This window comes from Anguilla anguilla, chromosome 11 (assembly GCF_013347855.1).
Source record: "Anguilla anguilla isolate fAngAng1 chromosome 11, fAngAng1.pri, whole genome shotgun sequence".
Taxonomy (NCBI): Eukaryota; Metazoa; Chordata; class Actinopteri; order Anguilliformes; family Anguillidae; genus Anguilla; species Anguilla anguilla.
Window position 1 is genome coordinate 36188910 of NC_049211.1, and position 113945 is coordinate 36302854.

General features: G+C 42.0%; 5 protein-coding genes and 1 long non-coding RNA gene across 13 annotated transcripts; 3 read left to right on the forward strand and 3 right to left on the reverse strand.

Annotated features, from left to right (window-relative positions):
- Positions 1-11136: 11136 nt before the first annotated feature.
- si:ch211-102c2.4 (uncharacterized protein LOC568178 homolog) lies at positions 11137-24824 on the forward strand. Of its 3 annotated transcripts, XM_035382678.1 has the most exons (6): positions 11137-11288; positions 16422-16709; positions 19392-19475; positions 20248-20264; positions 21419-21496; positions 22300-24824. In XM_035382678.1, the coding sequence occupies exons 1-5, from the start codon at positions 11249-11251 to the stop codon at positions 21479-21481; spliced, it is 492 nt and encodes a 163-aa protein (XP_035238569.1). In that variant the 5' UTR covers positions 11137-11248; the 3' UTR covers positions 21482-21496; positions 22300-24824. The 3 variants fall into 3 exon arrangements, with proteins under 3 accessions (XP_035238569.1, XP_035238568.1, XP_035238571.1); XM_035382677.1 differs by having other exon boundaries at positions 21419-24824; XM_035382680.1 differs by lacking the exon at positions 21419-21496.
- Positions 24825-31461: 6637 nt separating this feature from the next.
- On the reverse strand, positions 31462-41900 carry LOC118208175 (leukocyte surface antigen CD53-like). Its single transcript, XM_035382584.1, has 8 exons — positions 41713-41900; positions 38737-38821; positions 36781-36969; positions 36017-36091; positions 35426-35533; positions 34155-34256; positions 33005-33088; positions 31462-32872 (listed from the first exon to the last, which is right to left on the reverse strand). The coding sequence occupies exons 2-8, from the start codon at positions 38797-38799 to the stop codon at positions 32804-32806; spliced, it is 690 nt and encodes a 229-aa protein (XP_035238475.1). The 5' UTR covers positions 38800-38821; positions 41713-41900; the 3' UTR covers positions 31462-32803.
- On the forward strand, positions 36492-36857 carry LOC118208176. Its single transcript, XR_004761523.1, has 2 exons — positions 36492-36599; positions 36744-36857. It is a non-coding gene; the product is annotated as an uncharacterized LOC118208176 (long non-coding RNA).
- A 1385-nt stretch (positions 41901-43285) lies between the features above and the next one.
- On the reverse strand, positions 43286-53068 carry LOC118208174 (leukocyte surface antigen CD53-like). Its single transcript, XM_035382583.1, has 8 exons — positions 52958-53068; positions 50249-50329; positions 49718-49906; positions 49001-49075; positions 48219-48329; positions 47556-47663; positions 45835-45918; positions 43286-43875 (listed from the first exon to the last, which is right to left on the reverse strand). The coding sequence occupies exons 2-8, from the start codon at positions 50312-50314 to the stop codon at positions 43807-43809; spliced, it is 702 nt and encodes a 233-aa protein (XP_035238474.1). The 5' UTR covers positions 50315-50329; positions 52958-53068; the 3' UTR covers positions 43286-43806.
- A 2277-nt stretch (positions 53069-55345) lies between these two features.
- Positions 55346-87856, reverse strand: LOC118207243. 5 transcript variants are annotated; one of them, XM_035380619.1, is made up of 17 exons: positions 87747-87856; positions 78476-82654; positions 71880-77350; positions 70504-70615; positions 69454-69607; positions 66399-66489; positions 65556-65651; positions 64482-64675; positions 63882-63927; positions 63567-63685; positions 63100-63254; positions 60906-61043; positions 60348-60429; positions 60102-60216; positions 57128-57226; positions 56578-56654; positions 55346-56066 (listed from the first exon to the last, which is right to left on the reverse strand). In XM_035380619.1, the coding sequence occupies exons 2-17, from the start codon at positions 82638-82640 to the stop codon at positions 55976-55978; spliced, it is 11205 nt and encodes a 3734-aa protein (XP_035236510.1). In that variant the 5' UTR covers positions 82641-82654; positions 87747-87856; the 3' UTR covers positions 55346-55975. The 5 variants fall into 5 exon arrangements, with proteins under 5 accessions (XP_035236510.1, XP_035236511.1, XP_035236509.1 ...); XM_035380620.1 differs by having other exon boundaries at positions 71880-76225; positions 77351-82654; XM_035380618.1 differs by having other exon boundaries at positions 71880-75748; positions 76226-82654.
- Positions 87857-94772: 6916 nt separating this feature from the next.
- On the forward strand, positions 94773-107023 carry LOC118207598 (serine/arginine-rich splicing factor 3). Of its 2 annotated transcripts, XM_035381349.1 has the most exons (7): positions 94782-94926; positions 98714-98775; positions 99157-99367; positions 100904-101038; positions 105560-105598; positions 106078-106164; positions 106489-107023. In XM_035381349.1, the coding sequence occupies exons 2-7, from the start codon at positions 98757-98759 to the stop codon at positions 106514-106516; spliced, it is 519 nt and encodes a 172-aa protein (XP_035237240.1). In that variant the 5' UTR covers positions 94782-94926; positions 98714-98756; the 3' UTR covers positions 106517-107023. The 2 variants fall into 2 exon arrangements, with proteins under 2 accessions (XP_035237241.1, XP_035237240.1); XM_035381350.1 differs by lacking the exon at positions 98714-98775 and having other exon boundaries at positions 94773-94926.
- The last annotated feature ends 6922 nt before the right edge of the window (positions 107024-113945 follow it).

Here is a 113945-nt window from a genome sequence, read left to right on the forward strand (position 1 = left end):
GGCATGTAGGGTGTAAAATAGTCACTAGCTCTCCTGTACTACTGCGAATGACCTGTAGGGTGTAAAATAGTCACTGGCTCTCCTGTAGTACTGCGTATGGCTTGTAGGATGTAAAATAGTCACTGGCTCTCCTCTAGTTCTGCGTATGGCATGTAGGGTGTAAAATAGTCACTAGCTCTCCTGTACTACTGCAAATGACCTGTAGGGTGTAAAATAGTCACTGGCTCTCCTGTAGTACTGCGTATGGCATGTAGGATGTAAAATAGTCACTGACTCTCCTGTAGTTCTGCGTATGGCATGTAGGGTGTAAAATAGTCACTAGCTCTCCTGTACTACTGCGAATGACCTGTAGGGTGTAAAATAGTCACTGGCTCTCCTGTAGTACTGCGTACGGCCTGTAGGGTGTAAAATAGTCACTGGCTCTCCTGTAGCACTGTGTGTAGCCTGTAGGGTGTAAAATAGTCACTGGCTCTCCTGTAGTACTGTGTGCGGCCTGGAGGGTGTAAAATAGTCACTGGCTCTCCTGTAGCACTGTGTGTAGCCTGTAGGGTATAAAATAGTCACTGGCTCTCCTGTAGTATGGCGTGTGGCCTGTAGGGTGTAAAATAGTCACTGGCTCTCCTGTAGTACTGTGTGTAGCCTGTAGGGTATAAAATAGTCACTGGCACTCCTGTAGCACTGCGTATGGCCTGTAGGGTGTAAACTGGTCGCTGGCTCTCCTGTAGTACTGTGTGTGGAGAGGTTGCTTGAGGCACCATGGGGACACATCAGAGCATGTCACCATGAAGGATCCAGTAAAGGGCTTGGTCGGTGCTACTGTCCCGGAAGAATGGATTTGCACTTAAAAACAGCTGCTTCATTCCTCTAAACAGCTACGTCATTTCTCAAAGAAACTGCATTAATATTCAGCCTTTGGATATCGTACCCAAATCAGCATTTATGTTGCCTCTGGGTACCTTACCCAAACCAGCGCTTATCAGTAGTGAGATTTTGTTAGGACTTGTGACAGGTATATTGATGCCTATTTTGGGGACCTCAGTTTGACCAATCATTGCTCTTGGTCATATTCCAGTACCTCTAAAGGGATGAAGTTCTTCTGAATGGATGAAGGATACGTGGCCAGGTGTATTGTGTGCAAAAGTGCCAAATCTGTCTGTCAGTCAGCTCTTATCAGAGCGAGTGTGTGCTGTGCCGTTTGTAAGTTTGGAATTTGAGGGCTAGCATTAAATCCAAAAAAGTAATAATCAAGCCTGGGCTGTGAACAGAGATCGCACTGAACTAACGGTTTTTAATGAGTTGGCTCCATTCCTGTGGCAGTCGTTTAAATCTCTTTTAGCTACATTGTGGACTAAAATGGAGTTTAAATCTTTCTGAAAAAAGACCCCACGGATTGACTTCTGAGCTGCTGGGACTGTAGCGTGTGAGAGCTTTTTTAAAGAGTTTATTCCCATGGGTTTAAGAAGCTCTAATATATAAAACAATACTTATTTCTGATGTTATTTTTGCATATTAGTCAGCTGTCCACAGCACCATTTTGTACAGCGCAGGTTTTCGTCTTTGTTGTATGTTTTTTCTTGGATTTGGCATAACTGCCCTGTCATTTGAGCACCTTTAAATGACACCAATATTAGTAACAGAAACAAGGAAATTGGTAAACAAAATGAAATACAGGATTAAAAAAAAAATCATTTATCATTAACGGTTGAACCGTTTTATGATTTTGTCACTGTGATTGTGGAGGGGAACAGCTCACAGGAAGTGATGTAGATTTAATACCTGCAGACTGCTTCCTCCGACTCCTGACTCTGTTGCCCTTTTTTAAATGGAGGTTTGTGCCAAATCATATCTGCCAATCAGGAACCTCTTTTACACATTGAATTGTTGGAGCTCATTCGCCAGTTGCAGCACTTAGCAGGTTTTTAAGGGTTCTGATTGGCTACTGGGGAAATCCCGGTGCAGTATTTGTTTTGCTCATCTGTACGTGGGCTTTGCAGAGTTATATTAGACACAGTAGAACCTCAGTATGAGTCATTTTACTCAACTGCTACACAGTAGAACCTCAGTGTGGGTAATTTAACATTACTGCTATTAATTAGAACCTCAGTATGGGTCATTTAAATTATAAATTTAAAATACTTGCACATGTGTTGGGAAAGGGTTGTTCTTACAAATGCCTACAGCTGCTATTAACTTCGTCATGACCAGTTAGGCCACAGCCAAAGGTAGATTTGCAGTGCTGGCAATACGGTCATTCCTTGTGAAATGAACACGACGACTGACGCAACCTCGTACACCTGTATATCTCACCAAAATCAAATAGAAAGTATGTGGTATTTTTTTAAATGTATTTTTTTTTCAATTTGTCTGCCATTGTAATGCATTTCCTACAAAACGAGGAAGTTCAGGAGTGGTTTGGGCCCCTGGAGGACCGCGAGCCTATCCCAGGGTGCCGTGCTGTCTGGCGCTTGTTCAGAGAAGGCTCGGAGCACACATTGACCATTAATTCAGCTACACTCTCCACATAGGCCACACATCAAACATAGCTGTATTAAAATACATTTATCAAATCATTTGAAGTGCTATCGACTAGTTTTTGCCATATTTTGGAGGAAAAAAATGATAATGTCAGAAGTTTTGTTGATTTCGGGCGTTTTTGGAGACGTGCCAGAGTCGTAATACTTGATGTGTTCCGTTGAAATGGACATTTGTTCCAGGAGGTGAACATTTGCTGAGAACACACTGGTTCCACTCCGTTTTCCAGCATCTACACCTTTGTGTTTTACTTAACTGTTAACATGTGCCACACTGTCTCTGATTATATTGTATTGTATAGTAATAATATCTAACTGTAAAAATGTTTTGTTTCCTTTTAAAGCAAAGGGTGTAACTCCTCCAGTCTACACGATTATTGTCTTTACTCTGTTACTCTATTGCATTTATTGCGTCTCCGTTGTGATTATCACGATGAGGTTTTTGCTCTTCAGGATCTGACGATGCTGTCTGGGCGTGTGCGAAGCATTACCCAGCAGCCTTCACAGAGTCCCATGTGCCAACGTCGCTGGGTGCAGTTAGCCGTGTGCTCAGTGTTCCGTTTCTCTGACTGTGACTTTTTATCGTCTTAAATTTTTGATTCTGTACTGAAGGAGATGCACATTTAAAAAGAATGATCCGTCTGTGTTGACAGGCTAGCAGGATTCACATGGTGGGGTGGAGGGGCTTCTCTGTTCATTCATTTCCCTTTGTTCAAACCGAATTACCTGTCAACTGTTTTAGGGTTGGTTAAAGCTCTTACTAGTTTTGGCCAAAGTCGATGATCTCAACATACTCTGTCTCAGCTCTTTCACAAAGAAGCAGGAGTGTGGAAGGTTCTGCGGTGACAAATGTGAATCCTCATGAATATCATTAGGTTAACATTCCATCAGAAATTCAAAACATTGGTGAGTAGACTCCCTATCGTGACCATTTCTTGCCTTGGCTAGCTGAAGGTGATAGAAATGTTTGTCTTAAAATTTGCACACGAATAAAGCAACTTGATGTGTTTATATTTGCAGTGTGTGTAAATACAATAATATACAATATATGGGAAATGTTTTTATGGTGTGCTTCTCTTATGCTCCTGGAATTTAAAAAAATAAAAAATCTCTACATTACATGTAAGAAGGCAGAGATTGGTTGTGCCAAATGTCATGATATCCATTTTGAAAAAAACAAAACAAAAAAAAAAACATTCCATGTCACTGTTCACTGTGAATTTGAAGATATGGCTATATTTTCATGGTAGCATAATTCTGGGTTGATGTCAGAAGCTTTCAGTTGGTGTGTGTTTTTTAAAAATCATTTACACTGGATCATTAGACCTGATTCTGGTCTTTCCCCTTTCCATCTGTAGCATCTTAAACTGGTAACAAATATTCCCAAACATTTTTTTGGGTTCGGAGATTTCGCCCTACCTCCTGGGTCTGACAGGTTTTTGGAGGGTGTTACTTTTATAATTCTGTGAACTTTTGAAGAACAAGTCTTGTACAATACACATTCATGTAATGAAATGTAATTTTAGAATTAAAGTTGAACCAACTAAAACTAAAATTATTTCAACGCCTATATTTTAATCCAAAGTGGATTTACACTAACTTTTCCCTGAGAGGAAAGTGTCCAAATGTAATGTGTTTCTGTTATATTTCTGCCCTGTTTACCTTCTCTTGGATGGTACAGATGTATATTTTAAGTGGATGTGACATTTTGTTTATTTGTGTATTTTTAAAGATTGGGGATATTTGTTACATGTGCCAATTTATAATATTTTTTTAATTAATTTTTTTGTTACATTAAAACACTCATTCCAACCTTCACACTTCACTGTTTATTCGAAAAGACTGATTTGCCAGGTGAATAATCTTTACTGTCCAACCCTCCCCTTTCTTTCTGTAGCATGCCCCCTTTATCTGTTTGCCTGTGTATTGAAAAATAGCTTCAGTATCCTTTTGTACAGAAGGCATGTTCCTGTTGGTATACAAGTGACCCTGTAAGCTGTAAATATCTGCCTGTGTAGCTGTCTTGTCTTGTCAGTGTCTGTTTTTTGGTAATTGTACTAATGTAAGGAAAAAGTGTGAATTCTTTAAGATGATGCAAATATTTTGTCTTGTATTTTTTTTGTGTGTGTCCACAGCAGATCTGAGGGGAGCTCAGCCTTGTGCACCACAATTTTTATTCATTAAAAAAATTATTATAAAAAAAAATGTTTTGAATGTAAAATAGGGGTGATGCTGAAGAGCTCACTTGGGCCTCTCTCCAACAGTGTAATATTCTTTTCTGAAATCCCAACATTTCATGTGAAAGACTGCTGATGAATTTATTCTGAGCATAAGAGTCCGCAGGCTCACAGGTCCGGCCCTTCATATCCTGACTCCGTCCAGCCAGAGGTTCCGTTTGGCTTTCTGGAGTTATTTGTCCAGGACAGCCTGGCCGCAAGAGTCTGGGCAGAGAATTTATGGTTTGTGATATTCTGGTCCCTGCAATCTGATTGGTTCGGGTGAGTTTTATTCAGCATTGTATTATACCTCAGTAGCCAACCTCGCTTGAATCACCACCTCTAAACGAAGCCTCGCCTCCATAAGATCATGATTGGTCAAAAGAATTAACTCTGACCATTGTTATCATTGGTTATGAGCATCACAGTCAGGATTATAGTGCTGAAAGGTTCTTATTGTTCGTACTTGTCAGTCAACAAGAAAAGCTTCAAATGTGTTTTTGCGAAAGATATTGCTGTACTCGGTAATCAGATTTTGGCATTGTACATGCACTTTGTCCCCTTTAACACAAATAATATATCAAAATAATGGCTGTTTGTTTTGAAAGATGAAAAAAATGGTTCCCAATTTTCTGATTACAGATTTCAGAATTTTCTGGTGAGTACTCGTTTACTTGAGTAAAAAAAAAAAAAGTTTCTAAACGATCCTGTCACATTAATGAAATTGATGCTGTGCATATTCCATGTTCATATTTCATAAGCTTTGGTTGTAAGTCATTAAGCAATTTGGTAATTCATAAAACAATTTTGTAAGTCATTAAACAATTTGGTAATTGTGCAAAAATAAAGCCTAAATTTTATATGCTGGAAAATATAGCAGTGTCATTTAATAAAGTAAAGAAACCTCAAGAAAACAAAATCTGTTGTGAGTCTGGAAAATGTCTTTGAGGAGTGAGCAGGGAGCAGGCGTCATACTGGCATGTGAGCGTAAACTGCTCTGAGTATGATCCAGGAGGAATGTGAGTGTAAACTGCCCTGAGTATGATCCAGGAGGAATGTGAGCGTAAACTGCACTGAGTATGATCCAGGAGGAATGTGAGCGTAAACTGCACTGAGTATGATCCAGGAGGAATGTGAGCGTAAACTGCACTGAGTATGATCCAGGAGGAATGTGAGCGTAAACTGCTCTGAGTATGATCCAGGAGGAATGTGAGAGTAAACTGCCCTGAGTATGATCCAGGAGGAATGTGAGAGTAAACTGCCCTGAGTATGATCCAGGAGGAATGTGAGAGTAAACTGCCCTGAGTATGATCCGGGAGGAATGTGAGCGTAAACTGCCCTGAGTATGATCCGGGAGGAATGTGAGCGTAAACTGCTCTGAGTATGATCCGGGAGGAATGTGAACGTAAAGAAGCAGCTGTGTGACTTTCCTCAGTAACGTGTTTGTTCTGGATCTCTTTCAGTGGGCAATTTCTGGTTAATGAAAGGGTTTCCACCTCAATACTTCTTTCTACTCATCACAATACCTCAGACCTATGGTGATGCATAGTATATGGATGTGGGTAATCAAACAATATGCAGATTGCAAAGGAAAAACTCTTTTGAGGATTCCTATGGGGGATTTGATCAATTAACATACTGAGAATTAAATCAATTAACAATTAAAATAGATCAATTAACGTACTGTCATGTTTTATTTCAGAAATAGGATTTATAGAAAATTCTTTTGGTGTGACTCTGATATGTCACTATGATAGATGGTTGTACACATGGACAGCTGGATAAGTTGCATAGCAATTGTCTGAAATGTCATTGGGCTCAGGTGATGAGGTCATTGGATTCAGCTGGTGAGGTGAAGTTGATGAGGTCAGAGAGGTCAGGTGATAAAGTTTTGAATAATTCAAAAATAATTTTAGCCTGCTAAAATTCAAATGGTAAGAAGTGAGTAGTAAGAGGCTAATACCTTCACACACTTAGGATGTTCCGACACAGGCAGTGTAAAGACACCACCTGGAGTTCACTTCCAAAATCTATGTAGAATTTTTATAAAAACATAAATGGGTAAAATTCTGGTCATTTTTTAATGCTGAGTTAACACATTTCTTTTCCAAGCTCGAGGTTGCTGTGCAAAAAAAAAAAAACTACATTCATCTGAAAATATCCAGTTTTTCTGTTGTGATACAAAGAAGAAAATCAATGAAGTAAATGCCATATGATACTGAAATAATTTGGCTCCACTCTGAAAAAGACACTGAAATCAGTCCTGTACTGAACCATTGCATACAAGCTATAGCATTTACCTCTGCTGGTAAATGCATCACATTAAAGCAGACCTGGATTGAAAGATTTTTTAAAAATATATATATTTTGAATGTTTTTGTTTTATATGTATATCATTGTCTTATCTAAATCTGATAATTGTATTTATGTGTGTATGTGTACGTATGAATGCACACACACAAACGTTTAAGTTGAAACGTAGCTGTTTCTACTTTCTGTATGAACTTTACTGAAATAAACCAGGCCAGTGGAACAGACTGGAATGATGTGAGGTAATGAATTTAAAAGGTGCACTGAAAATAAATATATTAAATAAAAACTTACAAGTTTGTTTTTTTTTTTGAAGTAATCTTTTCAACTTTCTTTTGAATGAATGAATGAATGAATGAATGTATGCAAGCAAGCTTGCATGAATGGTGCCTCACTTTTAGTGTGCTTGTTTCATAAGCGATGCGATAGTGTGGCCCAGGAGACCTGGGGTTCCTTCCAATCATCCCGGGTCACGCGAGGACCGAAGAGACGAGGGGTGCGTCCCGAAACTCGGAAAATATACGCTCCTCTTATCCACTGTTACCTTGTCTCCTCTGTGCGCCAGAAGCCGATCTTTGTGTCCTCCCTCCCTCCAGTGTCCCAGTGTTGGAGGAGGTGAGTCCAGCGGCTTGCAGCTCCTTGTCTCCTCCCAGTGAAGGATGCGTGTGAGTCTTTTCACATTCCTGGGTGACAGCATTGTGCTCACACCCACGTGGACTGAAAGATTATCCCACAAAGTCTGACACCACCCGAATGTAAATGGTGGAGAACTTGCCATGAATTTCCCCGATTATGCAAGGTGTTTGTTCTAAATTGTGTGTGCTTCAGTAGGTTATTATCCCACGTAGCATCCTACCCAAACACCTACCACGGATAACAAATTGCCAGTTAGTTTTTGTAGCTCATATCCTACAAATTTGGCTATTTGGTATGAGGAAGCAGGTTTTTTTATTTGCTTGTGCAGGAATGCTACTTAAATGAACATGAACATAAATAAGCATGGCAGCTACTGTTATTCCAGCATGTGAATATGCATTAATTAATTTATTCAAACAACTGTTTATTAAGAATGTATTTATTCCCAACAAATTTGATTTCAGATGTTACAGTGGGAAATAATTGTTTTTCAGTGTGTGAATACTGCCATAATATGAACATTAGGAAACATAATAATATGAAGCAACAAATTTGTTTAACTAATCTACACAAATGTTTCTGAACTGGCCTATGTGGGATACAAGGAACTGGCAATAGAATGCAGGCTGTCACAATATAGCTGCAGTATATGAGGTGAATTAATGCTTTGTATGTTCAGACATCGGGGTGTGGGAGATACGATCCCTTGAGTTCCAGGTTCTTCCTGAGGTGTCGTGAATCCAAACTTTGTGAACCCAAGAGGAAGCCGTTCCAAAGTTCAACAGAATATGGATCCACAATAAACAATTTGAGCGGGATCCCAGACATGGATTCCCCCCTCTCTGCCGAAGTGCTGTAAAACCTGTCCCCCCGAATTTCACTGCTTTATACATTCAAGGATAAGGGCGTGTTCTTTTGCCGCTCTGACCGAAAGTGCATGCGCAGATGGCTAGTTACTTTTGACCTAGTTTAAGAGTCAGCTATAATGCGTCATAAGGCCATTGTTTTAGAGACAGCAACTGATGATCGTGCCGTGTTTACATAATAGTCTGTCAGATGCACAACAATCTTGGGGTGCGCTGACTCTCTCCGCATTCTACAATGCTTGCTTTGCGTAACAAATAATCTCTTATAAAAACAGATGATTGGATCAATAACTAAATATATTTAAATAGAATTAGGTGTTTAAATCAATACACATTCCTTAGCACATGCTATATTTGGATTTTCGATACCCGCGCAAGAGGTGTTGTGATGTGTCTTCAGGTGTCAGTAAGTTAGCACACAATTTGTATTTTATTTCGGCTCTTGACTAGCTGTTTTTGTCAGGTCTTATCTAACTGGCAAAAGAACATTACCCACCAGTGACGTATGCCCTTGAGTGAGGAGAGATTCTCAGGCCAGGCCTGACACTTGACCAGAACAAAATGCCTGGCCTAAAGAATGCTATATAAAGGAATATATTAGATCAATATATTCCCTCAACAGGGGACATCGGGATTCTGGAAAGTAAATTGCTATGTGTACGTACTGTGTGATGTTTACTTTGATCTAATGTTGCTCATTACATATTAATCAGTGACTCAAAACGAAATGCAATGTCAGGTAGACTAGATGAATTTTTGTATTCTGTACATGCAACTACTTGTACTTGCAACTTACAAGCTATTTTGCAGCTTTAAATGGTCTGACCATGTGGTTGGCTATGCCACCATTTGTTGGCTCAGAAAATCTGTCAACTTTATGATAGGGCTCCTTCATCAATAGTCAACGTCGGCTTTGATTATGGAGAAGCAAATACACTTTCCCAAATGTCTTCACACCTCATCATTCCCTCCTTTCCATTTGTCTCCTCCCTTCATTACCTCCATATACAGTGCCGTGACAAAGTATTTGCCCTCTTTCCTGATTTCCACTAATATTGCATATTTGTCATGCTGAGTGGTTTTTAGATCAAAATGAAAAAAAAAAATGTAATACTAGAAAAAGGGAACCTGAATAAACACAAAACACTATAAATAATCATTTAAAACATAATCATTAAAAAAATCAAACCCCCATATCACCCATGTAAAAAAGTAATTCCCCCCTTAAACTTAATGACTGGTTGCATCACCTTTAGCTGCAATAACTTCAACCAAACACTCCCTATAATTTGATATCAGTCTTTCACATTGCTGTGGAGGAATTTTAGCCCACTCATATTTTTCAGAGTGGCATACATGGAATACGTAAAGCAAGTTCTGTCAGGAAACAGGAAATTAGTTGCAGCCAACTAATTGGTCAGTCCCAGTAACCACATACTCACATGTTTCCATGATCAACCAGTCACATACACACAACACTTTTTCTCTTACCTATCCAATCACAGGCACACATCACAGATGGAGCACCTTTTTAAATCAACTATCAGACCTCTCAGTGCTGCTGCTTGCCTGCATTGCTTTTGCATGCTTCACTGGCACTGCTACTTCTCAGATTTGCGCTGACCCTCCACCACCTCAGCACCACCTGTTGTTTGGATCTGCTTCTGGATACTGGGAGGTTTTCTGATATTGCTCCTGTTTAGTAGGGGAGATGTATAGTGCTCCCTGTTAGATAGAATAGTGCATGCTGGTGCATGATGTCAGCAGATCCATTCAGCGCCAAACCAAAAATGTATCTACATTTTCACATAGATATTTTAACTAGTGACTTATCCTGACTGAACTGCATTAATTCAGACAGATTGGTAGGCTTTCCAGCATTAACTGCTCATTTAATGTCCTGCCACAGCATCTCTATTGGTTTCAAGTCAGGACAGTGTACAGTAACTTTTACATTACCCAGCACAGTAAATTTACAATACTCAGCACAGTAACTTTTACATTACTCGGCCTAGTAAGTGTTACATTACTCAGCACAGTAATGTTTACATTACACAGCCCAGTACTTTTTACATTACTCAGCACAGTAACTTTTACAATACTAAACACAGTAACATTTACATTACTCAGACCAGTAAGTTTTACATTACTCAGCACAGTAACATTTACATTACTCAGCCCAGTAACATTTACATTACTCAGACCAGTAAGTTTTACATTACTCAGCACAGTAACGTTTACATTACTCAGCCCAGTAACGTTTACTTTACTAAGCCCAGTATGTTTCCATTACTTAGCACAGTAACGTTTACTTTACTAAGCTCAGTATGTTTCCATTACTCAGCACAGTAACGTTTACATTACTCAGCCCAGTAAGTTTTTTCAATACTCAGCACCGTAAGTTTTACATTACTCAGCCCACTGACTCTCGCCAGGAATAAGCAGTTTAAGAACATGAATGGATGGATGTTGAATTTGATTGCACATAGTTTTTATTAATCTTACATTCTCTGCCCAGGCTGTTGGAGGACAGTTTCCCTCGTACTGCAAGTTAAACTTGTGGTTTTTCAAAAAAATCTAAACTTCCTGTGTGAATGTGAGGCCAGTGACTTCCTGTTTTTAGAACCTGCTAATACAACTTCAGTTTTTGGAGAGACACTCTTTTAATTGTTTTTACCGGAAACGTAAAATGTTCCTACTGCTATTCACTGTTATCCTTGTCCTAACAGGTAATTAAGGCTTTAATAATTATTTTCAAATGTTTTTTTTTTTAATTTTTCATACGCAGCGTTGCCTTTATTAACAGAACTGTAGCTTTGTTATGCATGAATTGAAGGGTTTTAGGTTTCATTGTGTGAAAAAAACCTATGGATAAATGGGTATTTAATGAAGTTTAAACCACTGATGTGCTCAGATATCTTAATTCTGTTTTACGTTCATGTTTTATGTAGAAATTTGTGTGAAGTGGATATTAATATAAATAGCAGAAATGGGTCTTGAAAGTAACCTGAGAAGTTCTTTTGGGAGATTATAGAGCAAGATAAAATATACTGTTTGGTGCCTAAATAATATTTTGGCTTTACCATAAATGAAAACTTGTTACAGTTTAGTTTATTAAAATATGTCCTGTTCGTAGTAATCAGTTAAACATGCTTTACTTCCTTTCTCACTCTTCTTTGGGCTGGAAGAACCGCCTGGAAAACTATCTTGCTAAACAGAATGGGCCTGGCATGCCTAAAAATTTTACCCACAGGAAAAAAAGCTTCTCAAGACAATTTTACCCACAGAAAAAAAGCTTCTCAAGACAATTTTACCCACAGAAAAAAAGCTTCTCAAGACAATTTTACCCACAGAAAAAAAGCTTTTCAAGACAATTATAAAAAAAGTTGTAAAAAAAAGTTTCTCAAGTCCTTAGAACCCATTTTTAAGAATTTATTTTTCAACCTTCAATAATTCTGGGACAGCACACTGATAACAGCTGCATAGGGCTGACATTGGTGCTCTGTTGCTTTCTGTCTCTGGGACATAGTCGCTGCGTCACATGTTTAGTTAGAGGTAGTTTGTTTAGAGGTAGTTTTCCCATTGGGAAGATATCGCGGCTGCTCTGCTGTAGAATTAGATTTGTGTCAAAAGGTAAAAAAAAAACATTGTATCAAGTATCCAACAAAACAGATATAAAAACAAAAAACTGATTCTCTATGCACAGGCATTAAAAATGACTTACAATATTTTTATTTTATGTTCCAAACTCAAAAGTCTTAAGTTTGAAAATCTAGTCCAATAAAGCCTAGTGCTATACTAAGCACCTGGGATTTAGCAGGGTGAGCCGCTTGGAGACCAACTCAATACAGACTGAGGACATTGTTTTGTTTCATATTACACAGCTGCTCATGGCATAACTACTTAAAATGTACAATTTGTTGAGAAATGGCTGTGTTACATGAGACAGAACATCCAAACACAGAGTGCTTATGTTGTTTTTCATTTATGAGAGCTTTCACACACCACTCAAATTTTGCACACAACATTGGCAGAACAAAACACTGTATTGTTTGTTGTTGATTATAAGGATCCCCATTAGCTGGGAAATCTAATAGTCTTCCTGGTGTCCACAGTAAAATTCAATGCACTTAAAATGTCAACATCACAACATACATGTTCATGTCAACACAACATCATACTCAAGTAGAGAAAAAACATTTAGAAAAAGAAAGACAGATCAGAAGGAAAAAAAACTGTAGGGTCCATCATCTACATAACGAATTTAGCTTTAGGTGGTATTTGAATGAAGATGAACAACTGTGTTGTCGTGACTATCAAGGTTGTTTCGTAAAATGATTTGGCTGTGCAAAAACTCTGGCATATTATAATAAATATTATTGCTAAAAAATGTGGCTATGGATACAGTAAGCCTCTCTATAGTAAGCCACGAGATAGTGTTGTGCATCAGTTCAGGGCTGGTTCTCATAGAACAGTCTAGCAACTCAGTTCTGAGCCATTTGAAATTTTCTTTTAAATGCTGAAGACTGTACAACTGAACAACTGTCCAGGTGGCACAAAATTAAAGATTTGGGAACTTGACCCTATATATGTGATGGTACATAGGAAAGACATCAGGGCAAAACCCATTTTAAAAACTATTAAAACCATAAAAAATCCAAAATATAATGAAAGGTGATGTATTTGTAATCATGAATCCAAAATACTGTATAACACCTGCAAAAAGATTTAGATTTTCTTTGTCTCTGTAAAATGATTATTCTATAATTTTTGCTTAGTCTATATTTTGTTAAAGTCAGTTTTATATAACTGTGATATTGTCTTTTTGCAGTGTGTTTTGTGAAAGCTTAAAATATATATTTTTTAAATTGTGAACAGTAATGTGAATTTCATCTGGTAAATCTGTTGATATTAATCAAATGCTCTCTATTGCCGTTCAGTTAAATGACTTGAATTGAGGTGAATGATGTTTCAATTTAGACAGCTTGTAAAGTCAGTATCTCAACTGAGCCCTCAAAGCATTTATAGGGGTGCATAACAAGGCAAAGTCCACTTCAGGATCTTGTGCCAACTTCTGCTCTTAATTACTTAACTAGCTTCATCAGATCTTCATCTAACGTGTGTACGCACCAGCTACAGCTGCAGACTGCTAAGATTCTGCTGTGGTCATGTAGAAGAGTACATTGGCATTGAATGCAGCCATTTAAAATCCTTCATCCTGCAGGCTGATGTCCTTTCTCACTCTGTGAAGCCTGGCAATGCAGTAATAAACCTAATTACAACAACCAAATGCATATGGCAGATGCATAGCAATGCCAGTAAAATAGTCAATTTACTATAATAATAAATTAAATTATTTATTATTAAAAGTAAAAACAAAAACAGCTCTGGCAATACTATGCTAATATGTGGTAAAGAATTCATGACTTTTCATTTGAATTCTTTAACAAATGCAGACTTTCTCAAGAAACACATAACCAAGTATACTGTTGGCCAGTACACTTGTGATTGATTGGAGAGTAATTCTGCAGATAATCCGCAGTTAAATACACATAAGCATGTTTGGATGTCAGCAATTCCGTGGATTGCATTGTGTTTTAAGCCAGTGGTCCACAGCCATGGTTCTGAGGCACCCCTGTGTATGCCATTCCTACCACAATTGCATTTCTTAATGAGGTGCTTTTCATGTTTATTTGCCCTCTTAAGCCACATTATTTCAGATATGCATGCCATGAACACCCATGTCAACATTGCACTTATTGTGCTATATTGCAAATAATTACTTTAAAAAAGGAAACAAAATTATTTAACTAATTACATTAAAGATGTGGTGAATCAATAAAATTCAAAATTTATGGAAGACATTCTTTCCCTTTCAATTTAGATGCAGTTTTAAAGTTTTGGTGTGACTGTTGATTCAGATCTTTCCTGTCAGACTTACATTAATAATATTGTAATAAGCCTTCTTTCACCTGAGCGACAAATCTAAATTGAGATGCAGGAAATAGAGACTGCTCCGATGACCATCCACCCCACCCCACATCAAACACCTCGCCATGTTGATTCCAAAACAAGCAGAAAGACAGAAATAACAGACATATACACACATTCACACTTACACAGGCACACACATGCGCGCACTCACACACACACACAAGCACCCTCACTCACTTGGTGAACACAAGACATGTACATACACGCAACATTGATAAGAGTTTGCATGACAAACACTATGACAGATGTACAGATAGAAAAAGGAAGTAGGAAACAGTTTGACAAGCCATTAGACCAACACACAATAGCAACATCAACCACAGGAAACATCTAATGAATATGCAAACAAATAATAGCAAAGATAGCAACAAATTAAAAAGGAAAAATGGGGAAAAAATCACTGGAAGTAATAAAAGAGTAATACAAAGTAAAACAAAACATGACAATCAAAGAAACAAACTGAAAAGAACTTAAAAGCAATGATAATTGACTAGATGGAACTGACATGATTGGGGAAACGTGGTGTATTTGTAATGCAATGTATGGCAGAAATGTGTGGTGTAATGGGTCGTGAGCAGTGGTGGACTCACGACATGGGGCCCCACCAGCGTGCTATGATGCATCGTGTTTTCTCATTCGGAAGGGCATCTAAGAGGGCACATCTAGGGAACCTCAAGAACGCTTCTCTGCAGAGGAAACGGATCTGCTCGTGCGCGAAGTGAAAGCGCGCGAGCAGACCATCTACGGTAACAGCAGGATTCCACCAAATATTATATTATGAATACTATGTTAATATATATAATATAATATTAATATTAATATTATATTACCAATAGTATGACTAACCATTATGACGTATTTTTAAAAAAATATCACGTGTTGTGCACCTGCCTATGTAGGCGCATATTACTATCTTAATAATGCACCCTTAAAATAACAGTAAAATACTGCGCCATTGACTTAAGACCAGGTGTTTGTTGGTCAATCGCTTTCCGCTGCCTCAAGATAGCAATGCGCCTGACCACACCTAATTTTAAGACCAACTCGCCCATGGGCACTCAGATGGGCACAAGTATACTTGCTATTTAAACAACGTGGGCGCTGGACGGGAAAATGACAGACCGCTGCGTCGGTCTGAAACTAGCAAAGACACTTGCATTGCGCTTGGCGCCACTTTGCGCCGGGTGTAAGATAGTGCCCGGTGTTGTAAGCCGCAACACACCCCTTTGCTGGACAGAACAGTTGGACACAGGGAGATAGGAGAATCTCGGAATGTACACAGGTGTTTATTCGGTAATGAGAGAGTGAGAGACTCACTGCAAAAATAAACAAAATAGCTTTGCCTTTCATCCTCACGAGATCCGGGTAAAAATAATAAAGCAGCACAACCAACTAAAACAACAAAGACAAAAATAGCCAAATCTACAAAACAACTTTTCAGACCTTTCCATTCTGGAACTTTCTCCTCTCTCTCGGGTTGTGTTTTCCTGGTCACAGACACCTACTGGGAAGAAAGCACACTTTAAATACCTGGATTAATTATTGATGCGCTCCAGGTGTGTGTGCCTACTTAACCAGTAGACGTGGTCCTCTGATTGCCCTGAACCTCTCCCACAAATGAAGCCCTGCCACAGACAGTTATGGTCAGAATGTTACCCACCCAGAAGTACCTTTGTTTACAAACATTCTGATTTGCTCTATTGAAACCAAAACAATTCTAGAACACTAACTTAGAATTTTTAAAAAACAAAAAACATTCCAAAAAGACCTACTCTTCAAAGGGATAGGGACATAAGAACATGTAATGAGCAGAACAGGCCAATCAGCCACTCTGTGCTCTTGGTTTAGTGCAGCTCTTTGTCCCGTAGGCCTGGGTCAGTCGCACTACCCCAAGATGCTGACCTGCCCCCACGATGAGAACCAGCGGGACATGCCCAGGGTGTGGTGCAAGCAGAGCAACGATCTGTGCTGCAGCGGATTCGCTTTCCTGGAGGGGACGACCACTCTGGAGAACGGGGACCTGCGGGTGCAGCAGGACAGGAAGGCCTTCACTGTCACCGTCACGCAGCTGGCCCAAGGAGAGGGGGTGTACTGGTGCGGCCTCCTGCACAACAACAACACCATCACCAAACTCGCCGAGCAGTACTTCGGCAAATGTGAGTTTCTTACGAAAACCCTGCCGCAATGTCGGGTCAGGTGCACGCCTGTACAGAGCACTTCTTTATTTATTCGATACGCTGAATATCATATTGTTGCCTTTCGATCCATTTCAGATTGTAAGATTGGTAAACCGGAGACTTGCACCCAAACCTTCGGGCTACAGTGTAAAGGTGCATCTCTTAGAACCACTTGGGCGAGATGGGAACAGAAAGGAAAGCAGTGTTGCTGTATGTCTATTTTGAGTAGCAGTGATTCTAGTACTTCATTGGTCCCACATTGGGAAAGTTGTTTGCCAAAGTTACCCTCAAGTATTCAAATAACAAATAGCACATGCAAAAATATAGGACATAACAGATACACATCACAGCACAGCACAGCATAGTACACATGTACATTCAAGATTTTTTAAGCCTCTCAGCTGACATTGCTGGAAAAGTGAACCTAGTACTTAAACTGCCTCTACGCTGCACTAATCAAATGGCTAGTAGCCTAACACACAGCGTCTTCATACCATGTTAGGGGGTTTAAATCATAAATTCAATTTATCCGTTAAAAATCTGTTTTAATCACCAAGTAGTCTACACTTAACAAACAAGATACACCAGTCTGTTATCTACCATGTTAGCTTTCAGAATAACCAGCAAAAACAAACCCTGCACTTCAATTTTGTTTACAATCTACGCATTGCAGATATTTGCCATGAATTCGAGTGCGGAGAAAGAAGTGCATGTATCCACAAATAATGTTGATTAAAAATGTGCACAATTTCGTACTGCAGATGAAAATAAATGTAGGCTATAAGGCCTAGGCTACTCACTAAAACTGCCTATTTGGGGAGAGCTGGCTATTGATAGTATTGCTATTGAGTAGCCTATTTTGTGGATTAATTGCATTGACACTCAAAGAAAATCAGGGGAAGATTCCGCCACTGCTTAGTGATTAAAATGGATTTTTCTAAATCGCATTTATCAATTAATCTCCCAAACACAATATGCGACGAAGCTGTGTGTCCCTTTCCAATTGCTTAGTCAGATTGTTTGCATGCTTGTTAATCACTGAAAATGAATTAAAACAGTTTGAGATCAATGATTAGTTTAAAGGAAAGTTTTGCGCATCAGCAATTTTCAGCTCATCAGTCGCCGTTGGTTTTATTTTGTTTCGATTCAAAAGTTTAAGAAAGATCGATAAAGGAGGAAGAAAGAGAGGACAAAAGAGGAGGATGACCGATTATTTTTGTGGGTAAAAAAATTCTCAGAATTAATGACACTCAATAAACTTGAAATATTATATGTAAAAGCTTGCATCAATAGTATACATTCTTTTTAAAACATTGTTTTCCTTAATTACAATTATGTGCACATTACATTACATTACATTTATTTGTCAGACGCTGTTATCCAAAGCGACGTACAAAAAGTGCATTTCATGGTCATAGACAACTGCTAAACACAGGTTCAGTAAGGTACAATACTTATTTTGTACAGCTATTTCTAGCCAAGAACACAGTTTAGTTCACACAGTGAACACTATTCAGACCTAACCTCTGCAAAGCCAACTAGGCAGAAGAATAAGCTACAGTATTAGGATAAATACAAATTACCAAAAAGTGCTGGGATGGGGCAACATGTAACAAGTGTCTTGTGCACAATACATTAATGATACTGTTTTGAGCTGAGACATTCATTGGTTTGAACCTTTTTTCACCCACCTCCCACCGGATCTCAGGGTTCACCCACCTCCCAAATCCCAATTTAACCCCTGGGGATATTACACTGTCTGTATTTAGGATGAGAGATATTACACTGTCTGTGTTTAGGATGGGGGGATATTGCACTGTTTGTGTTTAGGATGGGGGGATATTAAACTGTCTGTGTTTAGGATAGGGGGATATTACACTGTCTGTGTTTAGGATAGGTGGATATTACACTGTCTGTGTTTAGGATAGGGGGATATTACACTATCTGTGTTTAGGATAGGGGGATATTTCACTGTCTGTGTTTAGGATGGGGGGATATTACACTATCTGTGTTTAGGATGAGAGATATTACACTGTCTGTGTTTAGGATGGGGGATATTACACTGTCTGTGTTTAGGATAGGGGGATATTACACTGTCTGTGTTTAGGATAGGGGGATATTACACTGTCTGTGTTTAGGATAGGGGAATATTACACTGTCTGTGTTTAGGATGGGAAGATATTACACTATCTGTGTTTAGGATAGGGGGATATTACATTGTCTGTGTTTAGGATGGGGAGATATTACACTATCTGTGTTTAGGATAGGGGGATATTACACTGTCTGTGTTTAGGATGGGGGGACATTACACTATTTGTTTTTAGGATGGGGGGATATTACACTATCTGTGTTTAGGATGGGGGGATATTACACTGTCTGTGTTTATGATGGGGGGATATTACACTGTCTGTGTTTAGGATGGGGGGATATTACACTGTCTGTGTTTATGATGGGAGGATATTACACTGTCTGTGTTTAGGATGGGGGGATATTACACTGTCTGTGTTTAGGATGGGGGGATATTACACTGTCTGTGTTTAGGATGGGAGGACATTACAATGTCTGTGTTTAGAATAAGGGGGCACAAAGTTAGTTTACCTTGGTTGTCTTGGTTAGCACCTACCATAGCTTATGAAGTGTTACCCCACCTGCCTTCCTCAGCCTCCAATGGTTGGAGTATCGTTCGCTGGATCCTGATGCCAGTCCTCCCTCTGATGGTCATCTTCACACACATCTATACCTGCCGTGAGTTGCTTTTTTTACCACTCTATCTCAGCTGAGTTCCTTCTGTACCACTCTATCTCAGCCAAGTTCCTTCTGTACCACTCTATCTCAGCTGAGTTCCTTCTGTACCACTCTATCCTAACTGAGTTCCTCCTGTACCACTCTATCTCAGCTGAGTTCCTTCTGTACCACTCTATCCTAACTGAGTTCCTCCTGTACCACTCTATATCATCTAAGTTCCTTCTGTACCACTCTATCCCATCTGAGTTCCTTCTGTACCACTCTATGCCAGCTATGAGTTCCTCCTATACCACTCTATACCAGCTGTGAGTTCCTTCTGTACCACACCTTTCATTTTTCCAGCATGAAAGCAGAGGGCTGTGTACTTTAATTAAGTCATAAGTCATTCATTTGCTCTGTACTTCACGTGAAGTTTTGTGTGGAGTTACATAAGGCCTGGTGCTATGATGGTATGAAGAACTGTAGATTTTTACTGCATAGTCTTTATTGTGTCTGATGTAGAATTAAAAATTACTTTATTGCAGTTTTATTATTTATAATATGCTTTTGCTAATAAATTCTTGTTGCCCTTGTAATGAAATGTAATACATTATTTATGAGGGCCTTTATTGCTGTAAAATAACATTTTCTAATGGTTTTATTGTCAGTATATTCTATATTATATTACATATATTCTATATATTATATTAATTATATATTACATATTGTATATATCTGCATGGTCTATTTAAGACTTGTTATTAACCTTGCATTGTTCTCTTCCAACAAACAGGAAAAGCCCGCAAACAGGTAAGTTGTTCATTAATCATGTTCGACTGCTAGTGCCCTGCTTGCCAGTCCTACTCTCTCTGTCTGAACTATGGGACCCAGCCCTGCTCTGTCTGAACTATGGGACCCAGCCCTGCTCTCTATCTGTCTGAACTATGGGACCCAGTTCTGCTCTCTCTGTCTGAACTATGGGACCCAGCCCTGCTCTCTATCTGTCTGAACTATGGTACCCAGTTCTGCTCTCTCTGTCTGAACTATGGGACCCAGCCCTGCTCTGTCTGTCTGAACCATGGGACCCAGACCTGTTTAAACTATGGGACCCAGCCCTGTCTCTCTCTGGAATGCCATACATACACGTACGAAGACACACACAAACACTATATGGCCAAAAGTATGTGGATACCTGACATCCAACATCTTCAAAACCATCCAAAATTATAGGCATTAATGACGTTGGTCCACCCTTTTTTGCTATAATCCTTTTTTCCACTCTTCTGGGGAGGTTGTTGGAGCATTGCTGCATGGATTTGCTTCCATCCAGCCCGAAGTGCATTACTGAAGTCAGGCACTGATTGGGCGATTAGGCATGTCTTGCAGCTGGCTTTCTAATTGATCTCAAAGGTATTGAATGGGGTTGAGGTCAGGGCTCTGTGCAGGCCAGTCAAGTTCTACCACACCGTTCTCAACAAAGGCATTTAAATATGGACCTCACTGTGTGCCTGGGAGCACTGTCATGCTGAAACAGGAAAGGGCCTTCCCAAAACTGTTGGGGAAGCACAGAATCATCTAGAATGTGATTGTATGCTGTAGCATTAAGAAATTCCTTCACTGGAACTAAGCCCAAACCATGAACAACATGTCCAGATACTTTTGGTCATATAGTGTATATATACATACATGCATTCATACAAACATACATACATACATACTTACGTACACACACACACACACACACATACATGAGGTACAAATGCAGGAGTTAATTTGTTTGAAAGTTTATAAAAGGATGAATGTGTAGCAGAATAGTTCCTGGTACAAGAAAGAATGAGAAATACTGTTGTGAACTGAAACATTTGAGCTTAGCATTGCATAAACCTGAGAACATACAAATGCTAACCACTGGACTTCCTGCTGTGTTTGTGCTGAAACTGCTCATATAACTCAATGTTTTTCAGGAGGAAGGCCTGAATGATAACATCTCTATGGCAGCATTTCAAGGCCACAGGACAGGCGAATGACCATGAGTGATACATGTCAGCTCTAACGATGTTATCATTAGCCACACATACTCACACACACACACACACACACGCATGCACACACACACATACACACCACACACACACACACACACACACACATACACACATTTACACAATACAGTAAACACCTCATTTTATACAGTACATTATTCGTACCTCTCTTGATAATCCGGTAGTTACTGTTTTATCTGTTTTACCCGTGCCATCTCTCTTTTGTAATGAAATCCCTTTCAGTATGCATGTGGAATATCCAGGGCCTAAAATCTTCAACCTTTGGGCTGAAGAGTTTAGCCCCAGAACTCAAAACAAACCTTAAAGATCATCATTCTACAGGAGACATGGTGTAAAGCTGACACTGTTACCCACTGTCCGAACGGTTATAGAGAAATAATAGTACCATCTCAGAAACACAGCAACACTAATAGAGGTAGAGGATCCGGAGGATTAATCATTTGGTATAAATCTGATCTACATAATCAAATTGACCCCCTAAAAATGATTACATTATATTGCAAATATTACATATGGTTAAAACTAAAAAAAGAGCTCCTATTAACAAAAAGGATTTGCTTATTTGTGCAGTATATATCCCCCCCCTCCGAATCCCCCTACTTCTCAGAGGACATCTTCCCCACCCTTGAGACAGAGACATGTCATTTCCAGGCCCAGGGAAATGTGCTTATCTGTGGGGACATAAACGCGCGTTCAGGAACATTTGCTGACCTCACAGATCCACAAGGGTACATTTACATCTCAAATGAAAATGTCTCTCACACTTTCACTCTCCCCCACAGGAGCAACAGTGATCAGATCATCAACAAGAGTGGAAGGGACCTCCTGCAGCTCTGTCAGAGCCTCAGTCTGTACTTTGTCAACGGTAGGGTACGGGGGGACACAGTACTGTAGATTACATGATCACAGACATTGACCCTTCCTCTCTCAGCTCATTCACTGTCAAACCACTAGCCCTTCTGTCTGATCGCAGCCACATTACCCTGTTTATTAAAAGTTCAGACATTAAAATGGCACACACACATTTTCACATAATTTCCTTCTGTGTGAACAGTAATCTGGGGGCCGTTTTTCTGTAGTATTGTGAATGCCAGACTTCTGAACTTCCTTACCAAGCACAATGTCTTGAGCAAAAGCCAAATTGGATTTATACCAAAACACCGCACAACCGATCATATTTACACCCTACATACCCTAATTGATAAACATATAAACCAAAATAAAACCATTATTTATGCCTGTTTCATTGACTTCCAAAAAGCTTTTGATTTTATTTGGCATGCAGGACTGTTCTGCAAAGTTATTGAGAGTGGTGTCGGGAGTAAAACATATGATATTATTAAATCAATATATTCTGGCAATATGTTCAGCGTAAAAATTGGCAAAAAAGGACAGAATTCTTTACTCAAGGGCGAGGTGTTCGTCAGGGCTATAACCTCAGCCCTGCACTCTTCAATATCTACATTAATGAATTGGCTACTATACCAGAAAAGTCATCTGTCCCCGGTGTAAGTCTCCACAATCAGGAAGTGAAATACCTGCTCTTTGCAGATGACCTGGTTCTGCTGTCCCCCACAGCAGATGGCCTACAGCAGAGCCTGGACCTGCTAGAGCATTACTGTCAGACCTGGGCCCTGACAGTAAACCCCAAAAAGACCAAAATAATGATATTACAAAAAAAGATCCAGATCTCAGGATGTTCTCAATTGGTACAAAACATGTAGAGTACTGCACACACTGCACCTATCTAGGATTTAAACTAAGTTCAACTGGACATTTTAATGAAGCAGTTCATGAGCTGAGAGGGAAAGCACGCCAGGCTTTCTTAACCATAAAAAAATATACAAACAGAAATACCAATTCAAATTTGGTTAAAATTAATTGAATGTGTTATTGAACTAATTGCACTCTATGGCAGTGAGGTGTGGGGTCCACTTACAAAACAAGACTTTACTCAATGGGATAAATACCACACTGAGACCCTGCATGAAGAGTTCTGCAAGATTCTCCTACATGTCCAGAGGAAAACTACAAGCAATGCATGCAGGGCAGAATTAGGCGAATACCCACTAATACAAAAAATACAAAAAAGAGCAATTAACTTTTGGACACACCTAAAACTAAGTGACCCCCTCTCGTATCATTACCAAGCCTTGCAGTGCCAAGAGATGAGGAGTAATAGGAACCCCCTTACCCAGCTGGTCCTGAGGCTGAGTTCACAAACCTGCTCTATTAACACACCTCAGGGACAGAACACATCACCAATCAGAGTCAAATTACAACACAGTTGAAACAAAACTACATCACCTATTGGCAAACACAAACAAAAGCACAGAGCAAAATGCAGTGCTATCTGGCTCTAAATTGACAATACACCATAGCAGATTATTTGAGCATGGTGACTGATCAACAACTAAAAAGAACCTTAACAAAATACAGACTGAGTGAGCACAGCCTTGCTATTGAAAAGGGGAGACACAGGAACACCTGGCTCCCTGCAGAGCAAAGGCTGTGCTGTCATTGCACCCTCAGTGAGCCTGAAACAGAGCTACACTTCCTCACCAAATGTGAAAAGTATAAACATCTTAGAGAAGCACATTATAAAAAATTTGAATTAATAACAAAAGGTTTTATTAACCTATTAGATGAAGAAAAACTACCAGTCCTACTAGGGGAGAACTCAATGAGCTGTGAGTTAGCAGCAGTCTGTGTTGCTGCCTGCCATAAATTGAGGGACAGTGAGTGACAGTCACCTGACACACATTGTTGCTGTTATATTTGATGACAGTTTATTTGTTTTGTTTTGTGCTGATATTAACAATCAGCTTTTTTTCTGACTTTTTAAAAATACTTTTTAAAATCTATTTTCTACTTCCATCCACTGTATTTTCTACTATTTACTATAGTATGTTTTCTAATTAATGTTTAGCTTTTCAATGTTTAAACGCTTGCTTTGGCAATATGTACAGTGTTACGTCATGCCAATAAAGCCATTTGAATTGAATTGAATTGAATTGAACTGAAATTGAGAGAGAGAGAGTAATGAGAAGACAAGCCTATACTTTTTAAACATCAATGAAATACAAAGTAGTGACTGTTTTATAATTGTATTCAACTATATATAAATAAACAATATGTATGATAAAATAACACTTATTACCATGTTATTGGTGTTGAAATTATGAATACACAAACTGTCAAATTATAATGCACAAGTCATGTTTAAAAAAAAAAAAAATCTAATTAAACATCTGCCATTGTCATTAAAGTGTGAAATGCCAACAATGATTAAAATGAGTTGCTCATTCATTTTATTATGGTTATTGATTCAGCAGATTCAATTCACTGTTATTGATTCAAACACTGTTCTCTGGCATCTTCAAACGGAAGCAGGTGATTGTATCTGGGCAAAGGCGTTAATTACAACACTGGTTATGGGGGAAAATTCAAACCCTTACACTCAGCAGTGTTGACTGAGCACTGCAGGTATGCCATCCCACCAATTTATGCCTTGGTGAGGTGGCATGCCCCATACCTATATAGCACTGACAGTTTGGCACTTTTCTGGGTTACCTGCAGAAATAACTACAATGACCACAGACTCTCAGTTCATTTCTCTACCTTCTGACCACATATCAACAGACAGAATTCACAAGCAACTTCACACGTCCACACAACAAAGCCCTAAACTTACGGGAGATTTTGCATTTTTTCCCCCTTGTTCTGTTCATCTTTTTCCTGCCTGATTACATCATCACAGATACTCCAGGCCCACGAAGAATAAGTCTCCCCATTGGACATTTAGCTACATATGCCAATAGAAACATTGGATACACACACAAAATGGACATAATATAGAAGTGCACACACTTTGCAGGCCTGGCATCTACTTCACTAGTAGCTCACTGGGTAGCTCGTATGCCTGTGGGACCTTTAGACGAGTGACTGGGTGGGTTTAAACCTCCCCCTTGGACTCAGGCAAACCTTTTACACTGGCTTGCTTACTAACTAACAATTGCCCAAAAAATATAAACTATAACTAATTTATTTATATATCTGAAATCCAAATAATATACACCCAAACTTCAGACAGTTCTGCTTTCGGCATTTTGACAGAGTTAGTTAGCTACCTTGCTAACAAAACGACAGACCGAGTGTATAACGTAAGTATAGACGGCTTCAATATTAAGCACCAAAATCTGTGTTATGATTTGGTGCGGTAGGTAATGTTACTTGCTGTATAGTAAACCGGCGCAAGATAATGACTTCTGCGCGGTAGGTATATTTATTTTGGAAATCGAGGTATATTGGTTGTCAGAATGTTCAAATTCAAGGCTGTGCCTGTACTGGTAACTACTTTTTAACAAGGCTACTGTAGCTAACCTGCAATTCCACATTTCTAAATTAATGTAAGCTAGCCCTATAGATCCTCTACTGACATACAAACAATTAGCAGGGCTGTTGTGTGCAATACCCCACAAAAAAACAATTCATTCAAACCTGCAAAATATAGGCCTGCCATTGAGTACTGATATCAGAATTATGCCAAGATACAAGTAACAATATTTCCTATGTTAGCTCACACAAATTAAACAAGATGTATTACAAAGCAATGCTACACAATGTTTCCTAAATTATTTTTGCTAACCGGTGGATCTGAAGTAGATCTTGTGAGTATTGTAGAGGTGAAGTATACAGTTCACGGAAAGTGAACTGTATACTTCACTTCAGTTCCGCTTCGCATCGGGCCAAACAACGCCCCTTAGCTGTCATATCATAACCACATACCACGGCCTGTTGTGAGCTATTGCTTAAATATAAATAAAACAAATGTGTTAAGTAAGGATAACTTATCATCAAGCATGTTCTTCCGCTTAGTGCCAGTCTGAAACCAGTACACAAGGTCAATGGCAAATGTCGTCTACATCAAAGCCCAAGATCTGGAAGGTAAGCAAATACACATCTTCTTGGTTTGAATAAATGTTTTGTTATTGTATACATTTTTAATGTGATCAAATCTAACTCACTGAAATATAAATAACAAGCGTGTTTTTGAAACAGATAAGGTTGTGATTCCAACCATTTACCTCTGAATACACCAAACTACCAGCCTGTGCAGCTATACACAGTATGGCAGGGACAGCCAATGAAAGCAGGGGACTTCTGGTCCACGACCCTGCTCCTTACAGAGTCTCTGACCCCCATGTTGACATTATCAACAGAGAGAGCCACACCATTTCTCTGCTGAATGTGGGGACCTTGCGGTATTTCATCCATTTTCCTTTAGACCAGTGGTCTCCAACCGCTGGTTTTCATAGTGACTCTGCACTTCATGAATCAATTAGAGCAGTCGATTACACAGTTAACTCAACTCACCTGGTGTTTTGGGTCTCAATTGGGTGCTGATTTTAAGGTGAAAACAAAAACCAGCACATCCTGTAGCTCTCCAGGACCAGAGTTGAGAAACACTGATTTAGACAGTCTCTGCTGTGAGCAGTCAGCCCCCGTAGTCAGGCCCATGTCAAGGAACCGACTGACCACACCTTAAGGACTCCCCAGTTTAATGGTGAGAGGGTTCATCTTCTCCCCACCCTGGGAAAACACAAATGTACACACACACTAGCAACATATAAACTTTGTTAAATATACGATTAATATCGAGAATATGTTGTAGTGCATATTGTTGCAGTGCATATTGCCATTGAGCACCTGTGGCTCACATGTCACACGTTGCATACAAACACACTCACCAGTATCATTGGACCCATCAGTGACTAGAGAGAAGGGCTGGTTGCAAAGACCCCTCACTAACTCATCCATCAGACAGGGGGCTACATGTTTGTTTATGATGCCGGTTGTCTTGATTCTGGTTGAGAAATATTTGTTCCCAATCTTTGAGTCTGGAAAACACTCCTTGACGAGAGGGTGGAGGTGGTCTGTGAAGTCTAATAGATTATTGTACAAAATGTAACCTACATCTGCAATGACAGTCAGCCTAACAGTACATATGTGTGTCTCTTCTACAGTACTATTCTACTAAGTGGGTTAAAGGCATACTATGCAAGATTTTTAACTCGAGCATGTCTGTGATGTACTGGCAATCTCTGTCTTTACGCACTTTTGCCAAATTTGTGCAACTTTATCTGTAATTGTTATTCTAAAATGTTTTCTGGATGTTTCTGGGCATGGTGCTATTTTATATGTGAAGGGTGTGGCTACAGAGCCTGTGGTTTGGGATCAGATTGAACTAGTTGCTATAGCTAGCTAGCTAAATGCTGTAATGATACAGTGAAGCAAAAAGACAAGCCGCCAGGGCTCGTTCAAGAACTGGAGTTACTGTAACCTCAAAATTCTTTTCTTTGGTGGCGTCATCTGAAGTTCACCGAGGGAATGAAAAGTGGCATCGAGCTGGCTTGTTTTCTGTTAGACCTGTAAGTAATGTTACCTCTATCTATGCCGCCAGGGTAGTCAGACCTAGGGCTTTTTTGACTGGAATGTCTGGTTTTCAAATTATTTGTGTCCGGTTCATGGTCCCATGCAGACAATGCAGCCTAATGTCTGTCCCAAGTAATATTTGAATATTGAACTGTTGAATACATGTTGAATATTTATCAATAATTTAGTCCCGATTTATCGATTCCTCAAAATCTCTCATTGTCCCAGCCTTGGGGTGGCCGTGTCCAAATAAGTGCACTTGCCTACCAGGGTCAGCACTGGATAAGAACGTTAAGCAGGTGAAATTTTTTCCTTCAATAAGAGCAACAAGAAACGTGAGCATGACTGTACAAGGGCGGAACATCTTACAACACTTCCGCAGTACGATGGAAAAATAGAATGGAGGGTATTTTTCACATACTGTCCATTGCATACTAAAGCGTATACAGGAAACAGTACACAGTATGCTTAGTAGACGGTGCATATTTTGAGGACACAGAACATGGCCTTTTTTTTTTTTTTGATGGGAGGAAAGAGTTTTGGGGTTGACTCCCTTCTGCCATGATACATAAAGCTGCGTCTGTGCTCGCCGGATCCACATTAAATTACCGCAGGTTTGTTTGCTTGTTTTAATCAGGCAGATCACTGGATGGTTAGTAGATATGTCATTATAAATTCCATCGGTAGAAACTAGTTGGCTAAGATCGCCATCTCATGTCTGCGACAAATATATCACAGAAAAATTTAGATGTCCCTTTATGAGTAGTTGTACAAATAAAAAACCCCAAAACGAACAGTATCGGAACGGTATGAGGGGAAATTTTTGAGGTTTCGGAACTGTTACTTTTTCAAACCGTGGTATGTAGTTCCGTGAAACCATAAAGCGACCCTGCCCAGTCCATATGTACTGAGTATATTTGTGTTTAATATGGTTCAATATTGCCTGTGAATCCATATCAACAGTGTACGAACGTTCTCTCTGCACATTAATGCTGCAACAAAAGAAGCCACTGCTTTCTTTCAGCATATAACCCCCCCCCCCCTTTTTGCTGATGTCACCTCCTTGATCAGAAGTTTGACATCAAGTTCTCAGAATATTGAAAAGGGGAAGCAGCCGTGTCTGGTGTGTGACACAAATAGAAATGGGAAGTATGTGGCCTGTCTCTTTGTGGCTGTTTCTGTTGAAATGTTCTCTCGGTTTTCTTTAAACTGCCGAACAGCAAACTTTGGAAAACACAGCAGTTATATTTTAAAAATGTATTTGAACTCACAGCAACAGTTTTCAGGCTAAGTTGTAGTGATTTAAATATGGACCAGCAGTGAGGGGAAAATATGAAGTGTGTTTTTTGTTAAACTGATTCCATTTTAGACAGTTTGACTTATTTTTTTTTAAGTTGAGCTGATGAGAAATGTTAAGTTTACACAGTTCACATGAGTGAAGATTGGGAGTGCGGTGCATACCCGTAACAAATAAACCGAATTTAGGGCTGTTTTAAGCATATTTTCATTGTCATTAGTGTGGCCAGCTACGGTACAGGCTAAACAGTGTGTACTTTGGTTATTTTATTGTGCAATTGTATGTGCCAATTCATATGTGCTTAGCGTGTTATTTTTTTGGTGCTTCCAGGTTCCATAGACGTGAGGTAAAGGAGGTACCATTGGTTTAGACCGGTGATTCCCAGCCTGGAGTACCCATGTGTGTGCTGGTTTCAGTCCTGGAGTACCCCTGTGTGTGTTGGTTTTGGGCCTTACAAATGGTTTTGTAATCCTTTTCAGATTGATATATTGCTACAAATTTGTCTCATCTCTTCTGGAATTTTCTTTGATTTTGGCATAGTGTGCATGTAGGATCTTTGTGGTGACTACTTCACTTTGATGGGAAGGATCAATATGAGTGAGTTCTAAATTCAACATGGCAGACTGCACTCAACCCTGGCTAGGTTCACTCAGCTGAATCTATCGATCAATCTATCGATCGATATGCGTGTTTGATAACATTTCTGTTGAAATAAATGCAATAATAATAAAAAAAGAGTTTTCTGTTCATTCAGCTTCCCTTTGTTGAATATTACATTTTGTCTAAAGATCTGAAACCATTCAGGGTGACCAATGTGCAATAATGGAGGATATTGGGAAAGGGGAAATACTTTTTCATGGCACTGTATATACCCTACACATGCCCTAAGGTGGTAGGGTGGAAACCCCAATCATTGGTCCCCTCCAGTTACCCATAATGCCCCAGACGACTCTCCTAAAAAGCAATTTATTTTATTTTAGTGTTGTGTCTTACTGACTGCAAATCCATACCATGTTCTGTCTGCTTCTTATTGTAAGAAAACAATCCTTTTTACTAAGATTTTGGAAACTAATCATGAATGTGGTCGGATTTGGTGAAAGGCTGCCCCATGATCCTCGGTGGCTAGTTTGAGATGGGGCGTTCTTATCTGAAGGTCATGGTGAATGTTCTGCACTATTCATAGACTGCTGGCCCCCTCTTGTGGTTAACATTAGTATATAGCCTATTTTAGTCTCTAGCCTGAGTTTACGAAAGACACTAGATAAGAACATTATGTAGTTTCATTTCTGCTAAGTTCATTAAAAGAGACCGTTAAATAGTTTCATTTTTAAGATAAGACGATTGATGCTAATGTCTCAGCTTTTCTTTCTTCATTAGCCTTGAGAGATATATGTAACTAGTATTAATAATAAGTTGATTGTTAAATTTAACAAAATAACTTCCTGTTGTTTAATGCATATTAATTTAGAGAAATTATAAGATGCATCATTCTTACAATCTCCCGAATAATAGTAATAATATGCTAATTCCAATATTGCTGTTAGCATAGATATACCAAAAAAAGAAACCGAGTTTGTTACAAAACTTTTGTTATTTCTGTGCAGTATTACAAGAAATGATTGTGCTGGTGAAGTACCTGAACTTCATTTTACAAGCCTGGAACTTTAATGGGGTTGTTCGCTATCTGCTAATTCATACAGATGAACATGTGAGGAGACCTGAACATTTTATCTGTATTGATAATGCAGGCAAGGATTTTCTATGAAGTGCTTGAGGAGTGTCTGGCTCAGACTCCATTAGGCTATTTTAGCATGATATAGCACTTTTATTTGCCTCAAACTATGGGAGGAGATATGCAATGAGATTAAACATTTTTTGGCCATTACGTCAGGTCCTTCATGACATCAAGGACCTGGTCCCAACAGCTCAGAGCCCGGTAACACATTGAACTCCATCCATTCCATCCACACATAGCAACTGATGGAAATGTTCATGCTGATATAATTCGATATTGCAATGCAATTGATTTATTGTACTGTACTGTCAATGATGCTTAAAACACACCATAGTGACCCTGTACAATGTAGTCTGGAGCCATTCACAGATTTACCTTTACAGTCACTTCAAGTGTACATATTACATGGTTGTGAGAAAAAAACAAGTTCAACTAAAATGTTTCTAGTTGTCCAAAAATAATTTTTTGAAGTCTATGCAATTTGAAATGAACACTTTATTCGATTAATTGCATGGTTGTCTCTAAACCGAAACTTTATATTTAGAGAACTGTGTCAATACAATAAGATAACTAAGTGGAATCAACAAATATTTTTGCAACGTACTTGCTTTATTGTTAATAAAAGAAAATAAACAGAAACCAAGTTAATTATGTCTCAGTGAATGATGACAAATTATAATTTCTTTCCCAAAATCTGTTTTTATTGTATGTCCTTCTTACCACCAATGCATAATTTCAGATGTTTCAGATCTTCAAATATACTATTTTCATATTAAATAAAATTAAATATCTACTTACAGCAAACATAACTATGTTTGGAAAACAAATCAACAGTATATTATAATGTGTGCTATTATATACACTATGATATATCAGGGCTTGATCTTACGCTCAAAAAATAAAATGTTGACTTTCGTAACTCAGTTATCTCAACAGGTTCCACTTCAGTGAGTCGAGTGCCATCAAAATTGTATTATTTTGTATGACCAGATTAACTGACTCAGGAGAACTTGTTTTAGTGCAAAATGAAGCTGATTACATGAGATAATGGGAATCTCAAGAGTATGAAGCTTATCACATGAGAATCACAGGGGTATGGATGTGATGGCATGAGAATCACAGGAGTATGGATGTGATGGCATGAGAATCACAGGGATATGGATATGATTCACATGGGTATGGATGAGAATCACATGGGTATGGAATTAACAGATGGCTGCATCAAAGAAAACTTCATCAGATCTGGTTTGTTATGTAATAATGTAAATAATTCTGTAATGTAACAAGCGGTGTAATTTGTTTAAGCGTGGCCCTTTTTAATTTCAATGTTTAATTCAAGTGTTGGGCTTTCAAAGTTGAATAAATAAGGCTTCTATTCCAGATCAGCATGAAGAATAAAAACATGGGAACAGGATCAAAGTGAACCAACGTTCCAGAATATATGGGCACAAAGCAGTCATGCTCATAGAGTAAAGGAAATATGCTGCAGCTTCAACATAAAAAAAGTTCACTTGAAGTTAAACACTCTATGGCCAATCACGGCAATGTAACTTTACATCATCATAATGTAATTTATATCATCATACAAATGTTTATATTATCAGTTTATTATTACATTTATTAAAAGCAGATATAAAATGAAAGTGCTGGGATGATTGACATAACAGGATATAACACTTCTATCAAGTAATAACCAGTATCTAACACTGCTGTCTAATGAGATTATAGAATACAGATTATAGTTCATTTGACTGAAAGCACACACGGGTATTCCTTGATTTCAGTGTAGCTGTAGGACAGGTGGAGAGGGAAGGTTCTCCTACTTGTAGCCCAGTCCGGACCGGCTGATGTGGCAGAACAGGGTCATAGAAAAGCACATGCCCAGGACCTGTCCACAGAACCACAGAGAGATTCAGTATCATAGACACCTGCACAGAACCTGCAGAAATCATTACTGAAGTTACACACCACGGGCTATTGTGGTTTGGCAGTGGAATGCTTGCTAAGACAGAGGCGGTACCTCAATGATGCAGAGGCCAATCATGCCTGCTCCTGCGCTCAAGAAGTTGTTATCGAACCAGCTCTTGAACTTCTTATAGCAGCCCTGAGAGGGAGGAGAACAGAGAGCAGCCTGCATCACACAGCGTGCAGTGTTCACTCAGCCTGAGCTTCAGCCTCTGTGGCAGACTGTGTATGTGCCAACATGGCTTACCTTTAAGGAACAATTAACCTGTTTTTAAACTGAAGTGTTAATTATTTTATCATTTTTATTGTTATTTAGAAACTGAAGTATTGATTACATGGTGTGCCATGGATGTATCAGAGCTATGTAAAAATAGTGGTCAGATTATAAAACTACAGTTGATAAGCTCGACAGTTCTAAAAAGTATATGCTCGATAATATGCAAATTGTAAACAACAGTTTAACTCTGTTCATTTTTGGGCTTTCAGCAAACAGTGGGTAGTACTGTCGCCTCACAGCAAGAAGGTTGTGGGTTTGAATCTCGGCTTGGGGCCTTTCTGTGTGGAGTTTGCATATTCTCCCTGTGTCCGTGTGGGTTTCCTCTGGGTAGTCCGGTTTCCTCCCACAGTCCAACAACATGTAAGTAGGCTAATTGGAGACTCTAAATTGCCCATAGGTACACACACCGCGACCCTGCTCAGGATAAGCAGGCATAGATAATGTATGGATGCTACTTATGGTGTGTGGTAATCGCATTGTATGGTAATCATGGTGTATGGTATTAAGGTGTTTGGTAACCATGGTGTATGGTAATAAAAGTGTATTTTAATCACAGTGTTTGTTAATCATGGTGTATGGTAATAAAGGTGTATTGTAATCATGGTGTATGGTAATAAAGGTGTATGGTAATCATGGTGTATGGTATTAAGGTGTATTGTAATCATGGTATATGGTAATAAAGGTGTACTGTAATCATGGTGTATGGTAATCATGGTGCATGGTGTATGATAATAAAGATGTATTGTAATCATGGTGTATGGTAATAAAGGTGTACGGTAATCATGGTGCATGGCAATCATGGTGTATGGTAATAAAGGTGTACGGTAATCATGGTGTATGGTATTATGGTGTATTGTAATCATGGTGTATGGTAATAAAGGTGTATTGTGATCATGGTGTATGGTAGTCACAGTTTAGCATACTGTACCTCTGACCAGTATTCCTGAGGTGTGCAGGAGGTGGTACTGCAACATGAAGCAGGTACATTGGGCTTCCAGTCAGACGAACTGTTGACCCCACAGCAATGGAACTGAAAGGTGCATCACATGACTGATAAAACGGGCTTGTGTGCTCTCTATTTCAACACATAAACTGTATTTAAAAATCCGAGAAATGAAGACCATGTCATACACTCAGAACTGGTGCAATACATGAATGACCCAAGTGTAAATATTTTTTTATTGCATTTAAAATTTAAATTAACCCCCAGTATAAAGATGTATGCTAATTTTTCCAAATTTGTAAACAGAATATTGATAAAAATCCCTGAGGTCAGGTCCAAGTCTGATTGGCACCCTTTGAATATGAAATGCCAAATCATCCTTTAGAGGGCTGTGTAAGAACACTGTTTCTTTCAAGATAAAAAAAACTCATTTAAAATCTCCTTCACATATACATGACCACACATAACTATTAAAATGATGATTTTGATTGGATAGGGTCTTTATTATGAAGTGCACAGGAACTTTAATATACAACGGGCGACGTGGCTCAGGAGGTAAGAACGATTGTCTGGCAGTCGGAGGGTTGCCTGTTCAAACCCCGGCCTGGGCGTGTCGAAGTGTCCTTGAGCAAGACACCTAATCCCTAACTGCTCTGGCGAAAGAGAGGCATCAATTGTAAAGCGCTTTGGATAAAAGCGCTATATAAACGCAGTCCATTTACCATTTACAACACTTTCTTTCTTTCTTTAATATAAAGCAGACAGGTTGATAAACATATAGCAGACAGGTTGATAAACATATAGCAGACAGGTTGATAAATATATAGCAGACAGGTTGATAAACATAAAGCAGACAGGTTGGTAAATATATAGCAGACAGGTTGATAAACATAAAGCAGACAGGTTGATAAATATATAGCAGACAGGTTGATAAACATATAGCAGACAGGTTGATAAATATATAGCAGACAGGTTGATAAATATGAAGCAGACAGGTTGATAAACATAAAGCAGACAGGTTGATAAACATAAAGCAGACAGGTTGGTAAAAATAAAGCAGACAGGTTGATAAATATAAAGCAGACAGGTTGATAAATATATAGCAGACAGGTTGATAAACATATAGCAGACATGTTCATAAATATAAAGCAGACAGGTTGATAAACATAAAGCAGACAGGTTGATAAACATACAGCAGACAGGTTGATAAATATGAAGCTTTAAAATGAAGCATTCTGCAGATAGGCAGTACTCACCAGGCTCTGGATTGTGTCCCAGTCGTCTATGTGTTTTGAATCTATCTGTTTCTGGTCCCTGGTCCGGTTCAGACTTTTCTTTAGATCTTCCTCAATAAAGTTTTCATACTGACACACAAAAAACAGAAAACTCGGTTAGCATTATGCTAAATTCACCTACAAGCCCTCTCTCTCCTTCATTGTGTTATAGTCTCTCTCGCCCCTCTCTCTCCTTCATTGTGTTATAGTCTCTCTCGCCCCTCTCTCTCCTTCATTGTGTTATAGTCTCTCTCGCCCCTCTCTCTCCTTCATTCTGTTTTAGTCTCTATCGCCTCTCTCTCTGCTTCATCTTGTGAAGCTCCCTTGCCTCTCTCTCTCCTTCATTGAGTTATAGTCCCTCTCTTTTTCCTCTCCCTCTTCTTCATTCTGTTGCAATCTCTCTTGTTTCTCTCTCGCCCCTCTCTCTCCTTAATTCTGTTGTAGTCTCTCTCCCCCCTCTCTCTCCTTAATTCTGTTGCAGTCTCTCTCGCCCCTCTCTCTCCTTTGCTCTGTTTCAGCCTCTCTTCCCTTTAGAGTCCCTCCCTCTCCAGTGTGATTTCCATTTTCTCTCACCTTTTCCTCGTATACAAGCAGGGTACAGGCAATGGATAGCTCTGCCAACATCAGGATAAACAGCAGAATAAAGTACTGCAATGGACAGGCATGAAAAAACCTGAATCAGGATACAGTACTGCAATGAACAAGCATACAAAACCTGCATCCGAATACAGCACTGCAATGGACAAACATGCTACCGTAAAACCTGCATCAGGATACAGCACTGCAACAACCAAACATGCTACAGTAAAATCTGCATCAGGATACAGCACTGCAACAACCAAGCATGATACAGTAAAACCTGCATCAGGATACAGCACTGCAACAACCAAACATGCTACCGTAAAACCTGCATCAGGATACAGCACTGCAACAACCAAACATGCTGCAGTGAAACCTGCATCAGGACACAGCACTGCAACAACCAAACATGCTACAGTAAAACCTGCATCAGGATACAGCACTGCAACAACCAAGCATGCTGCAGTAAAACCTGCATCAGGACACAGCACTGCAACAACCAAGCATGCTGCAGTAAAACCTGCATCAGGACACAGCACTGCAACAACCAAGCATGATACAGTAAAACCTGCATCAGGTCACAGCACTACAGTGGGCAAGCATATTGCAGTAAAACCTGCATAAGGATACAGAACTGCAACAACCAAGCATGATACAGTAAACCCTGCATAAGGATACAGCACTGCAACAACCAAGCATGATACAGTAAAACCTGCATCAGGAGACAGCACTGCAGTGGAGATGTTAGTGTCACCCACAGAGATGAGCAGACAGCGATTCTCCTTGAGGGCACCGAGGAATCCCAGAAAGGATATGCAGGTGACGATGGTGCCCGTGATGACCAGGAAGTTGGGTACATTCAGGTATGCCAGGGTGGGCATCAGTGATGAGAACGAGGAGTTTGTCATCAAATAAATCCCAAAACCCAGGACAGAAACCCCACACAGCTGCCATTAAAAACAAGGAAACAAGAAATGTCATCATTTAACTGTGATAACTACACACAAAAACAAGAGACATCTTATCATTTACCTATGATAATTTTATACATAAACAGGAGACAGTTAATAATTCATCAATCTCCTCTTCTCTTTTACCTACTATACTTTTTGGAAAATAGTTACTGAAAATAACTCATATTTAAGAATCTTGCCTGTGTTTTGGATTCTGTACCAACAGGTGTGAGAGAAACGCAATCATACAATATCCATTGATGTTAACCTTGACCTGTCTCCCTGACATTTAGGTAAACAGAATGAATCAGCCTCTAGCTCATTGGACAATGCTGAAATCCATTTGGTTTCCTGTTATAGCACTGTATATATATTTGTATATGATATTATTAAAGACCCAGTGAAATTAAAACAGCATTTTCATAGTCATATAATAAAAAATAGAAAGGATAATAAACACTAAATACTGAACACCTGTAGTTCTATTGAGATTTTGAATGACTTTTTATCTTAAAAGCAAAAAAGTTGTTATGGATAGTGGATTTTCCATTGATGGCTGAAGTTTATGGTGTCATTAACAATGTAATTAACATACAATGTTTTTTAAGCATTAATCAGCAGTGAGGGAAAATTGGCTCATTGCATGAATATATTTATATGCCTGCTTGTTACTTTACTATTACTGACTGTAGCATAGCTACCGTAACTGTATGAGCTGCATGAACTTGCTGGATAAGTCACTGCTGAGGCTGAGTAATGCAAAATAAAGCATAGGTGTGCCGGGAGGAACACATCTTTTCTGAGAGTAACCTTCAGTCTCTTTTGGGGGCTCCCTCATAATTCAAAATCTGTTCAAAATGAATGCATGGTTTGAGTTCATTATCAGACTAAATTTAATTAGCTAGAAGAAAGTTAAGTGCCAGCTCATTGAGGGCAGGTGAAAATGGCAGCTTATACAAGCTAGACAAATATGACTGGTGGAGGAATTGACAAGATATGGTTGTTGAAGTTTGGGGTCTGATTAGAGATAGAGTGATGGTGGAGGATTGGTATTACAAAGCAAAGAAGAGCATGAGGGTGTTTCAGAGTGTGTGGTGTTATAAGGAGGCTCTATGTTCAGTGGAGGAAGGTGAGCTATTCTTTGCACATGGAATACGATGACGGAGTGGGAAATGTTTCCTTGTTTGTGCCAGATTTTCCATATGATTTTTAATTTTTTTAAAATTGTTCCTTTGTTTTTTATTTATGTAATGTCATCGGTGTGTTGAGTGTGGAAATAAAGGATGGATAAAATTCCATTAGCTAGCATGCTAACCTAGACAGCTGACTGGCCACTCAGACAGTGAATATTTGTCACCAATCTGACACATGCTTATTCACCTGATTTTCTTTGGTTGGGATTGGTTGGTTTTGGAGTCTATGTCACAGTTAGCTTCCTACATAAATGTTTGTGGGAGACTGTATAATCTGTTGTCTAGGAAAAACAAACTTATGAATATTAGAGAAGGACCACAACCCCTACGTCAACTAGCTCTCTGGCTCACATATATTTTACTTTGCTTCTAAAAGAAATTGTATTATTTTCCCCATTTATAGAAACAGTCATTGGAAACCGTTTATGGAAGCGGCAAGTATGCAGCTTTTTACATTGGCTTACTGAGCGAATAAATTTATTGATCAAGGTCTTTGAGTGTGTACCTGTCTTCCTCTCATTAGCCTAATAAGAGCAAGATCAAGTTGTGATGTCCGCAGGTGACTCACCCAGCATACGAGGTTCACAGCACACATTGTGTACTTCAGACAGTTCAGACAACTCTGAGACATCTTCCTGCAGTGGCTCTTCCCTCTGCAGAACAGTGCTCGTTAAACAAGCGTGTGAAATGCGGTGGCTTTGCAGCATTTTACACACTTCAGCACGTACAGCCTGTGAAATTCCGGATTTGCACACATCAACAAATAAATAAAGAAGAAGTAGACTTGTGGAAAACATGGGAAATGTTTTTTCGAAACTGTCCCCCATCCAAAAATGAGAACAAGCAGACACTGCACAACATGTGTGTAGTACCAATAGTACCCCCCAGGTCAGGGGTGCAGGAGGGGAGGGGGGAGGCATGAGTCCCCCTCAGGAACCGTTCTAGGTTTTCTGCAGCCCTATATTGATAGCAGCCCCAGGGGCCACAATGTGTGTGGATTGGATGTGGGGGGGGGGGGGTTTCCCACCTTCGTTTGCTTCCCTTCGTTAGCAGCAACAGAACGAATTCTAGAGTGCACAGAAACATCTTATCCGCTCAGGTTCAAGCAAATGCTGGACAACGATTCCAAACATACTACTGATGCATAAAAGGAGTTTCTCAAAGCCAAAAATGGGAAAATTCTTGACTGGCCAAGTCAGTCAGTCAGTTGATCTGAATCCAACTGAAAATGCGATTCATATGCTTAGGAGAAAACCTAAGGCAAGGCAGCTAGCCCCCAAACAAACTGGAGCTGAAGAAAGAGCTGCAGTAAAGGCCTGCCAGAAAATCGCCAGAGAAGATAGATACTCAACACCTGGTGATCCTGGTCAGATATGTTGTGCTTAGATCATGGTCTTACAGAGGGAAACTGTGAATTTCATACAATATTATTTTGATTCTAAAAATGTGGCCTGCCCTCCCTGCCGCAAGCATCAAAGAAAATGTGATTGGGGCAATTTCAAATCCTCTGATACTCTAATCTAGGCAGACAATCTATGGGTCTCACCTGCGAAGTATGTCTCAGAATAGATAAACCAAAAGACACAGGACACCATATCGGGGGTTGGAGACCCTGCATGGCTACATGCTGAACATTTCCCTTTAAGTTTGAATGCAATCTTTATGTAGGCCCGTCCTTGTCATAGATGAGTCTGACCCCCCTTCCCTTCTCTCCTACACCTTAACTTGGCATCACCCAATCAGAGCAAACATCCTCAACCCATGCTGGGTAAGGTATTCAAAATAGCGACACGAAAAAGTTGTGGTGTTGCGGTTGGTTTCTGAGTTTTTCGATTTTTATTTTGGTGGTGGTACCTTTGTTGTGTGTTTTTAGCTGGCCTCCTTTCCATCCTGTGGCACTTAAACTAGAAGTGGGTAACACTTTGGCAAGGTCTGGCTTATATTACATTTATAAACACAAACACAGCATGTTTCCTACTGCAGAGAGGCACACATAATCACAAACACTGCGTGTTTCCTGCTGCAGAGGCACACATAATCACAAACACAGCATGTTTTCTATGGCAGAGAGACACACATAATCACAAACACAGTGTGTTTCCTACTACAGAGAAACACACATAATCACAAACACAGCGTGTTTCCTGCTGCAGAGAGACACACATAATCACAAACACAGCACATTTCCTACTGCAGAGGCACACATAATCACAAACACAGCATGTTTCCTGCTGTAGAGGCACACCTAATCACAAACACAACATGTTTTCTACTGCAGAGAGACACACATAATCACAAACACAGCGTGTTTCCTACTGCAGAGAGACACACATAATCACAAACACAGCATATTTCCTACTGCAGAGAGGCACACATAATCACAAACACAGCGTGTTTCCTACTACAGAGAGACACACATAATCACAAACACGGAATGTTTCCTACTACAGAGAGACACACATAATCACAAACACAGCATGTATCCTACTACAGAGAGACACACATAATCACAAACACAGCATGTTTCCTACTACAGAGAGGCACATGTAATCACAAACACAGAATGTTTCCTGTGGTAGGCATCCGTCCCAGGGGTGTAAAAGAGCATTTTACGGTCTGTGAGGGCGGCTCTTCCCACAGCCCATGCCGGATCTCAGTGAGACGCCATTTTAAGCGCCGCTGTTACCAAAACATGCTAGGCGGGCAGAAAACACGTCCATGTCTTTTACAGCTAGAAACCATAACTTTTGCTTATATTACAAACAAACTATTGCCTACACATGTATTGTACAAGTAAAGATAAAAATGGAAAAATAATGAATTGTTTTTCAAAAAATGAGGGGCCCCTTGTCAGGTTAATACGACACACCTTTAACTCGTACGGATGGATCAGTGGGAGCTGAACAGCAAATAAATGCCTAGTTTAGGTTTCTGCTTCATAAATATCCCTTCAAAATATGAAATCTTCCTTTTAAAACACTTTTCTCAGACAGTTCTCATATCATAGTTATGATAAGTTGTGCTTCATTGTAAAACTGTAAGTAAAACTAAACAAAATTTACGGTACTAAAGTGGCAAGTTTAGTGTTTGTGTTGTGTTTTGAAACTACATTATATTGCTATCGCTGTGAACCTACCTGGGGAATGACTTCATTCATTTAACCTTGTTATATGGTAAGGTCTTTAGCGGATTAATCAAAGCAATTAAATAAATCTTTACTTCCCATTACATATCATTATTATTGGAATGAAACCTATAATTGCAACTTGAAGAGTTTGAGACATTCAGAACATACAACGGTGGCTGTTCTCGAATTGTTTGTGCAGTATGTCCTACTGTAGTTGCTATAAAGAATACAGAGCACTGACATGGTTTAAGGACAACAAATATATTCCCTTTAAGCTGAAAATAAGCAAACTGGATGCACAAGAGATGCAATTCTGTTATTTCACGGAGGAAGAGGAAGAGGGTTGACAATAACAGGGCTAAAGTTCACTTCTTCTTTTTCTCTAATTTTTAGCTGTCAGAAACAACACACTCTTACCTGATCAGCTAAATCAGTTTTCTCTCTTGCTCGGATCCGTCAACAATCTTGAAAAAGGATGTTTTTTATTGTCTTTTTTTTTCTTCTTCCTCTGTCCTTACCGGTAGTGATGTTGAAAAGTACAGTTGGTGGCGATTTTAGCAGGGTGCTTTCCAGCGGAACACTGCGCACAAGCTGACGATGTGTGCGAGAGGTGGGTGGAGTTTATTAATATGCCTGAGGCTTCCTGTCATAACCCCCTCCCAAACACACACACACACACACACACACAAGTGCACAAGCTTCTTTGTACCAGTCAGACAAGCCCCACCATCCCCTGCACATTATTTAAATAACATGCCCCTACAGTGCTATACCTGGACCTGTTATTAATGTTCGTATTAATAATACCTTGTTTTCATTAAGTTAAGTGGCAGCTGAATCACCAGGAACTTTCCCTTGTACAGTAGTGCAGAAATATTGGAGTGCTTTACAGTATGCAAAATGGACATTGTCTACACTATAAACAATAGGTTACTGTATTTTTATGATGTTGAAGATCATCTGAAATTGCAGATATTGGCTTACAGTTATAATGGCTGTTATTACTGTATGAATGACTGCTTTTATTTTTAAGTCGTGAGAAAACGGATGTGGGTCAAGAATATGAATTCAGTTTCATACCACAAATATTTTATTTCCAAATGCGGGACCACCTTTGTCATCAGTGACTGCAGACAAACAGACAGCTGGCAAGGCTCAAAGGAACCAGTAATTAAGCCTCCAGTTATCCTGAATAATAATCCATAAGATTAATAATCCATAAGATTAAAATGAATGCAACAATGGCTTAATGCAAAAAACAAACCGTCTCACAGAGCATGCAGGTGCCCCTGCACTGCTGAGCTAATGTTGCCTAGCTAGATAGATCTAGATAGATAATGAAGATTTAGCTTAACATCAGTGCAAGATTTACTGTAACACTATACCCAGATTTCCTTAAACAAACAATATAATATCATAGTGCATGATAAGTCAGAAAATATTACCAACAGGGCCCTGGGAAGTTTGGCAGAATTACCCTTTAAAACAAAATTGTCATAATAATGTGCTCTTATTTTCATTTTTACTCTGATTTGGCCAGCATGAAACTGACTCATTTTCTTTGTATATCTAAGGCACTTCAATAAAGCAATATACTGGACACACAAGAAACACATAACTTCCCCAACTCAGTTTTAAAACCATTTTCCACCTTCTTTCTTTTCCTCCTGACTGAGAACTGCAAACAAAGAAATAACAAATGACAAGTGTTTGTTATTAAAGGTGAATTCCTCCTCAGTTCCAAAGCCAAAACAAAGTTTTGACACATTTTTTTTAAGTGCCCCCCAGTTCAGAGATCACTTCTGCCAGCATCTTTTAGTTCATTTTATTTGATTCTCATACACAACACATACTGCATCATTATTATTTTAATGCATTTTGACTATTTTAATGACAATACAATTAAAAGATGAATAAGCAAAAAAAAAAAAAAAAAAATTAAATTAAATTAAATTGATTAATACAATAAATGTAATTTTTATAGGGACAATACATTTCACTTAAAAGAGATAAATCATCTTGTATTTTAATATCACACAACATTTCTGGGGGGTGAAGTGCCAAAATTGTCAAACAAACTTTGCTCTAAAGCTGTATGCATTCTCAGAACACTCAGAGTTTGGACACTGTGAGCCACTGTACCTCCATCTGGATATGTGCTGTACACATATACCACAACTGCAGGGAACAGGAAGGTTTTCACAAGACAAGGCCACAATAATGGGGATTTCTAGGGCTACTGAGCAATAGGCTATTCTGGTCATTTGCTACTTTATCATTAATCAAGGGGTATAAATAAAATCAGTTTGAAAACAATTTGTTTTCTTTTCTGCCTCCACTTTAATCTCACGTGCCATCAACAGTCAGGACACTTCATTAATTTCTTTTCAAACCATTTCGGTTTCCCATCGATTCCGAAGCGCTTATCCAGATTCTCTTCTGTGATTGGTAAATGGATACACTTCTGTGATTGGCCACAGACAGCAGGGAAGCAGACTGTGTGCGTTGTGTTCACTTGTATCCGAGCCCAGACCGACTGAGGCGACAGAACAAGGGAACAGTGAAACACAGGCAGAGGAACTGTAAGAAAAGAGACGCTTTAATTGCACACCATATGCAATATACAATACAATATACACACGCGCTTCTGATATAAGGATTATTCAAGTCAGCATGAGCAAAAATATATTTTCTCTTCACTCCACCAAATCTACAATCTCCCATAATGCATTTCTCACTTATGTGACTACCCCGACCCTTACATTCAGTTCAGTTTATGGCCAGTAGATGCCTAGCTTTGGACTTCTAACCAGATGCCTTGAACAACTAACTGCCAGGTCTACTGAACATTTTCCAGCTAGAGAGAGGAATTTAGTTTTGGAATTACCTGATTTTATACCAGTGGCAGATCTTTCACAAATGTTTTGCCATCAATGCAGTACAGGGCCTGGATAATTGGCCTGTGACATAATTTTTGTTGTTTTGTCTCTGTGGTATTCCACCACATTGGATATGAAATGAAACAATGTTGCTCCCCTATATTGGGGGGACTATGTATAAAGAGGGCTTTAATTCCTACACGTATCACCCAGTATGGATGTACATGCCCTCAAATTAAAGCTGACAGACAACGCTCACATTCATTGTGTCATTTCATATGCAATGTGCTAGAGTAAAAAAGCAACATAAATTCCGTCACTGACCAAATACACACCGCACTGTAGCTGAATCCATTTGGAGAGGCTACATTTTACAGTCCTTTCATTAGACTGTTAAGCTCAAGTCATTTGGAAATGTACAGCGCTAAGCAAGAATCGTAATCTAACACAATAAGCGAATGGTCAAACACAAAATCATGGGGCAAACAAACTAGAATGTCTGAGGCAAGAATCCGATTCAAAGGGGACAAGTCGGTGGTCAAACATGAGATCTAATCAGCAAACAAAGCAGAAGGGCTCGACGAGTATCGGAATCAAACAAAGTAGGGTCAAGTATCACAAAGTCAAAAGAAGCAATCGCTGTTCACTAAACACCAAGTATGAGTTCAAACAGCTTTAGGTGGCTTTTTCGAACTGAGTAACCGGAGATGGAAACGGCCAATCGAATGACGAACTGGAAGAACGAAACACGTGCAACAGAGACAAACGAAACATGAAACTGAAGACAGGAAGTAAAGTAATAAAGGTTGGACAGAATGAGGGCGCGAGGCCTATGGTTTTTTTGAATGTGTTTGTCATGGTGTAAAGTTTGTGAAGAAACTGGGGTAAAATGCACCTACACGCATCCTCAATTGCCTGTCTGGAACTAGAGGTGCGGTGATATGTAAAGCTGCCACTGTTGAAAGGAGATGACGAAAAGCACATATTAATACAAAAATATTGGCCGGGAAAGTAGCAGGGAAATCTCCAAGCCGGGTGAGAGTTTTCCTTCCCTTTTCTATTTTTATTGCTGGATTAAGGTATGTTTACGTTTTATTGTGGATTTTTCCTTTAGTGTTTTATTTCCCTTTTTTGTTGGAATATTTTTTCAGTTTTTTCCTTGAGATTTACCTTATCATCCAGTGGAAACCCTTTTGTGGATGTGGGACTTTGTAAAGGACTTTTCATGTTTCAGTTGTGTTCAAGTATGTGTATAAACAGATTTATATGCAATATATGATAGGGTATGGTGTGTGGTTGTATATAGTGGGTGCACATTTTCAAAAATGCATTGTTTTCACAGGTATCTATGTACTGTGTTGGTGATTTGATAAGCAGTGCCTTCACACTCCATGGTTTTATACACAGTGGCTCTCTGGATTTATTTCTAACTAGGCCTGAGCAACAGGCTGTTTGTTACAAAGAGCTTTTCACACATTATATTACTGGCACTTTCCAAATAAAACAAGACAAGAAGAGGAGACAAATAATAGAAAGAATAAAATGAAAATATAAAAATGTAACCTGTTCATAATTACACAACTGAAACCAGTGGATGTACACACTTGATTCCATGTGTGTGTGCTAGTCTGATTTTGAATTATGGGATTAGCAGTGGTACCTGAATGATAAACATAGTGACAACTCCAGCTCCAGTGCTCAGAAAGTTCCTTGCAAACCAGTTCCTCAGCTTCATGTGGCAGCCCTGAGAGAGAGAGAAACCACACAGATGAGCTGAGAGAGAGAGACTACACAGAGGATCGGAGAGGAAGAGAAACCACACAGATGAGCTGAGAGAGAGAGAGAAACCACATAGATGATCTGAGAGAGAGAGAGAAACCACACAGAGGAGCTGAGAGAGGGAGAGAAACCACACAGAGGAGCTGAGAGAGGGAGAAAAACACACAGAGGAGCTGAGAGAGAGAGAGAGAGAGAGAGAGAGAGAGAGAGAGAAACTACACAGATGAGCTGAGAGAGAGAAACTACCCAGATGAGCTGAGAGAGAGAGAAACCACACAGATGAGCTGAGAGAGAAACTACACAGATGAGCTGAGAGAGAGAAACCACACAGATGAGTTGAGAGAGAGAGAAACTACACAGAGGAGCTGAGAGAGAGAAACCACACAGAGGAGCTGAGAGAGAGAGAAACCACACAGAGGAGCTGAGAGAGAGACTATACAGATGAGCTGAGAAAGAGAGAAACCACACAGAGGAACTGAGGTGAGAAAGAGAGACCACGCATGGGAGCTGAAAGAGAAAGAAACCACTTAGAGGAGCCCCAGTAAGATGATGATGGGGCTCAATGGGGCAGTAATACCCCAGTAACATGCAGAATGGGGCAGTAATACCCCAGTAACATGCAGAATGGGGCAGTAATACCCCAGTAACATGATGAAGGGGCTCAATGGGGCAGTAATACCCCAGTAACATGCAGAATGGGGCAGTAATACCCCAGTAACATGCTGAATGGGGCAGTAATACCCAAGTAACATGATGAAGGGGCTCAATGGGGCAGTAATACCCCAGTAACACGGTGAATGGGGCAGTAATACCCCAGTAACATGGTGAATGGGGCAGTAATACCCCAGTAACATGATGAATGGGGCAGTAATACCCCAGTAACATGATGAAGGGGCTCAATGGGGCAGTAATACCCCAGTAACATGATGAATGGGGCAGTAATACCCCAGTAACATGGTGAATGGGGCAGTAATACCCCAGTAACATGATGAATGGGGCAGTAATACCCCAGTAACATGATGAAGGGGCTCAATGGGGCAGTAATACCCCAGTAACATGATGAATGGGGCAGTAATACCCCAGTAACATGGTGAATGGGGCAGTAATACCCCAGTAACATGATGAAGGGGCTCAATGGGGCAGTAATACCCCAGTAACATGCAGAATGGGGCAGTAATACCCCAGTAACATGGTGAATGGGGCAGTAATACCCCAGTAACATGATGAAGGGGCTCAATGGGGCAGTAATACCCCCGTAACATGCAGAATGGGGCAGTAATACCCCAGTAACATGCTGAATGGGGCAGTAATACCCAAGTAACATGATGAAGGGGCTCAATGGGGCAGTAATACCCCAGTAACATGCTGAAGGGGCTAGATGGGGCAGTAACACCCCAGTAACATGCTTAATGGAGCAGTAATACCCCAGTAACATGCTGAATGGGGCAGTAATACCCCAGTAACATACTGAAGGGGCTCAATGGGGCAGTAATACCCCAGTAACATGGTGAATGGGGCAGTAATACCCCAGTAACATGCTGAAGGGGCTCAATGGGGCAGTACTGGAATTCTTAGGCACAGGACGAGGCGCTGGTTGCACACCTCTTGCCAGCTCTTCTGAGGGTGGCTGAGACAGGGGTCTGTAGTGCAGCATGAGATGGGTATGTGTCCTTCCCAGTCAGAGACACCGTGGACTCCACAGCACCTGAACTGGAAACAGCATGACTGTTAGAGCAGGGGTTCTCCAGCAGGGTTCCCCAGCAGGGTTCTCCCGCAGGGTTCTGCGACTCCAGCCACAACGGCAGCCAAGCGGTCAATTCTTCAAAATGAGACACTTCAAAAGTCGGTTGAGGACTGGCTTTCCCCTTTAGGTTGCATTGTGTCTGAACTAGCATTGCGTGCCATGAAGAATAAATTACCCATATCCACATCCCAGGACTCAGTCCAGTCAGACCAGCAAATGCTTTTGTTTTCTGTGAATACCAAATGATTCCTTTGGAAAGAGCTTTTTTTTAAAAAAAAGAAAAAAAAAAAAACATTTTTAAAATTGCAATCAATTCTGCCAACTTTGGCCACATCAGGTTTTCTGGGCCATGCCAGAAACGCCATTAAGGAGTCACTAAGAATTTGGGGGACCTGTGGAGGAATCGCAGAGCAGGAGGTGGTACAGAAAGTGATTGTGCGTATATGAGTGAAGGTGGTCTGCCACCTGAACAGCAAACATTAATGTATGACAGGAAAACACTGACGGCGCTGAAAACTCACAATGCTCTGGACAGCGTCGAAGTCCTCTCTGAGCGTCTCGTTGCCCATTTCTGACGACTGCTTGTACGATTCCAGGCTGTGCAGGAGGTCTTTTTCAAAGAATGTGTCTATCTGTAGAATGTACACAATAAAAGCGCTACCGACCTCACTGCTGTAATGCCATGCTGTCCTGGATGTGGTGTTGAATGCAATGCATCTCACAACAGGATCAGAATAGAACAATTAAAACCCCTTCACAGCTCTCGTTGTGGAATCACGTTATCGTCCACTGTCAAGTTTGTCAGATTTCTAGTGTTTAGATTATGGCCTTAGAGAGAGAAACAGTGAATTGGATTCAATGTTATATTGTTTCTAAGAACGCGGCTTGCCCTCCCCTCCACGACCATCGAAGGAAATGTGATTGGGGCTATTTTAAATCCTCTGATACCCTAATCTAGGCAAGCGATCTATGGGTCTCGCCTCCTGGCAGAGTTTGTCTCGGAAGAGATAAACCAGAAGACAAAAGACACCAAATCAGGGGTCAGAGACCTACATGCTACTACCATGCATAGCTACATGCTGAACATTTCACTTTAGGTTTGAATGCAATCTGTGACATTTAAGTGACAGTAAGTGAAACTCTCAATGTCTATACAGATAATGGCGTTGAGGCCTGACAGTTGAAATATCCATTTTTAGAACCAGTTCCGTTTTCACACGGAAACCAATGTGGTACGAGTTGGTTTTGTTAAATGGAAGATATTTTGACCTCACCTTGTCCATGTCGGGGTTTTTTCTCTTACCTCCCTGTTGTACACCAGCATGATGCAGGCCATGGCTAGCTCCACCAGCATCAGGATAAAGAGCAGAATGAAAAACTGCGAACCGTCAAGGCAGAAGAAACGAGCATCAGTAAAGTAATGCACTGAGCAGAGGGAGAGTCTGAGGCACAATCCGTAGGGCAGCCCGCTCTCCTGTGCAAATCCCTCTGTGCAGCCAGCAGGGGCTTGATTCCCTACCCTGGTGCTGTCAGTACCGCGACCCCATCTCTACCTTGACAGCAGTGCAGTATAACGCTCAGGTAACTGGGCTTTTAACTCAAACGTTGTGGGTCTGATTCCTTGTAACAGACCGGTTTCCCCTATAGAGTGCTGTGTATCAGACTGGTTTTCCCTATAGAGAGCTGTGTAACAGACTGATTTCCCCTGTAGAGAGCTGTGTAACAGACTGGTTTCCCCTACAGAATGCTGTGTAACAGACTGGTTTCCCCTATAGAGTGCTGTCTAACAGACTGGTTTCCCCTATAGAGAGCTGTGTAACAGACTGGTTTCCCCTATAGAGAGTTGTGTAACAGACTGGTTTCCCCTGTAGAGAGCTGTGTATCAGACTGGCTTTCCCTATAGAACACTATGTAACAGACTGGTTTTCTCTATAGAGAGCTGTGTAACAGACTGGTTTCCCCTATAGAGAGCTGTGTAACAGACTGGTTTCCCCTGTAGAGAGCTGTGTAATGAACTCACAGAGATGAGCATACAGCGGTTTTCCCGCAGGGCTCCCAGGAAACCCAAGTAAGACACGCAGGTGACGATGGTGCCGGTGACCACCAGGGTGTTGGCTGGGTAGATTGGCCAGAAGGAGGTGATGAGTGAGCTGAACCTGGAGTTCATCATCATGAAGATTCCAAACGCTACCACGAATGCACCGCACAGCTAAAACGCAACAAATGGAAAACATCAACATCCATCAGCCACTTCCACAAGGTTCTAATATGAATCTATTAAACCTCTGAAATGGGCATACAGTGTTTTCTATGTACAGTATTCACACTCCAGAGAGGTAAAATGGAACACAACAAGGTGGTGTTCAATCTCACAGCTCTGACCATCCGTGATTGTCCAATATATTTTTCCAACTCACGATGCATCATTGTCACATCTACGTCAAACATTTGAAGCAATTCTACATCAAACCTTTGTGGGAGGAATTTAATATGGATGTACACAACAGCAATACATTTAGAAAATACTGAAATAACAGGCAAAATGACCTACCCAGCAAAGAAAGTTGAGAAAACACATGGTGTTCTTCAGACAGCGTACACAGCTTTGCTGAACCATCTCAGTAAGGCTTTCCTATAGAGCAATAGCACATGAATCTGACTGTGATGTACATGGCAATTCACAGAATGTACTGCAATATATTACACAAATTCTGACAGAAAATGTGATCAAAATTGCCCAGCATGTCCCTACTGAAAGAAGGCATTGCTGTGTGTTCCAATATCAAAATCATAAAGATTTGTCAATGTACACAAAATCATTTCTGAGCTTGAAAATATGTTATATATATATTGTAATTGCATTGCAGTATATCCCAGTTCTGTAAGGGCTACATTATACATACACACACAAAAAAAAACAAAACAGTGTATCTATGCACGCCTCACTCACTTGTTACTTAGTTTATTTTCTGCCTCTAGAACACAAATTCCCGAATGACCTCTGACCACCACAGTAAAGCTGGCAGTTCATCGGATACCTCTCTTATATATCATGCATATCCTTCACAGTGCACAGACACTGTCGAGGGCAATCAGAAATAATATGGAAAAACCCCAGAGAGACTGAAATCTTCCAGAGTTACATTACCTTTCTGGAAACCACTAAGGGCAGATGGCAATGTTATCTTGTGTCATAGTTCCACAACTAAGCTAGAATAACAAAAGCTATTTATTTAACTAAACATACTATTTTACAATTTGTGAAATGGTGCTGCGATCCTGTTTGTTTATGTTTTTCTGCAGTCTTTGCTTCTCTCTCCTGGTGATATTTTGAGTGGCACCATTCTGAGTGCAGGCGTGTGTTTGTAGTAAACACAGAAACAAATCCCTCCAGTGACAGACGCCAACAAGCCCTTTGTATCTTTACTGAAAGGCATGATTGCAGTTACTGTAATTTAAATGCAGCATCATTGCATTTTACATTCCAGGAATTTAGCAGACTCTCGTACCCTTAGTGACTTCTTCTTATTATTATTATTATTAGACCTTTTAATTTAACCAGGACGACCAGTTCTCATTTACAAAGACTGACACTGAAAAGACTGCTACAATAAGTTAAAAGATGATGTTAGTTACATAAATTGGCTACAGTGCAGTGATAGAGGCAGTGTTAAAGAAACATTCGGCACAAGATTACCCTGCACTTTATCCGCCAAATAATCAGCCAACATACCAAACATAATGAATAACCTTTACAGACATCAGTTAAAATAGACTTTATTTGGAAGTTTATTTGTATTTTTAAGTTAGTGGCTGATAAACTAATCAGGACCGCACTGTAAACTAATCAGGACCACACTGTAAACTAATCAGGACCACACTGTAATCAGGACCGCACAGTAAACTAATCAGCACCACACTGTAAACTAATCAGGACCGCACAGTAAACTAATCAGGACCGCACAGTAAACTAATCAGGACCGCACTGTAATCAGGACCGCACAGTAAACTAATCAGGACCACACTGTAAACTAATCAGGACCGCACAGTAAACTAATCAGGACCACACTGTAAACTAATCAGGACCACACTGTAAACTAATCAGGACCGCACAGTAAACTAATCAGGACCGCACAGTAAACTAATCAGGACCACACTGTAATCAGGACCACACTGTAAACTAATCAGGACCGCACTGTAAACTAATCAGGACCGCACTGTAAACTAATCAGGACCGCACTGTTAACTAATCAGGACCGCACTGTTAACTAATCAGGAATGCATTGTAAACTAACCAGGGCCGTACTGTAAACTGGGACCATACTAATGATAAGGATGAGAATCAGAGTGGAATTGATACCAGTCTGGTCTACGTGGTATTTGGCTCCAGGGAATTAAACACTGTTGTTAAATAATTTCAGTACATTTGAATGAAATTACTAATATTAATAATTTGATGTCGTATTGATAGGTTTAAGTTGTAAAATCATTACCTAAAGGCTATCCGAAGAGTAAATTGTATTCTGACATGTCAAAGCTGTTTGAAGTAAAATTTCAGTGCTAGGCTAAATATTTTAACATAACATAACATAATGACAGGGACCTGCCATTCAGCCCAACAATGCTCACCATTTTCCTGACTAAATTGTACATAGTGCTCTGATTACCTACAGACTTAGTTGTATAACTATTATAATTAGTTATATAATTAATATATAATTATTTCTGCCTCTACTATGTGATTTGGTTTGTGTGCTATTCTACACCTTGACTGCTCTCTGCATGAAAAAAAATCTTCCAAATCCAAAACATGTTACATTTACATCTACTCTCCTCTGTGTGACCAATTTGTATGTGCTACAGCTAAAATTATAATACAATGCACTGGAGTTTTCAGAGCACACTTGTCAGCTTGTATAATAAATGGAATTCTTTCAGTCAGCTATGAATTATTATGTAAATATTTTGGGTAATCTGTCGAACCAGTCGCAGTGGAATGCATAAGTAGCATAGTAGAACAATGTAGTTAATCAAACTAGTCCAATTTTTTGCACTGGAGTCAGATACCTTTACATTTTCTACCTTAATTTTAACATATGAATACACTCTAAAAGTTATGCATGAATTAATATTTTTAAACAATGTACTTCAGTGATGGCAATTCCTGAATGTACAATGTCCAATTAAAGTCTATAAAAACCAAGAGTTAAAAGAAAAGCTATAGAGCGAATACCTGTCAATTATAGAGGTAAGGTCTTACCTGTGCACCTGTGTGTATGAAGTTGTCCACAGCTGGTAGAAATCCGCAGTGACTGGTGTCAGCTCCTGAAGCAGTGTGAATCCACTGTGTTGGGCACACAAACACAGGGGCGGATCTTCATGGTAATGACGAAAACGAGTCAGATATTATTCCTATACTCCCTCTTGTTTTCCCCCAGGGGAACAAGGCTAAAGGTAAGGCTGTTTCCAGATGAAAAAAGGCTATTTCATTTGGTACTTGTATTTTTGTTCTTGTTTTTTCTGTTCTTTAAAGGGTAAGCACCACATAACGGCATCCCCCAAAGATATTAGGCCAATTATTTTTAGTCTAAAGGTTTTTCATTAAATTAAACTTACACACAGCAGCTCTACTTCCATCTGCACAGACACACAGAACCTAAACACAGCAGCTATACTTCCATCTGCACAAACACTTAAAACCCAAACACAGCAGCTCTACTTCCATCTGCACAAACACTTAGAACCCAAACACAGCAGCTCTACTTCCATCTGCACAAACACTTAGAACCTAAACACAGCTGCTCTACTTTCATCTGCACAAACACTTAGAACCTAACCCCCGCAGCTCTACTTTCATCTGAATGTGGCACTGCATGTGCTGCTGCTGGACAGCTGAAATGTGCTGCTGTTTTAAAGATAAAAGAAAGGAGGCATAAAAGCCATTAAGTTAGCTGTTAGCTGTTAGCTTTTAGCTGCAGTATAAGGCTGCATCTAGGATTATCACCAGGCAAAGGAACACTTTGTTTGATATATCAACAAGCATACGTCCAAACAACAAATACTAGTCCCTATCCAACACAAAGAGACCTGCCCTCCCCAAAGGGGGCTATTATCACAGGAGTTTGCTATTCAGTGTCAGTGGGAGTCAGATGGAGCCGTTACCATTACTAGTACTTTAGTGATGTTGGGTCTGTAGGGCTTTAATGATGTTTGGGCTGTAGGGCTTTAGTGATCTTGGGTCTGTAGGGCTTTAGTGATGTTGGGTCTGTAGGCCTTTAATGATGTTGCGTCTGTAGGGCTTTAGTAATGTAGAAATGCTTAAATAGAGGACAGGCTGTATTAGAGTAATTCTTAAATTGAAGAAACAGGCTGTTTTAAAAAAAAAAATGCTTAAATAGGAGACAGGTTGTATTAGAGTAATGCTTAAGTCAACAACTATTTATGAGAGAACTAACAATATATTTGCATTTATATCTGGGGTTAACAATTATTTAAAACCTGACCTCATACTGTTTCTATATTCATCTGTTGAACTACAGCAGTGGTAACCAACCCTGTTCCTAGAGATCTACCATCCTGTAGGTTTTCACTACAACCCTAACAACGTGCGCCTCATTCAACAGCTAGAGCAGGGCTGCCCAGTCTTGTTCCTGGAGATCTACTGTCCTGTAGGTGTCCACTCCAACCCTAACAAAGCATGCCTCATTCAACAGCAAGAGCAGGGCTGCCCAACCCTGTTCCTGAAGACCTACTGTCCTGTTGGTTTTCACTCCAACCCTAACAAAGCACATCTCATTCAACAGCTAGAGCAGGACTGCCCAACCCTGTTCCTGGAGATCTACCGTCCTGTAGGTTTTGACTCCAACCCTAACAAAGCACAGCTCATTTGACAGCTAGAGATCTTGTTCAGTTGCTTATTAGTAGAGTTAGGTGTGCCAGATTAGGGTAGAAATTTAAAACCTAGAGGACGGTTGATCTCCAGGAACTGAGTTGGTTACCTCTGAAATACAGTATACAGTTACATTTTCTTTCTGAATCTTAGCAAATGAACATGGTTAGTAATTGTGCAGTCCAGATTGTGGATGTGCACTGTAGATTACGATTAAGTTTTTATAGATCCATGAAATTTCTCCAAGATATCCTGCTGATGAGGCTTGAATGTACAGTATAGCTTTGAGCAGAAGGGTATTTTTGGCAGTTAAAACATCCATAGTACTGTGTAGTTTTGAACAGAAGGTTGTTTTGTGCTGTTAAAACATTTATTTTACGGTATATCTTTGAACAGACGGCTGTTTTGGCAGTTAAACTGTTGAATGTCTCTTTTGGGTACTTTAACTGTTCTCTCTATTATGAAGTTAACACAGAAAGACACAATGGTTTTAACACTGAGTCATAACCTCATGTTTATCAGAAATCCACCCTCCCACACACCAAGGCAAAAGTGCTACACCCTGGCTTTGGAGCTGGCTTTGCATATCTTCAAGCTGTCTTAGAGTGTCTTAGTGTTTGAGTTAATATCACATACCTCATACTCAGCTGAACAAACTACATCATATAATATTCTCTTCCATCTGCAATCCATCTGTTTCAGATGCCCATGGTGATATTGAAGTTCCATTGTGTAAAAGGATTTCAGATTTAATATATATATATTTAGCATACAAATATTTATTTTTATAATAAATGTGAAGAATGGCAAATACAGTAAAAACAATGATGACGACAAACTTTAATGAGCAAAATTATTCTGACATATTTGGCTTCAGCTACAAGGTCTGGCCCCATTCTTTACCCCAAAGTAAATATTTATCTAAGTCTCGAAATCTATGGCAAAGGCAATGGAGTTTGAAGCAAATGTGGTGATTGATTTATTGGGTGGGTACATGTTGAAGTAAATCCTAATGCGTTTCCTTTTTTTCAGGTTTTCTGCTCTTTTTTTATAGTTTATGCATAGCTCTCAAGCTGTCGCGCAGTTTCATCATATGACAGAGCACATAAATCCTTTTTTAACTTCACAAAACACTTGTGGTAATGGGATATATTAAAATATATTCTAATATACAATATTGAAACATTTCACAATAGGCCTATGTGGGCAAAACGCGAAGCTACTGCCAATTTGCATATCTTAAGAAACTTTCTAAAATACACTTTTGTGAAATATATTCATATACATATATTTTCTGAAGTCCTCATATTTACAACATATTACTGTATATTAGATTTCCATAAGGGCGACTTCTTCTGTGGTGGTTCCTTGAGTGACATCATTACAGCCTCATCCACAACACCCTGACTTCTTCTTCGGGGAGCCTTTGTGAAGAGTGATGCTACTTTCCTGCTTCTCTTCCACCTGCTGCTTCAGCATCCTGAAGGAACAAAGACAAAAACTAAAGGCAAGCCTGGACTCTTATCTGCACTGACCTGTGACTGTACCTCACTGACCTGTGACTAACACACTTACCTGTGACTGGCCCCCACTCACCTGTCACTAACACACTTACCTGTAACCTGTGACTGTACCTCGCTCACCTCTGATAAACACACCTATTTGTGACTGTACCAAACTCACCTGTGACAAACACACCTATCTGTGACTGTACCAAACTCACCTGTGACAAACACACCTATCTGAGACTGTACCAAACTCACCTGTGACAAACACACTTGATTGTGACTGTACCCCACACTCAGATGTTACTTACTTTATCATGGGCTGGTGGTTACCCAAAACGTTTTCATGTTTCACTTAAATGCTTTTCTAATACTTCCCCGTGAACCAGTTCTGCTCTAGCTGATGGCAGGTCTGTGCCGGTTCAGAGCTGTTTCGCGGACGGCAGGATGTTTTAGATGGTTAAGGCATTAGGCCACGCTGCTTACCGAGCCAGGTTGTTCATGGCTTGCACCACATTGTCACCTGTAGCCGCACTGCACTCCATGAAATGAACACTGTACTCCTGCGGGCAAACCAAGAATAAATATAATGGCATGACATATACCATACATATATACATACATACATATACCATCTGATCACTGTATAGTGCTGCAGTGCTGCGTGGATTTATTTGGTCATTTTATAAATTCAACCAACATTTGTCTTTAACATCAGTTAAACTAATTTTTTTTTCTCACAATTCGACTTGAGTTCAGTGATCACAAAATGAACTAAACTATTAACAGATAGTAAATGGAGAAAATGAGCTGCACTTGCATTGATCCGTAGATAAAGGGAAAACAGTGATTTTATTCTGGTGATTTTTGAAATATTCAGAGCTTGTGAGTAAAAAGTTTGACCTTAAGTTGGATCAGCAGAATTATTCGCAGACTGGTTAGTGGTTGTATGTAATTGGTGCCACATTTAATTTTGAAAAGAAAAAAAAACCCAAAACAAAACAAAACAAAAAAAAGAATATAAAAAGCTTCTTACCCTTGCAAGTCTCTCTCCCTCCTCAAATGAAACTTCTCGTCTGTGGCTATCGTTTTTGTTGCCCAACAATACAATAATGACATCATCAGGGGCTCCTTCCTGTCAAAAACAAATTTATGCCAAATGACATGACCTAATTGGGAGAGTTTTAATGGACTGGTTTTCGTCCTGGGTTGCAGGTGGCTGTCACCAAGGCGGGGCTGGCCATGGGAGGGGCTCGAGTGTGAACGTGTTGAGGAATTTGGTGGGGGGGGGGCAGAGGTGGGCAACCATGGTAATAAAATGATATCAGTGAAATAATGCACACAATGTGCACAAACCGTGCAGGCTTATTGTCTCCCTGATGTGATCATGCCGCTTTTGACATTGTGCGGCAGTTTTGGTGATGCCAGAAGAGGGGGGACACTCTCACCGGTACCTCCCCCCACATTGCCGCCCCCGCCCCCCCCCCCCCCCAGGAGCTTTGGTGGAACCCTGCCGTTGCCATATATTCTCTGCTCGCGTACAAGCAGGCCTGTTTGATAAGAATAAATCTGCCTTTGCGAAGCCTCGCTAAATCCGCAGTTATATTAGCAATCTGCCAATCGGTACAAATGCAGGTGGCTTTAAAGGAAATGGGAGACGACACTCTGATTAGTCTGTTGTACGTTACACCCAGGATACACTTATTACTAATGATGCAACTAAGTTTCGTCCATTTCAACCTTGCACCTTACTTTGCCCTCAAAAGAATCTGCTGTTAGACTAGCAGTGGATGTGGACACCTCCTGAATGCACTATGCTCTTTAGACCATGGGCTCAGATCCTTAAAATAGAGCCCCATGGGTACAAGCGCAGTCTAGGCAACTTCCTAAATCCGCCTTACATTAGCATACCGCTGTTGATTCTAGGCTATTTAAGAGGTACATTAAATTAATTACATTTATTTGGCAGACGCTTTAATCCAAAGCGATGTACAATAAGTACGTACCGAAGGTAGGTTTATAGTTGTGAAAAAAGTTCACAAAAATGTTTAATCGATGTTAGGATAAGATATAATAGCCTACAAATGAATAGCTTACAAATAGCCCATCTCCTGTAGCACACATTCTTTGTAGACCAAAGCAAGTTGCATTTGCTGGTGTAGCTTACAAAATAAGATTGTGGTTAGTGTGACGAGCGTCACACATTTGCTTTCTTTAATTGTGACCCGCTCTCTTTTTTGTTCTGTTTTGGAACCACTGTCACATGCAAGAGATGGTTAGCTTAATTTAGCAAATTTATTTCCCACAATGCCTCATATCTTATCTTTGTCATCCTCCGTCCCCTTGAGTGTCGTGCACACAAGAGAGGCAAAACTACAGGCTTAAGGCTGAATGTTCGGCCATCTTAGGCCATGAGACAGGTAGCTGCCCAGTGCATATCCCCTTATTCCTGTCCCACTGCCCTGTGTGAAGCAGCTTCAGAGAAAATGGTCACCAATGCTTTTAAGTGGCTCTGCTACTGTAAAACAATCTTTAGAGACCCAAAAAAGGAGTACTTGAGTAATCACAATGACAAGGCAGTTTATCGCTGTGCAGAGAAAATCGTTAAAATGTCCGACCCCTGTTCCAAGCACAATGACGAAAGACGAATGAGAAACCAACAGCACCGCTATCTAACTTCATAATAAGAAAGGGTTTTTTAGGTCATGAGTTCATCTTTAAAGAACAGCTTCTGGGGAAGGGGCTGTCCCATTTTACTGGGAAGGGGCTGTCCCATTTTACTGGGAAGGGACTGTCCCATTTCACTGGGAAGGGACTGTCCCATTTCACTGGGGAGGGACTGTCCCATTTCACTGGGAAGGGACTGTCCCATTTCACTGGTCAGGGACTGTCCCATTTCACTGGGGAGGGACTGTCCCATTTCACTGGGGAGGGGCTGTCCCATTTCACTGGGAAGGGACTGTCCCATTTCACTGGGAAGGGACTGTCCCATTTCACTGGGGAGGGGCTGTCCCATTCCACTGGGGAGGGACTGTCCCATTCCACTGGGAAGGGACTGTCCCATTCCACTGGGGAGGGACTGTCCCATTCCACTGGGAAGGGACTGTCCCATTTCACTGGGGAGGGACTATCCCATTTCACTGGGAAGGGACTGTCCCATTTCACTGGGGAGGGACTATCCCATTTCACTGGGGAGGGACTGTCCCATTTCACTGGGGAGGGACTGTCCCATTTCCCTGGGAAGGGACTGTCCGATTTCACTGGGGAGGGACTATCCCATTTCACTGGGGAGAGACTGTCCCATTTCACTGGGACAGGACGGTCCCATTTCACTGGGAAGGGACTGTCCCATTTCACTGGGGAGGGACTGTCCCATTTCACTGGGAAGGGACTTTCCCATTTCACTGGGAAGGGACTGTTCCATTTTACTGGGGAGGGACTGTCCCATTTCACTGAGAAAGGACTGTCCCATTTCACTGGGGAGGGACTGCCCCATTTCACTGGGAAGGGACTATCCCATTTCACTGGGGAGGGACTGTCCCATTTCACTGGGGAGGGACTGTCCCATTTCCCTGGGAAGGGACTGTCCCATTTCACTGGGGAGGAACTATGCCATTTCACTGGGGAGAGACTGTCCCATTTCACTGGGACAGGACGGTCCCATTTCACTGGGGAGGGGCTGCCCCATTTCACTGGGAAGGGACTGTCCCATTTCACTGGGGAGGGGCTGTCCCATTCCACTGGGAAGGGACTGTCCCATTTCACTGGGAAGGGACTGTCCCATTTCACTGGGAAGGGACTGTCCCATTTCACTGGTCAGGGACTGTCCCATTTCACTGGGAAGGGACTGTCCCATTTCACTGGGGAGGGACTGTCCCATTTCACTGGGGAGGGGCTGTCCCATTTCACCGGGGAGGGGCTGTCCCATTTGCATGGTGTTCCAGAATGACATAATGTGTTTGTGCTGCGTTCCCAACAGACGGACCTCGAGCCTCAAGCCTAAAACTCACCTGAATGCTGCTGAGCCAAGAGCGCAGGGCGAGGAAGCTCTCAGAGGAAGTGATGTCATACATGAGGACCAGTCCCTCGGCTTTGCGCAGGATCTGCTTGGTGATGCTGTGATACCTGCGGAGGAGACAGAGACTGGCTGGTGGGACCTCGCCTTCGCGCCGCGGGTTTCTCTACGGACCCCCCCTCAACCCGCCGCCCCTCGCTTCGCGTGAGCAAGCTCGCCGCCGCCCCTCACGCGTTCTCACCTCTCCTGTCCCGCGGTGTCCCACAGCTGCAGGATGACTTTTCGCCCCTCCACCTGCATGGTCTGGATGCAGCTGTCCAGGCCTGCCTCACAACAACACACAGACGCCAACACAATCAGAACCTCGCTGTTAGGAACAGGAACGCAATGATTTCATCTTTCTCTGTCATTCATGTCTTCCATGATCAAATCATTTCTGCAGGAATGGAAAATGTGTATAATCTTCACCTTCAGAACATAACCACTGCCATACTTCCTGTCAGGGCTGATTTTATAATATTATTACCAACAGTAGCACAGAGATCAGGGCTGATTTTATAATATTATTACCAACAGTTGCACAGAGATCAGGATTTGTGTAATAATAGTAATATTACCGACGGTAGCACAGAGATCAGGATTTGTGTAATAATAGTAATATTACTGACGGTAGCACAGATATCAGGATTTGTGTAATAATATTACCGATGGTAGCACAGAGATCAGGATTTGTATAATAATAGTAATATTACTGACGGTAGCACAGAGATCAGGATTTGTGTAATAATAGTAATATTACCGACGGTAGCACAGAGATCAGGATTGAAGTCTCCACTTTGGAAGCGCTTCATGAAGCAGGTTTTTCCCACACTGCTGTTCCCCACCAGCACCACGTTATACAGCAAGTCCAGCGCTGAGGGAGAGTGACTCACACTGCCTGAGAGAGAGAGAGAGTGTGTGAGAGAGAGAGAGAGAGAGAGAGAGAGAGAGAAAGAGTGTGTGTGTGTGAGAGAGAGAGAGAGAGAGAGAGAGAGAGAGAGAGAGAGGGGGAGACATCATCCTTTGTGAAAGATGAGATTATGGGCAAGGTACAGGAGCAGTGAGAACCACTTCAGTTTGCTTATAGGGCTGTGAGAGAGGTGGAAGATGCAACTGCCACTCTCCTTGAATACGTCCTCAAGCATCTACAGGGTAGCAAGACTCATGCCAGACTACTATTTATTGATTTTTCTTCTGCTTTTAATTGCATACGACCATATCTTTTGGCAGAGAAACTTTTGTCCAATGTTAATCTCGATTCTATTACTGTCAGCTGGTTAATTGATTTTTTAACAAATAGGTCTCAAAAGGTGAGAGTGAACAGTGCCTCGTCCAGCCCACCGAATCCCTCTGCCGCTTCACCACAAGGGTGCGCCCTTTCCCCACTGTTGTTTGTCATGTACACTAACGACTGTCAGAGTAAGTACGACTCTATCATTAAGTATGCACACGACTCAGTTATTGCAAGTGTTTTACTAGATGAGGAAGTGAGTCATGGTCCTGTGGTTGAAGAGTTCGTGCTCTGGTATGAACGCGCCGACCTAAAACCGAGGACATGGTTACTGACTTTTGGAGAAGCTCATTGCATCAATGCAGACACTCATTGACGATAAGCCAGTGGGGATCGTTGATCAGTACAAATATCTTGGCACTTTTCCTGACAACAAATTAAGTTTTGAGGCCAATGTGGATGTAGTCTGTAGAAAGGCCAATCAGCGCTTGTCCTTCCTTCAGAAACTCTGGTGTGTCAAGTGTCAAGGTGGACAAGACACTGATGACTATCTTTTATAAGTCTTTTATTGAATCCCATTGACCTTTAATATGATCTGCTGGTTTGGTAACCTGAATCTTAAATGCAAGAATAGACTGGCCAATGTTGTAAAATTAGCTAGCAGGATCATCAGCACAAACATATCTGACCTCTGCCAGCAGTAGCTGATACGAGCCATAAGGAAGGCCCAGTCCATTCTGAGGGATTCCCAACATCCTCTGTTCAATGAATTTGAATTATTTCCCTCAGGCTCCCTATATTAAAAACACACGGGACTAAACACTCTTATCCCAACTGTCACTGGCTTTCTTAATAAGTTATAGGAATAATTTTTTATCAATTTATTTAATTAATTATTTTTAAATGATTATCCGGTGTTGTGGGTATTTATTTATTGTTATTTATTGTAATTTACTGTATACTGTACTGCAGAACAAATTGCCCCATTGGGATAATAAAGACTCAACTAACTAACTAACTAACTATCAAACTAACTAATCACATTTCTTTCTGTGAACACCCATCTCTGAGAAAGAGAGGCTCCTCCCCCACCATGTCTGGTCCCTTCCCTCTCCCACTCAGGGCCCCTTCCTAAGTGAGTCTCTGTTCATAATCCAGCGAGTCTCTGTCCAGCAAGTCTCTGTTACTTAGTGAGTCTGTTTCTAACTCAGCGAGTCTCTGTTCCTTAGTGAGTCAGTTTCTAACTCAGTGAATCTCTGTTCCTTAGTAAGTCAGTTTCTAACTCAGTGAGCCTCTGTTCATAACTCAGTGAGCCTCTGTTCCTTACTCAGTGAGTCTCTGTTCATGACTCAGTGAATCTCTGTTCATGACTTAGTGAGCCTCTGTTCATAACTCAGTGAGCCTCTGTTCCTTACTCAGTGAGTCTCTGTTCATGACTCAGTGAACCTCTGTTCATGACTCAGTGAGCCTCTGTTCCTTACTCAGTGAGCCTCTGTTCATTACTCAGTGAGCCTCTGTTCCTTACTCAGTGAGCCTCTGTCCATGACTCAGTGAGTCTCTGTTCATAACTCAGTGAGCCTCTCTTTCTAACTCAGTGAGTCCCTGTTCGTGAATCAGTGAGTCTCTGTTCATGACTCAGTGAGCCTCTGTTTCTAACACAGTGAGTCCCTGTTTATAACTCAGTGAGTCCCTGTTCATAACTCAGTGAGTCTCTGTTCCTTACTCAGTGAGTCTCTCTCTCCCCAGGCCTGGCCTCTCTGTTTCTCCCACAGCGCCTCCCCTTGGTTTTGGTAGGGCAAGGCCTGGCCCCCAGTGAGGAGGTCAGGCATGGGATCCTCCTCTATGGATATCACTCTTCTGCGTGCCTCGTCTTGAGCTCTGAGAGTGCGATCAGGATGACGTCATTCAGGAAATAAAGGACAAAGAAAACGGGGTGGAAATGGCAGTCAGATAGTCAGATAGTCAGATTAACAGCATAAGAAAACACACACATGCACACACACACACACAAACACACACACACATATAATCATGTGCACACACACACACACACACACATTCATACTCAAACACACACACAGAAACAAACTCATATAAACACACATACACACATACGCACACACACACACACACACACACACTCATATAAGGATGTGTACACACACACACACACACACACACACAATTTACCCTGTATATCTGCCCTGGGGAGAGGAATGATCTAGCTGTGATCCAGATCTCTCTAGCACCACAGCCTCATGGGAAATGTGTCTCTTTTCAGTCTGAACATTCGAGTCCAAATTTAACACCTGGAACCAAAGCAGAAAGGTCTCGGACTGCGAATAAACACATTCCAATTATCAAAGAAGTTACATTCATTAAGTTTTGAGTCACAAATCCTCAGGGTGTTTTGAGAGAGTAGAAACGTTGCGTACATGAAGTGCTCCAGAAGTTTTCAGAGTGTATCTCCACAGATAATGGGAATATAAACATGGGCAGTGTTACCTCTGGTCTGGAGGAGTCCTCAGTCTGTCCAGCCCTGTCCGTAAGACTGGAGGCAAAAAGAGGAGACAAATATGTGACCTGTTCCCTTCTCCCACAGTTATGGCCTGGAAACAGCTGCTGTACACAACCTCTTTCTGCTCTTAATGCAAATGGTACAAAAAGCTGCTGATGCTTTTAAATCCCTCCCACCACCCAAATGATTACATAATCTGTGGGTGGTGGTGATGTACCTGAGCAGGTGTGGGTAGTGGTGGTGTACCTGAGCAGGTGTTGGTGGGGGCAGTGGTGGGGTATCTGAACTGGTGAGGGTGGAAGTGGTGGTGTACCTGTGCAGGTGTGGGTGGGGTTGGTGGTGGTGTAACTGAGCAGGTGTGGGTGGGGGTGGTGGTGGTGTATGTGAGCAGGTGTGGGTGGTGGTAGTGTACCTGAGCAGGTGTGGATGTGGGTGGGGGTGGTGGTGGTGTACCTGAGCAGGTGTGGTTGGTGGTGGTGGTGGTGTATGTGAGCAGGTGTGGGTGGTGGTGGTGGTGTACCTGAGCAGGTGTGGGTGGTGGTGGTGGTGGTGTATGTGAGCAGGTGTGGGTGGTGGTGGTGGTGTACCTGAGCAGGTGTGGGTGGGTTGGCTTGTGGGAGTGGGCACTGCGCAGGGCATGCAGATTGCTCAGGCTCTCCTGCAGCTGCGCCCGGATCCTCTCCAGCTGCTCCTCCAGCTCCTGGTTGGCCCTGAACAGCTCCTGCTTTTCCACACCACTCTGCTGCTGCTGTCTCTGCAGCGCATGCAAGCGGCCCTCCAACTGCCCGCAGACACACAGCACTCAGCTCATTCTGATTGGCTTCCCGCAGACACACAGCACTCCGCTCATTCTGATTGGCCGCCCGCAGACACACAGCACTCAGCTCATTCTGACTGGCCGCCCGCAGACACACAGCCCTCAGCTCATTCTGATTGGCCGCCCGCAGACACACAGCACTCAGCTCATTCTGATTGGCCGCCCGCAGACACACAGCACTCAGCTCATTCTGATTGGCCGCCCACAGACACACAGCACTCAGCTCATTCTGATTGGCTGCCCGCAGACACATAGCACTCAGCTCATTCTAATTGGCTGCCTGCAGACAGACAGCACTCGGCTCATTCTGATTGGCTGCCCGCAGACACACAGCACTCAGCTCATTCTGATTGGCTGCCCGCAGACAGACAGCAATCAGCTCATTCTGATTGGCGGCCCACAGACAGACAGAACCCAGCTCATTCTGATTGGCTGTCCACAGACACAGAGTATTCAGCTATTTCTGATTGGCTGCTCTTGACAAAGAGACTTATTCAGCTCTTTGTGATTGGCTCCCACAGACACAGAAACTCATTCAGGGCTTTCTGATTGGCTGCCCCGAGGCAGAGATTCATTCAGCTCTATCTAATTGGCTGCCCTGGGGACAGAGAGCTCTTTCTGATACCAGACTTTCATGTATTCACCTGATAGGTGTTTTAATTAAGCTAATGCAAAACTAAATTTTCTTCTGAAGCCATATATGATGATGAGTGTGTGTGGGTGTGTGTGCATGTGCGTATGCGTGTGCACGTGCGCAGACGCGTGTGCGTGTGTGTGGTAACAAGCCCTACAGACCCACATATACCATGTCTAATCTGAGGAGCTCTTCCGTGCTTCCTCTCACCTGGCTCTGAACTGCATTCAGTGTCTGAATCTGGCTGTTCTTCTGGTCCAGCTCCTCCTCCAGCTTGGCCAACTCTGAACGGCTTTTCTCCAGACTCTGCAGGGAGTTGCACACAGACACACGGTCACACAGACCCACAGATGCACACACACACACAGATATACAGACACACAGATGCACACACACACAGATATACAGACACACAGATGCACACGCACACATATATACAGACACACAGATGCACAGTCACACAGATGCACACACACACAGATATACAGACACACAGATGCACAGTCACACAGATGCACAGACCCACAGATGCACAGACACACAGTCACACAGACCCACAGATGCACAGACACACAGTCACACAGACACAGATGTACAGACACATGAGAACACAGACCCAGATGCACAGACCCACAGTCACACAGACCCAGAAGCACAGACACATGAACGCAGCATAACTCTGTACTGACAGGGCGAGGGCTGGTTCAGTGTTTTCAGACACAGGCACAGTACGAGATGACTGAACAATGACAGTGACATCATAATCCAGATAAATTAACTTCAGGCGCTTTCAGGACAGCTCCTATTCCAGTGCGTGTGTGTGTTTAGGTGTGTATGTGTGAGCGTGTGTTTATGTTTTGGTGTGTATATGTGAGTGTGTGTGTGTGTGTGTGTGTGTGTAGGTGAGTGTATGTGTGTGTGTGTGTGTGTGTGAAGGTGAGTGTGTGTGTGTGTGTGTGTTTAGGTGTGTGTGTGAGTGCATGTGCGTGTGTGTGAGAATGTGTATGTGTGTGTGTGTATATGTGTGTGTGTCTAAGGTGGAGGTAGGCCTACCTCTTCCTTTATTCTTTCCTTTTCAGTTCTAATCTGCCTCTCCATTTCCTCATACAGCTCCTTAACTCCAACGCTGTGCTGCTGGATGTGCCTAGAAAGAGAGAAAAATGATTCAGTGTTTCTATGCATTAAGCTCAGGGATAGGCAGTCTAAAATACCATTCAAATACAACCTAAATTCCATGGGAAATCTAGTTTTAGTAATGATGGTTGATAATAACATGTCTTATACATCATTATTAGAATACTATTATTATTGAGGATGAGTGATGGGTTATAAGGACTCTGGATCAGCAAGTGAAAACAAAAAGAAAACAAAAAAGTGGATTGTTCTGTGTGAGTATGTATGCATTCATGTAAAGCACTTTTTTCACGTAAAGTACTTTCCCATGTAAAGTACTTTTTCAGGTAAAGTATTTATTTAATGTAAAGTCATTTTTTAAAATTGACAGGAGCAGTGCATAGGCATAAATTTCATCTGTTGTCCCTTGACAGACAGGTCATTTATCAGTATGAATGTGGACATGTCCAAGTTCCCATTTTGGAGTTGTGACAGAGCAAGGACTACAGGACTCTTCTGAAAGTCAGAGCTGAGGCAATACAGCACAGCAGCTCGTTTCAAAACCAGAATTTCCTCAGCAAGTAAGTACTTCCTCTTTCTGCTCCGTCTTTGCTTATGTCGAACTCATTAAGATCTGTTTGTCAGTGGAATATGTTGCTAATCACAAGAACAAAGAAGTGGGTAATGTGGGTTTATTCATTTATCATGGCAGGACTGAAATTCTTCACAATGAGTGAACAGTTAAGAAACCCCGTCTGCAATGACATCCAGCCACCTTTTTAACATATTTCAATGCTTTTTGTAACTATCACAATACGTATTACTTAGTATATATCATTCCAAAGTTTATTTGGACTGGACTTTTGAGTATGGAATTGAGTAAAAGTTTTCCCATCGACTATTAATAATCGCCAACAAAAAAGTTTTCAAAACAATATTTCTGGGAAAATAATCACAATTTCTTGCTCACTCCTCAGTATACTTCTCAGTCTAATTCAGACAGCTTTTTTGTTTTATACTTCTTCATTCAAACACACGGTGATTGATGGTTATATTTTCACACTGATCAGTGGATGCCAATGTGGGGGTATTTTGAGTATTTTTGTGGTCAATTTAACAGATATGTGTGTGTGCGTGTGTGCGTGCATGTGCCTGTGTGTGTGTTCAAGAAGGATTCAAGAAGGAACAAATATACAAACAACCCGATGCTCATTTGATAAATAAAGTCACATGCATCTAAAACATCTAGAGTCTGTATAAGTTCCCTAACTTACAACCTCTGCCATGGATGCATTGTGTTTTAGTCCAAATAGAAGTTTCACTGAAACCAAATGAATAGAATAATCCACTACAGTGACTGTTTAATGCCACAATGTGTGTATCTCTTATAATACAATTAAGAATCAGAACCATGTCTTTAAAAGTATGCATGCTTTACATCGAATCAAATGTTTGGAGACCTGAAAACATCTGAAGTAAATACATTACCTCAAATTATAACTAGCCACTGAGTTCAGGAGTTATTTAATCATAATGTCACATATTGTATATTAAAACCAAAGGGGTTTTTGTTTAATGCTAAAAATAGTTAAAATGTCAACAACAACAAAAAGAAAAAAAACATTATAGATTGATTAATGGGGGTTTCTAATGCATTCTAAATCAAAATACATGATTTGTCAATGAACATGCAATGTCATGTAACAGACAGACAGACAGACAGACAGACAGACAGACAGATATGACAAATGCCTGTAATGTAATATGAAATTAGGCTTTTAAGTCCTTTGCAGGTAGGTGGTGAGCCATGGTTCTAAGAGCAAGAGCAAGACAGGTGACCCAGCAGGGGGTCCATGAAAAGTGCGTTAGTGTCCGCAGGGCTTTTGCCTGTTAGTGGTGCAGGCTGCTTAAAGACGTCCGTGTCACACACGGCATGTGGCCTGGCCTGTACCCAGGCTAAAGAACATCCAGGTGCAAGGCAGGGGATTGGTCTAACGGTCCCTGTGACCCGGCGTGGGTCGGTTAAAGGTTCTGCAGGAGAAATTTGTTGACTTTGAGAGGATTGAATCCCCATGGCTGCCTTAAAACTTTTGCCCTTCTGAGAAATCAGAGATGTATTTCTCTTTTACTTCTTTTAAATGTGAATATGCCCAATTACATAGCTGCAGTTATATTTTTTTATCTTGCTTAAGTGCACATTTTTTAAGGACAAACAGAATCTTGTTTCTTGCAAAAAAAACAAAAAAAAAAACACCAACATCATAAAGCCATCACTGACCCAAAAACTTCTGAATCAGAGAACACAGGATGAATAAGGAATCAATCAAGGCTTTAACAGAACTAACCATTGCAGCCCTGGCACAATAACTTCAGCATTAAATAACAATGGCTGTTACAGTAACAACCCAGCATTAGAATCCCATAACTAAGACTAGAGGAGCACTGACCAAATACCATCAACATCAAAAAATCAAGACTAGACCAGTACTGACCCAACAATGTTTTCATCAAGGCAAGCATTGGCCGATACAAGACAGCAACAGCCCTTAATAGCAGAGAGACTGTTGCATTAGAACCATGGCACGTTGCTTTCCTTGATGATTTCAAGGTGTAATGCAAGTTGAGATCGAAACAGTTGTGATTGGATTTTCAACTGTTCAGACACGACTGCTATATTTCCTAAATGGCTTGCCCTGTGGTGAACCATTGCACACAATACCTTTTTAAAGCCAGCTCCAGAGAATCCTTCTCCTGCTGTACAGTCTTGATTTGCTCAGTCACATTGGAAACAAAATCTTCCAGGATGTTCAGCAGATGTGGTTCATTGTGTTGGAGCTCTACCCACAACCTTCAAATGTCTGACTGGCTAGCAATGTAAAGAGTTAGCCAATAAATCACCAGGGTCCCCACAAATCCTTCTTTTATGTTTTCAAGAATAACCACAACAAAAAAATCCATGCAGGTTCCCAGACACCCTACCAACTAATTCACTTACTCCTGTAGGAGGCTGTAGGCTCTCAGATCACCCAGCTTGGACAAGAACAGCTTTCTTTCACCATCATCCTCTTCCTCTGGCAGAATGGAACCATCTGATTGGTAGACAGCGGCAGCAGGCCTGGCCCTGGGTTGCTGTAATTGCATGAACTCCCCTGTAAAATAAGTTTGGTAGAAAGAAATAGAGAATGTATGAGAATATCCATCTATCTATGCTGTGACTGATTTCTTAAATATTGATGATACTAGGTATGTTATAAATGGGATAATAAGAAAAATCCAATTTTTCAACAAACAAGACAGCTAGATACTTCTAGTCTAGCTACTGTGAAGAAAAATCCCTGCAGTTTTTCACTTGCTGTTTAATTAGTCAGTGGTCAAGGTTGTAAATTTGTTTGTCCCATTGAATGTTTCATCAATCTGAGACTAATGCATGAATGCATGCTCATTATTGTATTATGAATAAATGTTGTGTTTAACCACAAAAACGGAACTGCATGGATCATGTTCTTGTCTCCGTAATTACAGACCCTGTGGAATAGTACCAGTAGATCAATACTTTTGTTCCACAAGCCTGCAATTTTCCAGTGGAGACATTGCCTTTTGGGCAAGTTGACATGTAAGCCCTCAGTTTTGTTTGGACTTCTTAGATAGTGTTGTTGTTCTGTAATGATTTGGTACCAGAAATAAGAAATCAAATGGATTTTTGCTCATTACATGATATGCAGTAAGGGTAGAAAGATTGGAGCCAGAGGTGGAAGGATTATTGACAGAATAGCCAAATAACCGTAAAACCTCAATTTAGTCATCTTTGTCTAATCAGCAGAATTCTTATCAGGATACTGATCATTTGTTTCAGCTGACTTTTCAGTTATTTTGCTTGATGAACAAGCAAGCTATTTGACTGAATAATTAGTTGAAGTGTCATTTCAAAGCATCTTTCTTCCCATCGCATGAGAAAAGGTCTGTATTCACCACTACCAGATTATGTTGCATTATGTTCTTGGGGACAAAGCCAAACTGAGCGATTCTGTACGATACGGTCACTCACGGAAGCCTGCGGTGACATCCTCAGGAGTGACAAGTCCATCTCTGTCCTCGTCCAGGCGGTCAAATACCTGCCGAAGTTCTTCAACACTGAGCCCCAGCTCACCACTCAGTCCCTGAAATGCATGCACAGACAAGCACAGACACATGCACACACACACGTGAATAAAGTTACGTACAGGTATGGTGTCCTTATACCCTCTCTTCTCCCTATCCTGGACCCTCCATCCGGAGCTTCTGAGGCTGACGCGTCAACCGGGACCTGCCCAGCTGCCCTGCCTTCACGCCCTGCATCTGACTCTGGCCAAATCGACTGCATTAACTACCACTTCACGCCCTGCATCTGACTCTGGCCAAATCGACTGCATTAACTACCACTTTACGCCCTGCATCTGACTCTGGCCAAATCGACTGCATTAACTACCACTTTATGCCCTGCATCTGACTCTGGCCAAATCGACTGCATTAACTACCACTTTACGCCCTGCATCTGACTCTGGCCAAATCGACTGCATTAACTACCACTTTACGCCCTGCATCTGACTCTGGCCAAATCGACTGCATTAACTACCACTTTACGCCCTGCATCTGACTCTGGCCAAATCGACTGCATTAACTGCCACTTTACCTCAACTATGGCCCTCCCTGCAGACTCTACATTGCCAGCTGCTTTAACGCAGATCCCTCCATACTCCAGCACCAGGGCGGCGCGGTGGCGCAGTGGCCAGTAATGCTGCCTCACAGCAGGAGGTGCTTGGGTTTGAATTCCTGCCCGGGCCTTTCTGTGTGGAGTTTGCATGTTCTCCCCGTGTCCGAGTGGGTTTCCTCTGGGTACTCCCACAGTCCACAAACTGGTGGGTAAGCTAATTGGAGACTCTAAATAGTATGGTGTGAGTGAATGATTGGCCACCTGTCCAGGGTGTATTCCTCTTGTCAAGTGCATGCTGGGATAGGCTCCAGCCTAAGCAGGTATAGATAATGTATGGATGGACTCCAGCACTACTTTATTTACACCTGTGGATGGTCACCCCCCTGAGTCAGGACCCACCCAATGTTTCCTACAACTTGCTCTGACCTCAAGAGTTTCTCCTTGCCATTGTCACCCTTAGTTGGCTCTTGGGGGCCTGGCCCCAGAATGTCTACAAAATTCCTTGAGAACTGGTCCTTTCTGATAAGCACCAAAAAATTGAATTGAACCTGTAAGTTACTTGTCAATGTTAAAATGTCCCCATGATATAATAGCAGAAAACACAAACTGAAATTAGATTTGATAACTAGCAGGCTTAAAATGTGAACACTGCGTGTCCGATTGAATCTTAGAGAAAAGATTAGCAGTGTCTTGATTAGCTAAACCAAAGTGCCAAAGGTGTGGAGCTGTACCTGCATGTGGTCCCATGTGATGAAGCCCTTTTCTTCAGGGTCCCAGTGGTGGAAGACTTCCTGAATTCTCTGCAGTACTGCTGAGGCTTTGCTATCCTCTTCAACCCCCATTTCATTAGCCTGTCCCAGGTCTCTATCCCCTTTCCATACACTGCTCCTGCCTTTGCGTCTAGAGCCCAATTTCTTCTTCACCCCTGGGCTTGCCTTATCCTGCTTTCCAGCAACGGCAGAACTTTCAGGAGGCTCTAAAAATGGAGGTGACTGAACTGAACTCATGATTTCTCTCTCCAATGCCTCATCCTTATCTATCCCTTTTTCTTCTTTATGTGTATCATTCACATCATTTCCCTCTAACATTTCTCCCATTTCACCTTTCTCTCCCTCTGTTTTCTCCCTCTGTTCTCTTAATTGTTCCCCCTCTCCTTGATTGGCTGAACGTAGGAGGCCTTTGCGAGTTGAACCCATCTTCCTCCTCCGGTGTGGTACAGCAGAAGAATCATGCTCATCTGCAGAATGATGTACAACGTTTTTTGGCTGGCAAAGCTGTTGAGTGTGGTCTGGATGACTCCTCCATTTGGTGTCTTCAATCAAGTTCTCATACTTTGTGCTTTCTGTTACACTGAACCCTACACTCTCTCCCCAGCCTAGGTTTGTCTGAGTGTTTGAAATTGACGCTAATTCCTTTTCAAAGGAGTGTTCTACTTGGGCAGAATAATTTGAGATATCAGGTGTGTGATACATTCCAACTTGTTCCATCTCCCTTTCTTCTCTCTCCTCCTTATTTGACCTCTCCTTCTCCACTGAAAAGGTGGAATGTTCAGTGGCTTGATGGATATTCATTTCCTTCGGTTTTTCTGCATGCATTTCGTCTGAGGGTGCAGCTATCTCAGAGCCCAAGCCCTTATCTAACAGTGATGACTCTTTATCTTCCTCTCTCTCCTGCCCCATGACATCCTCTTCCTCACCTGTCTCTGTCTGCGCCTCAGCCCTGCGAGAGCTTTTACGAGTGGACCCCAATTTCCTTCTCCTTTCTCTTCTGTTAGGGACAGGGAGAGATGTGTCCTGGGGTAGGGAGGTGTTCTGGGACATCATTATGTCTGCAGATTTATCTATTGCTTCTGCTCCCCTTTTATCACTTTGTCCTTGGTGTCCTTCTTCTTCCTGTACACTGATCTTACCCTCACATCTGACAGGCATGTTTTCATCTGATACCTCAGTGGGGTAAGTGGAAATGCCTGAAGTTTTTCTGTCTCCCACCTGGTTCTCATCATTTTCCTTGTCTTGATCTGTGTTTTGATGAATAATTTTGTCATCCTGTTTCTCAGTTTGTATTTCTCTGGATGTTGCTGTTATCTCAGAGCCCAACTCTTCTTCCACCAGCGATGACTCTTCTCCTTCCTCTCTCTCCTGCCCCATGACGACATCTTCTTCCTCACCTCTGTCTGCCTGCACCTCAGCCCTGCGGGAGCTTTTACGAGTAGACCCCATCTTCCTTCTCCTTTCTCTTCTGGCAGGGACTGGAAGAGATGTCTCCTGGGGTAGGGTGGTGTCCTCGTACTCCAAGGTGTCTGCAGGTCTGTCTTTTGCATCTGGTTGTATGCCCCTCTCAATTCTTTCTCCTTGGTGCCCTTCTCCTTCCTGTACATTGATTTCACCTTCACCACTGAAAGGTATGTTCTCCACCACTAAGGGCAGCTGTGTGTCTTGCAGCTTCACAGTCTGCTCTTGTTCAGCAGTGGTAAAGTCCTGGATTTGCTCCAATATTGCAGGTGAATAGTTATCACTAACAAAATTCTGCGAAGCTTTGCAGTCTGAATCTTTTGCTGTGAGTAGACTATCCTCTGATTGGTTCTGTTGGTACAAAATGACAGCGCCTTCAAATATATTTTCATGCTTTGTACCTTCTGCTTCACTTTGCCCCACACTCTCTGTTCTCCCAAAAGTCAGCGGTGTGTCTGTATGTAACTTCTCCTTTACAAATGTGGAATGCTCTGCTTGGTCAGAATAATCTAAAATGTCAGGTGTGTGATATGTTCCAAATTTTTCCATCTCTCTTTCTTCTTTGCTCTCATCCTTGTCCTCCCTCTCCTTCTCAACTGAAAAGGTGGAATGTTCAGCTTGTTGAGAAACCTCTGAGGGCTCGGGTGTATGAGCGGAAATTCCAGAACTTTCTCTGTCTCCTACCTGGTACTCCATTCCCTTCTCTTGATTTGTTGTGAGATGGATCCTCTTTTCCTTCTGTTGTTCTACTTGCAGTTCTCCTGATGGTGCAGCTGTCTCCAAGCCCAATTCGTCTTCTAACAGTGATGAATTCTCTTTCCTCATGACATCCTCTTCCTCACCTTTTTCTGTTTGCACCTCAGCTCTGCGGGTGCTTTTACGAGTGGACCCCAACTTCCTTCTCCTTTCTGTTTTGGCAGGGACTGGAAGAGCTGTCTCCTGGGGTAGGGTGGTGTCCTTGTACTCCATGGTGTCTGCAGATCTGTCTTTCGAATCTGGTTGTATGCCCCTCTCAACACTTTCTCCTTGGTGCCCTTCTCCTTCCTGTACATTGATTTCACCTTCACATCTGACAGGCATGTTCTCATCTGATACCTCAGTGGAGTAAGTGGAAATGCCTGAAGTTTTCCTGTCTCCCACCTGGCTCTCATCATTTTCCTTGTCTTGATCTGTGTTTTGATGAATCCTTTTGTCATCCTGTTTCTCAGTTTGTATTTCTCCAGATGTTGCTGTTATCTCAGAGCCTAACTCTTCTTCCACCAGTGATGACTCTTCTCCTTCCTCTCTCTCCTGCCCCATGACGACATCTTCTTCCTCACCTCTCTCTGTCTGCACCTCAGCCCTGCGGGAGCTTTTACGAGTGGACCCCATCTTCCTTCTCCTTTCTCTTCTGGCAGGGACTGGAAGAGCGGTCTCCTGGGGTAGGGTGGTGTCCTTGTACTCCATGGTGTCTGCAGATCTGTCTTTCGAATCTGGTTGTATGCGCCTCTCAACACTTTCTCCTTGGTGCCCTTCTCCTTCCTGTACATTGAGTTCACCATCACATCTGACAGGAATGTTCTCCACCACTAAGGGCAGCTGTGTGTCTTGCAGCTTCACAGTCTGTACCTGCTCAGCAGTGGTAAAGTTCTGGGTTTGCTCCAGTAATGTAGGGGAATGGATATCACTGACAACAATATGACTGTTTTCAGAGTTCCTCTCTTCCTCTTTCTCCTTATTCTCTTTGATTTTCTCATTCCCACTCTCCTCTCCCGGAGTAAAGAGCACATCTCCCTTACTGTCTTCACCAAGAGAATTCTCTTCTACATTCCTCACCTCTCCCTCCTCACTCTGTTGACTGTAGTCTTTCAATTCCGGACTCCTCTGCTGAGCGTCAGTCAGCATTACACTGAGCGCTGAATCTTTTTCTGTGAGCAGATTGTCCTCTGATTGGTTCAGTTGGTCCAAAATGACAGTGTCTTCAAACATATTCTCATGCTTTGTACTTTCTGCTTCACTTTGCCCCACGTTCTCTGTTCTCCCAAAGGTCAGCGGTGTGTCTGTATGTAATTCCTCCTTCACAAATGTGGAATGCTCTGCTTGGTCAGAATAATCTGAGATGTCAGGTGTGTGATATGTTCCAAATTTTTCCATCTCTCTTTCTTCTTTGCTCTCCTCTTTGTCTTCCCTCTCGTTCTCCACTGAAAAGGTAGAATGTTCAGCTTGTTCAGAAAACTCTGAGGGCTCTGGTGTATGAGCAGAAATCCCAGAACTTTCTCTGTCTCCTACCTGGTACTCCATTTCCTTCTCTTCATCTGCGATGAGATGGATCCTCTTTTCTTTCTGTTTTTCTGCTTGCAGTTCTCCTGATGGTGCACCTGTCTCTGAGCCTAACTCGTCTTCTAAAAGTGATGACTCTTCTCCTTCCTCTCTCTCCTGCCCCATGACGACATCTTCTTCCTCACCTCTGTCTGCCTGCACCTCAGCCCTGCGGGAGGTTTTACGAGTAGACCCCATCTTCCTTCTCCTTTCTCTTCTGGCAGGGACTGGAAGAGCTGTCTCCTGGGCCAGAGTGGTGTCCTCATACTCCATAGTTTCTGCAGATCTATCTTTTGCATCTGGTTGTATGCCCCTCTCAACACTTTCTCCTTGGTGCCCTTCTCCTTCCTGTACATTGATTTCACCTTCACATCTGACAGGCATGTTCTCATCTGATACCTCAGTGGGGTAAGTGGAAATGCCTGAAGTTTTCCTGTCTCCCACCTGGCTCTCATCATTTTCCTTGTCTTGATCTGTGTTTTGATGAATCCTTTTGTCATCCTGTTTCTCAGTTTGTATTTCTCCAGATGTTGCTGTTATCTCAGAGCCTAACTCTTCTTCCACCAGTGATGACTCTTCTCCTTCCTCTCTCTCCTGCCCCATGACGACATCTTCTTCCTCACCTCTGTCTGCCTGCACCTCAGCCCTGCGGGAGCTTTTACGAGTGGACCCCATCTTCCTTCTCCTTTCTCTTCTGGCAGGGACTGGAAGAGCTGTCTCCTGGGGTGCAGTGGTGTCCTCATACTCCATGGTGTCGGCAGATCTGTCTTTTGCATCTGGTTGTATGCCCGTCTCAGCACTTTCTCCTTGGTGCCCTTCTCCTTCCTGTACATTGATTTCACCTTCACCACTGAAAGGTATATTCTCCACCACTAAGGGCAGCTGTGTGTCTTGCAGCTTTGCAGTCTGTTCTTGTTCAGCAGTGGTAAAGTCCTGATTTTGCTCCAGTAATGTAGGGGACTGACCATCACTGATAACAGTCTGACCGTTTTCAGAGTTCCTCTCTTCCTCTTTCTCCTTATTCTCTTTGATTTTCTCATTCCCACTCTCCTCTGCCAGAGTAAAGAGCACATCTCCCTTACTGTCTTCACCAGGAGAATTCTCTTCTACATTCCTCGTCTCTCCCTCCTCACTCTGTTGACTGTGGTCTTCCAATTCTGGACTCCTCTGCTGAGTGTCAGTCAGCATTACACTGAGGGCTGAATCTTTTTCTGTGAAAAGGCTGCCCTCTGATTGGTTCAGTTGGTCCAAAATGACAGTGTCTTCAAACATATTCTCATGCTTTGTACTTTCTGCTTCACTTTGCCCCACACCCTCTGTTCTCCCAAAGGTCAGCGGTGTGTCTGTATGTAACTCCTCGTTTACAAATGTGGAATGCTCTGCTTGGTCAGAATAATCTGAGATGTCAGGTGTGTGATATGTTCCAACTTGTTCCATCTCCCTTTCTTCATTGCTTTCCTCCTTGTCCTCCCTCTCATTCTCCACTGAAAAGGTGGAATGTTCAGCTTGTTCAGAATCATCTGATATCTCAGGGGGGCGAGTGGAAATGCCTGAAGTTTTTCTGTCTCCCACCTGGCTCTCATTTTCCTTGTCTTTATCTGTGTTTTGATGGATCCTCTTTTCTTTCTGTTTTTCTGCTTGCAGTTCTCCTGATGGTGCACCTGTCTCTGAGCCTAACTCTTCTTCCACCAGTGATGACTCTTCTCCTTCCTCTCTCTCCTGCCCCATGACGACATCTTCTTCCTCACCTCTGTCTGTCTGCACCTCAGCCCTGCGGGAGCTTTTACGAGTGGACCCCATCTTCCTTCTCCTTTCTCTTCTGGCAGGGACTGGAAGAGCTGTCTCCTGGGCCAGAGTGGTGTCCTCATACTCCATGGTGTCTGCAGGTCTGTCTTTTGCATCTGGTTGTATGCCCCTCTCAATACTTTCTCCTTGGTGCCCTTCTCCTTCCTGTACATTGATTTCACCTTCACCACTGAAAGGTATGTTCTCCACCACTAAGGGCAGCTGCGTGTCTTGCAGCTTCACAGTCTGCTCTTGTTCAGCAGTGGTAAAGTCCTGATTTTGCTCCAGTAATGTAGGGGACTGACCATCACTGATAACAGTTTGACCGTTTTCAGAGTTCCTCTCTTCCTCTTTCTCCTTATTCTCTTTGATTTTCTCATTCCCACTCTCCTCTGCCAGAGTAAAGAGCACATCTCCCTTACTGTCTTCACCAGGAGAATTCTCTTCTACATTCCTCGTCTCTCCCTCCTCACTCTGTTGACTGTGGTCTTCCAATTCCGGACTCCTCTGCTGGGTGTCAGTCAGCATTACACTGAGCGCTGAATCTTTTTCTGTGAGCCGACTGTCCTCTGATTGGTTCAGTTGGTCCAAAATGACAGTGTCTTCAAACGTATTCTCATGCTTTGTACTTTCTGCTTCACTTTGCCCCACACCCTCTGTTCTCCCAAAGGTCAGCGGTGTGTCTGTATGTAACTCCTCGTTTACAAATGTGGAATGCTCTGCTTGGTCAGAATAATCTGAGATGTCAGGTGTGTGATATGTTCCCACTTGTTCCATCTCCCTTTCTTCATTGCTTTCCTCCTTGTCTTCCCTCTCCTTCTCCACTGAAAAGGTAGAATGTTCAGCTTGTTCAGAAAACTCTGAGGGCTCTGGTGTATGAGCAGAAATCCCAGAACTTTCTCTGTCTCCGACCTGGTACTCCATTTCTTTCTCTTCATCTGCGATGAGATGGATCCTTTTTTCGTCCTGTTTCTCAGTTTGTATTTCTCCGGTTGTTGCTGTTATCTCAGAGCCTAACTCTTCTTCCACCAGTGATGACTCTTCTCCTTCCTCTCTCTCCTGCCCCATGACAACATCTTCTTCCTCACCTCTGTCTGTCTGCACCTCAGACCTGCGGGAGCTTTTACGAGTGGACCCCATCTTCCTTCTCCTTTCTCTTCTGGCAGGGACTGGAAGAGCTGTCTCCTGGGCCAGAGTGGTGTCCTCATACTCCATGGTGTCTGCAGATCTGTCTTTTGCATCTGGTTGTATGCCCCTCTCAATACTTTCTCCTTGGTGCCCTTCTCCTTCCTGTACATTGATTTCACCTTCACCACTGAATGGTATGTTCTCCACCACTAAGGGCAGCTGTGTGTCTTGCAGCTTCACAGTCTGCTCTTGTTCAGCAGTGGTAAAGTCCTGATTTTGCTCCAGTAATGTAGGGGACTGACCATCACTGATAACAGTCTGACCGTTTTCAGAGTTCCTCTCTTCCTCTTTCTCCTTATTCTCTTTGATTTTCTCATTCCCACTCTCCTCTGCCAGAGTAAAGAGCACATCTCCCTTACTGTCTTCACCAGGAGAATTCTCTTCTACATTCCTCGTCTCTCCCTCCTCACTCTGTTGACTGTGGTCTTCCAATTCCGGACTCCTCTGCTGGGTGTCAGTCAGCATTACACTGAGCACTGAATCCTTTTCTGTGAGCAGACTGTCCTCTGATTGGTTCAATTGGTCCAAAATGACAGTGTCTTCAAACATATTCTCATGCTTTGTACTTTCTGCTTCACTTTGCCCCACACCCTCTGTTCTCCCAAAGGTCAGCGGTGTGTCTGTATGTAACTCCTCGTTTACAAATGTGGAATGCTCTGCTTGGTCAGAATAATCTGAGATGTCAGGTGTGTGATATGTTCCAACTTGTTCCATCTCCCTTTCTTCATTGCTTTCCTCCTTGTCTTCCCTCTCCTTCTCCACTGAAAAGGTAGAATGTTCAGCTTGTTCAGAAAACTCTGAGGGCTCTGGTGTATGAGCAGAAATCCCAGAACTTTCTCTGTCTCCTACCTGGTACTCCATTTCCTTCTCTTCATCTGCGATGAGATGGATCCTTTTTTCGTCCTGTTTCTCAGTTTGTATTTCTCCGGTTGTTGCTGTTATCTCAGAGCCTAACTCTTCTTCCACCAGTGATGACTCTTCTCCTTCCTCTCTCTCCTGCCCCATGACAACATCTTCTTCCTCACCTCTGTCTGTCTGCACCTCAGCCCTGCGGGAGCTTTTACGAGTGGACCCCATCTTCCTTCTCCTTTCTCTTCTGGCAGGGACTGGAAGAGCTGTCTCCTGGGCCAGAGTGGTGTCCTCATACTCCATGGTGTCTGCAGGTCTGTCTTTTGCATCTGGTTGTATGCCCCTCTCAATACTTTCTCCTTGGTGCCCTTCTCCTTCCTGTACATTGATTTCACCTTCACCACTGAAAGGTATGTTCTCCACCACTAAGGGCAGCTGTGTGTCTTGCAGCTTCACAGTCTGCTCTTGTTCAGCAGTGGTAAAGTCCTGATTTTGCTCCAGTAATGTAGGGGACTGACCATCACTGATAACAGTTTGACCGTTTTCAGAGTTCCTCTCTTCCTCTTTCTCCTTATTCTCTTTGATTTTCTCATTCCCACTCTCCTCTGCCAGAGTAAAGAGCACATCTCCCTTACTGTCTTCACCAGGAGAATTCTCTTCTACATTCCTCGTCTCTCCCTCCTCACTCTGTTGACTGTGGTCTTCCAATTCCGGACTCCTCTGCTGGGTGTCAGTCAGCATTACACTGAGCGCTGAATCTTTTTCTGTGAGCCGACTGTCCTCTGATTGGTTCAGTTGGTCCAAAATGACAGTGTCTTCAAACATATTCTCATGCTTTGTACTTTCTGCTTCACTTTGCCCCACACCCTCTGTTCTCCCAAAGGTCAGCGGTGTGTCTGTATGTAACTCCTCGTTTACAAATGTGGAATGCTCTGCTTGGTCAGAATAATCTGAGATGTCAGGTGTGTGATATGTTCCAACTTGTTCCATCTCCCTTTCTTCATTGCTTTCCTCCTTGTCTTCCCTCTCCTTCTCCACTGAAAAGGTAGAATGTTCAGCTTGTTCAGAAAACTCTGAGGGCTCTGGTGTATGAGCAGAAATCCCAGAACTTTCTCTGTCTCCTACCTGGTACTCCATTTCCTTCTCTTCATCTGCGATGAGATGGATCCTTTTTTCGTCCTGTTTCTCAGTTTGTATTTCTCCGGTTGTTGCTGTTATCTCAGAGCCTAACTCTTCTTCCACCAGTGATGACTCTTCTCCTTCCTCTCTCTCCTGCCCCATGACAACATCTTCTTCCTCACCTCTGTCTGTCTGCACCTCAGCCCTGCGGGAGCTTTTACGAGTGGACCCCATCTTCCTTCTCCTTTCTCTTCTGGCAGGGACTGGAAGAGCTGTCTCCTGGGCCAGAGTGGTGTCCTCATACTCCATGGTGTCTGCAGGTCTGTCTTTTGCATCTGGTTGTATGCCCCTCTCAATACTTTCTCCTTGGTGCCCTTCTCCTTCCTGTACATTGATTTCACCTTCACCACTGAATGGTATGTTCTCCACCACTAAGGGCAGCTGTGTGTCTTGCAGCTTCACAGTCTGCTCTTGTTCAGCAGTGGTAAAGTCCTGATTTTGCTCCAGTAATGTAGGGGACTGACCATCACCGATAACAGTCTGACCGTTTTCAGAGTTCCTCTCTTCCTCTTTCTCCTTATTCTCTTTGATTTTCTCATTCCCACTCTCCTCTGCCAGAGTAAAGAGCACATCTCCCTTACTGTCTTCACCAGGAGAATTCTCTTCTACATTCCTCGTCTCTCCCTCCTCACTCTGTTGACTGTGGTCTTCCAATTCCGGACTCCTCTGCTGGGTGTCAGTCAGCATTACACTGAGCACTGAATCCTTTTCTGTGAGCAGACTGTCCTCTGATTGGTTCAGTTGGTCCAAAATGACAGTGTCTTCAAACATATTCTCATGCTTTGTACTTTCTGCTTCACTTTGCCCCACACCCTCTGTTCTCCCAAAGGTCAGCGGTGTGTCTGTATGTAACTCCTCGTTTACAAATGTGGAATGCTCTGCTTGGTCAGAATAATCTGAGATGTCAGGTGTGTGATATGTTCCAACTTGTTCTATCTCCCTTTCTTCATTGCTTTCCTCCTTGTCCTCCCTCTCCTTCTCCACTGAAAAGGTCGAATGTTCAGCTTGTTCAGAATCATCTGATATCTCAGGGGGGCGAGTGGAAATGCCTGAAGTTTTTCTGTCTCCCACCTGTCTCTCATTTTCCTTGTCTTGATCTGTGTTTTGATGGATCCTTTTTTCATCCTGTTTTTCAGTTTGTATTTCTCCAGATGTTGCTGTTATCTCAGAGCCTAACTCTTCTTCCACCAGTGATGAGTCTTTTCCTTCCTCTCTCTCCTGCCCCGTGATGACATCTTCTTCCTCACCTGTCTCTGTCTGTACCTCAGCCCTGCGGGAGCTTTTGCGAGTGGAACCCATCTTCCTTCTCTTTTCTCTTCTGTCAGGGATTGGGACAGATGTGTCCTGAACTTCATCCACACGCAGACATTCTCCTGTGTTTTCAGATGCTTCTTCTGGACTTGAGTTTACGTTTACTCTTGATTTCTCAACTGATTCAAGAGGTAGGGTGTTTTCAGATTCTGGGTTTCGACTACAGATTGGATTTTCATGTCCCTTAGTAGACACAATCTTTTCTGACTCATATAGGTGAGTTAGGGCAACTGGACTCTTAAATTCTGTTCGACATTCCATCTGTGTTTGTGACTGCTGAATGTCATTTATAGATGAGCCTACAGGCTCTTCATAATGCACCAGATCTTTGGCTTCAGTCATGAGAGCTGGTTCGACACTTGTTTGGACTAGGCTGTCTGACTGCTGGAGATGGGCAGAGGTGGAAGATTCATGTGATGGGTCGATCTCCATGGATGGCAATAAGAGTTTTGATTCGTGCTTGGCTGGTTTGTGGGGAGTGGCTTCATCTGCCCCTCCCCCTTCTTTCACTCCAGTATATGTCAAGCCGTCCTCCTCCACCAGCCCCTCAATGCCCTCTGGTTTCCCTTCCTCTCTCTGTATTCTGTTACCCCTGGTCTGTTTACGTGAAGACCCCATCCTCCGGCCTTTTCCTGGTCTCTTTTCAGACATATTCAAAAGACTTTCTGCAGAGAGACAAAATCTATCAGTTAGTATTACAGTTAGTATATGTTACAAAAAAGGATACAGAAAGTGACATATTTACCTGTGCTGGCCTGATTCAGCTACATCCTTAATGAATATGAAATATTCAGCTCACATTTCTGAATAATCTCACATTTCTGTGAGCTGATCTCTGTGTTTGTGTTATTGGTGTTGATATGAGCTGATCTCTGTGTTTGTGTTATTAGTGTAATGTGAGCTGATCTCTGTTTGTGCAATTGCTGTTGATGTGAGTTGATCTCTGTGTTTGTGTTATTGGTGTTGATGTGAGCTGATCTCTGTGTTTGTGTAATTTGTGTTGATTTGAGCTGATCTCTGTGTTTATGTTATTTGTGTAATGAGAGCTGATCTCTGTGTTGGTGTCATTGATGTTGATGTGAGCAGATGTCTGTGTTTGTGTAATTTGTGTAATGTGAGCTGATCTCGGTGTTTGTGTTATTGGTGTTGATGTGAGGTGATCTCTGTGTTTGTGTAATATGTGTTGATGTGAGCTGGTCTCTGTGTTTGTGTAATTTGTATTGATGTGAGCCGATCCCTGTGTTTGTGTAATTTGTGTTGATGTGAGCTGATCCCTGTTTGTTAATGGTGATCACACATATGAGTTTCCCAGACAGCTTTTGTGTGCAATGTAGGATATTTTAGATACTTAGAGAAGTATTATAATGGTGGTCACAGGAAAATTGCCTTTTAAATTCATTGGACCTTATGATTACATTACATTACATTACATTACAGGCATTTGGCAGACGCTCTTATCCAGAGCGACGTACAACAAAGTGTATAACCATAACCAGGAACAAGTATGACGAAACCCCTAGAGAGAAGTACCGGTCCAAGTACAGGGAACAACCGCATAGTTCAACTTGGACCCTGGTGGTTAAACTGATTAACACTAACAACGAGAACGGCAACAACGCAATCTATGGAAAAATAAAAATAAATAAAAATACAAGTAGTCGTTAAGACTGGCGCATCAACTAAGTCACCTATTAAACAGCTGCCTAGTTACACCCCTAAGTTTAGTCATTTACAGGGGGGGAAGGGAGGGATGGGGAGAGGTGCAGCCTGAAGAGGTGGGTCTTCAGTCGTCGTTTGAAATGGGTCACAGTCTCAGCTGTTCTGACCTCCACAGGGAGGTCATTCCACCATCGTGGGGCCAGAACAGACAGGAGACGTGTTCTGGAAGTGCAGGTGCGAAGAGGGGGAGGTGCTAGGCGTCCTGATGTTCTATGATGTTAGAACATCATGAGTTTGCAATTGTGTGTTCCTCTTAAAGTTGTGAGAATACTTCATTAGATTACTCGCTCTCTGTGGTGCATCAGTATTTCCAATAATGTGATCCTATTATCTGCACAAATGCCCGTGCCACTGCAAAAGCCCCTCCCACTCTGCTGCGAGGAAAAATCCCACTGGATGCTGGAAGCCCCTCCCACTCTACTGCAGAATCCCCTCCCACTCTGCTGCAAGGGGAAATCCCACTGGAGGCTGGAAGCCCCTTCCACTGCAGAATCCCCTCCCACTCTGCTGCGAGGAGAAATCCCACTGGATGCTGGAAGCCCCTCCCACTCTACTGCAGAATTCCCTCCCACTCTGCTGCAAGGGGAAATCCCACTGGATGCTGGAAGCCCCTTCCACTGCAGAATCCCCTCCCACTCTGCTGCGAGGAGAAATCCCACTGGATGCTGGAAGCCCCTCTCACTCTACTGCAGAATCCCCTCCCACTCTGCTGCAAGGGGAAATCCCACTGGATGCTGGAAGCCCCTTCCACTGCAGAATCCCCTCCCACTCTGCTGCGAGGAGAAATCCCACTGGATGCTGGAAGCCCCTTCCAATGCAGAATCCCCTCCCACTCTGCTGCAAGGAGAAATCCCACTGGATGCTGGAAGTCCCTTCCACTGCAGAATCCCCTCCCACTCTGCTGCAAGGGGAAATCCCGCTGGATGTTGTGTAACCCAGCTCTCACCAAACGATGGTAATGATTCGGGAATCACCCCCAGTTCAAGCGCATGGAACATTCCGGGGACGCTTTGAAAAGAAACCGCTGTTAAAGGCGTTTGAGCACCTGCTGTAAACGACCAATGAAACGGTGCTGACGGTGACTGGCACGCGCAATCTGGCCACGTGCAGCTGAGACCCACACTGAGCCTGGAAGTTTCACACCTCTGTGCCGAACCTCTGGGTGTTAAATTGCTTTAAGATTCATGAAGAGGAGTTTTAATGCGGTAGACGGGCTTGTCTGCACCCTGACTGCAGCGGGCAGAGGGCTGCAGGGTTCTCCTTTAGTTCTGCGGAGCTGCCTCAGTTTGCCCAACAGGGCCGTCGCCTGTGATGTAAAGCATTCAGCTCAGCTTGACGACACCGCTCCGGTGATCTAAGAAATATCCACTACTATTCGTCACATAGCATCAATAAAATTGCGCCACATTAGTTTCCCTGAAATGCATCTTGTCTGCATGTCTGTGGTTCTATGCAGTGCATTGCTTTGACCTATACTGCACTTGATGCAGACAAGTACCTACACATGTATATACACTATGTTTCTCTTTGACTAGTCACCAAGAACCCAAATTCCCATGTGAATAAATTTGCCCTTAAATTGAATAGAATATAAATTAATTTAATTGAAATTAAATTGAGTTCTTGCCAGCTCTATTATCAGCTCTATCTATTATCTGCAATCTGTCATACTCTAAATTTTCTCTGGCTTAAAAAACAGAGCCAGGCATTTGTGCTACAATCTGCCAACACTAAAAACGCCATTTTGTATTTCCTTGCTGAGTGATTTTTTCCTTTAAAGGTGGTTAGGTGTGTTAGTAGAGAGACTGTAGAGAGGGCTGGACTCAGCACACAACACAGAGGCACTGGGATCAGCCATACGGTGTGTGTTCTCACTACGCCTGTCAGGAGATCCAGGCCATATACAGCAACTACCATAACAACAAGAGCTTATATTCAGCTTCAGTGCGCCTTGGCATAGATTCTGCAAGTTTCTGGAACTTTACTGGAGGCAATACCATTCTTCCAAAAGACATTCCCTCATTTGGTGTTTTGGTGATGATGGTGGAGAGCACTGTCCAACATGCCGGTCCAAAATCTACCATAAGTGTTCAATTGGGTTGACATCTAGTGACTGCAAAGGCCATAGCATATGATTCACATCATTTTCATTGTCATCAAACCAATTCAGTGACCCCTCCTGCCCTGTAGATGGGGACATCGTCATCCTGGAAGAGACCACTCCCATCAGGATAGAAATGTTTCATCATAGGATAAAAGTGATCACTCAGAATAACTTTGTGTTCATTTGCAGTGACCCTTCCCACTAAGCGTACAAGTGGACGAAAACCATGCCAGCAAAGTGCCCCCCCCCCCCCCCCCCCCCCCCCCCCCCACAGCATAACAAAGCTAACAGCCCCTCTCCACTGTAGGGATCAAGTATTCAGGCCTGAACCGTTCGCTTGGTATACGCCACACATGCACTCACCCACTTATCGTGAATATGGTGGAGGATGACTCATTTAACCATATCAGTTTTTTCCATGTCTCTGTAGACCAGTGCCAATCGTATTTGCACCGCTGAACTGTCAAATGTGCATTCGTCTTTGTAGTGAGGGGTTTATGCACTGCAACCCTACTATAATATCCCTCTCTATGTAGTTATTGGTGGACTATTGGACTACTGCTTGCTGACACAGTCTGATCACGTCCTGTATTGACATTCTCAGTCACCTGAGGAAGAGTTGCTCTTATGTTTTTTCTTACATATTGCACTAATGCACGAGCATCACGGTCATCAAACGTGCACTTTCAATCCACAATTTCCAGCCCTATTTACTGATGTCTTTCCCATAAATCTAAATGCCCTAGCCAGTTGAAAATTCTTTTTGTGCCCCTATAATGAACCCTCTTTTAAAGTCACTTGGCTCTTTTCCTTTTGCCATCTTAATCTAAAATCAAGGTCAACTGTGCCTGCCCAGCATTTTTATACATGCCACAAATCATGATAGGATGTTAATTGTTTAATTGCATCATGCTGTACACCTGCATCATGCTGTACACATCAGGGTCTTTGCCTGAATCTCTGTTCTCCTGTGCAATTACAGAAATTCCCATTTCTCTTCATTGCAAATACTTGTGTTCTGCCATCTGTCCAGAAAACTTTGTTCCAGAACTCCTGTGGCTCCTCTCTGTATTTTTTTCTAATTCTAATCTGGCCTTTCAGTTATTTCTGCTGATGAGAGGTTTGCATCTTGCAATGTAGCCTCTATAATTCTGCTGTCTCTATAATCCTCTATAAGTCTTCTGCATATGGTGGCTGTGATATTTTCACCCTGACCTCTGAAGACTGCTGGTAACGGTGCTCCTCTCCACAGATGAAAACAAATGCTAATACCAACACTTAGAGACTCACTTCACACTTATGTGTGAACAATGCGTGAAAAAGGAAATATCTGAGCAACCGTTAACATCTGTCAGTCATCTGTCAACATGCTTTAGCACAGTTAAAAATGGGGGGACTCAACATAAAAACAGCTGCTTCTGTAAAATGGTGAAGCATATACACATGTAAATACCATTAAATAACTGTCTGCACGTTTGTCTCATATTCTTCTTTTAATCTCAAATCCAAATGCCTTAAGTACATAGATAAACAACAGATCTCACTCTACCATTAACATGGTTTTGGAGGGCACTGTTAAATACCTTGCCATACCATACGTGGAGGGTAGACTAACCATATCGTACCTTCAACTTTCAATCTGCTACTTATGAGCCTAGCATCCGAACCACTATGCCACACTCTTGCCTCCTCAACGGTATGCTTCAAACACTCGTCCTCTGTGCCCTATGTCGGGTGAGTGCATACTAAGGACCCAGTGAAGCATATCTGACACCAGTAGCACTCACAGACCGACAGACCAGTAGCACTCACAGACATGTCTAAGAGCTGTGGCACTACTAAACCTTTTTGGGGGTGCATGACCCCGTGTACGGGTGTTGCGTGTCCTCCTTATCTAACGCACACCGCGCGCGGCGGGCGTGATCAGGGCTCACCAGTAGCGCTCTCATCCGCTCCTCTCTCAGACCGCCTTCGCTTTAGCCATCCATGAAACGCACTGCTCGTCCTCCGCAGAGCTCATATCCTAAATACTTTGTCATCGCTGACAAGTTTCCTTTTCTGTGCGTCACCATGGCAATGGTTGAGGACTTCCTGTGCAATGTTGACACCCTGCAAAAGCTGTTTGAGAAGAACATCTTTCATCAACTTCCTCCTGGGTCTCAGAACGTCTGAGCGATGCGCACTTTATATTTTGTCCCTATTTGTTCATTTGTCAGCAAGTTATGCTAACTGATGCAGATAGACGTTATTGGAAAGGTTAATACAATATGCAGGGAGCTCACGGTATAAAGGTCGGCCCATTGCTGCAAAGTGTTTTAGGCTGTTCTTTACAGGAAATGGCAACTGACACACTTCTGCCATAAGTAGTTTCACACATAGCTCTGAGTAATCAGACCAGATAGATAGAATTATCACACAGTCTTTGTGTAGTTTACAAACAATAGCAGCCTCAAATTGACAGAAAAACGACAAGCAACATTTTATATATTAGAGGAAAATTCATTTTAAAAAAGTACCTTCCATCACTGGGAAGGTTGTGGAATGCAGTTGGAAATTTTAGTTTAACACTTTAAAAAAAAAAAATAGGCTTGCTTGAGAGAAAACTTATCCACAACAAACAACAAATCTGGCTTGTCTAATCTGATAACCGGCTACAGACTGGCTTTATTTTCTTATAAACATTGCTGTTAGCACTTCTTTCAACTATTGGAACAATCAAGTCAGCTACAGTCAACTGAGATTGAGCTGTTTATGGTAGGATTTTAAACTAAGCACTGAGTGAATCAAGAAGTACTGAGTGAATGGAAAATCTTACCTTTACCCACATCTTGACTGACATGACGTGTGCAGACAAAAACAGCAGATGAACTGCCAATGGTTGGGCTGTCGGAATTTGAAAATTAAAGATGACTTGCAAGCTCTATAGTGAGCAAGCTTTCATAACGAGCTAACATTTTGTGAATTAGCAACAGGTAGTTTTGAAAGGACTGAAATGCAAATGATGGATTTTTAAGTGAGTGGACACTGGCAGCGACAGCTCATTGAAATGCACAGATTGAGTGGAAAGAGCCCAGATGTGATATGGGAAGGCTGGGTGTGTGTCAATCAGATTGTACTTAATGGCACTCTGAAATATTATAAAAAAACTTCTCTCTACTCTATCATATGAATTTAGACTTGTTTTTAAATGATGCTAATAGGACATCAGTGCAAACAGATTGCTGCATGTTACCTGTGAAAGTGAAAGTGCATTGAATGCCTGCCCTGGCCAACCATTCTCTCAAACCACTAAGCTGTGGCTTTTTGCTCAAGTGTGACACCCCTTTGAAAGGCCACAACTTCCTACATTGACTTCTCCATTTGGCTCGTTCCTCTCCACACTGCCAGTTACTTTCATCTGGTTGCGAGTTGTATATTTTTTCTCCTTAAAGAAAAACTGGTGTTCTTAGTGCAGCAGTAGGTCCATGTTAAAGAAAAAGTCCAGGCTAAAACACTTTAACATTGTTATTGTTTGGGTCGTTGTGATGTAAAATGCATCTCAGGTCATATTTTCCTGTTTTTTTCTTTTTTGTAGTATTTTACTTTTCCGCAGCTAAACTCGAGTTCCGTAGACAATGTGGCATCACAAGGTGATATTGCCACAAAAGGCACAGTGCAGTTTATTATGGAAGTGTGTCTTCTACTCCCTATAACACCAGCTATAAGTATCATTTCACCCCATTAGGGACAACAAGTCAGGGGTTTTGCCTTGAATTCCCCTTAATCAACTTTCTGCAATACGCCTACTGAGAGAAACCTATCAGTTATCGAGAGGACAAATTGATCTTTGCTCAGTAAAGTCTTCAGTGTTAAATCAACTCTTACAGAGTTTATATGAGTCCACTAGGCAGAGTGGAGAAAAAGGAGTTCTGGGTAACGTAGTAAACTAACACTTCAGATCCAGAAGAAGCCTGCCATGATTGCAAGTAAAAAATTGTGAATGGCAATGAAGTAAAATATATTGTACATATCAGATAATAAACCCTGGAATGAATTTCAAATTGCTGCAACACCTTTACAAACAATGTGAGTGTTCTAGCCTGGAATTTTCCTTGAAGTCCAAGGTAATGCACTGCTGCATCTGAAGTAATGTCCACATTTGCTACCTTTACAGAATTCAGGACCGGAGTAAAATCTGATGGGTAACATACTTTCAAGTTAGCATGTAGGCTAGTTGCCAGTGTTTGCTGTGTTGTGCTTTTAAATACACCAGGGAAGCAGAAACTGAGAAGCTTATTGGACTTTGTTTTCAAAGCTGTTCATTTTCAGCAAGAACAAAACTTAAATAAAATTTAAGAAGGGCCCTCTTTTCACAGTTTTGGGGTGATTGTTAAACACTAGCGGTAACTCAAGGCGCTGGTAAATTAGGCCATGTCCAACTCCGTTCCAGGCATTTCCTGACTCTAGGCATTAGCACTATGGCACAGTTATAAAATTGGTTGGTTTGATAAAGAATAAAGGAACTGTGGGCATGCTGGGGGTTTGGTTTCACTATTGCCAATAAGATTGCCCCATTTCTTGCTATGTAAAAACAGTGTGTGAGTGCCACAGCCAACGGCTAATACTGTCATAGCCGAAGAGCAAGTGAGTTATGAGAGGCTCCCTTACGAGCGTCTCTACAAACCATTACTTACGAGTGTCTCTACAAACTGTTACTTACGAGTGTCTCTACAAACTGTTACTTACAAGTGTCTCTACAAACTGTTACTTACAAGTGTCTCTACAAACTGTTACTTACAAGTGTCTCTACAAACCGTTACTTACGAGTGTCTCTACAAACCGTTACTTACGAGTGTCTCTACAAACCGTTACTTACGAGTGTCTCTACAAACCGTTACTTACGAGTGTCTCTACAAACTGTTACTTACGAGTGTCTCTACAAACTGTTACTTACAAGTGTCTCTACAAACCGTTACTTACGAGTGTCTCTACAAACCGTTACTTACGAGTGTCTCTACAAACCATTACTTAGGAGCGTCTCCACAAACCATTACTTACAAGTGTCTCTACAAACTGTTACTTATGAGCGTCTCTACAAACCATTACTTAGGAGCGTCTCCACAAACCATTACTTACGTTACTATGTTGCTGCAGAAAAGGGGATGGTAATTAAGAGTTAATATTCGTTTTTTTTTTTTTTGGAGCAGTGTTGATAGAGTTGATACACGATACACCTTTTCTTGTTCTTTATGTGTATTCGTAGAGGATAGAGCACCTGTCATCTCATTAGTTCTGCACAACATCCATAAATACAACACAAAGTTAGAAGACTTCACCTGCGGTGCACCCAGCATTTGAAGAAATAGGACATGCGAGCATGCTGATGAAGATTATACTTGTGCTTTGTAACCTTGTTTAGAAATGTACTATGCAAATAGTCATTATTGTTATTACTATTATAATAACACTTAAGCACTTGCCTACTGTGCATAGAAGCACAAAAGCACTTTCAGAAATGCTCTGGTACAATACAAAAACCAAAATTTCTTAAGGCAAGCATGATGATCTATAGTATAGGATGGTGGCACGGTGGTGTAGTGGGTAGCACTGTCACCTTACAGCAAGAAGGTTGTGGGTTCGGCTTGGGGCCTTTCTGTGTGGAGTTTGGATGTTCTCTCCTCCGGGTACTCTGTTTCCTCCCACAGTCCAAAGACATGCAGGTAGGCTAATTGGAGACACTAAATTGCCAATAGGTATGAATGACCTTAGTAACGAAGTAGGTGCTGTCCTCTGACATTAGCTCTAGTTGAATAATCCTAATAGTAGGCTAATAATCCAAATTAGAATATCTAAGAATGGATTGACTGCATTTGTCTTGAAGCCAAAGAAATGAAAAGAGTAATCACAAGGATCACTGTTAGAACACGTGATCTCACGGCTAAAACACTCTTGGCTCATCACAGTTAATACACTGTTAACACCTCACAGCTAAAACACAGTTTGCACCTAACAGTTAATACACTCGTAGCTCATCATAGTTAATACACTATTAGCATGTCACAGTTAATACACTGTTAGCACCTCACAGTTTAAACACAGTTAGCACCTCACAGCTAAAACACAGTTAGTACCTCACAGCTAAAACACAGTTTGCACCTAACAGTTAATACACTCTTAGCTCATCACAGTTAAAACACTGTTAGCACCTGATAGCTAAAATCAATGAGAGGCCACCCGTAAATGGTGAATCTGATTCAATCCACAACTGATGCTCTAAAGAAACTGATTGACTGTTTATCTCAAAGTGGAGGAGCTGAAGAATGAAAAATAAGACTTTGAAAAATCACAGAACCTGGGTTTGTGATATATCACAAAAAGTCCAACAAAGAACATCAGTGGAAAGGTGAAGGTGGTTTGCAATGTGGCACGCAGTGAGACAGGCTCAATGTGCTTCATCTTCTTGCCTGAAGACTCAAAACAGGAGAGGACGCTCCACATCCAGCAGGCCCATTGTGGGGATGCATTTCACCTCGAACTAAAGGAGCATGAACCCAACCTTTGAACTAAGGATCATCCTCATCATCTTTTCTTTGATCACCAATCAAGCAGTTAATTTGTTGAATAGTCAATACCAGTAGATATAACTTCACAATTTTCTTTTATGAGATCATTTTATAGCATATAGAAATTTCTTATATTTAAAGATTATGTGAACATCTGGGTATTGACACATTCTTTATTCAATTGAGAAATGTTGTCTTGATTTAATTTTTGAGCAATTGACCAACAGGTGGCGCTAATCTAAAAGGAAGAAGTACTTGAAGCCCATAAAGCGGTGAGATGGGTTATAGTTCTAATATTTCCACAGCACTTTATTCTTGTGAATATTTATATAACAAACAATATGCCAAACAATTACATGAAAACTAGCCAAATTGTCTCAATATTTCCTTTTCGTTAAACCTATATGGGGTGGAGATTTTAACTCATTGTTAAAAAAATTGGATAATGGCTTAAAATTAAGATTAATGAGTGATGAATCTGTCTCTGAAAATATATGTTTAAAGTTTGGCATCCTAGTCATCTCAAGACAAAGAACTCCTCAGAAGGTTAAATCTGAGTAACATGGATTTGCCTACACGATGCTGCTCTTTGTCTAAAGAATCCCGCACTTATTTCTGCTCAATATCCAAAATTGTGGAAAAAGTTGATACAGGGTGGCTCATCCTGTAAAAGCACTGTTGAAAGCACCATCCTAGCTCTTGGTTGGGCTCCACAGTCTAATACTGAATCCAGAGTTCCCGACCAACACAAAAATGACTGGCATCACCCAGAGATGGGAGGGTTACAGTCGGATGGGACGTCGGGGGCCCATTGCGCACCAGTAATCTGCTTGTTGATCAGGAACCTGCCAGTTTATCAGTCGAGCTGCACATGAAGTGTGTTCCTCAGTCTTTCCTGTGTGAGGCCAATTTGCAAACTGTGCTGTGATAAGAATTGATGCATAGTATCAACTGATTCAGAGGAGAGCATGTGCTTTCTCACAAATCAGAGGTTGCACCAATGAGCAATTAGGCTTTCCACACCGGGGAGAAAAGGGGGTAAGCATGAATAAACAAAAGAAAATGTGGACAGTTTTAATTGAACCACCTGTTTTAATAGAGAATAATCTTACATCAGTAATCATGGACATCAGTACATTTGCATAGTCCTTCACCTGTAAGAAAGGAGACCTTGTCCTGGAGAGGTTACTGAAAGCTGAATTGAATTCTACTGCAATACATTAGTTTAAAGCACTACATGTTTTGAGTTTGGTGAATATTTAAAAAAGAAAACGGTCGCATACAATGAATAAAATGGATTAGCTACACAAATATTATTCTTCACATTAAAAAGGCCCATTTTTAATATTTATCAGCTGATGAAAGGATTTAATTTGTGTAATCTGGTAGATGAGGCTATACTGTTTGAGAGTGTTGCCTAAGGTGACTTAAACGGCCACTTGTATTGTATGAGTAATATTCCATACCAGGTCTGAGAATTATTATTAATAAATCACAGACACAGTAAAACAACTTTGAATTTTATCATGCAAGGAGTTAAATCCAACGTTTGGAAAAAAAGAATTAAATTTGATCGTCAGTCCAGTGGTTAAGAGATATCTCTTTGTGGATAGACTTTGCTCTCCAAAGCTGAGGAATTATTAAGGACATATGTTCCTATCTCTCAGTATCCCTTCAAAGATTGTATAACACCTTTAAATTAATTGGTTTAAAAATGCATAAATGCCCACTTTTCAGAGGTATGTAAATAATTTGGCAGTCCAGAATTTGTCCTGAAATGTAATTCAGCTGTAGATAAATGTCGGTAAATTAACTGACTTTCATACGGCATTTTTAGCTTGATTGGCTTTTAGCGTTGATCAACAAATCCCATTTCAAGTAGCATTTCCTCTCCACTCTATGGACCAAGAAAGGTGCATGATATGAAGCAGTTCCATGACTTTTCTTTTTGTTGGGCACTTTCTGAGTGATGATGGACATGTGGAATATGTCACATAAAATCTGAGTACTGTCCAGAGAATGAACAATAGTTTTATTGATCGTATTAATAGGAGAGAATCTTTGTTCATAAGGAATTCTGTACAGTTGATGACCTCACAACAGCCCTACCTTCACTGTAGTCTCTCAGTTGGGGACACGAATATCCTAAAGGACATATGCAGTAATGTCTGTTGCACAACTTTCTCCCCAACGTTTTGATCGTCTGTTATTTATTTCCAATGACATAAAGGTAAAAAAAAACTGTCAGCAAATTATGTCGGTGAAGGAAATTTCATTCAAAGTCATACATAGACTTTAAATGCAAGATGTTGGTTATAATTGTGACTTTTGTGGAGTAAGAAGAGAACATTTTTATAATAACGGAGTTCAAAAAGGTCGTGTAGTAAATGTTTACGTCACCGGAGGGGAAACCTACTGCCAACGGAACCCGGATGATAGCGCGGAGGAGGTGGAACGATTGTAGCTAGTTTACAGCTGCGCACTCAGACGGGAGCAGCGCCATTTCACATTTCCAGAGGGAGGACTGCGGTAAGACGAAGAGAAAGTGCGGGAACGGCGTTAGTATAAACAGGTAACACATTTCATCAAACTGCAGAAAAATTAATTGCGTCCAGTTTTCTGAGAAAACACAATGCTGATTCTGTCTTGATTAGTCTGGTTAGAATGCACATTGTAACGTTTGTTAAATGGTGATGTTCACTGGACGGGCTAGCGCAATGTAGAGGGCCGCCATTTGTTTTCTTAATTCTGAATAATGTAATGGCTAACCAGCATGGCTGTGTAATCAGCGTAATCTCCAAGAAGATCGTTTGGTTAAAATTAGTTAACCAGTGAGCTCGTTTGTTTAAACGCGCTAGCTGTAATATTACCTCCAGGATAATTTGTTTCGTTTAAACTCGCTAGCTAATCAACAGGGTCGTTTGTTTTGTTTGAACTCGCTAGCTAGCTAAGCCTCATGCTCGTTTGTTGTGATTAAATCAGCAGATTGGTTGGTTTTGTTTAAATTGTTTAAATCAACTAACCAACAGGCTCGTTTGTTTAAACTCCCTAACCAGTAGGCTTGCTTGTTTTGTTAAAACTCAAGTTGACTCGTTTGTTTCCTTTACTAGCTAGCTAAGCTCTCTAGCTAGCTAACTATGGAGCTTTTTAGTTAACCTTCACCGCCTTCGTGCTCACCTGTACAGGCTAAATAAAAAAATGTAAAAATAAAAACAAAAAAAAAACAAAAACATTTGCCTAGAGCGAAGGGGATGTGTTGGTTACTGAATGGTTAGTTAGTCTGATTAACCCAGTGAATCCAGCAGGCTAGTTGGCTAACAAGCTAAGCTAACCACATGTTCCACACAGCCTAACGCCAGAACAATTGTTTTAGTGTTTTATTGCCTGGTTGGTGCCCTGTAAACGCGTTACTAATCAAGAAAAATGTTTTGAACATATTCTGAATGTAAATTATCAGCTGGTTTGGTCCTTGCATGTGTTAGTCTCAGTGCAATTTATTCACTATTGTGTTTCGCTGTCGGCTAATTGCGCTGCGCTAGTGCTGCAGTTAAAGGGATAGGTCGCATTTTTTAGACCCTGGTCGCTGAGAGTTATGACGTAATACATTGGGGTACAGGTCGGGCTCAAGTCCTCCTAATTTGAGTACACGTCGCTCATTCTCCGTTCACCATTGGCTTAGCCAAATAACTGTGGGCTCAGAATCACCACCTGACAGCTATTTAACTGAGACATTTAATAAAGGAACTTTAAATTGTCACTTAATGAAAAAAATTATTTTGAATACGGTAGCGCGCGCCGGTTTTGTGCCATTTCGCTCTGAAATTACTAGAATCCCAAGTCCCTCAGGACGCTGTCAACTGTAACGTTTTTGGGACACTTAAATATACGAACGTCTGAATAAATAAACAATTAACATCTAAAACATTTCACAGTGAGTTTAAAATGTGTGAATGCTTTCGATGTGGTAAACTTTCATTGATGGAGGTCCATGAATTCAGAGTCGCTTAAGTTTAAGCACTGCAAAAAAGATAAGTAGGCTTGTCGCGGTGTTCGGTTGAACACTGGCATACGAAGCATGAGCCTACACTGGTGTTATTTTCTCACCACCAATGATATTTTGTAATGGCAATTTAAAACTAAAGGAAAAGTTAAAAAAATCTCCATAGCTTCAACGTTGGCGTTATTAAATGTAAGCACATTATATTTACACAATACTAAATACTATCCAGTATAGCCAGTTATCAATTAGGCGAGTAATCATTTTTATTTGCATCACAGAATACGTGGACTCTTCATTCTCCACACTGACACATGGAGAATATTTGTGGGAAAGAGTATTTTCAAGTTAAACAATCTGGAAGTGCATGTTTTGTTAAAGATAACCCCAACTGTCTGTTTTGCTTGCATTAAGCGTAGACTAGTGATTAAAACAGATTTGTCTACTGTCTATCTCTATCTCACACACTCACACTCTTTCCAGTTGTAGTAATTACAACAGACAAGCTACACAGAGTTCTTTCTAAAAACAACACAAAGTATGTTTTGTTATGCATACTTGTGTTTTAGTAGGAACACATACAAAGTAGGGCCACTGTGTGGGGTTTTTTTTTTGTTTTTTTTTTCTTCTAAGTGCTTTCCAAACCTCAAGCATCAAGTACATGCCATTATCCTCAGATGTGTACTACCGTGACTGGGCCCAGTATGTCAAGTATGTCTATTCTCTTTATTTCAGAGATCCTTGCGCCAAACGTAGCAAGCATCATGCACCTTCGTGTTCTCTAGCAAACCCACAGAGGAATTTTTGTCATAACCAAAAAATGGTTAATGGTAGTCCCTATTTATTTTTTTGTGTGATATATATATTTATGATATTCCAAAAAAATAATATCAATATTGAATTGTGCCTTCAGCGACAGTGACTGGTACTTTGGCCAGAGATTAACTGTGACTCTCTTTCCATCATAGACAGTTGACTTCAGTGTCGCAAAAATTCATCAGCTCTGATTATATAGCCTAGGTAATTATAATTGAGTGCTTCACTGGGGGGGACTTTGTTAATCGCAATCTCATGAATAAAACAACGCATCGTTACGCTCATATTCATGTAGTGGTGCCGCCTGCCTTGATGCAATATGCTACACACGATTCCTGCTTTGCTATTGGCTGAGGTTCTTTTAAGCATAGTGAGGCGAGCCATAACGCTGTGATTTTTTAATTTAGCAGATTTTGGCGTGTGAGAGTATCTTAGACTTTTTTGGAACTACGCTCTATTTTTCGTCTTGCGCTATTGTCCGATATTTTGATGACCTTTACTACTTCCTTTTTGATGTTTGATCTTTTGTTCCCGTTGCCAGAGAGCACCGTCATATAATTTTTTTATTTTTTGGTTATTTATCCAGCACAGCACATGGTTGGTTTTTAGTGAAACTTTCCCCTTTTAGAAATTAAAGGAAAAACATTCTGACAGTCATCCCATGTTTGGCCCTTTGTGACATACAGTATGAGCAACGTGATCAAGCCGCTGTTATAAGAAAGGTGCCAAAGAACCGTTCGGACCTTCATGTACCGGTTTTTAAAAAGTGTTTCTATTTCCCTGCCCTGGTCACTCTCATGCAGATACTTTTGCATAAGAATGTTTTTAATTTATCACATGATCTAGCACATCCACACAGGCATCCTTTTTTTTTTTTTTAATGAACGCTGTCAAACACCAAAATGCATCTGCCGAATTATGGTCCCGTAGGATGTTATTGCAGTTTATGATGTGAATTTTACACTCTGGGCCGAGTGGTGATGTGCTGTCCAGGCGGGGTTGCAAAATCCTGGGAATTCAGATTATTCGCTCCGATGGCATTTCAAAAAGTGGTTTACTGCCTTTGTGATGGTATTAGTCATGCATGCAACTTGCGTGTTTTATTCAAATTTTCTTTTACACACACTGAAAATTCCCCAAAATCGATTGTCAACGTTTCCGTGCAGCATTTAAAAACTTCCTGGAGGTCATCCCTCCCTTTGTAAGGCTTTTTGTCCTGTGCAGGCTACTGTAATGTTGCCTGGGGGAAGCAGAGAGTGGTGCTGATGCATTTCCATGTGCTACGCATTTCCTCAGTGTCTGAAGCCACCTATCCTGAGTCACCGGCTGGCCCTTTGTCGGTGTCCTCCAATCAGGGCTCAGCGTTGTGTAATATAAGCATTGGCTATCTTTTTGGCTGTGTTCCTGTGTATGGGGGGGGGGGGGACTTGTTCAGTTTCTAGGTGTTATGCAGTTGCCCAATCAGTTTTGTTTGAAGTAAATGATGCATTATTCTTTGTTTGTGTGGGAAATGTGTAACACATGAAAATCTAAATTCTTCTTTCAGTTTCACGCACACACTCGTGGAGTAACAGTTTTTTAGAGAATTGATGCCGGTTGAAATGGGAGGTAATGACAAAGCTTTTATACCTTGCATGCTGAAAGTGTTTTCATTTTCTGTGCTTAAAGTCCCGGGTGCCGGTCTGGTTCTGCTTGACGTAGCACTGCCAGCCTGCTGGCCGCGGGACGCCGCTGCTGCTGCTTTAGGAGCTCTCAGTCGGAGACTCACTGTTCAGTGAGAGAACTGCATGTCGTTGAGTAAAATAAACTTACAAGGTGCCTTTGGGTGTCTCATTAATCTCCTGTTAAAAATGCTTTTTTACTTGTGCTTTTTTTACTGGCAGTGCTTAAGTGTGGGGTTGGTTGGCGAATTTTGGGGTGGTTTGGCAGAGTTGTGCTTTGTGCCTGATGGGGTGCTGCCCCCTCCCCCCCTCCCCCCTGTCTTTCCAGACCCTGCCATGCACAGAGACTGCCCTCTGGACTGCAAGGTGTACGTGGGTAATTTGGGGAACAATGGCAACAAGACGGAGCTGGAGCGGTCCTTCGGGTACTACGGCCCCCTGCGCAGCGTGTGGGTGGCCCGGAACCCCCCCGGCTTCGCCTTTGTGGAGTTCGAAGACCCCCGCGACGCCACGGACGCCGTGAGGGAGCTGGACGGGAGGTGAGGCCCCGGCCTGGCGGGACAGACAGAGCCGTAAGCGGGACTGGGTGGGGGGGTTAGGGTTAGGCACACGTCAGTGGCAGAGGACACTGGTCGCGTTCATGTAAAGGTGCGTAAGTGAGCGTGTTTGAGTGTGTGTGAAAGGTGTGTCTTCCAAAATGGCGGCCAGTCGTTTGTGGGCAAGTGCTCCTGCGAGTGGCTCGTGCTGTGTCTTGTTTAGGGTTGGGTATCGTTTTTGATTTTATCGATTTTAATTACCAATTCGATTCTGCATATTGAATCCGGTTTTGTCGAATCCTGTTTCCGATTTTTGTCATATTAGAGTGCGCTTACCTACTCCAACGACGAGTTTGGTTTCAGCACCATAGTACTGACACAGTCAGGATTACAGCCAGTCAGCACTGACACACTCAGGTTTACAGCCACAGTCAGCACTGACACGGTCAGGATTACGTCCACAGTCAGCACTGACACACTCAGGATTACAGCCACAGTCAGTACTGACACACTCAGGATTACAGCCACAGTCAGCACTGACACAGTCAGGATTACAGCCAGTCAGCACTGACACAATCAGGATTACAGCCACAGTCAGCACTGACACAGTCAGGATTACAGCCAGTCAGCACTGACACAATCAGGATTACAGCCACAGTCAGCACTGACACACTCTGGATTACAGCCACAGTCAGCACTGACACACTCAGGATTACAGCCACAGTCCGCACTGACACACTCTGGATTACAGCCACAGTCAGCACTGACACACTCTGGATTACAGCCACAGTCAGCACTGACACACTCAGGATTACAGCCACAGTCAGCACTGACACAGTCAGGATTACAGCCACAGTCAGCACTGACACACTCAGGATTACAGCCACAGTCAGCACTGACACACTCAGGATTACAGACAGTCCGCACTGACACACTCAGGATTACAGCCACAGTCAGCACTGACACACTCAGGATTACAGCCACAGTCTGCACTGACACACTCAGGATTACAGCCACAGTCAGCACTGACACTCAGGATTACAGCCAGTCAGCACCGACATACTCAGGATTACAGCCACAGTCAGCACTGACACACTCAGGATTACAGCCACAGTCAGCACTGACACACTCAGGATTACAGCCACAGTCAGCACTGACACACTCAGGATTACAGCCACAGTCAGCACTGACACACTCAGGATTACAGCCACAGTCTGCACTGACACACTCAGGATTACAGCCACAGTCAGCACTGACACTCAGGATTACAGCCAGTCAGCACCGACATACTCAGGATTACAGCCACAGTCAGCACTGACACACTCAGGATTACAGCCACAGTCAGCACTGACATACTCAGGATTACCGCCACAGTCCGCACTGACATACTCAGGATTACAGCCACAGTCCGCACTGACATACTCAGGATTACAGCCACAATCAGCACTGACACACTCAGGATTACAGCCACAGTCAGCACTGACTGTATAATGATGTATATAGCGCCTTTCAGGATCTCATTGTGCCGTTTGTGTGCAGAACTCTGTGTGGATGCCGTGTGAGGGTGGAGCTGTCGAACGGCGAGAAACGATCTCGGAACCGGGGACCACCACCCTCCTGGAGCCGCCGCCCACGAGACGATTACCGCCGTCGAAGCCCCGCCGCTCGCCGCAGGTAAGCGCCCCCCTTCCTCTGACAGACGGGAGCATCGGTGCCTTTAAACCTGAGAGTACTTATCAGCATGGGAGCCCCCTCCTTTTCCAGCACCCTCCCCAAACGCCCCTGTTCCTCAGAAGCCCTTTCCATTTTGAATACGCCTCGTTGGCAGCAGGATGCCGTTGCCCATGATAAAGGCTTAACTAGGTTTAGTGCATCAATGCCAAACTAACTGTTCAGATGCTTCCATTATTTATGGATGCATTCTGAAAATTGCGGTGCATTGTTAGGTGTTCAAAACATAACCAAATTTAACATGGCAAATGAAGGCAAACGGTGTACTTCCTGCAGTACCCTCTTGGGCAGGCACAGGAGGGAGAGGTAGTGTGTTAGGGCAGAGGAAGGTGAGGTAGTGTGGTGAGGGAGAGGAAGGAGAGGTAGTGTGTTAGGGTAGAGGAGGGAGAGGTAGTGTAGTGAGGGAGAGGAAGGAGAGGTGGTGTGGTGAGGGAGAGGAAGGAGAGGTGGTGAGGGAGAGGTAGTGTGTTGGGGCAGAGGAAGGAGAGGTAGTGTGGTGAGGGAGAGGAAGGAGAGGTGGTGAGGGAGAGGTAGTGTGTTGGGGCAGAGGAAGGAGAGGTAGTGTAGTGAGGGAGAGGTAGTGTGGTGAGGGAGAGGTAGTGTGGTGAGGGAGAGGAGGGAGAGGTAGTGTGGTGAGGGAGAGGTGGTGAGGGAGAGGTAGTGGTGAGGGAGAGGAAGGAGAGGTGGTGAGGGAGAGGTAGTGTGTTGGGGCAGAGGAAGGAGAGGTAGTGTAGTGAGGGAGAGGTAGTGTGGTGAGGGAGAGGAGGGAGAGGTAGTGTGGTGAGGGAGAGGTAGTGTAGTGAGTTATAGCATAAACTGCATAATCTGGAGTTATCTTAACAAGGCCTGAGGAACCACTTAAGTGTTAATTCCAGCAATACTTGGTTGACGTTTTTTTTTTTTTATTTATTTTTTTTTTAAGTATGCGAAATGGAGGGGCTTTTGTGTTGAGTGTGCTAAGTGGTGGGGCTTTTTGTGTTAAGTGTGCTGAGTGGTGGGGCAGGCAGTTTAAACATTTGGCTTCACCTTCATTGTCATCTTGTATTGGCACCCAGAAACGGGTTGGTTTGCAGCTGGGAGACGAGCAGGTGGAGGTGGGTGGTGCAGTGTGCAGTAGGAGCTGGGCAGTCAGCCAGGAAGGCTCCATGTGACCCTGGCATTTCTGTGGAGCACAGCTAGCATAGTTTCTCAGCAAGCGTTAAACGGACATGGCTGCCAGCTGCCATGTGTCATTACTCTGTAGAGTTCATTATTTTCATTTCAGAGTATGTCAATTATTTGTGGAAGGCTAAATGTGACTAAATTAAATAAGCAATGAAATATCTATGAATTTATTTTATGCCTTTTATTTCCAAAGAACACTTTGCACGTGCACATTATTAATTTCCTCGCGCTTGTCTGTCTAGCAGTCAACATGGAGGGGGCTGACAGGCTGATTATTTCATTATCAATTTATTTAATTTTGTTACTTTATGGTCTTCCATAATCATCCACTCATCACCTGTTGAAAGACCCACTCTAGTCTAGGGCTAGGCAGTATACCGCAATTATAATTATTGAATGCGATAACAATCATGACCAATATGTGGTGTATTGCCTTTTTTTAAAAAAATCTTTAAAAAAAATTTAAATTACATGTTTATTACCACATGAGGTATAATTTAAGAGGAAAAGACATACAGGGCACATGGTGGCCATGATGACTGCATTTGATAGCCATCGTTGCGATGTATCGCCCAGCTCTGCTCTAGTCCTTATTTCAGTTAATATTAATGGTTAACAAGGCCCTTTTTCTAATGTTATACGCTCACGTAGAGTCGTAAGCAGTCTTAAGTGTGTGACCTGATCTGACCCGCAGGTTGGGCCAATGGGATCCTTTTAAATGGCCTTAATGCACAAGAGAGAACCAGCCATTATCCCAACTGGGGACGCACATTTTAAATAAATCATCCGATTAGTCATCTTTAATGTTGACAAATGAGTACTCGATAGTTGTTGAGGTAAATCCCATTACTATGTTGCTTTGTAGCGCACTAAAAAAAAATGCAAGTGACGCAAGAGGCAGTGTTCTTCATAAATGGGCTCAATTTTCACCCACGTTCGGAACGCACTACACCAAAAATATCCACCGCACTGTGAAAGCACAGAACGGCATTTGTTAGACGGCTGTTAAATTTAGACAAAGTCCGTGTAATAAACGCAGCTCAGGGAATTTAACGTCTCTTCTGCCTGCTGCCCTTAAATAGCGTATTAAAACTGTACAGCTGTAGCCCCAGGGATATAGTCTTCATGCGAGTAATTGTGAAGAAAGTACATTTGCCATCTTGCATTGATAAGCAAGGGCCGGCGATGTATAATCTGGTCACTTCGTCCTGCGGGGAAGTGGAGCTCTTTAGCATAGCGGCATAGCATAGCTCGTTAGCATAGAGCGGCATGTAAATAAATGTAATTTGTGCCCAAACTGCCCAGGGAATGCCACAGTTAAGAGAAGGGGCGTAGATACACAAAATATATAGCAGTCCTGTAATTACGCTGAAAACACACACTGTGTATAATCTCAACAAAGATTTAATTTTAAATCCCGGTGGGGAGACTCGTTAGGGGAAGTTTCCTCCCGGCACTGTGTTCAGCGTAAGTAACGTCATCCTTAGTGAATGACGATGGGTCACAGAGGAACGTCCCTAGTCCCATCCCCGCTCTTCACTCAGTCTGGTGTGCTTTTGCAGTGCTCAGGGTTTCTTGTGGATGAGCAGGCGGTGAAAAGGCTCCTTTTGAAAGGGGGGGCTTTTTCAGTCCTGTGTCATTCCGGAGACGTGGTTAAAATCGACGTACAGGCCGCTTTATTTTTCCTCTCTTCCTTAAAGCACTAAAGTGGGTCTATGAACGTTTGAGAAACTCTCCTAGCTGTTCGCGATTCACACAGTGTTCTCTGTCAACGATTAAGTGTCTCTTTCTGGGTCAGTGGAGTCGAGCCCGGTCCTACTGCACACAAGCCAATTGAGGGCAAGTGTAGAACTGTAGTAATGCTGAAATGTACTGTTAGCCTGTTCCTTTCTTTACCACCCATGTTAATAAACTGAACCCCGTTTCAGAGTCACCACCATGCCTCTCCTCACCACCCTCTGAGTCAGTCAACTAGCCCTCTTTCAGCATCACGTGACCTCTGAACAACGTGCCCCAATCAGCTTGGCTGATGTCGTGTCACACGACCCAGGCCTGGCCAGTCGTCAGGTGGCAGCGCCCGTTGGTTCCTGAGCATGCCAGTTCTCTCGGCCTCCTCTCCAACCTTGCCCCGAACCGGCAGCGACCCCGCCTCACAATTCCCGACCAATCGGCGTCTCGCTTTTCCCCAATGTCGGCACCACGGCCTGCGAGCGGCGGCCCTCGGGGCAACCAATAGAAAAGCAGGAGAAATCCACAGGCGTCCCCGCCAGCCAGCTAAACGCCTCGCTGCACGCGGCAAACGCTTTTCCGCCCAGCCGCCTGGCCTCCAGCCCGCCTCCCCTTCACCATTTCTAGCTCGTTGAAAAGCAGAAAACTAGTAAGTTTTTTCCTGCCTCCTCATGTTCACTGATGGGAAGGGTTTAAATCTGCTTCTGTTTAAAGGTTACTGAACAGCCAAGGGGGGTCTGAGTTTTACAGCGGAAGCTGTGTTGTCTGTGCTAGGCCACGCCCAGCTGTGTCGTCTGTGCTAGGCCACGCCCAGACGGCCGTGTGCAGCTGTTAGTGCGGCAGGCTGCTGGCCAGGAGGAGCTCAGAAGCTCTGGTGAAGCGAGCTGTTCTGGTCAGGTTTTATTTCAGTCTCTCTCACAAAACAGTTTTTAATGTGCCCGTAACAAAACTTGTTTATGTTCACGGTGTGGAGATTGTTACCTAGGTGATTCTCCCTTTGCCAATCTTTAGCATTTGTTTCATGGTCTTATTCCCTAATCACTTTGAAACATTCAGACTTTGACCTCTGAACAGGTGTACTGTGCCATTCTCGGTGGTGGAGAGAACCTAAATTCCAGTGAGCTCCCCCACACGCAATGTAGAGTCAGTTTGGCCCTTTCCCCCTGTAAGGGTATGGCTATACTGGGATCACTGGAGCTCTGTGTTGGGGAGGGAAGATCACTGACTGGAGCTCTGTGTTGGGAGGGTAGATCACTGACTGGAGCTCTGTGTTGGGGAGGGTAGATCAATGACTGGAGCTCTGTGTTGGGGAGGGCAGATCACGGACTGGAGCTCTGTGTTGGGGAGGGTAGATCACTCACTGGAGCTCTGTGTTGGGGAGGGCAGATCACGGACTGGAGCTCCGTGTTGGGGAGGGTGGGTTTGTGTGGAAGAGTCGCAGTGGAGCATAATGGGGAAACAAGTTAGCCGATATCTTGGTAGTGTGTGATGTTCTCTCTTTTGCTTCCTCCCTCCCTCCCTCCTTCCCTCCCTCTTTTTCTTTCTTCTTTTTTTCTGGTCCCCCTATCCCAGATCACCGCGTAGGAGGAGCTTCAGTCGCAGTCGCAGCAGGTAAGTCATGACTTTCATTGGCCAGGTTATCCTGCTGCCTGACTTTCATTGGCCAGGTTATCCTGCTGCCTGACTTTCATTGGCCAGGTTATCCTGCTGCCTGACTTGTGCTAGCTGTGGGAGTTTCACTTTCTCAGTTGATTGGCTGACAATCATGCCAGTTATCCTAGACCAGGATGGAGATGTCCTGGTTCTAGAGACACAAGTGTGCTCTGTTTAGTCCAGTCTGTTAGGCATGTCTGAGCGGAACCAGTGAATGTCATTTATCCTGTCTAGGAAGTATGGTTCAGTGATGCTATAATGAAATGCAGAGTATGGTTGAATTATTTCATAAAGGAAACCATCGTTTTTTCAGATTTCATAGAGGCTAGGCAAAGGTGTGTTTTTATGATGTCATAAAAGAAATGCAGAGTATAGTTGAATAATGTCATTAAGGTTTAAAATTGGTTTAATGTGGTCTTGTGCTGCTTGCTGTGTAGGTCCCTCTCCAGAGACCGGAGGAGGGAGCGGTCTCTGTCTCGGGACAGGAACCACAAGCCCTCGCGCTCCTTCTCCAGGTCCAGAAGGTAAGCGTGTGTTTGTGCAGGTGGGGTTTGCTGGGTCTGCTCTGCATAAACGCACTGACTGGATGTGCTACAGGCCTAGCACAATGTCATTTTTTTCCCCTAAAATAAAAAAGCACTGCAGATAAAGTTTATAAAAAAAATTTTTTTAAAAAAAGCATGTGGAGCCTTATGGTTGCAGTGCTACTAATAGTGTTTATAATCCTGGGGAATAAAGGGGAATCCATTTGCGTGTAATCATTTTAAAAGCGGTATGAAGATGTGAAGATTTTAGCATCCAGTATAATTTTGTAATTTACAGTCCTAATTTTACATTTCTCTTTCCAGTCGTTCCAGGTCTAACGACAGAAAATGAGAAGTTGTCAAAGTGCAAGAAAGGTGTCTAAGTCCAAAAAAAAAAAAAAAAAAAACTGATTTGTCATCCTTTGATCTCTTGAATCCAGTCATGTTTTGGAGTGCATTTTTTTTATTTTTTCCCCCTTTTTTTAAGAATGTGCATTTTAGTGGTTTAGTTAAGTGTGTCTGGTCAAATTCAAAGCCACCCTGGGTTTCCTACATTTTAAATCTGCAGTTCCATTTCCAAAGAAGATTCTAGAACCCTTTAAAACTTTCTCGGCCTGCGCTCCGTTCCCGCTCGCGCGGCAGTCCTGTGCCAGCGTAGGGGCGGCGAGGGCAGGCGGCGTGGGGTTCCGCCAAAACACTCGCTGGATGCGCAGGGTGCTTCAGGAATGGATACTGTGTACTGTAACTGAGTCAAGGAAACCTCCTTGTGGTGGAATAAAGCACTCTGTATACTTTGTATCAGTCCAGTCCTGTATTTCTGACATTTGTAACTGTTTGTATTGTTACAATTAAAACTTTGGCCATAGAAAGGGTTTGCCTTTTTTTTTTTTGTTACTGAATTGTGTTGAGTGATTTTTTTTTTTTTTTTTGGACATGCTTGAGTCTAGAGAGACCGGTTTGATTTTGAGTACTGCATCTTAACTGCCTTGGAATTATCGACCTCAAAGCTGTGGTTAAACACCCGTGACCTGGGACGGATCGAGAATGAGGGAGGCCCCTGCCCCATGTGCACCTACACGCACACACACTCCTCTGGGGGCTGCCTTGACCCGGGACGGCTTTCCCTGTCATACCCCCTCAGTACCCCCCCCCCCCCCTCGTGTGTGTGTGTGTGTGTGTGTGTGTGTGTGTGTGTGTGTGTGTGTGGGGGGGAATCCGTGTCCAGCGTTTGTGTTGGGAAATGTGGGGAGTGGTTTGCATGTGGAGCCAGGACGCTGTTGCAGTGCAGAATCCCTGCGCTCCTGTCGCCATTACACGCGTCCACAGACTGAAGAGATGGGAGTGAGCGCTGTGTTGGCATGGCGATGGGGAGGGTTGCCCCGGAGACGCACGCTTTCCACGGGGCCTGGTTCCAGCCCTGGTCCCTGACCATGTGACTAGGGGCACGTGATAGCCTCACAGAGATGTAGGGTGAAGCCACCCTCAATTCTCTGGGGTAAAACTGCAAGTCCATCTAAAGCCCTGACACGATCAACACTGGAACATGACTGTTTTCCCACAAAAATCTGGAATCGTCAAAATGCTCATTGGGTGGGGCAGGGATTTTTTTTATTACAGGTTCCTTATGTTGGTGTGCTGGCTATTAAATGGTTGTGGAAGAATGGCAATACAAATAAGGCCGATCAAGTGCATGACAGACCAACTGTATAACGTAAATAGACGCCTCCAAAATTAACAACATTTGCTTTTGCAATTCGGTCCAGCTGGTATTGTCATCGGTCGTTTAGAAACTGCAGCAAGATAATGACTTCACGCCAGGTAGCCTATATTGATTTTCTTTAAGTCAAAACGGTTCACATTCACCGCTGCACCTGTTAACTGATAACTCCTTTTTAACTAGGCTACTGTAGCTGCCCTGCAACGCCACATTTCTAAGCTAATGTTAGCTAGCCCTATAGATCCTCTACCGACATACAAAAGCTTAGTAAGACTCGTGTACAATAGCCCATTAAAAACACTTCAATCTATAAATATATCCACTTTCATTTATTTCTTGTTCATGGTAAAGGAAAAATGATTGAATCCATGGCTGTTTCTGAATGTAGGCTGTGTTTGCATGCATTTGTTTGTGTATGTCTGTCATAGCCTACATTTATGTATAAATTACTATTATCACTTACAACAAGCACAGTACAAAAAGAAATATCTGATGAAAAACTTGTTTTTAATGTACGAAAAAGTGAAGTTAATCTCACACACTGTCTAGAAGTCATTCATTCAAACAGGAAAAATCATCTAGGCCTGCCATTAAAAATACTGATCAAAATTATGTTAGAAGAAACAATATTTTACCCCACACAAATTAAGCAAGCTGTATTCCAAAGCAATGCTACCCAATGTTTCCTAAATTGTTTCTAGTAACTAGTTTTTTAATATTACCATCAGAAGACAATGTCATCATTCAAACTGTCACATCAATATATTGTCAAATAATAAAAATTGCCACGTGCAATACATTTAAATGAATGTATGAAACTGCTGGTCAATACTTAAAGGATATTCCTCCAGAAAGGATATGTTTACTTGGTTGTCAAGTTCATTTTACAAAATGTACAAGTTCTTGTATATTTGCAACTTACTGTACATACTGTACATACATACACACATATATGCAACACTTGGGAACATTTCCCGAGCAGCATGTAACATTTATAAACAGACAGTTATATCAAGAAACATACATGCACACTACAGAAAAGGGGCTGTGGGGGAAGTGGGGGGGGGGGGGGGGGCTATTGAGGCCTATTAAATATTAAATCGTACAAACCTATCCACACGTTTGCCCCATTAATTACTGTATGCTTGTACAAACAGCGCCATGTCACTTGAAACAATTTAGGAAAAACTGGGTAGCATTTCTATGGAATACAGTTTGTTTAATTTGTGTAAGAAAAGATCTAGGAAGCAAACATGGTTTCGTGTAACTTCGCGCAATTTTGATATCAGTAGTTTTAATGGCATGCCTAGATTTCAATTGATTATTTATAGACTGCTTTGTAGGCTATGTGTGAGTAACTGGGCGTTTTTGTACGTTGAAAATGTGTTTTTCATCAGATAATTTAAGCTTGACAAACCATTTGCGACTGCGAATCCGACAAGTGTACAAGCTCTGCGTGCGCTCGGATTTCTGAGATTCCTCTCCGCTTTATCTCCCGCTTAGGGTTGGCGTAGGCTACTTTTATCAAGCACTTTCTACAAGCACAAAGAGACTTTTACAGAGATACCGAAACCTTGTACAGAGATAGCCTATGAAGTTGTCATTAAATGTATTTCTACAGGTCTCCGGCAACATGTGATGTGGGCTGTGGATGCTTTTGGGAGGTCCTTTGCTATGGACCTGCAAGTGAAGGATAAAACGTTTTTTAGCTGCCGTGTCCCGTCTCTTCGAGGAACGCTAAAAACAGATATTTCATATGGAAAATATTCAGGCAGGTATAACCAAAAGCAACAGAATATCCTGCTGTGTTTATTTTTCGACCGGTGATACGCTGTTAAACCTGGGAGCCTTGCTGCTGCCAAAAACCATTAAAGTTTCACTACTTAATGTACAGTGGTAATTTGCTTTTAAGCTTGCCCACAAGCAACAAATATTTCTTTTTAAAAATCTTAATGTCTTAATGTTTCGCTTTTGTAGCTATTTCCGGTAACCTTGTTACATACAGTCCACGTTAGTGCAATGGACAAATGACTGGTATGTATCTTAACCGTTGTACATTTGAATAACTTGATATTGTTAAATGTTGGTATGGATGATGTTACTGCTCGATTTTAGAAGGTTAATGGTCATTGCAAAAATCACAGTAAGGTTCATGTGGGGAAAAAATATGCAGACACGATATAGGCATTCCACTAGAATTCGCATGGATTAAAGATATAGGCTAACCACTGGAGATAAGACGGACACGCTCTCACGAGCCTCGGGCACAGAGAAAGCGCGACTGAAGCAGCAAAACCCTGGCACGCGCAAGCCGTGGGAATGCCGTTAACCGTTCACGGGCATGTAATTGCTCTGTGTACTTTTGAGCGCATTTAAAAGCAATTGCATGCAGTAATTTAAGTGATAAAACGAACAGGTTATTTGGTATTTTCAGGTACTAATTTATTCTGTTAATCGGATAATTTAAGGTCTCACAGTAGAATTAAGGATTTGAGAGTATATGGATGATTAAACCTTCAATTAGTATACTTGAATTAATGTACCAGCAATGTTGCAACTCCTGGTTCATAACTGTGGTTTTGTGCTGGGCTGTTTCAAACTGTTTAGCATATGAAACTAAGTTTCCTCACATGCCATAGGCCTACCATAATCTACTGACTCAAAAGAACGTACTGTTCTAACGTCTACGAACGGACCAGGGTCAGAACGTACTATTTCTAACGTGTATGAACGGGCAAGGGTCAGAAATGTGCATGGAGATTACGCACGGACAGCGATGTTTTCACCAAAAATTTGGGAAATGTCACCTTGTTGAAGCAAATTGTATACAACGGAAAATATTACTGATTATTGCTGACATTGCCATGTTCCATAAACACTGACTCATAATCACTGAGTTTATGAAACGGGCTGCTTAGGATGAACGCCCACACCTACCCAGCTCAAATATTCTCATCAAAACCTAGGATTACTATTCCTGTTGTCTGTACTAGAATTGACATTCAGCATGAAACTGATGCAGTCTTATGAACAATGTGTTCATTCTTTCATTTAATTTCATGCCATGGATTGAGTTAACTGGGTGGGTCCTATTGATAAAGCGATGCATTGATAAAAACAAGCACTTTGGTTTAAGAGGAAGCTGGATGGTTCGGTCTGCAGCCAGGTACAGTAAGTGTCAACCTGTGGTTCAAATTCTGAGCAGGCTGTTCGCTTAATGTGTATAAGAACACAATTAATGGACTATGTTTATGTAATATTTATATAAAATAAGCTATGTAATATTATTTAATTATATATAGCTGTATTTACCCATTTTTATATCCTGTTTGATAAATGTGAAGAAATAAATATGAAATGACAAAGATGTAGTTTTGTAGTTACCTAAATGCTTTGCAGTCTACTCATTGCAGAACCTGTCAGTCCGGCTCTTTACACAAATTTCTAGGAATTTCTAAAGGTTCAGCAGAAACCCATTGTGATTGGCTGTCACGTGATAATATTACACAATGTGTATCAATGTCAACAGAAGGCAAGAACGTCTTGGAACCTTCGTAAGACACGTGTCTCAGTATCTTCCAAAGCAATCACACAGAAGAATTAAATAGTTGAAATATTGCCTTAAATGTGAATATTATTGGATGCAATCCCATGTCCAAGTGCATGGACATTCACAGTGTGTGAAATGAGTGTGCTAGTCCCCCTCATGATTCAAATGAAAATGTATTTACTTAATTATATAAATGTCTTCATATTTAAGAATATGTTTGTATGTAATTCAGTTTGACAGTTCCAATTCATAATGAAGGCTGCCAATGAAAGTCAAGATTATGTGAAATATGTTTAATTTTCCAAACCCAGCAGTTTTAACCGTTAACCCCCTTGTTTAATGTCTGGCACTCTGAATACCAAACACAAGTGCATCAACAGTTAAAACACCTCACTTATCCAACATGTAATATATATATATATATATATATATATATATATATATATATATATATATATATATATATATATATATATATATATATATATTTACATTTAATTTGGTGATTATTATCAAATAAATCAATTTCCAAATTTAACTGCCAAATTGACAGACTGGCAGAGCAAACTGTAGTACACGGAAGCTACTGCTAAGCACACATTACTACGGTCATATTCAGCAATTGTAACAAAATAAATTTTGCCTCATCAGTCTGAATCTTGCTGCTCCACATAGAACTCTGGGAAAGTGGACAGCATGACCTGTAGAACAGCGGTGGATGTGTACTTATTTTTAAGTTGTACTTCTGGACAAAACAATCTTGATTTGGAGTGACTAACTGTTTTAAGTTCTTAAATAGTGTACCTAGTCTATTCTTAATAATTTAAGTAAATTCCAACAAAATGCTTGAGAGTATTTAAGCAATGTGATCTGAATTTCTTTTCATGAAAATTACTTCTTGGACTTACAGCCATATGGCCAACTCTGATAATCACTTTGGTGATATGCAGTAATTTTAGTGTAAATTCTTATTATTGGCACATTTACTAGGCCACTGAAGTATTTTTTACAGTCTATCAGGGTGTGATGCCCACCTGATTTGGGCAGGTAAAAAGCTCTAAATGAACAGTGTCTGTAACCACATTTCTCTTTCAGTCCGGGTTTGACGAGATCATGTTTTTATGCTCTAAAATATATGAAACATATGAGCGGGACATCGGGAAAATATGTCTACGTGCTGTTTACAGCAAGCCCAGTTTTCTTTGAAGAGTGAATACCAACAAAATGTATTTTTCTTATTTTTCTCTCATTTCTTTGAGGAGGAATTATTAGACTGTATTTAATTTAATTTGAGAGCTACCACACACACGTGCATGCACGTGCACATGCTCACACACAGATGCACGCGGACGCACACACACACACACACACACACACACACAATCACCTGTACCCTTCCATTCTTACTCCCATTGCTAATCTCCCCTGTCTTTGTTACATTTTTTAAATTTAAACAATTACACATCCATTAGGCAGATAAATGACTGAAGTATAAGTAGCAGTATTAACGTACAAATTCAGCCTTGTTTGGACAGTCTCCTTCCTGTTGCTATTTCCACCCGAGTCTCCGCTGAGGTTAGGCTCCCTACATTGCCGGTCCGCGGGGAAAAGACCAATTATAAAATAGCGAGGGTGCACAGCACAATGCATGTCAGCACCCCTTCCGGTGTCACCGCAGGGTTAAAGGTCACGGCTGAAAGGATTAGGCAGAAGATTATTCCAGTAAGGTTACGCAACGCAGATGTCTTGTACCCAACAAAGAGCATTACGGTGCATATAAGTTTTTTTTTGTTGTTTTTTTTTTTTTTTTGCTGCATGGTGTGTCCTCTCTTTCTCTGTACTTCCACTCAGGATACATTGTTTCTTCATTTATAATTCAAGGATTGTGTCCTTCCCCCAGCGATGTTCTTTTTTTAGCTTTTGAAATAAACCATCACCCGTCTCGCTGACGGGCCCCCACCATGCTGGCTGTTTTTCTGATCTGATTAGCACGGCACATTCTGTTCTATTTCACTTCCTGATGACTGCGTGGCCTTGTGTGAACCTGCCCTCACACTCTGTCTCTCACATGCAGACGCGCAGGCGCGCTCGCACACTCACACACACACCCGCACACTCACACACACTCACACTCACACACACACACACACACTCACACACACACACACACACACAGACACACACTCACACACACACTCACACACACACACACACACACACACACACAGACACACACTCACACACACACACTCACACACACACACACACACCCGCACTCTCACACACACAGACACAGACACACATTCACACACACAGACACACACACACACACAGAGACATACACTCACACACACACAAAGACACACACACACACAGACACACACTCACACTCACACAAATAAATGCTCACGGACACACACACCCACACACACATACATATACACACTCACACTCACACAAATAAATGCTCACGGACTCACACACACACACACACACACACAGACACTCACTCAC

Bases quoted from the DNA above. Each gene is read 5' to 3' on its own strand.
- si:ch211-102c2.4 (XM_035382677.1), top strand. From the start codon at position 11,249: ATGTTCCTACTGCTATTCACTGTTATCCTTGTCCTAACAG. The intron at 11,289-16,421 runs GTAATTAAGGCT...TTTGTCCCGTAG, and splicing joins TGTTATCCTTGTCCTAACAG to GCCTGGGTCAGTCGCACTAC. The intron at 16,710-19,391 runs GTGAGTTTCTTA...TGCCTTCCTCAG, and splicing joins CGAGCAGTACTTCGGCAAAT to CCTCCAATGGTTGGAGTATC.
- LOC118208175 (XM_035382584.1), bottom strand. From the start codon at position 38,799: ATGTCTCAGAGTTGTCTGAACTGTCTGAAGTACACAATGTGTGCTGTG. The intron at 35,534-36,016 runs GTGAGAGAAAAT...TTTGTGTGTCAG, and splicing joins TGCTTGTATACGAGGAAAAG to TATGAAAACTTTATTGAGGA. The intron at 34,257-35,425 runs GTGAGTACTGCC...TGCACCTTTCAG, and splicing joins GGGACACAATCCAGAGCCTG to TTCCATTGCTGTGGGGTCAA.
- LOC118208174 (XM_035382583.1), bottom strand. From the start codon at position 50,314: ATGGTTCAGCAAAGCTGTGTACGCTGTCTGAAGAACACCATGTGTTTT. The intron at 49,907-50,248 runs GTAGGTCATTTT...GTTGCGTTTTAG, and splicing joins TTCTCAACTTTCTTTGCTGG to CTGTGCGGTGCATTCGTGGT. The intron at 45,919-47,555 runs GTGTGCAACCAG...TCTCTCTCTCAG, and splicing joins CTCAGAAGAGCTGGCAAGAG to GGCTGCCACATGAAGCTGAG.
- LOC118207243 (XM_035380617.1), bottom strand. From the start codon at position 82,640: ATGTCTGAAAAGAGACCAGGAAAAGGCCGGAGGATGGGGTCTTCACGT. The intron at 61,044-63,099 runs GTAAGGAACAGA...TCTCTCTCTCAG, and splicing joins GGGAGAGAGAGACTCACTGA to GCAGTGTGAGTCACTCTCCC. The intron at 60,430-60,905 runs GTAATATTACTA...GTTGTGAGGCAG, and splicing joins TGATCTCTGTGCTACCGTCG to GCCTGGACAGCTGCATCCAG.
- LOC118207598 (XM_035381349.1), top strand. The intron at 99,368-100,903 runs GTGAGGCCCCGG...GTTTGTGTGCAG, and splicing joins GTGAGGGAGCTGGACGGGAG to AACTCTGTGTGGATGCCGTG. The intron at 105,599-106,077 runs GTAAGTCATGAC...CTTGCTGTGTAG, and splicing joins TTCAGTCGCAGTCGCAGCAG to GTCCCTCTCCAGAGACCGGA.